At 39.2% G+C, this 121,896-nt stretch overlaps 1 protein-coding gene across 1 annotated transcript; it reads left to right on the top strand.

The window, feature by feature from the left end:
* Positions 1-3,016: 3,016 nt before the first annotated feature.
* Positions 3,017-81,121, top strand: UBE3D (ubiquitin protein ligase E3D). The gene is made up of 10 exons (XM_041480370.1): positions 3,017-3,127; positions 3,455-3,657; positions 5,603-5,693; positions 9,921-10,152; positions 14,574-14,643; positions 16,999-17,068; positions 17,903-18,011; positions 23,094-23,263; positions 48,650-48,788; positions 80,207-81,121. The coding sequence occupies exons 1-10, from the start codon at positions 3,066-3,068 to the stop codon at positions 80,225-80,227; spliced, it is 1,167 nt and encodes a 388-aa protein (XP_041336304.1). The 5' UTR covers positions 3,017-3,065; the 3' UTR covers positions 80,228-81,121.
* The last annotated feature ends 40,775 nt before the right edge of the window (positions 81,122-121,896 follow it).

Below are 121,896 nucleotides of genomic sequence, written 5' to 3'. Positions count from 1 at the left end.
TTGTTGTTAACCAAACCCCACAGTATGAGAATGAGGAGGCACAGAAAATTCTTTTCTGCAAAGCAGAGAACTTCTAGAACATATTGGCACCAGAGGCTGGGGACTTGGACACTAGTTGTAGGTTGAAGGATACATTATTCATATTGATGACAAACACATCCATAAGTGGACACTGAAGGAATTAGGTAGGGATCTACCCACAGGGAAAGTACCTGGAAACAACCACACTATGGAGCTTTTCCTTATTAGTACCTTGTTTTAGTGATGTTGGAGTCGAAATACTGGGCTGGATGTAGCACTGATGTTGGGTGCACTTGCTCTGTAGGAAATTTACCTTCCTTTCTCTGTAATTATTTCACAGCAGAAACGGTGAGAAACCTGTAATAGATAATTTTGAATAAGTGAGGCTCACGCCCTGTGAACACTTAAGATTATAACTTTGTAGCTTTGGGTAAGCCTTTGTAACATCAAAGGCCCTAATACTAAGAGTCAATTCTCCTATAATTACATGGGGTTTATGTTTGACGTATGACCTACTTGTCCACAACAATTTAGTTCACAATATAAATTTGTTTGTGAAGCAATTGGAAATGAAACCCAACATGTGGACTAATTATTTTTCTTCCTTAAAAAAAAAGGAAACAAACAACAACAAAATCCTACACCACCACACTCAGAACAGCATGTAGACAGTACAATCCCATCTTAGAATACTTCAATAAATTCATGCTTTGTAAAAAGCAACAAAATAACTCCATTGAAACTGTCTATTGCCTGCTGTATTTTTTTTCCCCACAAAATCTAACCCTACACTGTTTTCTTCTTTGGGATTCTCCTACTTGGTTTTGATAACTGCAAGGACTAAGATTATTTCACTATAATCCTGTCTTTGATAATATATTGCTTGTCCTAGGGTGAGGTTATGATGCTTGTATCCCCAATCGTGTGTTCTGTTGGTGCTGGATGTTATGTACTGTGTCTTCATGACGGGCTCTGGAGGTTTTCTCCCAGATTTGCCCTAATCCAGGACATTGCTATAAAAGTAAGCTGTGCAAATTTGGCTATTTTTTTGAAGCTTTGCAGATCATGTTTTCAAATAACTCTCTGCAGCCACAGAGGGTCTTGTGACTTCTTAAAAAGTAAACACTTCTAACATTGCAGAAAGACTCCTTTTTTCTCAAACTGAAAGTTTCTTTCCTTGGTGTCGTTGAATACTGAACATCAACTTCTTACACAGCATCCTGGACGAAGTGTGCAGTGGTGACAGTGTTCATAAGGTAAGGGAAAGTCACACAGGCGTATCAGGATGGACTTACAGTCTCTTGATAAAAGATCTCATGAGAGGCAGTAGAAAACCTCAACCTTGAGCAGCAGCTGCCTGTGCCAAGAGCCTGTTTGGTATGAGTACAATGTGACAGCATTCAAGAGCTGGGTGCACATGGATCGGGAGGAATTCAGAAAGACTTGTAAAGCTGCAAGAAAGGGTGGAAAGGGATTTTTTCACAAGGCAGGAGGTGAGTAGTGGTGCCTCAGGACGCAGTCCCCAGTGTTGGGGATCCTGACCCTGTCTCAGCAGAGGCTTCTGTGCAGACTGAACTTTATGGTCATGATGGGGTGACCCCAGCCAGCTGCTAGCTCAGGGGTAGAACCAGAAGAGCAAAAGCATGAAAACTGTGGGTTAAGACAATGATGTTTTAGTGGATGAGGGAAAGAGGAACAAAAAATCCCCCCAAACCTCACCACCTCCCACAACAAGACTGCTGATGTTCAGTCAGTATCTGAGCAATGGCCACTTTGGAAAGACTGTGCCCTGAGTTTTTACTGCCACGAGTGATGTTATATGCCATGGAACATCACTTTGGTCGATTAAAGTCAGCTGTATGATCTCTCCCCCTGCCCCAGGCTCTTCCCCACCTCCAGCCTACTTGCTGGGTGGTATGGAGTGAGGCACTGAGGAGGCCTTAACAGTGTGCAAACACCGTTCAGCAACAGCTAAACCAGCAGTTTATTATCAGCCCTGTTTGGCCACGAATCCGGAGCGCACACCCCCAGGCAGACCCCACAGTTCCTGTGGGGAGGTGCCCCATAGAACAGACGCAGGCTCCTCCCGGCGGTGGTGTGACAGGAAAGCAGGAGATGACAGCCCGATGTTGACACAGAAGAGACTGGGCATAAGAAAACCCCGTGAGACCAGCCGGCTGGGCAGACCTGGACCTTGGGGCTCGGGACCCGATGGGACTCATCCCTGTGCCCCGGGCCTGACTCTACGGCCAGCAGCGGCCAAGCCGGCGGGCGCAGCGGACCCCGGGACACCCTCCCGTCACTGCCTCCCAGGGCACCTTCGGGCCGAGCTGCTGGATCCTGCCCTTGGATCGCAGTAACGCCGTGCAGTGCTACGGGCTTGGGGAGGAGTGACCTGGGAGTGGTTCAGCGGAGAAGGATACGGCGCGCCCAGGTGGCAAAGAACGTCAGTGGCATCTTGGCCTGTATCAGGAATAGTGTGGCCAGCAGGACCAGGGCAGCGATCGTCCCTCTGTGCTTCGCAGTGGCGAGGCCGCTCCTCCAGTGCTGTGATCAGTTTCTGGGCCCCTCAGTTTAAAAAGAATATTGATGTCCTGGAGCGCGTCCAGAGAAGGGAAACAAGGCCCTAGAAAACTTGTTTTACAAGGAACCGCTGAGGAGCTGGGGTTGTTTTGTCTCGAGGAGGGTCGGGGGGACCTCACTGCTCTCTACAGCTGCCTGAAAGGAGGTTTTGGGAGCCGGTCTCTTCTGCCTTGCCTACTGGGACAAGACTAGCAGGAATGCCCCTAAACTGAGACAGGAGACGTTCAGATTAGACATGAGAAAACTATTTTCCACCGCTAGGGCGGTCAAGGACTGTAATAGATTTGCTAGGGCGGTGGTGGAGTCGCCATCCCTGGAAGCGTTCAGGAGGCGCCCGAATGCAGCGCTGTGCGATGCGGGTCGGGGACTTCACGATTCCACGCAGGCGGCGCTGTGACGGGCGGGCGGCGGCGCCGCGCCTGCGCCGGCGGGACAGCGGCCGCTTCCTGCGCGGTGCCGGCATGGCGGGAGCGTTCCTGATGGAGATCAGGCGGGCCACGCAGAGCGCGCTGCTGGTTATCCGGTAGTGCGGGGGCGCTGCCGCCCGCCGCCGCTCGGGCCGTGCGGGGCAGCCGGGGGGCGCGGCGGGTCTGGCTTTCGGCGTCCTTAGCCTTCAGCGCGGGGACCGGGTTGTGTGCGGGCGCCTCCCCCTGCTTGTTCGGTTCGGCACTACTGTGCAAATAAATTTTTCCTGAGAACGGTGGATTGTTTCTCTCGGCTGCTCCTCGTTCACCGCATGGATCTCAGGGCGCGACTGGGGCTGCGGGGGAGCTGCGGGCCGGCCTGTGTAAAGCAGCAGCGCACCCCGACAGCTCCTTCCCGAGGCATACCCGTTGCTTTTCCTCCGCAGCGCGGCGGCGGAGCTCCCCAGCGCGCCGGTGGAGGTGTCGGTGTGCGCGGATTCCCTGGAAGTGAGGAGCGGCGGGAGCTGCGATGCGGCGGCGCTGCCGGCAGGGGTCAGCCTGGCGCCGTCCTCGTGCCGCGGGCTCCGGCGCCTGCGCGGGGACGGGCTGCACCTGCGCGTGCGCCTGCGCCGCCCGCCGCCCGCCGCCGGTGAGGGCGGGGCGGGACAGGGCAGGAGCGGGGCAGGGTGACCCGGGACGTGGCCGGTTTAGCTGAGAGAGGTTGTGAAGTGTGGATTCTGTAGAGCAAACGCCTTCTGGGATTGTCAGTTTTAGAAACTGAAAGTGCAAAAATGACGTAATGAAAGGGAAACGCCGTGTGTTTGGGATCTGCTCACAGTTCCCCCCACCCGTGCTTCCCCATAGTACTTCAAAGTGATTTTCTTTGTCTCATATTCTGCGTTTGGTAGCTGAAAATCATAGAATCCTAAAATGCCAAGGGGTTGGAACGGACTTTAAAGATCATCTAGTCGCAAGTGCCCGCTGCCGTTGGCAGGGATGTGTCCCACTAGAGCAGGTTGCTCGAGGACTTCCCCAGCCAGGCTGGGGCACCCTCAGCCCCTCTGGGCAGCCTGTGCCAGTGCCTCACCACTCTCACTGTAAAGAATTTCTTCCCAATATCTCACTTCAACTTCCTTTCTTTCAATTTGTACCCATTACTCCCCATCCTGTCAGTAATGGAGTAATCTCATTCATCCAGGCAACGATTATGCTTGTCCATCCCTGACCACTTAATCGTAAAGGGTTTGTGTTGGGACTCATTATTCTCACAGCTGGGGTTTCAGAGGTTAATGTCACAGGTAACATCTGCAAAGTTACCTCCTTTACTTCCATGGTGCTAATTCAGGTCTAGGATGTGTTTGCAATGAATAGAAGGCGTGGTAGTACAGCTATTGCTTTCTTTCATCTTGGCATCCAAGCTCAATATGTTTAGATTCATTTCATATGATGTGTCACAGAAAGACATATTAAATAACACAAAATTGCCATTCTGAGCTTTTAAAGCAGAAAAGGGTGATAAAATATGTAATATACAGTAATGCAGCACCAGAAACACATTGGAATACTCTGTTGGCATGCTGAGATGGCATCTGTACATTAATCTGTAATTATGCATGTGCTTTGGCAGCTCAGTTATACTAAAATTATTTAATGTGTCCTATTAAAGAGACATGTTTCAAAAGACCAGTGATGAACTTTTAAAAATCAACCTTGGAAAGTCATGCTAGTGAAAAATAAGTATGTGAACCAGGTGGTAATCAACATGTACATTGGACAGTCTTAGTTAACCTTTGATATTTTATATTATTATGCAAGATAGTTGAAATTCTGGAACATTTAATAGTACTTTTCTCTTGTGGTTGAATCCTAAATTTCAAATATTGAATGTCAGTGCTGAGAGTAAACTTTGATTCTTAAGTATGAGAAAGTGGCTGATGCAAAGCGTATTCATGTGTAGGCTTACAGTTCTACTTTTCTTCCAATTAATGTTGTCAGATAATTTGGGGAGACTTTTATAAACTTTTTTTTTTACTTTGGAGAAGTTGTTTGAGCTGCCTTTTGTGAGACCATTTTTGCTTTCCTGGCCTGCAGAGGCCGTTGCTCACTATCTTTTCCTGAAGCGGTTCCACAGTGGTTGGTTTCTTACCTGCCTGGAAATGTGAAACTAGTGTCTGACCCTGCTCCTCATCCTGACTATTTGTGTTACATATTGGTGTGTCCCCTCATATTGCAGATACACTGATTATCAGAAATATCTTTACAAAAGAGTGGCATTGAATTTTGATTTCTATAATCTCTGCAATTATATCAATATATCAGCTCCCCTTCTGAAGAGGATTTCCACCTTGAAAATAATTATTGATATATACAGTTCCTACTTAGTAATAATGGGGCATGAGGTGGAGATTACGAGTTTTTCCTAAATCTGAATGCTTGCTTTTAAAAAAACTAAGGTTGTGTTTAAAATGTCAGCCTTTTTCTTTGTCTGTTAGATTTATCCTTTTTGGTTTGAGGTATTTGGCAAGATTTTTTTGTACAAGTGACTGAAAATTTTACACTATTTTGAAGATTAATATATTTCCTTCCATCTATAGATGTGGTTTTTGCTTTGAGAGAAAGCCTGAAACCCAACAATAACTACATCTTTTACTGTCAGTCCTGTGGTGACATCGTAGTGAACGACCGGTGAGTACTGCAGTGTCTTGTATTTATAGCAATAAATGCCATAGTGATTGGTATTCATGTTATTTTGTGTACTTTGAGACAGCCAAAAGGTATTTATTTTAAAACTGACAGACAAGAACACATTTGAAGCACTGCTGATGACAAAAAGCAAAATTACCTGAAGCAGTTTTTAGCTGTTTATTAATTTACTCCTTGATTTCTTTCTTGCTCTGTATTTCAGGTATCCTTTTCAGTTCTTATCAGTCTCTTATAAATTTCCTTCAGTCATCATGCTGTAATTATAAAGTGGCTGCTCAGAATGGGGATATTGACCACAGCTTCCTTTTATCTTTTAAGCAAAGCCTGCCTGCACATAGTTCAGGGGTGCTAAATTTGGGAAACAGGAGCTGTGTCTTAGCTGTGTGACTCGTCCTTATCTCTGTTCCTTAAAAAGTCCGCAGAGTGAGTGAGAATTTTAATAAAAAGGTGCTGCATTGCTCTTCTGATGAACAATTTTGACAGCTTCAGCTGAATATATAAGAATTTTATAGAGGTGCACTTACAGCCTTTTATGATCTGTGTGGCTCCTAATACTCAAACCAGTAATAGAAATATGTCTCATTCTCTAAATTTCTGTTACTTTCTTGTCATAGGTATGGATTTATGGCTAGCTGAATGTAACCGAATGAGGATTTCTTAACTTTCTCTTCTGAAATGTCTCATCGGAAAGTCTAGTAGTAACTCTTATTTTGATACATTTGTAAAGTAGTGGAACTTCTAATTTCTAGTCAGTAACATTTACTTTCAAAACATGTTGCATGTTTATATTTGCATTTCTGAGTGGGAATTTTCCTGAATTTCAGCACATCAAATTCATATGCATGTAGTTTAAATCTTTTGGTTCTGCCTCCTGTAATGTGACACAAGCAGAATTTTTGAGAAAGGAAAAAGAATGCATGTCCATGCCTTTTCACTTGGCATTTCTCCTTGCAGGAAGCCTCTGAGCCCCTTGAATGTTGCCTCTAAAAAAACCTAAGACAAGAGTAGAAAAGTGGAGATGCCAGTGTATCCAACACAATCTGTTCCAGCATTTCCAAAAGGAAGATAGAGTAGCATAGTCAGAACTTCTAGCTACAGAATTCATGTGTTCCTCTCTCCAGGAAGAATTAAGTATGACAGTGACAGCAGAGGTGGAAGTGTTGAAGGGAAATTGCAGAACGGTGTGAAAGAGAGCATATTAAAGTCTGAATTACTAGGCAAGGGTCTGTAATAAGAAACACCTGAGATCTAGAAAATCATACCTTTAAGAAGAAATTGAAATAAATGGGCTTTAGTGTAGATAAGGTTGTGGAGAAGACATAAGATTTTTCCAATATCTAGGAAGTTGCTGCAAAGAAATTGGCAGTAATCTTCAGTCAAAGCAAGAGACATCTAAGTTAAAATGAAAGGAAAAAACCAAACCAACAAACCACCCCAAACCTATTCTAAAGCTTATTTTTTTGCTATTAGAGACTGCAAAATAGGAAGTCTTCCTTTTAAAAGTTAGATTAAGAAATGTGCTAGGAATGGTCAAATGTAAGTTTAACAAAAATTTACATTTTCTGAAATCCTCTGCCTCAGTCTGTTTCCTTCCATAAATCTGATAGCTCTTCTTCAGAGGTTAGGGTTAGGGTCTTTCATTCTTTTCCATTGCCTTCACATTACACACATTAGAGAAAATTATTACTTTTTTTTTTTCTTTCATCATGCAAGAGCTGCAAAAAAATATGTATACTTTCTTTATTCTTTCTCTCCTTCCAGTTTGGCTGAGCGTACCTCATATATAAAATAAGTCTTTAAGACTTTATTTCTGTCATGAAGATGTTCTTAAAGGCTGCTCTATCACTCCCCTTATCAGCTGAACAGGAGAGACTAAATGTAGCAAATAATAATAGGTACTGCACAAATATTCCATGGAAAAACTCATGGCAGGGGAAATCTAATTGCACTTTGCCTACATAAGTAATGTTAAGCCTGACATTTAACTGACAAGCTGGGCTGTCCCAAGATTTTTTTAACAGGTAAATAAGGGAAACTGCAGTTAAAGAAATGCAGTTGTTTTTCTTTTTCTCTGATAGAACTGAATAGTTATTATATGTTTAAAAGTCTAAAGTGCGTTTTACTTCCAGTTTTCAGTGTTTTCAGTAGACAGAATGGTATTACTGGATATTAGTTAATAATGACATTTGGGATTACTTTTCTTAATCCAGTTTTACAGGGGTCTCTATGGTCAAATACTTACCTTAGCCTGGAAGATCATTTAAGACTTATATCCTTATGGCAGGGCTCTTATAGACTAGTGCTAAACTTCAAACTTTTAAAAAATAAGTTAATTACCTGCTTTTCCCAGGTTGGAATCTGGGAATCTGGGAACTGTCTACAGCAGGAGTTTCAGCCTGGCTAGATTAGATACTTTCAGGAGAAAGCTGCTCCTAAAGATACCAATCTAAGAATTGTTTGTTGCTCTCCAACTGTGAAGGCAGCCTAGGTGGCTATTTGCAAGAACAAACTCAGTTATTAGGAGCAAGTTTGGAGAGATAAGTCACTCTGTTTTCTAGGTTTTATCATGTTATTTAGTAGCCTCAAGTTGGTTTTGTTTGTTTGTTTTTCTAGGAATGCTCCATTTTTATTAGTGTTACATTTTTCCAGTTCTGGTGACCCAGGATATGGCTTCCCACCCATGAGTGGCAAAAGCCTAAAATACAGTGGAAATGGTATATTTTCTGTATAGCTCAGAGTTAGGAGGAGTTTGTTTAGGAAATTCCTAGTGGTTGGAAAAACTGCTTTTGTTGGAAAAGAAGTGGAAGTCTTTATGCTGTAGACTGTGAGAGTAAAGAAAGGTTGATTTAATGAAACAGGACAGCATGAGTCTGCAGCTTAAGGTAATGTCTGTCTTTTTTTTTCCCTTGTAAGAGCATTGCTGAGCTTTTTGTTACTTTTGTGTAAAAAACAATACAAGAATACTTTTTTTTTGCAATGTGAGTCCAGGCACTTGAACTAATTGTAAAGGCTGATGAAGAATCAGTTATGAGACCAACATCAGAACTGAATTGTCACTTTGTCAGAATTGAGTAGTATCTCAAACAATATATAAGACCACAGAAAATGAAGACAGACATGGGTAGTGCCTGGGTGGTGATCTTACTTAGTTTTGGTAAAGCTGCATCAGAGGATCAGTTATTCCAACTTTCATCTGCAGGTGGAGCAAGCAGAGTTTAAAATGTATTGTCTATCTAGATAAAAAGGGCTTTTTTTATAAAACATTTTTCTTTCATCCACCGAACAATTTAAAAGGGCCAAAAAACTACAGTGGGAAGAAATGACATCTTCAGAAAATGTTGGTCTGGGAACTGCAGGAAAGCGAGAATGCCTAACTGTTGGCTTAGCAGCTGTGTTTTTATTTGCAAAGTAGCACCATAAGCAAAGTTGTATTTGCAAGTTTTAAGTAAGGAGTAGAATCAAGAAACTCTGGTGAAGATTTCAGGTGATAGCTGTAGAAATAGGGTAATCATTCAAGGAAACTAGGCAGAGAGCAGAAAATTCAAACCCAGTATAACTAATAATGAAAACAGAGTAGTTTTTCCTGAAACAGTATCCTTGGGCCATACAGCTACCCAGGAGAAAGGGATTTGCCTTTTTTGTATGACTTCTGAAAGTTTGATCTGAGTATCTGAATCTAAATTAAGATTGAATTATCCTTTGTTTGTTGTTTTGTTTGTTTGGATTTTTAAAATGAAGATGTACTGTGGTGTTTTTTTCAGGTTTTAACTTTTTCAAGCCTGGTATCTGAATCTTGCTGTGGCACGAGTCTGTTTCTATTGGTTTTATATCAACATTTGATGCAAGGGAGGAAGTACAAGAAGTAATAATAAATGTAATTGCAAATGCTCTTTGTCATTTTTCATGACTGCGTGGAACTGTTTTATTTTTGCCACGTAATTAATTTCAAGAGAGAGCTGTGTCAAATTCTGCCTTAAAATCATTGGAGATTCACCATTGGGAAATGCTTCATCACAGATTTGGCAGGAAACTCAGCCATTGCTTTCTCAGAATTCACCCAAAGTGCCTTTGGCTGGAAGGATGTCAAGCACTTCCTTTTGAGAAAATGCCATACTACCCCCACTATTTTTAGGAAACCTAAACTATCGTTAAGTGTCTTAGAAATGAATTATAACAAAACTGAAATATTTGTCTTTTCTTCCCTCTAAGGAAATTTCTCAGAGTTCTTCCTCTACCGAGTGAAAACTGGAGTGATTTAGTTGAAGAGTGGTGTTGTCACCCCGACCCCTTTGCCAGAAGCACTTTGCACCCTCAGCATGGTGACTGTTTTGTTGGAGACACTTTTTTTCTGTTGAATTCAAGAAATGAATCACATGTGCCTGAATCTCCTGTGTGCTGCTCAGAGGCTGGACACCATGTTTTGCAGAGTGGCTCCAACTTGGTAAAGTATTTTCTTCAAATAGTTCTCAGGTGAAGTTATTTGGGCTTTTTCATTGTAAAGTACTTTTTTAAACTAGTTTATTTATTTTGTATGTATTACAGAGCAGTTTTGAAGGTCATAGGGAGTTCTTGACATTCAGCTGTACAGAAGCCAGAAAATATTCCAGGCTATATTTTACATTTTCTAAAGCTCACACCACAGTCTTGATACTGACCTCAGTATGCAAGTAGAACTTAGTACTAGAAACAGAAGGTACTTAATTATGTAGTTCTAAACCCAGATATTTTCCCCAAAATTATCATGAATGAAGGACATCAGAATTCAGTAAGATAACAACTGTGATGGGTTAGGTGTTTGTTAAAGGGTAGTGGAGCAAAGAATGAGGTGGAAATTGAAGTAACAAATGTTTTTTTCTTGCACTGTGACTTGAGGCATAATCATAAATATTATTAAAGAGGAGTGTGATTTTTTTTCTCTTTTTTTTTTAAGTTTTAGAAAAACTTGGAAATATCAGAATGTGTGCTTTGTGTTTAGATGTGGCTGACTTAGGTTCTTAAAGCATAGTAAGGAAATCGAGTTTATTTGACTGCTCTGTCCAGTGAAAGGAGCCTGCCATCCCATATTATAGCTCTTCATGTTGATGTTTCGGAGGTGTTCCAGGTTAAGATAAATTCATCAAGCAAGTCCACAGGAAGAAGGCTGTCATTTGGCTAAGAAACATCAAAATTTGTTGTTGTCCATCAACGTTTGTTGGTGCTTATGTTTCAGTGGTGGGATAAAACCCATGAAGAAAGACAGTCTTCAGTTCAGTCTCTCTTCAGACATCTAGCAGTCATATGAAAGTTCAAGCAATGATCTTTTTTTCTGCCAGAAGAACATCCAGGAACTCAGTTCACCAATACCTACATTTCCATAAAGCCTTTTCTGTTAATCTCCTGCTTGCCTATATTTATACTGAAAAAGGTTGGGCCTACACATGCTGTATATTCTCCCAGTACAAAATATTAAACTGTCTACTGTGGGGGGATAGAATATAAGAAAATAAAGATAGTTCAGAGAATAATCTCCTCCCTAAAGAGTTGCAGCTGGGCCAGTTACCAAAGATTAGGAACAGTCCTGACTTTAACAGGCCACAGCTGAGACCAATGAGAAGAGTGCTATAAAAGAGTGGGTTGGCTGGTTGAGAAAGGAACTCGAGTCAGTTGGCTACTTGATGAGGAAGAGAGAGTCACTGCTCTGAGGAGCTGCCCACAAGAAGACACCAAGAAGGTATGAAACTTTCACAAATAAGGATACAACAATATGCAACTTTTGTAGTATGATGAGAACAGTCTGTGTTGTGGCCTTGGCGGTTTGTGTCTGTAGAAATTGATGGCTTATTCTGCAGAGATTTCCAGCATGAAACATTTAATCTCTTGAGAACCAGACTCCCTAACTTCTACCTGCTTCTTATAGTGATATGTATTACCCCAGGAAGAGTCACCAGGATTCTCACAGTACAGTGGCTGCTAGTGCTGTGCTCCAAGCAACCCCTCTGCATGGGGAGTAGTACTGTCTTGTTGTTCCTATCCGCAAGGCTTGCGGATTCGTCCGTTTGGTTTCTTCTTCCATTGTTCTTTGAAAAACAGGTTGTGCAGAGAGGAAAATAAGGACTGATGCACTGTAAGGGTATCAGCATGGCAGAGGCAGATGAATTTGTATTAACTCTGTGACAATGGAGTTATTTCTTCTAAGTTTCCTTAAGAAGGAGGTGGAGTAGATTATACCAAATTTCCAAGAGGACAATGCTCTCTGCCAGAGGTAGCCAAAATGAATTCTCGCATTCCAGTAGTCTTAAAAGAGATCTTAGAACACCAGGAATAAACATGGGGAGAGGCAGGGCTCATGGAGTTCATATTGCACACTTCTTGTTCAAAGAGAATGTTTTTGAGTAAAGGATTGATTTGGAGGCAGAAACATAATAAAAGAATGTGGAACAAAGATTTTATGGAGATGGGGGTTGAACCAGGATAACAGCAGAACTTTTGAATGAGGGAGGAGGCTGTTTTATGTCAGAGGCATACAATAGTAATTTAATGTGATGAGTTTTCATGTTTGCTTCCTTATACTTGCAATGAAGTTGAGAATTTGTTCCTTGTGTCCAATCCTTTTTTCACACTTGCAATGAATTCTCATTTCTGTGTTTGCTTATTTTCAGCATCACTCAGTTGCCAAGCAAATGAGCACAACTGTTAGAGCCAGCAGAAGCTAGACTAATAAGGAAAAAAACCCCTCATACTGAAGCAGAAAATTCCTCCATAATATGAGTAATAGAAAGTTACAGGCAAGACAGATTGCTATTGGCATAAATGTTCTCATTTCAGAGAATATTGTTGCAGTCTGCCCCAGTATGAAAGTTCCTTTTTAATTGCATTGCAGTTCTTTGGGAAGTGTTTGCCTATGACCAAAATAGTAGCAGGAATGTACCAGAGATGCTTAAACAATCTTTTCCAGACTCCAGTGGGACCAAGACAGCATCCGTCCATTGCAAACATATTTTTCACATCTATTAGTCTTCCAGTGTAACATAGTTCTTAAATGTCACATGGTCTTGCAGCATCTTAATAGTCTCTCTTGGGGAAAATATTTTTCCTGACACCATATCAGGGATCCTTAGGAATAGGAACAGAAACTATTAGGCTTGTGATCCACCTGCATCTGCAGATTGCCAGCAGCTGCAAGTTGTCAAACAGATAAATTGTTTTAATTAGTTGAGCTAAAACTATCCCTTTTTCCATTGAAGCATGATACAACGAGTTAGTGGTGTTTTTTAGGCACAGTTCTCAGTCAGCACCTATAACTATAGTCAGAAAAAAAAATTCTCAAGTTTTAGCTTTCAAGGAAGTAGTGTGTATTGTGTACTTGTACCGTGTGGTATTTGTACCAGTCTGAAACACTGGCTTACACAAAATCTTGTCTGTTTTTCCTTGCTATTCACACTAGCAAGTAATTTCACTGCATATGTTTGAGAGGAGTAGCAAGGTAGGAATTGGGAAAGGGGATAACTGCATATATATGAATCAGATTATTTTCCTGATCTCCATAACAAGGGGACTGTACTTCCAACATAGTCAGCTCTCAGGTTGTTAGTTTGATCCTCTGTTTTTGACCATCTTTAAGGTTATATATATATGTACTGCTTTCAGATCAGAGCTCTAGTTGCTACACCCAGAATAATAATAAGCCCACACAGAACCAGTTCTGAAGTTTAGACTTTGGATTAAAGTGAGAATTGTGCTTGCTTGTTTGATGTATTGAATTTAAATATTAACACTGTAATTAGTAGGAGTCTAAGAGTGTAAATTTAATCTAGAAGTAAGATCTTTTTCAAAGGGCAGTAATAGGTGCATAAAGCTAAGGCAAATATTCAGTGATGTTCTGGAGAGTGTAGAGACTCCTTGAACTAGATATTGTTATCTGCATTTTTTGTTTTTAGTAGACCCTTGATGATATTGCTTCCTCTGAATTTATGAAGACTTTTTGAACTTGTTTATACTTTTAGTATGAAAAACGCTTTCCTATAGTGAGTACCAACCTATATTATGCATTGTGTGACAAATGCCTTCCTGGTTTTTTGATACAGGGTTGGAATTTCATAGCATGAGCTATAAGGGCATATGTTTGTATTTTTCTGTTTCGCTTTTCCTAAACGTTTGTGATTTTAGGTATCTGGATGATACCCCTCAGTTTTCTGTCTTCCATATGTTCTCCTGTTACATGTATTTTCATGCTACATATGGAAACTGCTTTGTGCTTCTGACAGTTATTCTTTGTCAATACCTTTTCTGTGTTTATTTGAATAGAGGGAGGAGGATTGTTCAGAACAGAATCCACTGCACCTTTCTGGAATATCAGGCTTTGTTGTGAATTTCAGCTGTTTCCTAGTAACTCAAAATAATCTGCAGACATTTTCTGCTCTCTCCTGAACATTGTACTGGTATTCAACTCCTATAAAACTGTCCACAGTGAACTGTTACTAAAACTTGTTACTGAGTAATGATAGTCACATTGCAGCATACTATTTTATGTATATGTTATGGAGTACTTAATTTTGCATTATTTTGCCCTTAGCACAATCAAATTTAGCTTATTATTTTATCATCCAGGCATTCAATATTACAAGATTCTCCTGTTAGCCATTACTGCCATTACATTGTGCTGTGTGGCTATATTGCCAGATTTTAAAATTAGTATGAAATTTGCAAGCAAGTGCAAGTGTAGAAAGCTGAAGTAGTGAAGGCAAATGTGTGTGCATGTAAACATAAAGAGGACAGAAAAAAGTAACAAGTTTCCTGACTGCTCTGTAAATTATGTTACAGCTATGCATTCCTTTTTCAGAATATCTGAGTGACATTTAAATTTTTTTTTTTTTCATCCTACAGAAGTCAAAAGAAAATACCAGAGTAATTTGTAAGCGCTGCAAGACAATGCTGGGAGAAACAGTTTCATCAGGTATGAGATATCCAAACAAAACTAGACTTGACTGCATCAGCCATTGAACAGTGGAGGTAAAAACACTGAAGGAAAACAGTTTATCAATAATGTGCAGTGTTAATTCCTTTGTGTTTGTGTCATTCCCTTCTGGAATAGATGAGGTTGTTGCTTCCAGTGTTAGACCTTGAAATTTACTTTCAGCAGGAATTTTGATTATCCTTGTTTCTGTGGCATATTTGGCTAATTCCAAACCTTTGGAAGACTCAGTGCGTGATTCCAGTGTATTAGAAATCCCATTTGAGAGATTACAGGTTGCTTGTTTTTCTGTCAGTTCTACAGACTAAGTGAAAGGTAAATTCAGTACTTGATCGCACAACTAGAAGCTGAAGATTGCTAAGTCAGCCTGGTTTTGTGGGGAGGGAGGAAACCTATTCAAAGAAACAGGCTATGTCTCATCCAATGATGAGTTGATGGGATTATTGGTTTCAGAGCTGTAGTTATATTGGATCAGCAGGGTTTACCTGAGATGGTGTAAAGATGAGTGTCTGGTTGTGTTAAAAATTCAGCTGTTCTTGGAAGAGAAGCAATGATAAGACTGTTATTAGCAGGGTTCATTCTTTCATCCTCCCTCTCTTCCACTGCATCAGTCAGTGTGAGCCTGCCTCAGTTCAGAGATCTGGTGAATATAAAAATGTCTCAGAAAATGCAAAGCTTTTTCTTGTTTAAGAAACGCCATAAGGTGAGACAGGACAGAAGGTCTTCTGTGTCTTCTGTTACAGAATGTTCTGATTGTCCTGTACAGGGATCTGAACAATACAGGCTTTAATGAAACCAAATTTAAGGTACAATGTTTGAAAGTCCACAAAGCAAGATGTGACTTCGGGAAAGGAGTGCTGGGAAAAGAGCATGAATAACAAGGTCATGAGTAATAGATCAGTGGGAGTGGGGAAAGGCAAACACTATCAATGTGCAGAGATTTGGTATGGACTCTGCACGTGGCTGAAGTTAGAAAGGATATCCATTGTTTTGGCTGTGTTTCTTCAGTAGTGCAGGAAATTTTGGTAGAGTTCAGAGAACAAAAGAAATGTATAGTGTAAGTCTAGGCAGAACCATCTCTGTGAAAAGAGACTGGAGAGCAAATTTGACTTGCATGCTTTGGTGCTTCCTCATGAGCAGGTATCAGTGTTTTGAAGATAAAGCACGATTAGAGTGGTGTAGCTGTGGGAGACCATGTTCAGCTTTGAGATTCCCCCAACTCTATCCACATATACTTGTATGTTTTTCCTTGGGAAACCACATATTCTTGGTGCAGTAGCACTAAATCCTTACGCAGGGTAATGGCTGAGGAACTAGAGAGACTGAACTGTCTTTTCTTCCTGTCTCCAGGAACTCACATAGCATGGAGAAGACTTAATTAAATTTAGAGGTAAAATATAACTTCCTAACACTGAAGATAATGTAGAAAGCGTAACATTTACCTAGAGAAGGGGTGGGATTACCAAGCCTTTGGAGGGTTTAAAACAGATTGTCTTCCTGAAATGTTTGCTTTCATCCAGTTTTAATGATATGTGTGGACAGAGATCAGGTAAAACCCTTCCGTCCTTAAAACTTGTGGGCCAAATTAATCTTCCAGTTGTTCACATGCTGAGGCTTAGTAGAATGAATTTATGACCCTTAATGTGTTTTGCTGGCCCTCTGGTTAGGCTGTATTTGCAGTACAGACCTAGATCTTCAATATCATCATCTTTGACCTGCTTTCATTGCTGGGGATTAAATTACATCCTCAAACGCTTCCATTTAGTGTGAAAAGCTGTCTTAGTGGAGCTTTTGGTGAACAGTTACATTGAAATTCAGAATTATGCAGTATTAACGTTGAGTGAGTGTGATTTTCAGAAAGAAGTTCCATTCTGCTCTTTGAGCAAAGAAGGAAATTATTCCCCCGTGTGAGCTGTTATTAAAACTGTCTCTAGTGATTCACTGCAGCATTACTAAGCAGCAGAGGGTACTAAAATACTTATGTAAGCTATGCTGATCTCAGTGCTTTAGGAAAGTTCTTTCAATTCATCTTTCAGGTTCGGCTTGAGCTCTTGCTTGCTTGGTTTCAAGATGATTGTTCCCAGCATTAAACAAAGATCAATATGAATGAGAAATTGCTGATCTTGTAATTAGCTTGGAGTGGTTTTCTTCAGGCAGTGTAGGTTTTTTGTTATGGTTGCTTCTACTCCTATAAACCCAAGCAAAATATGATTGCCTGCTGCACCTCTTAATTGACTACTGAACAAATATTTGATTAGTGTAGTGATATGGTGACTTACAGTCTAATCTTAAGTTGATTATTCTGTTATAGTTGAAAAATGTTTTTTTTCATTTTAGGTACCATTAAATATTATGTCACTGAGGTGATTATTCAATCAGCTGAGGGAAGTTTCAGTCCAACACCAAGGTAACAAAATCATCGCATAATTTGCTCAAGTATATGTTTTAGAAAGGATGCTAGAAATGCTCTAATTTTGTAGTTTCTTGAATAATTGCATATAAAACCAGTGCAATTTTATATAATCACAGAATTAAGCATTGTAAAGACAAAGTAGCCTGAATTCACTCGTGCAGTTTTGTTTGCTCATCTTTGTGTGTGATGCAGGAGATTGTGTTTAATTTGTCAGTGTCTCACTATTGAGGTGATAAGCCAAAATAAAATACTGTTTTATTTTGAATTATTTAATTTTGCACAATGTCTGGTTACTAATGATGGAAACAGAAGCCTATTTCATGTACAGTTAAATTAAGTAAAGTTTGAAATGTTTCATTCAAAGTGAGAGCTTTGAATTTTCAAGTAATTCAGTTTGAATTTAAGACTAAGATGAAACAGAACTTGATCTAGCTACCTGGTATCATGTACAATGGCTTAATCACAGTTCTTTCTTTTTGAGAATGCTATTTGAAACATATGCATAATTCTGAACTTTGTCTTCATATGTGTAAAATATAATGAGGAAAAGCTTCTATTCAGCATTTGACAGTTGTTGTCAGCCAAAATAAAGGGTATCAAGCAATTTAGAATCCTGTTGTATTAAAAAATTCCTGTTGCAGGAAAGAAAAAATTCTTTGATTGTGAGTGAGAGGAAGATAAAGAAGTCCCTTCTTTCAGTAAAATGTGTTTGTAGGATATAGTGGAAAAGAAGTTTGAGTTACTCATTTACCTGTAGTGCATAGATATGAATGACTGTCTGTGTTGTTGCTATGAAAATATATGATAATGTGATTAATTCTGAAACAGGTCTCAATTTGTACAGAGCATTGTTGCTCAGTGTCTCTTGGAATTATCCTCTGCTAAAAGCACATTTAGATTCACCATAAAAGGAGATAATGGAAAAACCTATATTCTGGTAAGTTTTAAAGTCTTCATCTTGCTGAAGATTAACCCATGTATCCCAGTTCCTAAAATGTATTTTTTATGGTGTTCATTATTTTTTGGTGTTCATTATGTATGTTTGAAAAAATTAACAAATTCAAGTTCTTGAAGTGGTTCTGAGGTACATCTGTTCAAGTAAGAATATCCACAAGTTTTTACTCTAATTAGATATGCATGTAGAAATTTTATTGATATAGTAATGAAAGTACTGCAGATGCACCATAAGTAGTGCAGAAATAACACTATTTTGTATACAGAAAATATGGAAAGCTTAAGTTTTAATTTTTTAGTGTATATTTCACCTTCTTGCTCCAGCACTTCTCTTTAATCACCAGAAGTGAATCAAATTGCATAGCATCTTTCACAAGCATTGTCTCAAGTCAGCAGACTATTAGTGTAGTCAGTACATTGCATTGCGAAGTGAAGTGAAAACAAAAATAAAATTGCCTATTATACTTAATGTTCTGATGCTGTTAAACTTGGTTAAGCTTGATATTTAGATGGTGACAGCTAGATTCCTCAAACTGTTAAGATGGATAAGAGTTAACTTAATACTGTACACTTGTTATAACCAGAGATGTTTCCTTTTATGCCCAAACTAGATATGGGTATAGAATTTGTATTTTTGCAGTCTATAGAAATAATTCATAGACACAAAGAAATACATGATTAGAGATTCCTGCCCTGGATAAACTTATAAATGCACTTTCTTGAGGCAATGTAATTATATAAACTTTATATAAGCATTGTCCAAGTTCTGTGATTTTGGAACATCCAGATGCTAAGGGAATATTTTATTTGCCTTTAAATAAATTTTAGTGCCAAGACAACATTTATACAGCCACTGAGAAATATCTGTTCTGTGATGATAAAATGAAGGTTTCATAAGCAGATCCATAATTACATATATTCTAATTGAGGAGTCATCCAAAATCATTGTGATTTTTCCCTTGTAGCTTATCTGTTCCTAAGTTATGTAAAGTTCTGGTGCTTAAGTTTAGTAGTTTAGATACAGCAAACTTGTTATTTTTTAACAGAAAAATCACTTTATTTGGTAGATTAGCATTACTCTTAGCTCTGAGATGCACTTTTGCCAATGTATTAATTAGAGGAGCAGGCTGAATTAGATAGGGACTGGCTTCTGATTGGCATATTTTCCTTTATATTGGTTAGTTGTTAGTTTTTTGCAGGTGTTTTTAAGTATTTGACATCAGGAAGTCCTTACTCCTGTCCAGGGTGAGGTTCTGGCTACTGTATACACACCAACTGCTGTTCTGGAGTCATGGGTTAAGTCTTAGGACTCAGAGGCCTTGTGGACACAAGTATAATGTTAGCTCTGTTTATATTAATGACTGTCAATAGCTAAACACTAAAATGTGGGTGCTTGAGGCTGTGAACACACACAGCCAAGTTACACAGGTAGTCTCATCACTGATGCTTCATGAACCAGCTGTCCCAGCTGTTTGTTTTGATAATGAGCCAAAGATTCTAGTTCACAGTGTTTGTGCTTACCTACATGAATACATGTATCACGTACACAGCTCAAACTGTGTATGTGATAATTAAGGTTAAGGTTTCTCACAAGTCTTTTAAATTTTTTTAAACTACAAATAATATGTATACTTATTTTCCTCATTGCCTCTGGATGTATCACTTAACATTACCAATTATGTTGTTTGCACATACCATAATATGAGTTTTTATTTTTTAAGTTACACATATTCTGTTGTTTAAGCTATATACTACTTAGATTGGTGGGCTTTTTAAAATTAATTTTTAAAGGATGCCAGTTAAAAAAAGTTTCTTTGTTTCAGGGGGGAAAAGTGGTACATACATTTTCCTGACTGTATCTCTGCCCTCTTCACATTTGTGAATCACTTGCCTCCTCTCTTTGCTCCACTGTTGAAGGGTTCCCTGTCTTGTAGCTGCATGACTTAGAAGCTGAGAATAAGAGGAGGACAGAAGATAGTGAGATAAGAGAACACAAGCAAAATGGTACATTATTGGTCAGCATAGCAGCATTTCAATACCTACTTTTTCCTGTACTGTAAAAAAGTGTAGCTTTGAAAGCAGTAAGTAAGTAGTTTTCTGGATAGATACAGGGAATTCATCTCATGGATGGGATCAACCCCATAAGACCCATAAAGATTACATCTGTGAAAATCAAAAAGTGTGCAGTGGATTGGACTCTTTGAACACTATCTCCAGTCTTTCAGTATTGAAGGAAAGGGGTTTTTTGAAGTGGGATTAGACTGTAAAGTGTTTTGAAAATAAGGCAGCTTGTATTTCAGGAGTGAGCCGAGAGGAGTGGGACGACATCCCAAAAAAATTAATACATAACAAAATAGGAGAGATGTCTCAGTCTGATTATTGTCCCTGTCCTGAAGGGCATGAGCAGAATCAATTTGCATTTGTTAAGATTGGAGGTGGGGTGGACATTGCAGTGGTCAAGCAGTGAGATAATGAGAACCTTGCTGAGACTTAACTGCCCAACTCTCTCAGAGAGCTTTATTCTTTGTGAAATACATGGAAACGACATCTTTACCTGAGCACTCTGAGTGTGAGAATGAAATAGCTGTAATGAAAGGTGTTGGTGACATTAGTGACCTGTGTGATGATGAAAGTAATGGTAATGTCTGCAATAACTAAAAAAGAGCTAGCAAGTTAAAATAAAAGATTTATTGGGTTTTTTACCCAAATTAAATTCAAATTGATGCTTAATTGTCCACAAATTGATGCTGAAAACTCAGACTGAGACACAGGGAAACTGATCACAGAGTCTAAATTGTGGTATTTCACCTGTTTGGTTCAAGTCCCATGAAGTATAACTGGGGTAGATTTGTTGCCACTTTTCCCAAAAGAACGTCTTTTTAAGTCTCGTGACAAAATTATTTGAAACCAAAAGAAAACAATGAAAGGAAGATCAACAAGCCCCCAAACACTTTTTTTCTGATTCTGTCATTTCAGAAAAGGTAATCAATGACACCGTGAATGAATTCTATGCTTTATGTATATATTTTTCTGTAAAGTTTCTTTTCTTACTGGAGTACATGTGGAAGGAATTTGCTTGGGCCAGCTCTGCTGTACAAAGAAGTACAAAGAAAGGGAAGATTGCACATTGTGAATAACATGGTTGAAATCAGAGCTCAAAATATGAAACTCTTAGCCAGAAATACATGTATAAAATTCTTAGAGTCAACACACTGAGTCTGGGTGAGCAATTGTTCACTCAGATTGAAAACAAGATCAAAAAATAATCCATACGTGAAGAAAAGAATGGAAATGCTTCCTAAAGAAGTGTAATTCAGAAGTTGATTTTGCTCATGGCTGGGAATCCTTCCACCCCCAGAGATTCATTTGCTTCCTCTATATTGTGTGCTAAATTATTAATACAGATCTGTTGTGTTGCTGGTGAAACAAAGACATTCATACAAGTTCCAGAACATGATTGTGAAATGCCACATGTGTCACTTGTGTAGAAAGAGGTGCTTTTCAAATGGACTGTGTTGCAAATGAAATGCTTTGGTTGCTTTCTCTGCAGCAGATTGCAGGATTCTGAAAGGAGCAGACAGCTATTGCTACATTGTTCCCTTGTCTAGTTTGAAAGATATTCCCCTGCTGAAAAGCATCCCAGGAAGCTCCTTCTGCACAGAATTGTTAGAAATTTCAAAAGGAAGAAACTCTGTTCAGTTTGTGTTGGCAGTGGCCTGTGTTTCTGCACCATTTTCTTCCAACACCTCTTCAGCACTTGGCTTTAAGCACCTTGTGTAATGGTCCTAGCTAATGAGGTATATTTTGCAGTTTAGGCTATAAATGTGTACAGTGAGTTACTAGAGCAAAACTGATGAACAACCACTTGCAAAGCCAAGTGCAGTTGCTTGTCATCATTCATGTGCATATGCTAAAGTGATTCTCCTCCTCCTATCCCCTCCCAAGATATCGTTATCAATATATCTCATTCCTTCTTTATGAAGCTTCCGATGTAATGTTCTGAGCCTTGGGCTCTTATAAATTGTGACTGTCGCATTCAATTACAACATATACTATGTGTCCTGTTAATGACTGCTTTCCCCTCCACCGGGGATATCATGTGTCTGCTACATAACATCGTGTAACTTGTTTTACTTGAAGCTGATTAGATCATGAGAAGCAGAAGATTGCTCTCCAGTGAGCAACACTGTATAAATCCCATTTTCAATGATAAATATTTCATATATAAACATTTCATACAGGTGCCAGATTTGTAAAAATTGATTTCCATTGCTAACTTGGATCACTTCACTACTGCAGGCTGTGAATTAAGGAAAAGCCTGACTTATTTGTATGGTGTTTAGCAGGAAAGCCCTGGATCCAAGTCTGAACACTGATACCAAATCACACAAAGATTAAATGAGATCCATAATGGGATGCAAAAAGTTCAGATTTCTCCAAACTCTTCCCAGTAAATAGCTCTCTAATTGCTGTGAGCAAATAGGGTTGAAGAATACAAGTCCCATTATGAAATTTGATATTTATTTTCCAAGTGACGGTCTGCTGCAGCTGGTTGTGAATTCCAACATGCCTTTTAGACCATGTTATTGTCTTTTTCCTTGCATGTATTAGGTCCACAGAGTCATAACCACCATGCTTCTTCTAAAAATCCTCAATTTTTGGCACTTCAGTGGGCAGTCTTTCAGTTCCCTGTCTTTAGCCCTCAGTTGCTCAACACCATATGCTTCACTAATACCTAAAAAATTATGAAATTGGAGAAATAATACATCTGGTACTCAAAGAGATTACTTGGGACTATTTCTTGTGTTCCTACCAAAGGGAATGTGCTACAGTCACAAAAAGAGGCAGCTTCAATACTGATAAATCAGTATGGTATTACCCTATTTTCTCCACTAGAAGCTGTGCAGACTCTGCTAAATAATAAACTATCAATTTATGTCTGTTAATGCTTTGTTAGAAACTTTGTAAGAATGTGGCTTCAGTATCAGCGGCTTTAGGGTCACAGTAAAATAACAAATTGAAGTGTATGTAATGTACAGTAAACTAAATTATTTTTCATTTATAGATCTGGCTTTTAAATTCTGACACCTTGCTGGTAGAGTCTTTAGGAAGTTCCTCCTCCCACAGTGATTTTACACTGTTTGGAGATATCCTTACACCTAGTTCTGGACCAGTGGGAATCTGGAATGCTCTCAAAGTCCTTTATCAGCCATGTATTCAAGGCAGAAATAAGGAGTAAGTACAACCTTTTTTTAAACTCAGATTCTGCTATTTATTTGCTTTGCATTAGTGTTTCTTTCATGTTCTTTGGACAGTCTTAATCTCACATATAAACTGCCTTGAATTTGCATATTTCTTAAAATTTTTTTTTAAGCAAAATGCCAGAGAAGTAGTGTTTGGTTTCTATTACAGCCAGAGAGAATCTGGTTGTTAGATTCTTGCACTGGAATATTAAAATATAGACTGAAGAGTTTTGTTGTTTCTAAGGGCACATGTCAGTAACTTAGGTATTAGCATTTAAATTTAATTTGCTTTCAGCTCAGTGATGAAGTTATTTCAAAAAGAAGCAGGGTTCTGAGAGAAGGGAAAAGAGAAGACATAACAAAGGTAGTCAAGTACAGTGTCATAAAAATATTTTTCTTTGATATGTCTGAGTGTACTGGAGCTCTCATAAAGGAAACATTTGATTTCAGCAAGCTTTGAGTACCACATTATGAAAAACATACACTGCCTAACATGTTAGAGCCTTTATCTGTTGGAGAGCAAAAATAAGAGCATGCTGATTAAGCAGTGGCTCCAATGTTTGCAGGTGATCAAGTATGATTTAAACATAATTTACTGCTTTCTTTGTGCAGTGATAGAAAAGAAAGCATTGATTTTGTGTAAGTCACGCTTAAATGGTGGTTTGTTGTTGTTTTCTGTTTAAACTTGGGAAACTAGGTGAAAGATTTAAATTAGTATGGAGGAAGACATTCAATCCAGACTCAGTCAATACGCAAATAATTTATAGCCCAAAACCTCATAAAACTACAACAGAGATGTTTTCTCACAAAGGCAAGCAAATGTGTATATGAATTTAATATTTTTGTAGGAGAAACGTAACATACACCTTACAAGCATGTGTGATTCATTATATTGTGTTTATCCTGAATGTTGCCAAGTGTATTTTTTTTTATATTTCAAGCAGATGCAATATTGAGTAGCAGAAATAAACTGTGATGAATGGAGAGGATGCAAAATTTTAATATTTAGAGAAAAAGTCATTCTACATGGTTAATATTAGTCATGTAAGAGAAAAAAATACCTTTATTAATGTAATAGCTTCAGAAGATGGCTTTGGAAAACCTTTATGATCTAAATGTTATTCAGGGATTCAAAATACATCCTGAAGTATTATCATTTAAACTGCTTATTCTGAGAATGGGAGATATTTTGCAAGAATCTTTCTGAAATGAAAGATATTTCACTTACTACTCTGAAGTCTTACAGAAGTGTAACTTAGAGTTTTGCTTTTCAAGTTTCATTTCCATATCACTGAGAACTTAATTATCTTAACACACGTTCATCTATTCTGACATGTTATTGAGATAAGTCATATACTTAGTCTTTTTTCTAGCATTCACAAATGCTTTTCTTGAATGGAGTTCTCAGCAGCAGTATTTTTGTGTGAGGTTATGTTCAGTTCTTTCTATCTCCACTGACAGACTTGTTAGAAATCACCTTTTTTCAGCTTTTTTTCCCCCACTCCACTACTTTGTATTTATCTTTGGGATTTTGCAGTGAGCATAAGGAACAACTGAGGTTTTAATTCTTTTCTGACAGTAATTGGTATTTTCTCTATCCAGCTCCTGGACAAGTGAAATAACGGAAGAGAAAGAATGGAAGATTTTTTTTTTTAAGCTTCGGAAGTTAAACTGTTGGTTTAGTATTGTTTTTCCACATTTATGTTTCTAGGAAAGAACAGTAAAAAGGACATGAGCACTTAAATCTGTTTCCACTAACTCATTTATCAGCTGGCCTCAAGTACCACCTGAATCTGTGCAATCAGACTGAAATCTGTCTATATTGAACAGGAATGTAAACACAGCATAAGCAAAAATATCAAAACCAGTATGACTTATTTAATGTGATGTGTTTGCATTTGGAACTCAAATTTTATTTCAAGAATTCTTTAAGTGTCTGATTTCTTGTTTAGTGCAAGTTCCAAACTTCCAGATGCCCACGTTCTGATAAAAATGATAGCACCTTGCTGTCTTCTGCACATAGACCTGCCTTTGGAATAATGGAAAGGTTTCAGGGCCCAGGGCCTGCTTCCCATGAGAGGGGAATAAGCAAGGACACCTCCAGAGTAGAAGGGGATCAGCAGGAGGTCTGCATGTGACCTAGACCCCGGCACACCTCAGTAGCTGCATGGGATAAGTGTGCACTCTGGCATCCTGTTTTAGGTTAGAGGGCCTCTTCAGTTGCTGTGAGTCCCTGGGTGCATTTGGGTTCTGTCCAATTCTGGCAGGGCCAGAATCTGAGCTGAGTGATGGGAGGGAAGCACCTTTCTTGCTTGTGGACACTGCAGTGTCTGTGCTGGTTAGCTGGGCCATAGGTTAAAAGAGATTGAGGTTAACTAGAAGTAAAAGTATTGCTTTTAATATCTAAATATAGTAACATAATTGCATATTTGTAAAAGATGGGTAAAGAAAATAAACAAAATCTGTACTTAGTTTATGTACACAAGCATAACTGTGAGATAAATACGCAGTTCCATTGTAGCAGTCGAGGTCTTGGGCTCTGTGAAATTCTGCCTTGGCAAATGCTGCTGCTAAAGAGAGTCTGACCATATTGCCTAATAATTCACATTCACGCACCCTTTCCTGGGGATACACTTGAATATTTTTCTTGAGGGGAATGTAGAAGCTTTTGAGTGTGATCTTCATTTCAAGACTTTCAGGGTGTCAGAAGAAATTTATTGTCTCACTCGAAAACTCATTTTATCCCTCCTTTATTCAGAGCTCAGTTTTGCAATTCATCGTAATTAACTTAATGCTTAATGCTTTTCCTTGGATACAGAAGTGTTTTTCCCCTTAAACTAGGAATTATGTCCTGCAAACAACACTGCTTCAGTGAGCAACAGACCTCTCTTTGCTCCAGTAAATCACTGGCATATCTATCACTGTACCTTACATTCAGTATTGCTCTAAATGTTAACAATGCAAAGGAAACAAACATTCAAGTGGGATAAATGTCCATGGTTCATTACTGGCTGCTGACTGGTAATTACCCATTTGGAGTTATTGCTGTTTAGGGGTGGCTGATCCTTTTCTAACAAAGCTGTGGTCTGAGTTAATTACCTGTTGTGTGGCATCAGCAATACGCTGATTTCATGTCAAATTTGTTGATCTGTGTTGACTATCAGCTCCTTTCCAGGTAGATTACAGTCTAATAAGCAGCCTTCCTCTTTTTTTTGTGCAGATGTCCTTTATCAAATTCCATCCTAATTTTGTTCAGAATTTTTTCCTTCTTCGTGGCCATTTTTGTTCCCAACATGTGTCCTGCTGATGACCCTTCCAATCTCCATATTGTCTGAGGAAGGAAGAAGCATCTTTCTTCTTCCAGGCTCTGGTAGAGCGACTGGCATATGGAATAGGAACAATCTCTGAATATGTCATGTGGAACCTCTCTCCATATACCTTTATTTTGGCAAGGAATTCTTAACAGCTGTGCTCTGGATATTCTCTGTATATTAGGCTCCTTTGCTTGAGAACATTGAGTAACTTTTAAGGCATTGTGAAGTTAAAATAGGGTTAAGTGTATCCAGACATTCTTCTTATAATAGTACTTGTCATTTGTCCTTAGAGCTGTATTCCTCTATCTTCCTGAGGGTAGCCTTTAAGTGTTGTAGTGATTTGTATCTTACTCCTTCAGCAGTGAATGAAACAGGGCTAGAAACACTTAGGTGTGCGTTATGTGTGATAACACAAGTTCTGGCTAAGTCTGTCTGCAGTTAAGCTTTTAGCCCGTGAGGGAGCTTTATGAAAATTCTACAGCAAATTAATTGAAACAGCATGAAAGAGATATCTTATAGATGTGTTTGAGTTCCATTAGAGAAGGCTATCTCATGCATTTTTTGCTCTGTCCTGTATGGATCATGTGCATGTGATTATGTTGGTTCCCTCCACTTTTCCCTCAATAAGGCTACTTTTCTCCACCTACAAATCTGCTGTACAGAAGAGGTCTTCCTTTCAAATAGCAGGTTCTTGGCAAGTAACACCTTATGCAAACAGCCTTAGCTGCTGGGAGTGATAATAGTAAATACTGCTGAAGTGAGAGTGTTGTAAAAATGTATGAAGAAAATTGAAAATGTGGTTATGTGGCAATTTGACCATAACTTGATCTCAGAAAATATATGTAAAGGTACAGTGGGAGGAAAATTGCACTTTGCCTAGCACTCTGCTCTAAAGGGAAAAGCTTTGTCAAAAGGTCGTTGATAGATTTTTGTATCTCATATGCATCTCTGAATGGTTTACAGCTTTTGCAGAGACCTTTTCCTATGTAAAAATTTTCTGCTTATAATTTGGGAGTTGAAAAATTACCTCCAGAAATTGTTCATTTTATTAGCTTTAGAGGGACAAGAATAAGCTGGAAAATTGAGTTTGTGGCTGAAAACCTGGAGGGTTGGAGTCCTAGTGCTTTTATTAGAGTCCATATATAGTTAGCTGTTTATGAAGCTGTTATTGATACATTCCAGAATGTTGTTTGTTTCTCCCAAGAATGGTTTTCATTCTGTATATGACTTTAGAGTAATTCACTTCTCGTAAAAACATCAAACTATTGTGTGATGTGAAAAAGTGTCCTATTTCACTGATATTTGAATGTCTGAGATTTTTCTTAGTTTTTCAGTGACTTTGCCTGTAGAAAACACATGGGACCACATAGATAAATAATTGATTGACTGAGGAGTCCCCAGTGTTTCTCTGGTTTGTGCTGTCTGTAAGTTGATTTCTCTGTCTGGAATGATTAAAAGAGTGGATGTGATTGTAAATAGAATGTGAAAGGTCTGGCTTGTTTCAGATTTTTTTTTCTGTTCCCTTCTTGAATTATTTCATGGTATCGAGTTAAGAGAACTGACACCATGGGTGGGATGAGTTACCTTAGTAAGAAGAAATGACTGTACAAAGAGGCAGAAATTTTTAAAAGATAGAGTTGGATGCCAATCAGGGTTTTGGGACAGGAAGGAAAAGAATACTTCGGAGTTTGATAGACATGTGGAAGCTATAAGCCTCATGAAATTTGAATGTTTTGGCAGCAGACTGCTCTTCAGTACTCATAGCATCCTTTCCCACCTCTGGGAAAAAGTGTGCACAACTTTTAAGTATAACTTTGAGGAGAAATATCCTGCCTTTCTTGTTTCTTGAAACTACACCTGCCATGTGCAGCAGCCTTTTATGGTAGTTACTTAGAAACTTGGTTCTTGCTCTTAAACACTTTTTGGAGCTGTTGTATTTTTGGTATCTAATCTTTGCTATTTAAAATGGCCTTAGAAGTACTAATTGAAGTAGAGAACTGTTGGAATAAACTTTGTGTACTGAATAAATTCTCATTTTTCTCAAAAATTTTGCTCATTTTATCGTTGCAGCTGAGCTTTTTCCTCATGTTGCTTGTTTTGTTCATCTTCTGAAATTTCACACTGAAGTCAGAGGAGGAAGGATTCCTACTGGTTTTTAAAATGGGATTTGTAATCCCAAATCGCTTATCCATTTGTTGATAATCTGATTGATAGGCTGCCTGTTGTCTTGTGTATTGTGAAAGATGCTGTTGTATTAGTACTTGTCTTGCAGGTACTGCTTTTGTTCTCTGCATTAAAAGTGTTAAATGCTATCTACAGAATAACTGGCAATGTAAAAATATGAAATTGACTGTAAGGGCTATTGCTTAACTACTTCTTATGGTCTAATTTTTTTTAAAGGAAAGATAAATATATATTTCTTTAAGGTCTCTGATCACAAATATATTTTTGAATCAGGATTTGTGATTCTGTAATGTGGTAAAACAAAAAAATACATTTCAGGCTTTTTCCTTTTTTCCATATTCTTCATATTTATTTGTGAAACACTGCAATTCAGGTAAGCACAATTTTGGTAGTTTTCATGTGTCTTTGACTCATCTTGCTGTAGTTCAGCTCTTTGAGGAATATTAGGATTGGTAATAAGAAAAATGGCAAGTTGGGTGGTAAAAAATTGTAAATTAAAAGGAGCAAGACTATCTGAAACTAATTTAAAATGTGTTGTCAGAAACCACTGCATTGCCAGGTAGTTAATAATACAGGATGATAGGAATGTAAGAAATGCCATGCTGGGTCAGAGCACTTTAGTGTATGGTTCTGTATTGTCCCTCCAACATCCAGAAATGCTCTTCAGAGTAGTTTGTGAGCACTTTCTTGTTGTGCTCAGCTCTGTAGTTGTATTAAGGATGTCAGAGGATACAGCCCTGCCTATTTCCTTTACTGTCTGTTCATTCATTTTTTTATCATCTGTTTGAATAAATACTTTTTGGCCTTCTGGTGCTGTCTGCCTCCACAATCAAGTGACAAGTTCCAGAAGTTCACTACTGATGTGTAGTACTCTTTTAACCTCCCATGAAATTACGTCCTGCTAGATTTAAGGTGGGGATTAGCAAACCACAATTCAGAATTCCCACCAGCTAAATGGACATGAGGATCCTAAACTACTGCATGTGCTGTTCTTGATGATTATAGTTAGGGGCTAGACTTACTTGCTGGAAGGAAATCAATGTCACATCTACTCAAGTCTTACTATGTATATGTATAGCTTTCATTTTGCTTTCCTTGTAACACTGCTTTTTTAAAACCAGGTAGACTAAATATGATAGTGCTGATCCATTGAGGGTAATTTTATAATCATACATCAAACATAGCAGATTTCCACTTGGATGCTTGCAGTTTGTTTCTCGTAGACTTATAAAGACTGTTGGGTTCGCTTGGGAACTGTAAGTACTCAACTCCTGTAATGCCTTTAAAATGACGGGATCTATTTGAGCAGGCAGGAATCAAGTAATGAGCCAAGAGTAAAAAAGCAAATCTTATAAAAGCTTATTGAAATCTTATAAAAGCTTATTGGACAGATGGTTGACATGAACTATTTAAACCTCAAAACTTGGTTTATTTATTGGATTTTAGTATCTTGACCTGTTTTAAATTAATTAGCATTCATTGTTTCTATTGTATTTCTCCATGCCAGGCTGTGTAAACTAACAATACGATTTAAGCTGCCACTTTTACTTGAAATATTTTTAAATTGGTAAGAATAAAGCAAATTGGGAGTGTATGACTTGAGACCAAAGAAAAAAGGCTTATTCATAAAAAAATAAAATATTTATTTATTTATTGGTCAGGATTCTTCCATCTTTGTGTGTGCAGCAACAATAGGATATTGCTGCTGGTTGCCTGTTTTGTGTGCTGTGGCATCAAAACAGAAAAAGCAATTCTGATGATGGCTCCTCTGCCTACTGGCCTTAAGCTATAAATTAAATTATTAGTATAATTAATAAGCATAATAAGTGATACCTATCACAGAATCACAGAGTGGGTAAGGTTGGAAGGCACCACTGTGGGACCATCTGGTCCAACCTCCCTGCTCAAGCAGGGTCATTCTAGAGCATATGGCACAGAATTGAATCCAGATGGTTCTTGAATATCTCCAGTGAGGGAGACTCCACAACCTCTCTGGGCAGTCTGTTCCAATACTCAGTCACCTGTGCAGTAAAAAAATTCTTCCTCATATCTGGGTGGAACTTCCTGTGCATTAGTTTCTACCCATTGCTTCTTGCCCTATTGCTCAGCACCACTGAGAAGGGACTGGTTCCAGCCTCTGACATCTCTCTTTTAGATACTGGTGGACATTGATGAGGTCCCCTCTCAGTTGTCTCTTCTCCAGACTGAACAAGCCCAGCTCCCTCTGCCTTTCCTCATAAGAGAGATGCTCCAGTCACCTCATCAACTTTGTTGTCCTCCACTGGATCTGCTCAGGAGCTCCACGTCTCTCTTGTACTGAGAAGCCCAGAACTGGATTCCAGATGTGGTCTTACAAAAGCTGAGTAAAGGGGCAGGATCACCTCCCTTCACCTGTTGGCAGTGCTCTTCCTAATGCACCCCAGGATACCATTGGCCTTCTTGGCCACATGCTGGCTCATGGACAGCTTGTTATCCACTAGGACCCCCAGGTCTGTCTCCCAGCAAGTCAGTCTCCAGCCTGTAGTAGAGCCAGGGGTTACTCTTCCCCAGGTGCAGGACCCTGTGCTTGCCTTTGTTGAGTCTCAAAATGTTCCTCTCTGCCCCTCTCTTCAGCCTGTTGGGGTCCTTCTGAAGGGCTTCAGAGCCCTTTGGGGTATCAGCCACTCCTCCAGCTTTGGGTCGTCAGAGAACTTGCTGAGGTGGCCTCTGCCCCTGCATCCAAATCATGGAGGAATAAGTTAAGGAATGCTGGGCCCACTACTGAACCTTGGGGACCATCACTAGTCCTGGCCTCCAACTAGACCCTGTGCCACTGATCAGGACCTTCTGGGATCTGTCCTTCATTCAGTTCTCAATCCACTTCACCAGATCTGGTCATGAATGTCTGAGGAAAATGTGGAGGAAATCTGACTGGAAAGCTGGGAAGGGTTGTTCCAGGGAATAAAGTTGTGCAGAATTTTAGAGCTTCAGCCAAGTAATTTCCAAAAGACTGCACTATTAGATCTACTCAGAAGCGAGCTGTTGGATTGACCATGCCTGTTTTCCCACTGTGTATGGCCATGAGAGTTCCCAATAACTGTTCTTCCAGGGAGGTGAGTATTTTAGCTTTAAATTGCTAGTTTAGTGTTCCACCTCTGCCAAAAGACTTTCAAATGCACCTTCAAAATAACTCTTTTGCTCTCTGGAAGCAATTTGGAGTGACATCTGTAAGGCCCCAAAAACATGCTTGACAAGAGTCTTAAAAGGGCTTATGGTTTTTTATGTACTCTGACTTAGGTGCACAGGAAGAATATTTTGAAGAGGTCAAGACAATAAAAAAAAATTACTGCCAACTTGGAAAAAATCAGAGAACTTCGACAGAAGTTTAGAGCAGCATTCAATCAACACAAAAGCATCTTCTCTAAGCATTGACTTAGCAAGCTCCAATCCCATCCATTTTGAAGTTACTCAAAACTGTAAGAAGAAGGAATTAGTAGAAGAAAGAGAGGAAGCTACAGAAAAGAGCAAAGCTACCACTTTGGTATAGCTACTATAGCTACCACTCCTGGTTCCAGTGGTTCAGCTGACAGAAATTCCAAGAAGAGATAGGGTCAAGATGTGCTCACTGCTTGTCCTGGCTTAGATACCTCTTGGCTTTCCTGGGCACCTTCCCCCGGTGGGACTTCTGGTCATCTGGTCACTCTGGGGCTAGAATGGGTCTCCAGAGGCAAGTGTGGAACATTTGCTCCCATGTGCTGGGGATTGGCAGCCTCTGCAGGGCTGGGACATAGGCCTGGGGCTGTGTGGGGCATGGCATTGCCTCATGGAAGCAGAGGCCCAACCTGCCCCTTCCCAAACATGCACCTGAAATGTTTCATGCCAGAAATCCTTTCAGTCTCAGAACATTTTTGCATAGAGAGCCACACTGGTATCACAGTCTTGATTGGACTGTTATTCAACCATTTGTTAATTATCAAGTGTGGTTTTATTTCTTTACCTGTGGTGTGTTCTCCTACATCTGAAGTCCATTCTAATTTACTTTATTTACAAAAGGTTTATAGTTGTCTTGTTTTCAGCTGTTTCATCTCCTGTTTGAATAAGGTCATCTACTGAAAGACTTCTCATTGAGCTGGTATCTGTGACACAGTTTTTTCATGACTACTTCACTTCCTTTTATCAAAAATCTGTTTTAGTCTGTCTGCAACATTAACTCCTGCATCAGCATTGACTTGGTTTAAACATAGATTTAAGTCTTCCATCTAAATCCCCTTTCTATTCCTTTTTTCTTCTGCTCTTGCTCATGTCCAGAACTCAGTTGCCAGGCTGCATGCCTCCCTTATCCTGTATCCTGTGCTTCTAAGCTGAAAGCTTTCCCTTTTTCTTGACCCATTAAATTTTAAGAAAGCTCCTAAAACTAAAGAGCCAAAACAATCTGCCTTCACTAATCTGACTGTGTCAAGGTGTATGTGTGTGGTGCAGCCCCCACAGTGCTCTCACAAGGTTGGTGTGTGGCCTCGTGTGATTCCTCCTGCTGTGCCTGGTGTCTGCAGCCGGACAGCAGGACTCTGGACAGCTCTGCCTAAGAGCTGCAAGGGCTCCATCAGCATCAGCCAGGATTAAACAGGCATTGGTGAATCTCTGCAGTAGCAGAAAGCGGGAAACTTCAGAGTAGTTGAAAGGGAAAACTTGGGAAATAGCTCTGAGGAGAGGAGGTGTTAAAACTAGGGACAGTTTTGGGAAGGGTGGAGGGATTATTTATGGAAGAGTATTTCCCTGCACAGAGAAAAACTGACAAGACATGTGAGGACACATACTGGCAGAGGACATGGAAAAGGGGCTAGTGGAAAGTTGAGTCTTTCCAGATATGCAGTCAGTCTGTTGTGAGTTTCCAAAGTGAGCTGTGTGATGTAGTAATAGATGTAAAAAAATCTATACTGGTTTAGGATTTTGACCTAATTTGAAGTTTACTTTTAGGAGAGGAAGCTGTGCTCTTGACTGCTGGTTTTATTTATTTAGGATTTAGTTGCTTGTTAAATTTGATTTCTAGCCACATCTCATACTTCAGTTTTGTGCTACCTGCATAGAGTGAGCTTCTGTACAATTTTTACAAGATGTATAATTTTTTGTGGAGCAAGAAAATGATGATAAAAATAAACTCATCTATTAAAATTGTGGTTTCAGTGTGAAAGGGAAAATATGACATATATGAAATTCTAACTACAGTCATTAGGCTTTTGTTTGGCAATGGCTTAGACTGAATGAATAGAAAGAATAAATCTTGCTGTCAGCAAATTTGGGATCAACCACTTCTATTATTTGTGGTGTTTCTTGCTTTGCTGCAGGTAATTGCATCTTAAAATACTGAATTTCCTTCTCTTCTGAAGTCAGTACATCAGGAGAAAAAACTTAAAGCATCAAGCTGAGACATTTTTGTGAACAGTGATTACAGCATTTTTTCTGTACAGCAGGATAACTTCTCCCTTTGGATTCAGACATAATGTTCTGGAGTGCCTGGTATTTGTGAATACTTCTATATGGAATATCAACAGTGCTGTGGAAGAGATTTAATTTTACCCAAAGGTTTAAAAATCAGAGGCCAGAAAACATTTTCATCTTTATATTGTTCTGAAAATCCATTTCAACTTCAGAAATGGCCCCCTGCTTGGTATAATAGGACTTAAAAAGGGAATTAAAGTTTATGGAGCATGTATAAATCTTCATGTGGCACAGCTGGTAGGAATAACCTCTGTAAGAACACCCAGGCAAGTGCTTTATACTGTGGCTAGGGAACTTAGATCTTTATGTACAGGGTAACAGCAGTGCCATCTCATCATACAGACCATTGGTTCATTCTACTTTGATTTAATTTGATTTTTTTCTTCTTAGATAATTTTGCTCTGCTGCTTGCCTGGTTTGTTTTGCTGACAAAACCTGTTACTGTTGTGGCTATTCCACAGCCCTAAATGCACTCCTGTTTCAATACTGTTAGGGCAGGGTATCAAAGGCACCATCCCTCCTGGTACCAGTGACAGTGTTGAGACTGCTGGCTGGTGTGACAGTGAGCTCATATTAGGGCTGTATTTTCTACCTAGTGCTTAATCCCTGTGCTTTGTGGGTAGAGCCTTTCCTGGGGATGGTGGTGTGACCATGAGTAACAAGGCAAGGGGATACCACATTGCTAACTGGGTTTGCTACCTCTCTACCACTCTCCCTGCACGGCCTAGATGGGAAACTCAGATTGCCTTGCCGAAGCCAACTCTGCTTTTCAGTCATGGTCTTAGGTGAGGTTACTGCACCAACTGCTTGCCTTGCTTTTGCTGCACAGACATCTGAGCCACTTGACAGTCAGGTCCTCAGGTGCTTCAGTTTAGAGCATATGGTTGAAAGTAAATTGTTGCCAATTTTGGATTGCTTAAAGACACTGCACATTGAACCATGGAAGTTTAGGAAATGAGTGATGAGCAGTTCAGGTGTCCTGGCAGGGTCAGCTGCTGAGACCAGTAGCTTTATCAGCTATCTCACCCCTGCTCATCCATCAGGTCACTGAGTACCAAGACTAAGTGATGCCAGCTCCTAGTGTGCTCACAGTGCACAGAAATAGCAGGTTGTACCAGCTTTACAGCATTTATGCATTGGGTCTGAATGTCTTCTTTTTTTTTTTACCCGTAACTACTAATTTAAAAAAAAATCTTACTTAATAAACCTATGCTGATTTATCATAATTGCATCTATCAATGCATTTTTGATGACTAGATGCATGAATTTCAACAGTCCCTTCCCTAAGGCCACATTAGTCAGTATAAGCTCAGACTGATGCGTAGAAAAATTTTTTTCCCAAACTCATAAGGATGTGTAAAAAATCTATGATGTTGCCTTAACAAGGCCCACTGAGATTTGGGATTATATATCTAAGCCCTTATTGAAGAAAAAACCTTTCCTATGTTTACCCATGCAGAGCAAAGCTGCTCTTCAGACAGCACTTTAAAAATGAAGATAATTTGATAAACATAGAATTGAAATCATAGAGAAAGGTATGAGGGATCTTCCCTCTGAATTCCTTTACTGCAAAGCCACAGTTACTATTAACAAATATAAAATATAAATCGGAGTGGCAGCAGCTCTTGAATTTTAAGGCCATTTCAGTATACTAGGAACCAGCAGTGGAAATCTTTAGCATTGTTAGAAGAAAACTACTTGCAATACCAAAGAAAAAGCAGAGATGGAAGATAGACCTCATTTCCTAGCAGGAGAATTCATTCTCCTGTACAATTAATCTGATTTCCTAGTCTCATTCTTCAGCACCCAGATCTCTGCTCTTTCTCTAAGAGGTAATTTTTACTCAGGTATGCCATTGTTGGGGCCTCAGTTTAGCATCCCTCTACTTCCTTCTCCTGGGAAACTCTAGAAGGGAAATTAAGTGGAATGTATTTCATGAGGTATTTTATGTTCAACTCCCTCTTGTTTTCTTTGAGGAATTAGGAAATTAAACTGTTTCCATAGGTTTGGAAATTAAACATCCGATTTAACATTAGGCCATTTAATTAAATTATAAAAATTGAACCTGATCTTTTCAGGAAGGGTATTTTACAGGAGGCCATAGTGCAGTTGGCAGAAAGTTTTAAGTTCTGCACTTTCAAAGCATCAGAGTTGCTTTAGACCTTTTCGCTCCTTTGCTTAGACCTGAGCAATCTGTCTATCCCAAAAGTTAAGTACATTCTTTGTCTCTCTCCAGAAACCAGGTGTTCTCCTTTTGTAAGATTGATAAATATGTACACTATTCCATTCAGCCTTCCTTTGGGTAAATTTCTACTATTTTAATTATCAGTGTTTGCTGTGAAAGTATTTAGATTCACTGACAATTCATACAGGGCAGTCTACAGGAGCTGCACAGTCCCAGGAAACCTTGAAGAAAAAATGAAAGCCTGAATGTAGCTGGGGATGGTATTGATGAGTTTACAAGCAGTGACACTGAGTATTGTATGACAGAATGCAGACACATAGGTGTTCTAGATTAATGAGTAAGCTACAGGTACTGGTCTTTAAGCAGCATCTGCATGTATTTTTACATTTTGTAGATCCAAGAGGAATATGTAATCCTCCTATGCCCCAGATAATGATGTTTTGTTTCAATAAGTGATGGGAACATTGTCCTGGAATGTCCTTGTATTCACATTGCTTAATGTAGAATGATTTAGTCTGGATACGAAGTTCTGCTTTTAAGGATGAAGAGTTAGTAAATCTTTAAATCTGATGAAACACCAAACAATTATTGTCCATCTCTTGAATTGTTTTGCTGTTGTGGGGCCTTCTTTTCTTTTTTCTGCAGCATCTCTGAGATTTGAGATTTTGTTAATAATGAGTATTACAGTTGGGCACACATGACATAGTTGCTGCTGCTCTGTAGATAGTTCAGAGTTACCAATTTGGAAATCATCTGGTAGCTGTTTTGGGCAAGCAGACCAGGTATTTTTGGACTGACTTCAGTAATGTCTCAGTGAATGAAGGAGAACTTTAAAGAGATGAAACTAGAAAACAAGTCAGTCACAGATGAAACTAGGAGCTTAAATAACTCAAAATAATTCTTGACATTGCATTTGTGATGCTTAGAATTATTGGAACAGATCAAGAATAATAAGTACATTTTTTTAAAATCTTGGATGTTGTATACTAATTTATTTTGAAGTAGATATACTAATAAAATTCCTTGCTAAGGTGCTGCAGCTTGGTTCACTGCCCCTGTTTTCATTATAAGAACTTCTACTTCTCTTTGAAAGCTAAATTATCTTCACAGTCTCCAGCTTTTTTTTAATCCCCTTGCTCTTAGAATAATTTGCTCACCTGAGAAGTGATTGGGTGAACTGAAGTGAATTAAATGCCATTTCAAATTACATAGGTCTTCTCTTTCTTAAGCATCTGACCCTCAGTGGGTCTGGGCATACTGCTCATGAGGTTTTTGGAACCTTTTGTACTGAACTAGTACAAAATTTAATTCTTGTATTTGATCTGCCTTGCCACTGTTTAGAATGATGGGTTTGGATTTTTTGATTGCCTCTTTATCAACTTTTCACATTTTACATGGTGAAAAATAATTATTAGATCCTGGATGTAGTACTTCTATGGAGGGAGCTTTCTGTGAAGGGCCCTTGTATTTGTAAGAGGATACCTGACACCACATTTTTTATGTTCACTAATATTACACCTCATTTTGATGATTTTTAAATAAAGATTATAGTTTCTTGGAGAGATGTAAAGGCACTTTCAGGAGAGTAGTGTTATTGATAACATCTGGGCATTCAAAACTTTAGACATGCCAATATTTCTGAAAAAGACATGTCTTCCTCCTGAGTCTCCTATTTTATGATTGGAGTTTCCAACCTTGAGAGGGGAAGGAGTGAGAAAAGAGTCTGTAAAATCATTCCTGTGTGTGAGTTTGGTGGAACTGGAACCCAGGAGACAGCAGAGATATTTTGGGTTTTCTCTGGCCCTTCTACCTAGTGTCATGATGCCTGGAGGGTCTGGGAGACAGCCTATTGTCTCAGCCTTCAGGTGGGAAGCTCAGCTGCACACAGGAGATGCTGGTTAATGTGCAGACAGTGAGGAGAAGGTGCTCTACATTTATGACCCATCTCTAGAGTCCCTTGATAAGATCCTGTAAGTTCTTGAGTTGGTTTATGGAAAAAATACACCAAGGCAAATACCTTTTTTTCCGCTGTGAAAATGAAGTGTTTGTGGCAGTACTTGGACTTGGTAGTGTTGGGTTAACAGCTGTACTGTATTACCTTAGAGGTCTATCCCAATTAAAATGATTCTGTGATTTTATATTTTCTGTCTTGCCAGTTACCTCCACCTTCCTTCTCCTACCCTGACTTTTAAACACATTTGCTTTATTTGCTTAATTTTGGAGATAAACATCTTGGGTTATACTTTTCCCACCATATCTGTAAAGCAAGTGTTCATCTAGAGGAATACATTGTTAATGATGAAAAAAACTATACGTTGGCAACAACAGTTGCAAGAATCTGCTGAGGAAAGCAGTCGGTCCAGCAAGACATCACTAGTTCCATAAGCAGGCTTCCCTAAAATTAAATGAACCTTTTAAGGGTGAGCTGTCTGGAATTACTTTGCCTTTACTAGAGTAACTATATTGATGTCAGCAGGTGCCCTGAAGGAGCTTTTACAGAGTACTTGGTTTTTCTACAGCTCTACTACGCACTTGCACCCTTCAGGAAATAGGCACTATTAGAAAAGGCGTACACACGTTTGTCAGGGCAAGTGGCCTTTTTATACCCTTAAATACAGATCCAATATGTTCAGAGGTTAGGAAAAAAAAAAAAAACAAAACCAAAAAAAGAGATGTAACCTGAGAATTCAAGTACTTGGTTCATACTTACTGGGAAGAGAGGCTTTTTAGTTTGATGGTGTTGCTGCTCATATTTGGTATTCCTTGCAAGTAAGATGGGATCAGTCAGGCTGTTAGCATAGGTCAGTAGCACACTGCTGTGTCCTCTGCATCCCTCCCAAGCACAGTAGTCTACAGTTATTGTCATTCATTAGGGAAATAATGAGCAATCTGTTAATTTAATTTAGAACAAGATGTATCCAGGAAGGAATCAAGAGGTGCTTAAGGTGAGGAAAAGTATTTTAAGAGGCATTCTAATCTATCCCTTCATTCTGAGTTGTATAGCCATATTCATGAAAACTGCATTGTAGAGTCATAGTATGGCTGTTGCTACTGCCATCCTCCATTATGGAGACTTATCAGCAGTGATCTGGCTGCAGGAATCTAATCTTTATTGTTTTCAAAAAGGTTACTTTAATTCTTTCTACCTGGGATGCAGTAAGACATGAAAAAAAAAAAAAAAAGGCAGCTTAAAGCCTTAACATAACCATGAAGGTGAAGAAGCTTATTCTAAAGCATTGGCCATGCAGTTTTTATGAGAGTAATTTGCCTCTCCTTTTAGTGAGACCACATTGCTTTGCTGCTGAGAAGTCAGCAATTGCATTGTACTTTGGAGCTGCACCAGCAGTTCTGCATAGTGTGGATGTTAAAGAGCAGTCACAGCAGACTTTAGATGATGTTCAGCAAGAGCTAAACTGCAGTGCTTTTCTTGGATTTGTAGGAAAATTAAATTAATGTGGATTCTACTCTTGTACCCAAGTAGGCAAAAATTGCATAGGGATTTTAAAAAAGTAGTTTAAAAAGTATATATTGTGACAGAATTTACTGTCTGCCATGTTTTCTTCCTGTTATATCTAGTTATGTTTGACATCACAAGCCCAGCAGGAGATTTTTCTTTGTGAGCTTCTATCCCTCAGTCAGATGCTCTAAAAAGAACCTCTCTGTAACTGGTGAAAATTTGCAGCAGGTTTCTGCTTTTACAGGTTCAGTTTTTGCAGTAAGCTGTTGATCTTGTAGATGAATGAAGAAAGAATGTCTCTATCCATAGACAGTTGTTGCTATGGGTTGTCTCTGTGGCTAGATCTGCTGCTGCTATGCCTTTATGGACTATGGTTTTGCTGGTAGAGCATATTCTAGGACATACCTAGCAGGTTTGGGATTTTATATGCAAGACCAGTTCCCACAAAATTAAAATCATGTTTTCTCTTCATTCTTTGATGAGCCTGTTTCTGCTTACCTGGTGCTGAAACTAAGTAAAGACTAAATATGTCTTAGTTGTACTCACAGACCATCTGTACATAGTTTGAGTACTGTTGAGAATTTTAAATTTAGTACATTTGCTAGTGTTTGTGGTCCCACGTATCTAGGTGTCCCATTGAACGTCTGCTTTAGACATTGCTGCTTGATTTAGGTTTTCATACATCCATTTTAGATCCTATGAATCTTCAACCTACAGGTTTCAGAATAGATGAACACCTGCTAATCCTTCTGTGATGTTTAAGCTTTATTTCAGTGATTCTTGCAGCTGAAATTGTGTTTTGTCTTCCACAGAGACTGTACAGTTGGTGCTGTTTTGCAATGGAATGAAAATATTTTATGGGTGATAAGAGTTTGCAGCTTAAAATTAATGCTTTTGAAATTGCAGAGCAGCCAGATGGAGGAGGGAAGGCAATGTAGAAAAGAAGTTGGTGAACACCCAAGAATCTTTAGTCTGGAGAAGTATGTTGAGCATTACTTTGAAACTACATACTCTGAGGCAAAGTTACTCCTGGAGAGGATTAAAATGTCAAGATTTATTGCCATGCAAGAAGTTGCAGTATATTTAGGTAGCTTTCTGTGATTCAGAGGAATAATGTGCTTGTAAACAACCTTGTCTGTCTTGGAACAGTAGATGAACACAGTTGTTTGGTTTTCTGCTTTTGCCCTTTACCCATTGAGGAAAAAAAAAAAATAAATTTGTGGACAAGAGGCTTTGCTCTGAAAATAGCATTTCCTAATAAATATCCCTAAACCAGTGTAGTTACCTTTAAGTTAATATAGGGCAGTTGAGTCTTCTAAAAATGTTGGTTGGTGTGAAATAATTTGGGCTTTGCTTTACAGTTTGAAATAGGCAGCTTTACTTCTCTTTCTGACTTCCCTTAAATAGCTTAAAATTATCAAAGCATGTCAAGAAGTTATAAAATAATTTCAAATGCATTAATAAAATTAATGTTGAGATTCATATGTAGTTGTTTAATGCAAACAAAATTATTTAATCCACTGTCTTTTAATATACATTTTAGCATGAGTTAATCTATGCTATGTATTGGAGTTAGAAATGAGAAAACTGCATGTGCAGTATGGATTTTAAATCGTAAAAGCATTCATCAGAGCAAATAGCATCATTTTAATTAAAAGGTGCTTTGAAATACTACAAGACCAGTTGATACCTCTTATGTCAGCCCATCTGAAAAATATTATGACACTGGTACTCTGGTGAGATTAAATCTGAATTTTCATTGTAAGGCTTTCTTATTGATATTAAATAACTTGCCCTTTTCAAATGGTGACACATTGAAAGTTCAAGAAGGACTTACATTTTGCAGGATAGGGTATTTTAAACCGGTGAATTGTTTTTGCAGTGGATTTCTAGCTAACTTCTTTTTACTAGACTCCAGATTTGCATATTTTTTTCAATCAAAGTATTCATTACTCAGAAAAAAAGCTAGAAGACCCTTAATAGTGAGCAGGTCCTTCTATATGCAACTACTATAGTGAATTACAGAAATATGTATCATTGTATGTTAATAGGACTGTTGTATATATAACTAATATAATTGTATATACTACATTAAAATATATATACTATATGCTGTATATATGATGCACTTTAGTGTAAGGATTATATATCAGCAGTTTTATAATGAGAAGGCTTTGCAAACGATAGTATTTAAGACCATGTGAAAATACAGAAATTCAGTTCAATCCAGTCTTGTCTCTGTAGTGCTACACTGAAAAACGAAATGTTTAAGACTTCAAGATGGAGCTTCTGTGTTGACCACTGTAGTCCATTGCAAAACATACAAAGAGGCATGCTCTCTTGCCTTCTTACTTCACTGAATAATTTGCTCTTTTGCTCATTTCCTTGCAGGAACACCAATGAGTTCAATTTCTGTTCTTACGGTTTTTGTTTCCTATGAGAGATTTAATACCTCTTGATTTGGGGTACCATGCAGCTAGTCAAGATCCCAGGTAAAATTTGCTCAAAGCCCACACTTGACACTCCCAGCTGCTCAGGATAAATAATGAATGGTAGAACATGACCACAGATGTTTGTTTCAGGACAGAAGCAGTGGTTCTACAAAGCAAGTTTTTTCCCAAAGGAAAGAAGTACTTTCACTGTAGACTGTGAAATACTGCACTTCTTAGTCGTCCATATTATTTAAATTTTGGTAAGAGTTTAGTAGCTAATGAGCAGGCATTGATTTTTATGTTGTTTTTAGATCGCTGAAAGGATAATTAAAAGTATAAATAACTTAGCCTCCTGGTACATTAAGTATATAGACACATCATCAACCATAATTAAGAATTGTTTTTAGGTTAAATCACTTTTACAAATAGTTATTTAATTCAGCAGGTTTGTCCTTTGGTTCAGCAAAGTCATTTGTCATTTCTCTCAGAGCCGTAGCTTGTGGAAAGGGCAGCTTTAACAGCATTCAGTGAGCTCTGAGATTCAGGGCTAAGCTTCTGTCATCTTTTATATTGGATTCTTCAGCACAGGCTTGATTTGTCAAAGCTTCGTTGAAGCTACTGTTAACATCTCCTTCAAGAGTTTCACAGCATCTGGAGCCCTAAATGCAGAGCACATTTACCTAGATCATAATTAATAAAATCTGGTTAGTACATTGCCTCAGCAACACTGAGTAAGAGCTTTTGCATTTTCCAGTTTTGACCTGTGTAGACTACCCTCGGTTAGTGTATTTATAGAAGTAGCCTGCTAAATCAGAGGTGATGATGGGGATGTCTGGAAAGGAAAAAAGGGCTTATCTGTTCTTCTTCAAAAACAGCCTTACTTTGTCTGTTGCTGAGAAAGCTCAGGTGCATTTAAAAATGAATCTCATGTATGATGCAAGAATATTATTGATAAATGTATTTAGCACTGATGGGAGAGGCTTCTTTTGAAATAAATGCAATCTGGTCAGAAGTCTGGTCCAGTTTTTAAAAATCTTGTGAGAATCTTCATCAGTTTTTCTCGGGTTTGAGATGGAAAGTTTTCTTTTGCTTCCCCTGATGTGCCATGTACGTTGCATTTTTCCATGAATACTTAGGATGTTGTGGGTGGGTTCTGTGACCTGATGGATGACTGTGTTAGTTTACTAGTTCTTATATCAAGAAATTATGAAATAAATGTATTTCATTATTTTGGTGTCTTAAAAGTTGCTTTTAAGAACACAGTTTTGAAATGTTATTCTAACTTATACAGACAATTCATTGGGATCAATTCCAGGTGAACAGTGGACAGATACCATTCCCTGATGCATGATTCAAATCTAAAATATTTTCTAAAATCATTGTAATCAATTATTTCTGTTAGAGAAGTAACTGTCTTTAATCTTATCTGAGTAGTTGTTTTCAAGTTTTACTCCTCTCTGCTTTCAGAATTAATTGTTTGAATTTCAGAGAGCATTTGTTGATTTCATTTTTTAAAGAAATCAAAATTTTCCCGGATTTCACATTATTATCAACTAAACAACTTTGAAAATACCACTTCATTTTTAGAAACATTTTATACATGTGACTATGGGAACTTTACTTTCCTAGCTGTATTTCTTTGACTGTTTATGGGAATGCGGGAATCATATAAAAATTATGAATTTCTCTTTCAAATGACCAGTTCCTTAGAGAAAGCATTGGAAAGGGCAAGGGGGAAGATAGTTTCAGTTTATCATCTTTATTTTTCACTTGTTTGGAGTGCTCTGTTCTGACAGTTTAGCACATAGCACATTGTTGTTTCGCATCAGCATCTAGCCAAGTATCACCCTCCGTGAGTCAAGTTTTACTTCTTTGCTTTCTGTATTACTTTGGTTCAGTTCTGAATTGTGTGCCAGAAATATATTAAAGTTTTATTAGCATTCATGGTATGTGGTTCTGTCCTTTTCAGAAAGAAAGTTATGTGAAGGTTGTAATTATATCTTTCAATCTTAAGGCTGTTTTCATTGGTGAGACTAATAGATATCTCTTAGCTTGAGCAGAAGTTGTTCTGAGTTTGAGGTTTCACTCTGATCTGCAGAGGCTGCATCTCAAGTTTGATTAACACTGGGGAAACCCCTGACTGTTGTTCTTACTAGGGATCAATTCCATTATCACCAATTCTTCTTCCTGCCTCACAATTTTAAGATTTTTTTTTCCAGTTGTCCTGAACCCACAACATAGAGTGCACTCAAGTAAAAGCACCAAGTCTCTCAGTTTGTTTCACTCGTTAGGGAGTATGGTGGGCTCTGAAGAACATGTTTACTTTGCTTATAGTAGTTGATTTTGCTAGTTAGAAATACTATATTAATAAATCTGTGCTCATATTCTCCTGGGTAAACACCACTTGATTAGCTGGTATGTATGTTGCTGTGTTCCATTAGCAGCTTTTCTCTGTGGAGCAACTAATGTGCGTTTCTTCTCAGTACTCTCCTGAAAATCAGGAAAACATGAAACTTCCCCAAACCTAATTTATTTGACATCTTCCTTAAGAAAATTTTGGTTGAAATAAACTCAAAGGATTAATATAAGTTTTGGGGAGGAGTGGATAAAGGAAAGAAAGAGAAAATGGAAAGAATGGAGCGGTAGACAGAATGCTTAGAATTATTTGTGTTTTCCTGTTGGTGAGATCACTGACAGACAAAACTGAATGATAATGGTGATTTGCAGAGGTGTATTTAACATCCTGTGGAAAAAAAAAATCACTCTGGCATGCCCTTTTCTTGACTCAGAGCATGGTCTGAGTTTGTACCATTTTCCTGAGTATGTTTTACTGCATCATACGCTTTTAAAGCCTGGTTTCTAAAGCCGAGTCACATTTCCCTCAAATACTGGCAAGGCCAATAGGTAGTGGTGAGATTTTACTTGCGCAAAATTGGTCCAAAGTAGATGCAGTTTTGCATCCCACAATGACTTACGGAATTTGTTTAGAATTTATGAATTTTGTTTGATACTGAGAATCATATTTTCTTGTGTCAGACTCTGAAGTCCAGAATCTCAAGACTTCTTTGCAGTGTAGAAAGGTTGAATATTGGCTGAAGGAAGTACAGCATTATTTCTGTTGTCAGCCTCACTTTCCCCAAGCTTATGTCTTATCTCCCCTTTATTCCTTTCAGCCAGTGTAGCAAGCTGTGCGGTGAGTCTGGGAATTGTGCTGGGAGCGATCAGCTGAGCTGTCCTCTGTGGATGCTCACTCTCCTGAGGAGCATTATCAGCCCATCTACCTCTTCCAGTAAAAAGCAGTCTCCTCTCCTGTACTGGAAGTGAGACAACTGCCCTTATATAGAAAGACCATGAAACTCAGGTGAACAACAGTGGATTCTTTGTGGTTTGTTTTGCTTTTGTTTTATGCATAGATACTTATCTCTTTCCTCTACAATAAAGATTATGGAAAAGTGCTGCTAACAGCAACAGGGATAAAGAAGAACAAAGAGAAATGATCTAATAAAGCAGTGACATCCCACAACCATTTGTGTTAAATGCTGTGAAAGGGCAAGCCACAAGGACTAATTCCTAACATGTGTGTTCCTGAAGCAGTAAATGCTGGGATATATATGTTTTGTTTGGAATAATTTCAGGAAATGCTAATAATTGGGCAATTAATAAACAAGAATTCCAATGTAATTAGGCTAAATGTCTTTATGCAAACCTTCTTCCCATCAGATAAATCAACAGCCACAAAAGAAAAATCCCCAGTTTGCTGTCAGGGCTGTAGTAGTTGGATTTAAAAATGAGGAGGCATCTCCAAAAAATCCTTGTATCAAAACACAAGAATAGAATCAGGGTACTGATGCAAGTCGTGATGTTTTGAATATTGCTTGGAGTTCTGAAAAGTTTCTTTGAAGAAAGGGTGTTGATCTGTGGAAACACCTTCCCAAGACCCAGAACTTTAGCATACCACCTCCAGTCTCCAAACTCTCTAGCTGTGTTTGAATGTGCCTGCACAGTGCTTTGTTTAGACTTGCTGATTTCTGAAAAAGAGAGCTCCTATTTCACTAGCTTCACTTAAATTTTCCTGCATCACCAGATTGTAGAAAATGCAGAGAAAAGAATGAGTAAGGAGCATACAGAGGTAAGTTTCTAATTATGTGGGGAAATGAAATTACCAAGGGATAAGGAAATGTAAAACTCCATTCTGGATTACAGTTAACAAGACTCCTTGGTTACTGATTACTTAGGGCTCATCATCTAGCTTTAAATGTTCCTCCTGGAACATTTATAGAATCACAGAATAGTTTGGGTTGGAAGGGAACTTAAGGATCATCTAGTTGCTCTCCCCCTCTGTGGGGAGGGACATCTTCCAGTAGACCAGGTTGCTCAGAGCCCCATCCAGCCTGAAACTCTGAACCAGTCAGGGCTTGGCCACTTGCCTAGTCTGTAGTCTTGTAAAAGAATCCTGTTTCCATTCAACACTGACATAGTATTTGTGACTTAACTGGAGGTTTGTACCTTCCAATAATGAGAATACTCCAGAGTCTCTTCTGAACATCTCACCATCCTGTCCTAGTGGTCAGTTGGGTTTTTTTGTAGTAGCTTTAACAACTCTTCCAGAACCATGTGTTACAGTATAATTGTCCAGCGAGATAGTGCATATTATAAAGGTTGTTAATGTGTGGGAGGTTTTGGCCTCTGCCCTTTGGTGGAGGCAGAGATGTTGGAAATCTTAAGTGTTGCACTGCCATTAGAAGAGCCAGAGTGCCTTCCTCCTTCTCCTTACTATGTAAATCTTAGATCTTCTTTTGCCAAGATGACTCATTCTGGTGAGGTTTGAGAAAAGAAATTACGTATTTGGTAATCTAGGTGTGATGTGATTCTCTTTGTCTTTTATAGTGGGGACAAAAAAAAAAATTCTTTTAGGGAGATGAAAGCCCCTCTGATATTCTATGCATTATAGGTCTTACTTCTATGTATCCAAGCAGAGTTGAATTCTTACATACACATAGATACATTAGGAAAGGGAAAAAAATGTAAGTATTAGAAAAGACAAAAGCTAAGAGTTGAAATTCAAGTGGCCAATTTCAGACAAATGAAGGTAAGAAAGTGAAAGTACACCCACTCTTTGAAGAAATGTGTGTAAATTATGCTAAGTAGGACATCTTCTAGAAGAACTAAGAAGGTGCTGTGTATAAAAAGTGTATATGCAAGCCTGTGTGTAAGAAGCAAGACTTTGCAGTGAATCATTGGGTTTGGGAAGCCTGAGAGAATGAGAACCATCCAGGATGACACAGATATTGTGAAGGGAGTATTTCCTCAGTTTTCACCATGCCAAATGCTGGGGCCTCAAGTGTCTAAAAAAATGCAGCTATTTCTAGAAAGTACATTAAAATAAGCTGTTATGTTCACAGGCAGTGGTTCAGTCAGAAGAGCTGGAGGAATTTAAAAGTGAAAGCTGATGCTAAGATTGTTTATTGAAATTTTGAGGTCTTGGACAGGGAAGGGTAACAAGAATTGTCTTCCAAAGCAATGCGCTCAGGTCTACTGAGAATAAATGGTATTCATCTTACCCAGGAGTATCTGATATTACCTACCCAAACTTATTAAAGTAACTGGATCACTGATCAGTCTGTCAGTTTGTGTATTATGGAAGAAATAAGCCTGAGCTAGAGGAAGCAAAATGATCTTGTATTTTTGAGTAAATCTTGTTGAACTAATCTTGTTCTTTAGCATGTGATAGTGGTAATGGTTTACAGGAATATGCTTCTGAAATGTTGTTTTTATGAGTAACTTTAGAAATTTTAACTCTTTTAATACATCCAAATAAAAAATCTGTATAAGGTGAACTGGGATTGATTTTTGCTTTGTATAGACTGTTAGTAAGTTCCCAGTGAGCATAATGAACATCAATTTTGAAAATCATGCCTGACCTCCTGTCTTTTCAGAATTGAATAGAATCTTTCTTTCTAGAAACAAAATAAAAAGTGGAGGCATTGTGTACTGCAAAGAATACTTTATGTGTAAAATCATTATATAATGGGAAATTACAAGTGACAGATGAAATTTTGTTCAGAAGTAATGAAACTTTGAATTAGAAACATGAGTGAATTTTTCTAAAATATGCTAAGCTTTCTTCTGTATATTTTTAAAAGATATTGGTGGTATGGTTAAGGCACTTTATCTAAATACGCTTTGTTTTTCTGGTAAAACACGCTGATCTTTGACTTTTACAGGGAAAACGTGAAGGGAATTTTTTATCACAGTGATATGACATATTTTAATACTTAATTGAAACTTAGATATATTTTTAGAAAATAAGAGGTTTTTTTAAACTCTATAGGCTTGCTGATGCATGGGAAGATGATATGGGAGTTCATCCTTTAAAGTTTCCATCAGAAACATGTTTGGAACTGTTGTTGATTCTGGGTTTGAGTACCACATCTCTGCCACCTTCACTTCGATGGATGAACTCTTTTCAGGTAAGGAGCAGCTTCTGTTTCAGTATAAAGGTGTTATTTTTGGAAAAAGACAGATCCTTGAGGGCCATAAACCCTTTCAGGGGGTTTGTCTTCTGTAGTTGCATGACTCTCTGTTATATTAAAATGTAGACCAAGGTGGAAAATACCATTGGATTTTTAATCAGTTCATTACGGTTTAAAGTGATGAAATTTAAAGAAATTTCATCAAACTTAGGCTACAGTAGCTGGAATCATTATAAAAATCTTGTGGGCTTAAAAAATAAAATTCTCAGCTACAAAATAAAGATTTTCAGTGGTGAAAACATTCTTCTATGTGTTACTTTAGAAGTTCTCAGCAATCATAGAAATTTTCCAAAGGAAACATTGTTGCAGGCATGTTAAATTGTGATTTTTATTTCTTTTATAATGTGGTTGGAGAGTATGATTTTTACAAATGCAATAGAGACAACTGAATTCATGATGATATGACATAGCAACTTAGCCTTTTTATGATGCTTCTGTCTTCCTAGTTACATAGTCTGTAGGTTGAGTATTGATGCAAATCTATTGATGCAAATCTGAAGTAAGCAGCTGTTGAGCAGGAAGTGTACTGAGTCTGGTTTTTCTGGCAGCTATGAAAGCATCATCATCTTAGTGGGACTGAGTGTCCTTAACAATTTCTAACATGAAATCAGGTAGCCTCTATTTGTCCATATTTCCTGTTTGTACTTAAGGCACATCTAATTAGTGTTCCTGAGTTATTTTTACTCAAAAGTAGTCTTTTTGTAGATTTTGAAGCAAAAAAAAAAAAAAAAGGTTGTAAAACAAAATCAAGTAATTGACTTTAAGAGAGTTACACTGATGTACAGCTACTGAAAACTCCTGTTTTAGGAATAGGTACCTGCATTGTTTCTCACTTTGCATCTTGGGTGCTTGGAAACAGGGAATCTGTATGTGGTGATCACTTGGGTAAAGCAGCAGCCACTGATTGCTTCAATGTTATTAAAATACACAAGGTCAGAATTGTTACTGGGTTGTACATTCAGAGGCCATAAAACTGAAGAATCTCCTGGATGCCAATAGATTGCAATAATTGTAAATTTCAAGGATTGGCCAGCAGTTGTAATCCATGCAGTTGAGTAGTCCATGTTTCCTATTAAGAAGTGAATATTTTGGTTGTCTAATCCAAGAGGATGTATTCCTTGTCTCTTACATTACCAGTAATCTGCGGTAAAGTCTTCCCTGCTTTACCCATGACAGGTTAAGTAGGAGTCTCCTCCTGTATGCCGAGGCTCTATGTCCTGTATTGTTTCTGTGCATACTCAGTCCCATGTTGTGTATTTGGGATTCCCTTTGATTTGTGTATGGGGTAGAGGTAGGAAGTGATAGATGTCTGTCAGCTGGTGTTTTTACCTCTGAGTACACAAAACATCAGACTTTTCTTTTTCTCCTTGGTGGATGATTGTGCTCAGCTGCTCCTGGGTAATTTTAGCTCTGTGAGGCTCCCTCTGTAAAGAAACCACTGCCCTAGAGGCACATGGTGCAGGTCCTGGAAGCATAGGATTATGTCAGCTGTGGGGTGAGACATCCCCATGCATCCCCTGGAGACCCTCTGACCATGGCCTTTCTACCCCAGATTTCTGTGGAACAGATGAAAGCAAACAGTACTGTGCTAAGCTCATTTACTGAGCACTGGCCTGCACAGATCGTGGTTCTCCTGCCTGTGTGCCAAAGCTGGCAATGTGACAATGTCCTGTCTTTCACAGCAACACACTTTGCAGTTTTTGAAAAGCCCAAGTTCAGAAATCTGCTCTGCTAAGATAATGTTCTATTTTGCCAAGTGGGAGGAAGGGAGAATGGCTTTTTTGATAAAATTCTGTGACTCCAGCTGTCACTCTCCTTGGCAGACAGTCAATATCACCAAGTGTTTGTCCTAGAGGGCAAACACTGTCCAGTAACATATTGTTTTATTTATTTTTATCTTTATAAACCCTGTTTGGATCTCAGTTAGTGAATCCATGAAGTAGAATCAAAGTTTGCCTAGGTTTTCCCTGATGCTTTATAATGGTCTGCCAGCCTTATAATTTTGGGGATTTTTTTCTTGGCTTGCTTCTTCATGTTCAGCGAATACTAGAATTACAGATCCTAGTTTTTCTATGTTTTTCTTGGAAAAAGCTGGCAAGATCTGAAGAGAGCTTGAATAATGATACTAAATTGTGCTGTTGCCTGGGCATAAGATCATGCTGCATCCAAAATAGTGAAGATTGTGAGCCAAAAAGGGAATAATAAAAGGGCACTAATTGAAAACTGATATTTCATGTATCTTAATGGAGTAATGGCAAAATGACAAAACTAGTTATGCTTTATTTTGTGGTAACCTTAATCTGGCAGCTGTCTAGAAAAATTTAAAACATTTTAATTCTATATTACAATAAAACTTGTATTTGAACTGAAAATAATTGCAGAGTTCGCTGTTATCTATGCAGTGGAACAGTGGCTGTATTGTTCAGCAGGGGCCAGGGTCTTGCAACTGTATGCTGGAGGAATTGGAAGGAGAAAACAACCCCAGAAAGTGCCAGAGTTTTCTCCTTTCATTAGTATGTGTTTCCACCATTGGACACGTGGTGAGGAGTTAAATGGACCACTGCTTTCTACTGGTGCTTTTCTTTATGTTTTCACACAGTATTTGGAAATGTATCTAACAGGCAGTTCTAATGTGATGATGTAAAAGTTACAGTTCAACTCCTGATACCCTGTCAGGATGGCTTTTAAAATCCAGGTTTTTTAAATTAGATAACAAAAAATGATCTCGTTGACACCCATGTTTTTTTGAGAATGTATTTACTCTCTCTCCCAATTATATTACAGTGCTGCAATGTTGACAAGCCAAAATGTTAGGTGGTATGCATCTGCATTGGTTGATGCTTAGGCTGTAAAAAGCACACAAAGGAAATCTGCTTAGTTGCTAATAATCTGTAATAAACTCTGTTCTGCCTTGTGCTCTGGAAGTACTCTCTGGGACTAGCTTAGCAGACTCTGTATCAGTGCTGAGACATAAATTACATTTTATTTTCCATTGGTGTGCTACTGCTTAGTAACATAATATTTGAAATCACTTTTCAATTCCATTTTGACCCTGTAAAGATCTTTCAGTGTGATTTATGTTGCTAGAGGAGCCTGGAAGAGAAGAGCAGCAGCAGACTGTGCTACATAGCTCTGCTGAGTTTAAGGTGCTCACTACAGACAGCCTATAAGTTTCCCAGGCTGTTGAGCCTAGGTACTAGATTGTCTTTGGCTCATCTCTCATTTCACCAGAATAATTGCAGTGACATTTTTTTGGTGGATGATAGGGAGTTAAATCTTAGGAAGCTTGAGCCTGTAAACTCTGAAGGACTGTTTCTTGCTGGTTGATGGCAGCTCCTGGGTTTACTGGAGAACACGGTTTTTCAGCCCTGACTTGTACCTTCCCAGGCTTGTAATCCCTCACCCATACTAAGGATGTCTTGGATCAAGGTAATAGGATTGACTGAGGCACTTGATACTTACCCTGAAGCAATGACAAAATCAGTATGAAGGGAGAGAGGAGTTTGCTGCTAGAAAAGATTAATTTTTTTCGTTTGCTTTTGCTCTGAGTGTTGTTTTGCTGCTTTCTTTTCAGCTCCATTACACTGCACGGAAAGCTGTGTTACCTTATTACACACTCAATCTATATGGCTGTCCACCCACCTGAGCTGTCAGCCCTCTTCTTTAGGAATGGTTGAGCTTTACTTTGTGTGTTATTCTTAATACTTGCAAACACTTGTAGCTAGCACCCACTTGAGTTAGCATGTACTTTATCACAGAACTGCTCAGCTGCTTCTTCTCAGCACAGTCTCAGAGGCTGTGTTGGTATTTCAGAGCCTACAGCACAGAACAGTTAACACAGGGAGATGCTTTAAAGTGACAAGTAATCTCTTCTGTGTTTTTCTAACCTTATCTCGTCTTTCTCTGAATTCAAGCACAGTGAACAGAAAATGTCCTGGATATTGAATTCTTATGATGATGTATGGGGCTGTTGGGCACATTTTCTCTCACTGCTGTTGTTGTGGGAAACCAGACATTTTACTTGCCCTATCAAGGCACTATTCATAAGGCCACAGACCATAAACAACAGTTTCCAGAGTTAAACAGATCATGCTTTTATTTTTACTTTTACAGTTGCGTCAAATTGAGGGAAGATTGTGATTAAGAACTGCTGAGCTGTTTCAAAATTCTGTGTCAAATAGCTCTTGATAGTTTTTGGAGCTGCATCCAGTGCCCCTGGTAGCTTTCAGCACACTGTCTGCTTTGGTTTAGAGAAGTGAAGCCACTGTTTAAGAAAAAATAAAAAACTGTTTATTCTACCATTGCAGTAAGAATCCCTAGTGGTGTCTCTGAAGGAAAAACTTATTTGCTATTATTTTGCTTTCAAAAAAGAAGGAAAACCCAAGGTTTCTGATAGAACAACCTGTCAATTCTCTGTCATTTAGTCTCTTAATACAGTGCAGGAAACTTGCTAAAGGCAAGATGGTTTAGAAATACAGAATATCAGTTGCTCAGAAAATATAAGAATGAATAAATACAGTATTCATTATAGTTTAGCAGCTCCAGTATATGAATATCAAAAGGGTCATGGAAAACAAAATATAAAATTACTGCTGTCTCTCAGGTCTATGCTTGGTCCAAACTAAAGTGTCCCTTGATATTTGGTGGTTTTTAATATCAATACTTTTATGTTTTATGTGTCACTATATATATGAAAAGCAATTTCAAAATCATTTATTGCAAGAAGTTAGCTGAAGATAACAGATGCATCTGTGTCTTTTGACAATCCTTTTTGAAGCTAACAGCTGAATAAAATTTACAAGAATCTGTTCAGCTTTTCCATTTGTTCTGGACATTTGGAGCTAGAGGAAATGCATGTATTCTTTTAAGCTGGATTCCACTCCTTTGGAGCACTGTCAAACAGCAGCAAAGAAGGATAAAAATACAATAAAAGAAAATATTAGGAGTGAAGAAATGGCTTTCAAAATATTGTGTCTTTTATTAAACTATGCCAGAAAGGAAAAGTAAATAAGTCAATTTATGCAGTAAAATGGCTTATTATCCCTTTAAGCATTTTTTTAAAATCACAGGCTATTACTTGCCTAGTGAAGATTTACCACAAAATGAATCTGAGGTCTGAATATGTATATTCTATAGTATTTCACAGACAAATTATGTGTTCCTAGATACAGTACAAATTTTTAAAAAGTATTTTTCTCAAGCTTGCAACTGCCTATGTCTCTGAAACTTCTGCATTAATATTGACAATATTATGAAGCAACCACTCCAAATACATTGTAATCTGTTTAAATACAGTCATGTTTGTTTTTCTTAGCGGACCAGTTCTACATAATGTAAACTACAGTGAACAAACTCAGAGTATTTAGTGCCAGCCTCTTTTGGCAACTCAGATTTTACCCAAAATAATGATGTTTTGGTTTTTGCAGGTTACTATAAAAGTGCCTGCTATATGCTTTTTGTAGTTTTTACTAACTCAGATAGGCTTCCAGGATGACACAGAATGGATTTTTTTTGTTTGTTTTATTTGTGATTATTATGTGTAAGTTTTAAAGTTTAATTTAAAATTATTTATTTTAAACAGGAAAGAAGTACTCAAACCTTATATAGGAAAGCAGACCTAGTTTTGTAAAACATACATACAAATATTTCAGCGGCTTTTAAATAAAAGAACTTATAATGTATATATTTGGAAGTTTTTTCATGTTTTTCTGCATTTAATAGCAGCCATAATAAACCTATTGAAACACTGCAGAATAATTAGGAAAAATATAAAACTGCATGAACAAATTAAAATATAAAATTACAAAAAAATGCTGCCAAGAGCAAGTGATATTAAGAGAGTTAGTGTTTCAATGACAAATCTGAATACTTCTTTGCACAATTATAGAGATTTCTATGTTCATGTAAGAAATTATTTTGTTTGCTACTTAGTTGTTCCATATTAAGTTGATTTATATTATGTCACTCAGGTTATCTTACTTGGTGTTCACTATCTTTTAAAAGTATCTCTGGAGCATTCAGGTGTATGTGTTGAGACTATCCCTGTCTTATGTTGTTAACCTCAGTCTCAAAGGGAACAATTTTTTAGTTGAACTATAATTAGTATTTTTATATTCTTGTTGAAACTGTACCAAAAATTTTTCATACTGATTCTGCATACACTTTATTAAAGCATAATGTCTGCTGGCTGAGGACTGTTCAGTTCTGTATATGCAAGACCTTATTGAACAATGTCCATATGTCCTTATGTGTCTCTATATGACTCATCCATATCTGCAGCACAGGCTCACTTTTCTAGGCTATGGTTTTGTGATATCTGCAGCTGCTTTGGACATGCTAATGGGAAGGTATTATTTCCCTTATCTAATATGTGGGATGGCTACATTTTCGCTAATGGGAAGGAGCTGCCCATTTATATTGGCTTAAAACAGAATGAAATCAATCATGTGCAAACTTAAACTGAAGCTACGAATGGGAGAAATGCAAGCTGGCTTTACTTGTGGAAGCACAAGATTTTGTGGTTGTTTCAGTGGTCCGTGGTGGAAAATCAGAACCTTGACAGCAGTGGCCCTAAACTGAGATTCAAAATTTGTCATCAGTTTCTCAGAAAGGGTAAATGGTTCTTTTCTTCCAAGGCAGTTCTCCAGTAAAGAGGAAATCAGAGAGAGTGAACCTGCACTTATCATAAACGGAAGTAGATTAAATTACAAAAAAACCATGAACTCCAAGGAAAAAGCTGTGAACATGTAGCATGCAGGCCAGTGCCTCCTCTGGAAGTATGGTCTCCTGTTTCTTGAGAGGGAAGATCTTCTGAAAGAACAATTCATTTCTGTGCAATTCCCTTTGCCTAGGATGTAGCAAAAGCCACCTATTGTATAAGCATGTAGTAATACACTTCAAAGCAGTTTTCTTAGAAATGATGCTCAGATACATCATCATGGGGGTTTGACCCCGATGGCTATTACCAAAGCTGCTTTGGGTCAATGAAAGGACAGGAGGAAATCACTCGCCAGCTACTGTCATGGGCAAAACAGATTTGACTTGGGGAAATTAATTGAATTTGCTAGCAATCAAATCAGAGTAGGATAATGAGAAGTAAAACAAAATCTTGAAAATATTTACCCCCAAGTCCTCCCTTTTCAGGTTGAATACATTCTCAATTCTTTGACAGTTCCTCCTAGTGGTGCAAGGATAGGGAGAATGGGGGCCATGGTGAGTTCATCACACATTGTCTCAAAGGGAACATTGTCTCTGCATTGTCTCTGCTGCTCCTTCCTTCTCAGACAGAGGACCCTCACACATTTCCCCTGCTCCAGTGTGGGTCCCTTCCATGAGGTGACAAACCCTGCCAGCAAACCTGTTCCAGTGTGGGCTCCTCTATCCACAAGTCCATCCAGGAGCCTGCTCCAGTGCAGGCTTCCCAAAGGGTCACTGCATCCTTAAAGCATCCACCTGCTCTGGCACAGGTTCCTCCACAGACTGCAGGGGAACCTCTGCTCCAGTGCCTGGAACACCTCCTCTCCTCCTCCTTCACTGACCTTGGTGTCTGCAGAGCTGTTCCTCCTACATATGCCCACTCCTCTCTCCCACATTGTTGAACAGGGTTTTTTCCCCCCTTAGGGCTGTTATCCCAGAGGCACAACCACCACCACTGAAAGGCTCGGCCTTGACCAGCTGTGGGTCCATCCTGGAGCCGGCTGGCATTGGCTGTGTCAGACGTGGGGAAGTTCTGGCAGCTTGTCACAGAAGCCACCCCTGCAGCCTCCTGCTATCAAAACCTTGCTATACAAAACCAATACAGTAATTTACCATTTAGATGTGAATGTACAATTAATTGCAGGGATCCTGTTTAGATTGTCTGTTACTGCCTGTGAATAAACTGCTTGGAAGGGGTGAAGATAGAGCTAATTTTTCCAGTTTTCATCTCTTGCGAACTTTCTGATTTTTCTAAGTAAGTCCGAAATCTAAAAGTGTAGTTGTTATGTCCTAATGATCAAGTAGTTGTGTAGGTATTGCACAATTGAGCAGAAACTGAGAGTTTGTCTTCATCAACAGGCACCACACTGTGGAAAAGACAAATACCTGTGTTTTATGTACCTGAATATATACATAAAGAAGTCTTATGGGAGGTCTAATATACTACTAGAACATCCATTCCTATTTATTAATCGAGGCTGTTTGTGACTGAGAAACAAGCTCTTGTTGAAAAGATATATTTAGACCTGTGCACAACTGAATACTGCAATACATGTTCAGTGTGGTTTGTGCAAGTCTGCTTCCTCCAAAACCTTGGCATCTGAGATAATGTTAGCTCTACTCAGATTGCAATGAATAGCTTGATTTATGTGAGGTGCAAGTGTCAATATTGTAGGTAAAAATGCACAGAAATCACATTATCAGCTACAAAGAGCTCTTTTGCTTTAAAAATATTACTGAGTCATTGGATAACAATGATTCTATGATGGAGGTTTTCCTGAGAAGTTCATGTTGTTATGCTGTGTGTTTTGTGAATGTGTGTTGTTATGGAAAGATACAACATTGTTCATTTCCATTAAGAGTCTGGATGGAAGCTTTGAAGCTACTTCAGGAGTCCAGAAAGCTCTGCAGAATGAAAGATGTATTTATAAGGACAATTCTTAGTAGGTTTAAAAGTGCTTTAAAAAGGATGGATACAACTCTCTTAGATTTCAGCTATAGGCTGGAGTAGATATGGTGTTATCACAAATTACAAGATTTTGAGGAATCCTGAGGGAGGTTGTCAATAAATTCTAGCATTTTATTAACAGACAGGTCAGCTTGCCAAGGCACTTAGAGCAGCTCAGGAGTGTTACACGTTGAAGAGTTGGAAACAGTAATAATGTCTTCAAGGAGACAAATGGACAAATAAACGGAAGGCTGTAAACCCAGAGCTTTATAATTGAATCAATGACTTGACTGTGATAAAGTACATTGTGGACAAAAAGGAAGAGGGCTGTTAAGTTCTCCTCTTTTTATTGTCAGTTGAAAATGAGTCTGGAATGGATCTTTTCGTGGAGAAGTCAGTAATGCCTCCAGTGAGAAACATACAATTTGCCTTCCCTCAGAAGCAGAAGTCCATCATTCTGTTGCAATGTCAGTAGAGAGTAGTGTACTCTAAATCTTTGTGCTTAAATCATAGGTCTGTTCCGGGAGTGGTGGCTGATGACAAATGGTACTGCTTGAAAGCTTCTGCTTCTTAAAGAAGAAAACTGTTTGGATTTTAGGAAAGCTAGAATGGGCAGAAACATGGCAGGGGGGAACAGGACAGAGCACTGTCTGTCCAGGGCTAGGGAAAAACCTGAAGGGAAGTGTAAGAGATGAGATAGACCAACTACCCTTTTACTACACCAACATAATTGTGACTGGCCAAAAAAAGACAAGATAATTTCCTTCTCTAAGTTGTTAGCTGCTTTGATCTGTAGAAAAGATCAGTTGTGTGAATATTTCTTTGTAACAGCTCCACTGCTTTTGATATAAAGGAAGCTGGTTTACACATGGGATTGTGTGGAGGTATCTCAGCCAATGCATTTTATAGAGCTCCTAAAGTAAGATTTGGAATATTCCCGTGGGAAGAAAGAGAAGGGCAAAAGGGTGTATCAGCATTAACACAACCTACTGAAATAAGGAGACTGTTTAGCATCCAATAGAAAGCTGTCATGCCTTGAGGTGAAACGTGGCAACCATTTAGCAATATGTAGAAAAACTTGCAGAAATCTGAAGATGCTGTAGCAGAGTGAGATCGCAGGGAGTGTTGGGTGGGCAGAATGTGATTGCTGTTTGGACTTTTGCCAGGCATTTTGGTTAAAGTTTCTTCATCTGTCTCCCAGAAGCTTGACAAGTAAAATAGGAAGTGATTCTGCCTTACAGAAAGAAAGAAAAGAATTATTCCTATATAGCTAATGTAGACTAAAAAAGCATGGTATATAGAGAAAGAGGCTATTTTAAAACACCAGTTCCCAGTCTCCATTATTTTTGTGAGCTGTGGCACTGTAGATAAATGAAACCAGATCAGGGAGCTGTATTTCTTCTGTTGCTTTTAGTGAGCTTGAGTTTTATATGGAAAATAGAAGAAAAAAAAATATTAATACCTTGGCATGGAAAAGAATCTTGCCTGAAAATTTGTACAAGTAAAGACGTTATTTTAATCATACTGAATGTTTTGGCTACTCAGTCCACTTTCAACTTCCTCCAGAATGCCTGGCATTTCTAAATATTACTGTGAAAATGACTGAACATTTTACTGTTCAGATGTTCTCACTTCCTGTGACTGGTACTGCTGACCCTTTTTCTGCTTCTTATCAATAACTGTATACCTGCATAATTCAGCTTTAAATAAAAGGTTTTCTTGCTGTTGATGCTCCAGTCTTTGACTTATTTTCAATTTTCATATGTCCCACCAAATTTAAAAAAGGCTATTATTGTGTAATGGGCTGTGACTAGCTAACATATTTCTTAACTCACCAGAGAGCTTGCAGCTGACTTTTTATTTGTTTTCAACCAAAGTCTATTTCATTCATCATTTGCTAGATTTACAGACATTAAATTCTAGGACTGTTTCCCAATTTGTTAACCACTTTGAGTTTCACACAATGATGAGTTTCCATGTTACTTTCTCATTTTTATTAGATACAAATTTGCTTTGTTTCCATGCCATTTATGAGCAGACAGCTCTGTAATTCTTGCACCTTTTCCCTGTTTAGATACTAACTTTTAATGCTTACAGTTACCTAATTGTATTTTCTTCTTCTCAGATATGGGAGGGGAACAACAGGGCTTTATATCCTTCTTTCTAGCAAAATAGAATCAACTGTACTTCTTAAACTTTTAAAAAAAAACCAAAAAATAAAGGTCCACACAGAAAACATTCATATTTCAGTTTGCCTTCTCTGCTTGCACAGAAAGGAAATGCATTTTCAGCTGTATTTTTGTGGAGCAGTATCTAATGACTAGTCAAATTAATCATAAGTGCCTATTCTGCATGATTGTCCTGAGGATATATTCCTTTACGTGACTGCTTTTCCTATTTTGAGGTAGGATGTATAATGTGACTAAATAATGTCTGTACAACTTACTGTATTCTGTTCTGTATGCTTTTACATGTCTGAGCTATACGGCTCAATGCTAAGATTGATTTAGAAAGACCTACTGAGTCTTATTCTATGTTTTTAGGCCACTCCTGTATGAGGAGTTTGGGGAGAGACCATTTTCCCATTTGCGTGGTAATTAGATCATCTTCTGAGGACTCTAGCATTCAACAAGGTTGTATCTACAACACTAGATTTAGATGAAGCGGAGCTCTGATTCCACCTGGAAATGATTGTGCGCCTGTAATTTAGTTAAAATGAGCTGTCAGAAGTGAGACAGTGTTTATGTATTTTTTAAGTGTAGCTCAGAAGCTGGAGAAAACCCTGGTGACACTTCATAGCTAATCATTTTATGTAAGCCTTTCCTGCAAAGGCAGAGCATGCAGTCCTAATACAAAACAATGAAGAAGTCAAGAGGGACTCTTTTACAACAATACTGATACTGGTTAAAGTACTAATACTTACTAAAGTGCAGTGTCACTGTTGGATTATACTCCTTTCCCAACCTACATTCATAGATAATTTACAAAGCAGCTGAATGCCTGATTAAATATGGCATATTTAGTATGATCCCAGTATGATTCTCAAAATCCCATAATATTTTTTTGCAACAAGGTAATCATCTTGAAGAAGATGCAAGGCACAGAAAAAGAATTTCATGTAGAGATAATATCTTAATCTCACATGCTACTCTGTTTATGCAGGAGTGACTTGTCAGTCCAGTTTTCACCATTCCAATAAAAATTGCCAGGACTTTGGATTACCTAGAGTTCTCATTCAAATGAACAAATACTGAGTGATTTTTAAAGTCAGGCAATTGTTTGGGGTGTCCAGCTGAGGACTTAGGAGCCTTTTTCTCATCTTGTAAACTTAAAAATTCTAGTGGTGGTCCTTTAGTGGTGGCAGCTTTGCTTCAATTAGTTTGTGTGGTATTACAGAAATTCACCTGGAGCGTTTGTGGTGATAGCTCAACATTGTAGGCAAGCGCCTGAACCTTTTGAAGTTAATATCAAAACTCTCTTTGGCTTCATTGGTGCAGAACTGGCCTGCAAATGAATAAACCAGCCAGCTGGATATATTGTAGTGAAATAATTATTGCAGACTCTGAAAGTTCCTCATTAACACTATTGCATATGAACTTTGCAAGCAAATGCTTGAAGCTAATCTCTGATAGCGATTTGTTAGACAAGTGAATTAATAGCTGTGGCTGCTGGTTCATGCAGAGGGTTCTCTGTTGGGTTTTTTTTTGTCCTTTATTTGAAGACTTCAATCAGTATAAATGATTTAAAGGCCTCACTCCACTAGATGGGAAAAAGATGCTTATAATGTAGTACTTGCTTACACTCTGCAGTTATTGATATAATATTTTTATACTTGGGTAAGTATAGATTTTGAATAAAAGAATTTAATTAACACTGAATAAATGTTCCTCATAAGGGAAAAATTCTCTATTTCTATTTCATTAATGCTTCATGCTTCTAGCAGTTAACTAATTTAATTTCACTCCTGATGCTCAAGGTCTGTGCTTTTATTTCCTTCTGTTTTTCAGTCGTTCTGTCTCTTAAACAGGCTTTATTTGTGTTTTACAGTTGTAAAGAGAAGATCAGCCAGAGATAGAAGATAGGGATAAGTGCAAGGCATTTTTTTCCTCTAGTTGGACTTTGTGTAATGCACAGTGGACATGTATCTATAACTGTGCATAAAAAATGTGTAATGTGAAAACAGTTAGATTTTTGGAAAGTTCCTTGAGATTTAAAAATTAAAAACCCTATTTTAAAAAGTAAGCTAAGGGACAGTTAATTATTTTAAATAAGTAAAAGTAAGGAGGATAAAAGTAACCCTTGCGCATGTAAGCAACCATGCTCATTTAATTTGGCTAAGTAAGGAAATTTAGGGTTTTGGGGGTCAAAATCCCTTTTGAGAGTTGTTTTTAATGGTATATGCAGTACAATAGAGTTTTGTATAAAATGCTTAGATTCACCATGCAAAGTGAGTGAAATGATGTGTCAGATGTTCAAAGTGAATAAAAATATCTGTTTATGTTGTGTGTCAAGAAGCAAGGGGGGTTTAGTGTGAGAAGTCCAGGAGAATGATTGTTTTAGAAGTTTGAGGCAAACAATTTTTCATTTTTATTTTTTCCACTAACTCATTACAGTTTTATTAATGGTTTTCATGCAGAAATGTTAAGTGCCTGGTGTTGATCTTTGGTAGTTCTTAGTGTTTACCTTATAAAGCTGGTAACATTTTGAAGAACTTCAAGTTATTTCTTTCAAACCGTAAGGTCATGCCGTGATCTTCAGCTTTGGAACATTTCTAACATGTTCTTGATCATCATCTTTCTACATTTCTACTAATTTATGCTATTTTTCATTCACTGAACTTTGGGAAATGCTATTTTTTTTTTTTTTTTTTTTTTTTTATTTTCAGGGAATTTTTTTTTTTTTTTTTTTATAATGCAGGCAATTATGGTTCAACAGCATATTTTTTTAGCGGCCTTGCCCTAAGGAAGATATTTTAAATAGTATTTTGGAAGTCTTAGAGCAGACCAGTGTGCTGTAATAATTATACTTCAATAATCCAAAATGATGCCTCTAGGGAGATGTGAGTCCAGTGTATACTTTGTTCATATATATTTATCCTTGATGGTAAAATTGGATTTAAAAAATAAGAAAAAGAACTGGAAGAAAGAATCTGGAAAATTGATTCATCTTGAAGGTCATTAACATTTTCTAAAAAGAAGTTAAAAATGAACATGAAAATCAAATTGTTAAAAAAATTGTTCTAGCTTTGTTTTGCATAATAAGATTTTTATCAGTACAAGAAAAGGTCTCATAATAATACCTAATTGTTATTTTCATCTGAGACTGGAAAGTATTTAGTGGCTGGGAAACAGACAAAGAGAGGGGAGGAAAAGAAGCTTGAAGAGAATAATATGGACTACATGGAGCCATAAGCTGAAGGACAGATTCATACTATATTGTAATATAAAGAGGTTGCAAAGGAGGAGGGGAAAAGAGAAGGGAATGCAACCAGAACTGCAAGGTTTAATTCAGAAGTATTTTCTGTCCATATTTGACTAAAACATCTTCCAAGTGAATGAAGGAAGTTGATTTATAAAAATAAATGTAGGCAGCAAAATTAAGAGGGAGTGTGAAATTTACACTGTCTAAACCCTCCAAAAAGAGCAAAGTAGACAAAGTCCAGTTTGTAAGTTTTACAAAACATTTGAACCATTTGTGTTCAAGGATGCCTTAGAACTACTGTACTTTGTTAATTAGCTGGTTCACTTAAAAAATGCATGCAACAAAAATACATTTACAGAGTCACAGAGTCATTGAGGTTGGACATGACCTTGTGATATCATCTAGTCCAAACCCCTGCTAAAGCAGTCAGCTAGAGCAGGTTTCCCAGGACCACGCCAGTTGGGTTTTAAATGCCTGCAGGGACGAAGACTCCACACCCTCCCTGGGCAGACTGTGCCAGTGTTCTGCTCTCTTGCAGTCAGAAAGTGTTCAGAAGGAATTTTGTGCTCTTTCAATTTGTGCTTATTGCCTCTTGTCCTGTTAGCAGGCACTACTGGGAAGAGTCTGGCTCTCTCATCTTCACTCCCTCCCATCAGATATTTTTACACATTGATATGATCCCCTTAGACCTTCTCTTGACCATGCTGAACAGTCCCAGCTCTCAGCCTCTCCTCATATGAAAGACACTCCAATATCTTAGTCATCCTCATGGTCCTTTCTTAACCTGTTCTTAGCCTTTTCCTCACTTCATTAAGTCCATATCTTTCTTGTTCTGGGGAGCCCAGACTTGGACCAAGCAGTCCAGATATGACCTTACCAGTGCTGATTTGGGGTGAAGGATGATCTCCCTCAACTTACTAGCAGCACTTTTCCTGATGCAGATCTATGTCCACTATGTTCTGGTACCTGGTCCTCCTTCAAGAAGAGTAAGTCTTCTTTCAGACTTCCCTACTGGGCTCAGGGGCTTGAGATTCTTGCAGGCTTATGATCAATAAAGATTGAGGCAAAAAGGGCATTGAGGACCTCAGCCTTTCAGTGTCTTTTGTCAGCAGGGCCTTGGGCACCGTGCAGGCTAATGCTGTGCTACTCACTGCTTGTGTGTCTCTGAGAATCTGGAAGGAGCTGCCTCCTGGCTAACTCATTTCTCACCCTCTGCTGACTTAGTTGCTGTCCATGGTGATGGCTGTTGTTGCAGTCAGCTGTTTAACTGGGGTGAGTAGGGACCCAAAGAAGCCATTCAGTTTCTGAGGTGTAGGGTTGACTGCACCTGTTAGATGTTGCACTAGATCTCTGCAGTGATGCTTAGGTCAGGAGTGAATATTGATTTGACAGTAGTCTCTAAATAATTGCATTATCCCAGCCCAATGAGTCAAGCAGTCGCTATGTGTCCCATACATGTGTGCAGTTAATGTCTTTGTCTGACACCAGTGTTTTAACATCTATTTCATTTTTGAAATGGGTCTCATTTCAGCCAGTTATCCAGGGTGCTGTCAAAGCCCGTGTGTGAGCTGTGCTTTGCAGTGATAAATGAGTACAACTTGTATCTGTTTATTTTTTTGCTTGGATCCCTTTTCAGAATGTGATGGGTGGCCTACTTTTATGGGGATGAAATATTATTTTCCTGTTCTTTTGTGACATAATGGGTCTTGTAAACAGTTGCATAGTGTTTTGGAGTAGGTGGCATTATTAGGATGGATATTAGTTATTTTGGGGATGCTGATACATCAGCTCTGTATTTGTCTCTTTAATCTTCCTCATCTCTTCCTAATTATAGTTGGTCTTGGGGGGAATCAGCTTCCCAAGTTAAATAGACCAGTGTAACACACAGTGTTTCTGGAGTGTGTTCAGGTGAGAACTGGTTTATGTCACCTAATTTCATGTTCACAACCCCCCAGATTATTTCACAGTTCTGTGGTGGGCATATGCTTATGCTGCTACCTACACTCCTGTTTGGAAGCAAGCTTCCAAATCTCTTTACCCTGAAAGCAAGTGAGTTCCTTTCTCTTCTGTTTCCAGGCTTATTGAGCAAACTTGTTCTTTTCTTTCTGCTTTAAGAATTTTTTGGTGTCTTTTTCCTGCTGATTGATGTATTTCCTCTGTTCTATCCACTGCATTTTTAAAAAATCAGATATAAGCTCTTCAGCAGATTCTGTGATTACTTTTACATCAGTTGTCTGAAACTGAGAAGAGTTTGTGCAGATTTTTTTCTGGTTGACTATTTTGCTTACCTAAAAAAGTCTCCCTCCCATCTTTTTTTTCTTTTGTCTTTTCTTCTCCCCACCTGCCAGCTCCTGAAAATTGGAAACATGAGAGGCCTTGTCTGAGCATTGGATTAAGAGCCAGGAAATCCTTACTCTTTCCATGACTCATTGTGTGTGTTCTTGGGCAATCTGTTACTATTACAGATAAAAGCTGTGCATAGCACTTGGCTGAAAAATTAAAAGCATGGTGAACGATTCAAGGAGATTATTTCAAATTTCAATCAAAGCATGGCAAAGGTGGACAAAAAAGAGGCTGCAGAAAGTGAGTGTGGGGGGAAACTGTTTATGAGCTCCATAAAATGGTTATAAAGGGAGATAGGTAATGCTCACAGGAATTTCTGTCTTTTTAACCCTTTGGTTCTGTCACAATGCAAGCATATGCTGTGGTAGTAGATGCATACACATCCCTTAGTTTCAGAGCTGGTATGTTCTTATTAGAAATGAAATGGGTAAATAAGAGTGATGGAAGAGGAGAGGGTGCACTATTCAATAGATGCACCTGCACTCCACTTTTTAAATCCAGTTCTCTGAAGGTTTTCTTAGGAGATTGGTTTGGTGGTTGTGTTTAAATATCTGTAAATGCCTGAGGTTTTCCTGAGTGTTTGCCTAATTTTTGTTACACTTCACATCTTTAAGGATGTGACCTCTTCCTCACAATTTAGAAGTAAAAGAGATCCTTGGCGACAGCAAAGGTCTGGGACTTCTGGAGGTCAGAGAAGACATATGGAATCATTTACCTATATTTTCCGTGATAAATCAGACATGAAAATAACTTCAAGAAGTAATGGAATATGATATCACATAATAAATCTTTAAGGATGTGACCTCTTCCTCACAATTTAGAAGTAACAGAGATCTTTTGCGAGAGCAAAGGTCTGGGGCTTCTGGAGGTCAGAGAAGACATATGGAATCATTTACCTATATTTTCCATGATAAATCAGACATGAAAATAACTTCAAGAAGTAATGGAATATGATTATGATATCACATAATAATATATTATATTAATTATATGGAAAGCTGCCTTCTGTATCCTGCTTCCTTATGTGACTTGTATAAAGCTGAATATGGTGAAAAGCTGCCTATGGAACCTGCTGCTTCCAGAGTGTATTTGCAGATGTTTTAATACCATGTCCATTCAGTGTTCATCCACATGACATTGCCTATACCTTTATTTTGATCATTTTAATGATCTGTACATCAGCTTCCATTGCTGTGGTATTGAGGGTAGTAGTTTTCAGCAGCAATCCATCTAATCTAAGGTAGCCTTTCCATCTCTCCCAGCCTCTTATTCATGTAACCTTGTCTCTTCCTTCTGCCTCTTTGGCATTATCCAGTGACTATGCAGCTGTGCCAACATAGTTGGGGTCGAGTATGCAAGAGTGTTTGGTTACTGCTTAACCTTCCACTAAAAAAATGCATACTTTCTGGTGAAATACATTAGTGAAGGCTGCTGGGGCCCTTGTATAATCTTTGGTATTTCATTTGGTGAGGAAAAAAGGCTGTGCTTGGGATGAGTGTTCAGCTTTGAATTATTAAATGCCTATATGTGGGGTTTATTCCAGTTTTTGGATAGTCATGGTTAATTGAGAAGAACTACCTCAAGGTTCTGAGATTCAGAATCTTCCAGTGATGCTACAGTATGCAAAAGGTCATTGTTGCAAAAGGTCAGTCTTATCCCTGTAGTGGAAGTTGCTGTCCTGGTGCCAGTGAGTGGGGTCAGTCTGACCTCTGCTTGAGTGTTAATTTCCATTTCCCACTGTTGCTGCTCTTCTGACCTCCTGAGATAGGAATCTGATGAAGAGACTGGTTCAGAAAAGGTTCTGCTCTGGATTCTGTGCTATCAGATGTTTATCCTAGCTTCTGTGATCAGTTTTTACTTCACAGACTCGCAGTAATTGGTCTGGCGTATAGCTGGGACCTCATGGAGTTCTTGTATTTCATTAAATTTAGTCCTGTTACTGCAGGTAACATTATGGATCATCAGTGGGTCAACTATCTTAAGATCTTCCTGATTCCTTGTGCAGCCCTTCCTTTTGGAAGGCAAATTAACTTTCAATTGCCATTAATTGATGCATTCATCAAAATTTTCCAAATCTGTCCTGATAGAGAGTAAGTATTTAAAATTGTCTGGTGCCTGTCAGAGGCAGGAATCCATAAGCTATTTATGAGTCTAGATTGACTCCCATAAGCACTTCACCACATGAATAATTGCCTCCCTTGGACAACAGAGGTGTTCCCACGTGTGTACAGAATCAAAGATCCACTTTGATTCAGAGTTCAGCTTTGGAATAACCATGTTATTATTGAGGAAATCATTAGAATCAAAAGGACGAGGAAATTTGTCTCTGGTCAAAATTGTTTTTTTAGTATTATTTTCAAAGAGAATTCTCTGTCATTACTTGTTTAAAAATGTTACTCTCTTGCTAATTTAATAGACTTCTCTCTCATGGGTGACTACTGACAAGAAATACTTAGAAAGGATGCAATTTAAATATACTGAAGTCAAAGTTAATTGCATTAAACCTTCTCAAAATGCAAGAATCATATAATACCAGGAAGATAAACATCTAGCATGCAGAAATTACATTACTACATTCCTTCTCTCGGTTTTACAGGTATGCTTTTTCATAATGAAAGACATAAAGGACTTGAATATAGTTTAAACAACCATTTTAATTTCTTACAATGTTCTCAGTCAAATTTTTGACTTTTGAGGTTCAGTCATGCCCAGAGCTGAGAACTCATGCTGCCCTTGGAGAGTCTTCCCGGTATCTCCATAGTTAAATTATATTTATTTTGTACATCATGTATACTCTTACAAGAATGTGGCAATAAACATAGTAGTAGCAAACCTCATACATCTTTCAACACCTACTTCCCCCCAGATCTTTGCTTTTAAAAATCTTCACTTTATTTCCTTTTACTTTAGTATGAAATTAATAGTAAACCTTGATGAAAAGAAGTTTAACTTGCAGGATTGATGTTTTAGCACAGTCTGCTTTCAAAATGAAAGCTTTTAACTTATTGCTACAGGAAAACTATTCTAAGAATGGTAAATACTGTATTTTCTTATGAAGCTTCAAGATCAGTAACAGTTCTTTTTTCCAAGAAAACTTGTTTTCATTAGTTTGAACCTTAAAATGGATGGTTTCAGCTTTTGTTCTGATTGCAGCTGGCAAAAGAATGTGCTCAATCCCTAGAAATAAAAATCAGTTTGACCTAGTAATGGCTACAGGGATCTTAGAGACCAGAAATTCACACTGTAAAAATACCTGATATAATTTAGGAGCTCAAATATCACCGAGAGTGGCCTTAAAATCCTCCATCCTTTAGAGGCTTTGAAAATGTTTTATTACCCAGCCAGTATTAAACAGTGTTTACTGAATGCTTGGCCATTTAATAGGCATCATGAGATTTTACAGGAACAGGATGACCTGGGACCAAAGTATAGCCCTGCTCAGACTCTATCCCCCTGGGAATGAATCATAGTAGGAAAAAATATTTTCCTAAATATCCCTTCGTTATTGTGGTTTTGTTTTCTTCTGTGTGTCTCTCTATTTCACAGGATACAAATGAATGCCTTATATAATTTTTTTTCCTTCATCTTCTTGGTTTGCACTTTTATTGCAGCCATATCATCTTCCAAACACCTGTTCCTGTTTTAACTCAGTCTTAATCTCTTGCCAAAAGCTGAACTCTGGTAGGAATGCAGTAGTCCCAATAAGGTGTTAAAAATAAAATAGTAGTTGATACTTAAATACCCATTTATATACACAAACAAATTAATCCTCATACCTCATGCAGGGAGGTATTTATTCTCATTCCAGCTTTAATTGCCAGGAAGCAAAGAGAGAATTTAAGCAGCTAATTTTCCAAACTTGCCTTTTTTTTTTTCCCATGAAGTTTTCAAAAGATAACCTAATGAAGATATGTGTTCAACCTATCTAGTTTTAAAGTGTTGCATAACAGTGCCACATTCTCCTTTAATCTCCTCTACTGTTTTCTTTAGAGTTATGGTAGATTTGAGTGTTCGGATTGCATGTAAAAATAAAGATTGTGTATTAATGTGAGCATGTAACCAATCTCTCAATAAAATATATAATTATTTCTGTTCTCTAATGCACCCATTTTATGCCATGCTCCCTCTGCCCCCTCCTCACACCTTACTGGTATTTCAAATCATATGTCAGGTAGCATTTCAGTTTGGTATGTAGAGAAATGGGTATGCACGCAAGAGATGGCCATGTCTGACACTGTGGCAACATTGAGTATGTGACAAGTTATCCCAGAAGTTTCAACATGACATCACAGTGTGCTGTGCTCCTGTAGCATTTGCTGAGGGAGACTCTTAGAAACCCAGTTTGCATCTGTGTACTGGTTTCTCTGACATAACTAACTATAAACATTGCAGGATATGAAGAAGGTGGACTATTTCTTGGATTTCAGGATTTGGTGGATTTTCTTTTTAGATTAAAAAATGTAACAGTTTTAGAGACAAAAGCAAAACTAAACTGCAATTATACCCTCCAAGCCATCAGCAAGTAGAGAATTAACCAAAGTGGTTGGCTTGTTTCCTTGTGGCCTCTGTTTGTAAAGCACCTTACCACAGTAGTTTTTAATAAATCTTTGCCTAACAGTCCATTTGAAGGCAGAGCATGTGGCCTCTGGTGCTGCTCTATAATTTCCTTTGTCAGTTTTGCCTGTCTATTGGGTTTTCTAAGGCATTTCAGTGTAAGAGATGAGAAGGTTGTCTTCTGATTGGCCTCAAACAGACTCTGAACGGTGACCTAAATTTGGACAAAAAGAGAAAGACTGACTTTCATTAAATTAAAATTCAAAGATGCCTTGGCCTACAACTGAATATCTGATGTCTCTGGCATCTTGCCAGTGGTGAATCCTGGAGATAACTGTATTGCTTTTACTCTGGGAATTAAGGAGAGTGTGAGAGAAACTCAAATAATTTATTTGGTTGATGTCTGCATGGATAGCCTTTTTAATGCACCCCAATTACATCTCTTTTATTTAGTGCAAATGCTTGCCTACACTTCAGTTTGTAGCAACATATACTGCTCTTTCCTCCTTTCTTCTTAGTTTTCCTGTTGGCTTCCTCTTTCTCTTTAGCTTTCCACCATGCTTCTTCTAAACCTGAAATATTCTTAGCCTGCTGTTTTACTCCTATAAAGGGCAAGGAAGTTGAGGGGAGAAAAAAGACAAGAAACATAAGCAAGGAAAGGCATCTCCAGCCAGGCCCTGAAGGGGATTCTGGCTTCTAGATTTTACCTGCTGCTGCAGCAGGGAAACAAATAACTATTTTTGTCGTAATCTTGCTTTTCCTGGAGAAAATGTGAGCAAGACTTTATCTCCTACTGCAGTATATCTGACACAGTGCAGGTTGGAGGCAAATCCTGATGAAAGGTGTGTTGTGTGGGTTTAAAGGAGAAGGATTGATTAGGAGTAGTGGTTAAAAATAGGAGATAGACAATTTGAGTTACTGTGAGGAATGATTCAATAACAGGGAATAATAGAGAAAATGTTAGTTTATGGTGAAGGGATCATTTGAGCTGGAAAATGAAGCTGGTAATAGAAGACTAGATTATTCATTTATCTGGTTTGGATGATGCAGCACTTGAAAGTCACCTTTCTGTTTTTGAGTGTGCTACAGTATTTCATGTCTAAAAGGAGAGGAAAGGACACATTTTCCAGCTTAGAATCCAGCTGTGTTACTGTGTAATAAAGACCTAAAACCAGTTCTTCTCTTTCACATATGTTAGCACTTCCCTCTCTTTAAGACATAATAGGATTGAAATAGAGTAAGAGGGTATTTTGGTGAGATAGAATGCCTCATAAATTTTGTTGCAGAGAATACCACCTAAGAGCATCTAATTGAGAGCAACAGCCATGCAAATGACCAGAACATCCCACATCTGGGTAAGCCAGCATCTAATCAAAGATATAAGTGCATTGTGTGCTGTGAAACACACCTGGCGTGCACCATACTTTATCAGCTTAATTTTGAGAGAGGAGATTCACTGTTTAAGAGAGGAATGTGGCTAAGTGGCCACATTCACTTTATTCTCTCTGGAATTAGGTACAATTCACTTACTTCATGGTCAACAAAATAAATCCATGTATTTCTCTGTTTAGCCCTTTGTTTTATAACACAGCAGACTGTTCATAGTGCCTTGTTCAGGGCTTTTTTCATCCTCATCTTCAATGCTGGAATACTATAAAAAATGCAGCTGCTGAATGCCACAGCAGCACCAGTGTGTCAGTTCTTTCCCTTTCTGGGGAAAATACAGCAGTATATTATTGATTCTGATCAGTTGAAACAGATTCTCAAGAGTGCAGAGAAATCTAGTGGCACAAGAGCTGCAAAAACAGAGCAAGGGCTCAGAGTGACATGGCTTTCAGGGATTTGTGCAGGAGCAAGTCCTGCTATGACAGCAGTCTGTGAGTGTGGAATGGCCCACTGGAGTGCCGGGCTTGGAAAGAGTGGCAGACACACCCTCCTCCAATTCAGCCTCATGACACACCTTTCAGCAAGGCTGAGAAGTTTGTAGAAGCTACATCATATGTTTCAATTTGGGCTGTCAGGCATTAATTTCTTCACGTCTCTAGCCTGAGGCTACAGCTACCATGCAATTAACTGGCACAGCAGCTTACAGTGCCTCGTTTGTTTTAGGTTAACCTGTGTTTCACAACTGCCCATAAATATATGTGCTTAAACAAATGTTTTTCTGCAGCAGTTTAAAACCACTTGATGCAGTAATATATGTGCTGCTCTGACTGCATGATTAGTTTTAAGTTTGGAGTGTGGTGACTACTGCAGTAAAAACCAAACTTCATCTGGTGTTGACTAAGAAAATCCCAAATTCCATGGGTTTTTTTAGCTCAGTTTGCTTTGTATCAGTAATTGCAATGTAACATGAGTACCCAGTTGCACACTCTGTTATGGTTTACATTCAAAGAAGTGTATGTAAGACTAGCAAAGGTAAATAATATTGCTATTTCTGTGCCTGTCTTAATAATGGGTACCTCAAGAAGTAACATCTGCCATGGAAATAAAAATAGTACAGGCTAATGAAGAAGGGTTGGCAGAAAATGAAATAAAGCCATGAAGTTTTGGGGCTTCTAGATGTAAAGAAACAAGAAGATTAATAGCCGTCTAATCTTGAAATAAAACAAACGCAAAAAACCTTTTCCTTTTTTTTCACATGAAGGACTACTTGATCTAAAATGTTAAAGAGTTGCTTGTCTTCAACTAAAAACATGTAGAGATTTATTTTCTATTGTTTTTGCAACTGCCAGTGGTTTTCTCTCTAAAACTTTGGCAAGTTTCATCATGCAAGTGTTAACAATAGCAAAGTGATAGCTTGCAGTACGTATGCACAGCCTGGTACTTCAGAGAAATATCTTGCTTTTTCTCATTTATCTCTGTCACATTTCAAATCTAGCTTCATTATTATAAGAAATTAATACTTTAGGAAGGACTAGGTTGAAAGAATGCATGCTGATTTATAGATGGGTTTATTTCTTAAATCTTGGAGGTACATTATCAGATCGAGAAATCGTATTTAAAGAAGGAAACCCTTGCTTTGGTTGAAATTAATTCCACTAGAAATTGAATGAAAGTAATCTAATTCTCTTTCTTCTTGGTTGTTTTGGTTGTATTTCACATTTTCTCCAGCTTGGACAGAAGTGATTTATCTGAGTAGTGTTCTAATCAGTTTCTTCCTGCATTGAAGACTGGAAACCCAGATATGTACAGCGCCTTTCACATTGTACAGTGGAGGACTTACCTTTCCCCAGCCTTCTCCTCGGAGTTCTGGGGAATTTCACTCTTCAGATGATAGGTCTGCTGAAGCCAGGCTCTTCCCAGCTTTCGTTGCCACCTCTGTTCCTCTGCTTCTGTGGTAGCATTGCACTGACCAAAATTATGTTTCTTGTAAGACCTTACAGCTGTGTGAAGCACATATTCATTGAGATGTGAAATTCCCTGCAGATATATCTGCTAAAGAATGACCTCAAAATCCTGTGGAGTGAGTGAGGCAAAGAGTCCTTCACAGAATGTCCCTTCCTCCATACCCAAATCTGAGCCCTGTAGGAGTTAGTGGGTCAGACTGCGAAGCCACCATTCCACATCCCTTTGTTCTTCAACCCAATTTCCAGGGCTTTAGTTTGCTGGGATAGCATGGTTCCACAATCTGTGCTTCTGTTGGCTTCATTACTGCCTTCATGACATAGTCCTGCAGCACAGTGCTGCTGTGTTTGTCTGGGAGGGTATGCCAGATGTATTTTAGTTTCTTTGGAGCTTCAGCATGATAGTGATAGTCTTGAATGCTCTTACATTGACCCTACACATTAATTTTGTTACTTCATTAAATATTTTAAACTTGGCTTGTACAACGGTATATGTTCTGTCAATCTGTAGTATTGTTTTAGTGACCTTTTCAAGGGACTTGTATTCCTCTGAAGACATTTTTGTTCAAAAAATTTTGTTTCTATGGTAAAATATTTAAGACATACCAACCTAGTGATATGAAGTTATGGTGCTGCGAGCACAAGCTGATGTTCTCCTGGTTTTCTTAGACCAAAAATGTAACGGAAGGATAATTAGATAAAACACTTTTTCATGTTCTGGTGCATACTCAAAACCAGACTTCTCACTGCATGGCATTTAAAGCATGTTGAAAAACTTTCCCTGTGTGAGCGAACATGAAACAATTATTGTTGACGTGCGGCTGCCTTTGATGGGCTGTGGAGGGGATATTGGAGCAGCCAAGTGTGCTTACATGACCTCCATGCCATAGGAGAAACAAGCACTGAGTGACCCAAGGTTCAACTATTATCACAAGAGCCTGGAGTACAGAAGACAAAGAGCTAACCATCAGTGTAACAGAGACACCTTTGCTGCTGGAGCGTAGCCAGTGAGTTTGAGGCTGCCAGGAGGCCCTACGGGGCAAGTACATAGTGTACTGTCAAGGTAGGCTCATCTCAATGATTTATGGGTTCCATCATCTTGGAGGGCTTTTCCAGCCATAATGATTCTGTTTCTGGCTCCTCTCATTCTTCTAGTAGTGAACATGCTGCTTTACTCTCCAATTTCCTCTAAAAATGCCTTTGCTCGCCCCAAAAGCCACCCCAGAGATCTAGGGGTAATAAGCAACAGCTTGGTAACATTCATGTCTGGAAAAGACAGCTGCTTTTTTATGGGTCTCTGGATTCAGTGGGAGCAAGTGTAAATATAGCAGTTAATGTTCTCTCACGTCTCTGCTCATCTAGTGCCATCTGCTTTGTGTCCATTCATTCACACTGGTGCCAAATGTATTTCAGGAACAGGGTATTTGTGCATCAGCAGGCTTGATCCCAGATTGTTAGGTGAGAACAAATATATAAAATGTATGATGTGGGTAGGCAGGTGAACTCTTAAGATTTAACGTGGCTATTTATAATCAGCCATTGCCAGTAGTTGCTAATCCACAAGGTAATGGTAACAGTTATAAGTTGTCACTGCTTCTGGTGGTGGGGCAGGACTGGAAGGAGTGCTGTTTCCCCTCTGGGAAAAACCTTATTCCTTTGTCTGCTTTGTTCCTTTTCAGCACCTATGGCAACACCAAACTTCTTGCAGAGTTTATCAGAAATCAAATATTTATAGAACTGGGACCTAGACATGGTACAGATGCTTTAATCCTCCCACTCATTGATCTGTCATTATTTTATAGGAGTTAGAAGTGTGTCAGGCAGGGTTATGGCCTTCTTTGTCTGTTTATGCACATTGTCCCTGTAGTGGTATTAGTGCATTATTAAATATGGGGATAAGGGATATGTAGGTTCAGTTATACTCACACAAACATGTTTATATCACTTTCTCTGATTCTTTTTCCAAGGTAGAAGTGTATTCTATGTACAGGGTATCTTGACTGCAATATAATTGCAACCACACAAGCAGTTGCACTAGCTGTAGTTATTAAGGCTTAAGCTATGACACTTAGCACTAGCCGTAACATTTGTAGCAATACAAATCTGGATGTATTAGACTGGTCTGAGACTTTGAGTATATGCTATCTTTCAAATCCAGCTGTACATGTAGAAAAAAACACTGTCCTCAACTTTTCACTCTCATTTCCACCAGAGATTTGTCTCTCGCCTGTGATCTGCCAGGAGAATTGTTTGTGCAAGCCCTCCCTTTCTTGTTTCTAGGATAGACCCATCCATTCAGTGCAGACCAGAGGGCAGAGTTTGGTGCATCAGTCTGATTTCACCAGACAGTAGGAGAAACTCTCACGTGGTCTTTTGTGGGGAGAGAGGAATGGTAACTTGCAGTAGAGAGACACCACGAGCCTGTGAGATTAGTATCATCCAGCACAGCTGGATCTAGGAGCAGAGGTCTGCCCACAGCTGTCCTTGTCTTTTTGGGAAGGTTATTCTCTTCCTTTGCACATGGATGGCATGGCATTGCTTGATTACCTGTCAGCCTTGAGTGGAAATAAATACAGCATTTGATGTTGATTGTAGGCTGTAGCCTTGCTGGTGTGTAATCAGCATTTCCTCTGCAGCCGTTTCATCACGCCTGATTTCACACTAGCACATGTGCAGGATTAAAGCATGAGTATCTGTCTATGTACAGACTGTCTGTTGCAGTAGATATGATTTAAGATAGTCATGTAAGTTGTGTTCTTCTAAAACACAATGTAGCATTATGAACTGGGCATGATAGTGTTTAAAAATTGTCTAATGTTCAAAGAAGACAGCAGTAAAATGTCTTTTATACATTTAAACTTCAGGTTTGAGCTGGGTGGTGTTTTATTATTTGTTGTGCAGTGGAAAAAACCACAGCAGTCATATTTTAGGAAGCATTCAGAGATTTAATTTCTTCTGCTGAAACTGAAGCATACATAACTACTTTCAACCAACTATTTTCCTTTATAATTATGCAGGAGTAAATTGAAGTACAATTCCCTCTCTAAAACTAAAGAGAAATTCTGTATCTTCTACATACTTTTGTTTAGCTCTTAGGAGAGACATAGGTATTAAAAATCCTTTATTGTCAGCTTTGAGAAACATACATAGGGATTTTTATGCACCATTCACTTGGACTCCTTGAAAGAGAGTAATGTAAGAACAGTTTCAAAGCTTGTGTTACAACATGGGAATGCAACTTTTGATGTATTATTTCCTGTTTTGTGGAAGTAAGAATCTGGCTCCTGGGATGGTTCTTGCAGCTGATTCAAAGATTGAACTTCTTTTTCCTTGCTTAGTTGATTTGCAGATTGTATTTCTTTAAAATATGTTGTTTAGCTGCTTCTCTCATGCTCCTGTTTCTCTTACAGCAGTCATCCACTCTGCCAGCTCACCTAGTGTTAGCTTTTAGTAGAAGAGATTTCTTTTCACCAGCTTCAGCCATCTGGAACCACCTTCTTTTATCTCTAAATTGGTTAGGTGTCCATAGTTTAAAAACTATTTTAAGAAGTTGCAATTATTTTCTTTCACCTTTTACTCCTCAGTGTTTGGACATACTTCACTTGACCAGGTTGCTCATGGCAAGTGGAATTTGAACTAGATAATCTTTATGGGTCTCTTCCACCCCAAACCAGTCTATGATTTTCCTGAGAAAATCAGGAGAACACATCTTCTAAAACTGAACATCAGTACCTGGATTTCTTAACTTGTCCTGACTGCAAGAAATTTTAACAAAGCTGACGCTGCTTTATTGTTTACTGAAGGAGTATCTGAGCACTTTAAGAAGGGGACAATGTGCTGAGGTAAGGTCAGTAAAAAAACTGATTAGAGAACTGACTTGTGTTCTGAGTTTAGTAATAAACCTTTGTAGATGAGATGTTTGGCACATTATTTTTCTTTCAAAATGCTGTCATAGCAGTGAAATACTGGATGTGCAGACTTTGCTGAAAGCATTGCTACTAAAGCTGGAAGAAGCTAGTAGTTGTCTGTCTTGTCGAGAATGTATCCTAATAGATAGAAAACTGGGGGAGAACGAGTTGAGTAATGCCAAATGACTAATCCCATTTTCCCATTCTGTAGTAATTCATTTATGTAGAACATATAATTTACTACTGTTTAGATATCAAACGGCATCTACAGTAACAGGATAATAAAGGGATATTTATATGCTTCATACGGAAGTTTGGATGGATAAGGTGAAACTTCATAAGTGGTTTTGTTTCAGCTGATTTTGTTCTGAAATACTTTCATGGGTTGCAGGTGTTTTTTAAACAGCTTGATTTACTTTTTTTTTGCTGGTATGTCAGCTGTAGGAATGATCTAATGTGCTCTTTTCATTCACATTGGCAGTAAATATAAACACAGACACTAATAATTTATTGCTTTTGTTGCTTTTCAGTTTATTGGGCAGTAGGAGAGCCTAGCAGTCTAGGGAAGCATTATGTTGCAAATAACTCTCTTATAAAGGAGAAGTAAAGTGTATTTTATGCATTATAAAATATAGCAAGCAGACAAATTAAACAAATATATCCACTCTAATGGCACTTCAAAACTGTGTACAAAGGAGTCTGCAGTCTCAGGTAGAAAAATCTGCTTAAAATTTTGAGTCTTGTGTATTGAGAGGGTTATTGCTTTTCTTGATTTTTCTGTTTTTTCCTTGCAATGCAAGGACAAATCTCCCACATTGTTAGTGTCAATGTGAGTTTTGTCACATTGATTTGACTGGTGCCAGGGTTTCATTCCTAGCCTGTACAGCTTTATGACTTTTGCACAGAGCTAAGATTTTGCATTTGCTCATAATTATGTATATGTCTCTATTCATCTGAGCAACTAAATCATGAGGAAAGGTGACAAGCATATTGATTTTGCTTTCAATTTTTGTCTTTGAGGGTGGGAATCTTTGGCATAGTGGATAAATTTCCCTACGTGATGAGTAGTCTCTGGCTTTTATAACATCCCTTGGATGAGCTGACAGAAATTATTTTGATGTAGCAGCTTACTGCTGGAAAATGCTGATGGAGCTGAAAAAAACACTTTATGGGAATGTGTCAGTGTGATGAGATTTGCATGGGAAATGCAGGCCAACTTCCATGCTGGCCAGCCAGCTGATTGCTGGCATGGTTTGCCTACAGACATTTCTGAAAGTGTATGTTCTTCAAATCATAGAATCATAGAATGGTTTGGGTTGGAAGGGACCTTAGAGATCATCTCGTTCCAACCTCCCACCACAGGCAGGTTCACCTCCCACTAGGCCAGATTACACAAAGCCCCATCCAGCCTAGACTTGAGTACTTCCAGGGATGGGGAATCCTGTTCCAATGGCAGGATGGTTCCAATTCCACATGGGCAACCTGTTCCAATGCCTAACTATCCTTACAATAAAGAATTTCTTCCTTCTGTTTACTATAAGACATGAAAATTTTTGGTTTTGAATTTTAGTTCCAGTTTGGAAGAAGAAAAGAGTGATTTGGAAATGTGGGAGATTTCAGGGATCTCAGTTGTGTTGACTGTACAAACCCTTCCATGAAGTAACTGCAGTTTTCTACTGGCTTATTGCTGTTAGTCTTGGAGTAGCAAAAGAGTGTTCAGGAAGTGAGTTTGCATGATTTTTTTTCTATTCTTAACCAAGAATTGTTGTCATGTCACATTTATGCCTTGGAAATGTGTTACTTAGACATGAATCCTTTGTATGACTGATTCTCTGAGAACCATCTTAGATATGTTAAAAATTGCAGCTTTTTTTTTATTATTATTATTATTCTTTATAGCAGACATAGAACTCTCTTAAACATACTTTGGGCACAGGATCCAAAAAGAGTGTTTTAACTCTGTTTTAACCTCTGCTCTGAATACTCAGTGATATTTTATGCTTGCATTTAATTCCTTCTGGTTGATCATGCTTCATGAGTTCTTTTGTCACAGTATTGAGTAGAGTGGTGATTGGGGTCATCTCTGAAAATCTGAAGTTGATGGTAATTTTAATCTTCATTTAAGTGACTGTTGAAAGCTCTTGGAGAGAACAAAGAGGAAGTGTCTGTCTCAGAAGTTCTTTTCTTGTATGTTTTTCATCAGACAGGAGAAATAGGTTGTATCTTTTCAGAAGACAGTTGTGTACCTGGTAGTCATTTTTCTTTCTTTCTTCTTGCGTTTTTGTGAAGGCATCTGTACAACTGTTTTTCTGTGTTTGTGATCAACAAAAAATTTGTGAAGCAATCTCCTTGTCAGATAAGGATCTGGACATGTCATTTCCAGTCAGCTAACTTAGTTTTCTGCATTAGAATACTGCAGATCCTGAGGAAGACTAAACAAAACCAAAACCATACAGGAGAAACTGCTGCATGCATGTGACCAAGAACAAATGAGTTTGGGACAGCAGAGATCCTATAGATCTCTTGTATTTGATAGATCACTGTCCCTCTAAATAGCTGTTAGACAGTTCACTTAGTGCAGTAAAGAGAAGAGGTATATCATTTGCTATCTTCTGATCATATACAAGTATTTGTCTTCTCCCCTCTGGTAAGATTTTGGTTCCTGGTTATTTCAAAATGTAAGACATATTTCTTTATGACTTTGGACTTCTCATCGTGACTTTGGAATCAGGATTTGACTTAGAGTGACAGCACTGTTCAAACAAACTAATATTCAGACAAAACTGGGAATGTGTCAAAGATTTAATCTTAGCTAGTTTCAAAACACTATCAAATAGCCTTTGAAGTTAGATGAGATAAACATTCTTTGTTATCCTGGGAGGAAAAAAAGTTTTAGTTCTGCAAAGCAGGCAGTGCTTGAGCAAAAAAAGAAAGTTTGGGAATTTTTAGGAGACATGTAAGGTAGAGGAGAGGTGGGTGGAAAAAGAACAAATACAGCCTCTGTTTTCTCATTGCACTAGTGTGTTATTAAGTAAAAGGATTATTATAATATATAATTTTTATCGTGACAAAGAAGCATCTTTGTTTTACCTGCAATGTTGAAATTAATCACAGTATTGTTTTTGCTTCCTTTTATAGGTTGCCTTTTTGAAGATGTGAAGAACGAAGATACCTGTGCTGAAAACTGTTGTTAGATTTATTTTCAGAAGAAATCTGTACAGATAATTTCCAGTGGTGGGACTTTTAGAAAAAAATCCCCTGACAATACAAAAGAAAGTGGGGTGGGTGTGTGTATTCTTCATATCTGAATGTGTTTCAAAACCAAAGACAGAGTTGACTTTTGTATCCAGTGCATTCTTAGATGTCATTCTAAGAGTGACTTACCTGTCACTCCTATGACATCCAGCTGGGATGACTGTTATGATGTCTTCACTGCTAAAAGGAAATTCCCTGTGTATCTTGTACTGCCTTTACCAGTGTTTGATAGCAATGTATATATCCTTAGGAAAGTTTACAACTGGTAGCAAATATTTTAAAATGCCATGGATACTAATGTGAATTCTTTACCTTCTTTGTTCTTGTGAAGTTAGAGGTCCAACGTTAAAACATAAAATCTGTTTTTTGTAAAACTTATGTGTTTATCATGTATATTGTTTCTGCTTTAAGGTTTGCCTCTCTGCTTGAGAGTAAAAGAAGACAGTATCTGCATTCCTACATCATGTTTTGGAGAATCAAGGTTTTATGGTTATTTGGAATAATTATTATTATTTCAAGGAAAGTTAACATGCCCATTACTCATTCAATGATCTTAACATAGGAAGTGATCCTACAAAGTGTTGGACACCTCAGTTTTACACATCCGAAGACAAGAAGCTGAGGTCTCACAGCACCCACTCTGGATATAACTTTTCTGTTACTATTTTAGTTTTCAGTATTGAAGGAAGAAAAAAATTATTCTGACTTTTGTATTCAGGGACTAAATAATCTAGCTCCAAGATATTTTGTCTATGCACCAATGCTGAGTCATTTTATGAATAAAATAGTTTTTCTAAATTAGTTTACCATTTGTTCTGCCTGATTTCTGTGACAGTTTCAGCTTCCCATGATGCCTTGAGAAAGCTGACGTAGAACAGAGGATAGACAGAGGTAAAGAATAAAGTAGGTATTTAATTAAAGACTTTGATGGATACACCTTGGGCAGGACAAGAGCCTGGCCAGGGCAACGCCCAAGATGAACCCAAAATGGTCACAAAAAATGAACAACCGGTCATGAGGTCTCACACTTTTATAAGTTTTGGTCCATTTGCATATTGGGGTTAATTGTCCAATTACACCTTCAGATTATGAATCCCATCCTTCTTTTTTTCTTTCTTCAGTCCACTGTTGCATATGCTCTTGGGCCTGAAACTTGTAATGGTTGTCCTTGGTTTCAAGCTAGAAAAGGAATTGTTTTGTCTCATACCTACTCTGTGAAGAGAACTTACTAACACTTAATATGAGGTCAGAACTACACACCTAGGCAGCATGGAATCTAAAAATATGAACGCTAAAACTTCAGGCATCATCCTTTAGAGGCTTGACAAGGCCTTTGCCTTTTGGAGTCTCTATTTTAAATATTTATTAAAAATAGGTACTTAGTAACAGATAAGTAGCAATACTAAACAACTAACAATAACAAACATCTAAAAATAATAAATAACTAACAACAGATAAATATCTAAGTATGATTGAGCAATTTGCAGAAGGAAATCATTCACACCACACCAAAATATTCCATCTTTTAAATATTTTTCAGCATATGGTGCTGTGGTTTGTGGCTCCAACATCAATATTTTGACTATAGCTGAACTTTCTCTTATTTTACACTCTGCACCCACTTTCCACAGTAAAGAGGGGCAAGAAGTTAGCAGGGGGACACAGCAGGGACAGCTGATCTGAATTGGCCAAGGGGGTATCCTGTACCAGACAGCATCAAATACAGCAGTGAAAGTGGTGGTAGAGGAAGGGAGGGGGAGAGGGGTGTCTTCCAAGTCTGTGCTTGCTCAGAGAATACCTGAGCATTGGTCTGCTTGTGGGAAGTAATGATTTACTGCCTTTGCATTGCTTGGTTCCAATTTTGTTTGGTGGTTTGTTTTTTTTTTTCTTCCCCCCTGTTCATTTATTAAACTGCATTTCAACTCACATATTTTCTTGGTTTTTTTCTTCCTGTTCTCTGCCCCATCATGCTGGTAAAGGAACAAGGGCGTGAGTGAGTAGCCACTTACCTGTTGGCTGGGGTTGCCCCACTACAATTGCAAGTAAAGTTGTGCAATCCCCAAAACAAAAAGAATAAATCTCTCTGTTGGAGCTGCCCTCCCATTTGGGGACATTTTCCTTCTCTCAGTGTTCTCAATGGTCACAGTTGCCTGTCTGTGTCTGTACCAGAAAGAGGGCAATTTGACACATTTAGTGTAATTTTTCCCTTTCTTTGATTCTAGCTCTGAGACCTCTACTGACATTTAACTTCTGAAATTACTGGAAAATATCAGACCACATATGATAGTAGATAGTTGTCTCAGATTTCTTTCCATTTGAAAATAGATTAATTTGGCCATGTTCAGAAAATAAATGATTGTGTGCTCTCCCACGTACCAGGCAATATGTTATTCAGACTCCTATTTCTGAAGACAACTTTATTGGGTCTTTTTCTCCCCTCCTGTTTTTTATGTCACAATTCCTACTGAGCCAGTAGTGGATTTGAAGTTTGACAGGTTCATTTGACACTTTCTTGAAATCTCTCTGCTTCCTAAAAGCAAAACTTGGCCTTTGTTATCTTTGCAGTGAACCATGGGCTCTTAAAAAAATTGACTTAGGTTCAGAAAGACTGTTGAGTTCCCCTCACAGCTTTTCCCTTGACCCTTGCCTACCACTACCACTGCTCTTGCCTCCATTTCTCTCCCTGTTGAATAGCATGGTATTTTCTTGTTTGCTTATTAAGATCAGCATTTTGAGAAGTAGTGTAATTGCAAAGTACAATTAGTTACTGTGTTATTTGCTTTGCATCCAGAGTTAGTGGTACATCTTAGTCTAGCTCAAATACCATGTTGGTATTCAACCATAACAGGAAGTTTGTTTAGTTTTGAAATGTGCAGACAGTAGCTCCATAAAGGTGGAAAAGCAAGCACCAAGATGGGGCCTAGCCTAGAAGCTGTGCCCTTACAAAACATTTGGTCATTATTGCTTGCCATCTCTCCCCAGCATTTTTATCTCTTTCAGTCTGCACTTCTCATTGCAGAAGCTGTCTTAATTTTTGCTTTTTGTAGTGCCAAGCACAATGCTAGTCCTGAAGTAATAATAATTAATCAATGATCCCAACCTGCATTAACTGAGATGTGCGTCCTTTCCTAAGGCGGTTCCCAAATACTGTATGGCACCAAGAAGATATTAAAAATGGTAGCTGTAATTCTTATATGTTATTAGATTATAAAGCTGGCTATTGCTGTGGTGCAGAAAACATGCCTGTCTGTCAGTACTATACTTGCCATTAGCAACAACAGACAACAATATTATTGCTGTCATTAATGGGTCACGAGGCAATTGCATCTGTGTAGGGCTTGCTATGTCTTCTTAAAAAGAGTGACCATTTAACTGGAATAGTAAATTGGCATACCAGAATCCCAGTGGGGTTCTTTTAATTCCAAAATTAGGGTGGCTTTCTGGCTTCATTTAAACCCCTGCTAGAGTAGGTTAGAATAAACTGAACAATAACAAATGGGTTAATCAGAGAGTTGTACTGGCCTTACCCTGTGAGTTGGAGGGCAAGTTCTAGTTTGCCTCCGTCTTACTTTTTTGTGCAGAGAAATTTTTGTGTATAAGGAATAACTTTAATTAAAATTTACAATAGATGATTCTGCTCTCAAACATTCTGGATTTAAATGCAAATACTTTCCAGTAATTTTCTTTTTGTTTTGCTGCCTTCATCTTCATTCCTCCAGAACATCACTTTGTGGTTTCAATTTTAGACTTTGTCTCCTATCATTCCTCTCCTAGCTGGCTGCACTCCATTATAAATGACAGGTAACTTGCTTGAGGTACTGCTTTAACTCATCAACCTCATTCCTTTTGGTTTTCCTCCATGGGGTTTTTTGCTACCATTGAATCACTGTTGTAGAAGTACTGCAAAATCTGCAGATGAACAAATTATAGAGACATTGAGCAACTCTTGTCTTTTGAAACAGCTTCAGTTTATTCATTTAGAGCAGGCTGAGTTGCCTCATAGCAGATGCCAGGCAGCATTTGGCAACGTTCACAGAATATCAGGAATTTTGCAGGCCCGCATGAAAATGGCTCAGTAGCAACATCTGTGTCTTGTAATACCTGAGTGTGACTGTAAGTGTTGAATAGCATGACATTTTTCTTGCTGTGGATAGCAATTATGTCCAGGTCCCACAGTTCTGTGGTTCAGTGTGTTTGGCTGGTGTTCTCTGAACACAGCAGTAATGCTATTGTCTCATTGCCACAGGCTTTATTCCCGGCTAGACGTCTTACACATGGATTGTGCAGGTCAGTTCTGTGTTCTTAGTGATAGATGCTTCTTCTACTCTCTTATATTCAGTGATAATATAAATATCTATCAATTTGTCAGTGTAAATAGTAGAATAGTAGAAAACTGTTTATTTCAAAATATAAAACATCTATAAGTCTACCTTACGTGCTTTTAATCACTTCCTTGAGACTGCAAAGTATTTGATTATTCATGTTCATTTGTGATAGCTGGGTTTTCTTTATCACAGGCAGGATGGCACAGCTGCAGATGGGCTCTACCATGTGCTTGTGGCAGCACCACCAATGAGGGGCTTGTGAAACAGACTACACCTTCATTACTGACACTGGGTCATTACAACCCCAGTGGGCTGGGCATCTTGTCTTTTACTACATGTGTGTCCTCACTTCTAAATCTCTGACTGTATCATAAGACTCTCCCGTGGGCAACAAGGTCATTTTCTCAGCAGTGCAGCTGGGAAAAAAGTCCCTGTGTGGCCATCAGCTGAGTTGCACAGATCATCAGATGGCAGACCATCAAACACGATAAAGCTGATGTAGCTGTCCCGACTTTAATGGAGTTGTTGCCAATTTATATCAGCCAATGATGTTCAGTGTAACAGGAGGGAGATGAAGTCTCTGTTCTTCCCCTGTCAGTATTGTTTCAGAATATAAAATTGAGTTGGCACATAGATAAGAACAGGGCTGACTATATCTGAGAAAAGCATGAAAACACATCTGGACAGACATGGAGTCAGTTCCATCACTGAACCATCATAATTAGAGGGTGCTGCACAGCTCACAAGTGTTGTTCCAAGAAGAAAGGACATTGGCTGTAAAACAAGAAGAGGGAAGAAAGAAATTCAGTCAGTGCTCTATCAGCTGTGCATGATGGAGTCCTAAGTTAACAGGCTTGTTGAGTATATCCATGATGCCATGGCTCTACTCTCAGCTTCTTTGTCAACCTTGTCAGAAGTTTCTAGTTTCTATCTGTGACTAATGGGAAGCGTGACATGCAACAATCCAGTCGTATATTTAGTGGAGGCTGTTTGCTCAGATTACTTGACTTGTCCTTTAATGGGCTTTGATTTATGTGGGCATAATATGAAAAGGGCAAGAGCAATCCTTTGTCTGAGCTTTGAAAGAAAACTGAGGTATGGGACAATTTACAGCTTGTGCTTTGTTGCTGAAAGGAGATTTTGTGTTTGTTGGAATAAATATTCTCAAACATGTGAAGCAAGATGAAAAAGCACTAAATTAAGAGCGCCTTTTAAATTTATGGCTATTGGGAAGAAGATATGAGTTGCTATTTTAGTTGATTCACAGTAATTATTAAGATCATATTTTGTGGTTGAGATGCACAAAACCAGCTTGACTGTTGCAACCTCTTATCTCAGGAGCACAAAGAGCAGTGTCTGTTCCAATCCAGCAAACACAGCTCTGGCACTCAGGCATTCTCTGTGCAGGTAAACAAGGCGTGAGCGAGCCCCACAGAGGACATCACGCAGCAGAGGGCTCCGAGATGCTGAGGAGGAAAATATATTAACAGCCTGCCTGAAAGAGACATTTATTCTGTCCTTAAAAGTGCTCTTTAGATTGCAACAGGCATATGAAGAAACATCTCAGTAAGATGGGGGTTTTGGAATTGGCATCGTAATTTGCAAATAAAAACACATTTCCTAGGCTGTTTTTTTTTCAATGATCACATGAATGCAAAAGAACATCTTGATTTATTTTGCAAATATTTCTAGGTACCTGTAGATTTATTAGTGAATGCATTAAAATCTGTACCTTCTTCTGCTTCTAGATTTTGATACTTGCTTAGCAAGTGTAAGCATTTACACAAAAGTATATTAGGTAGACACTAATTGCAAGTTGTTACAGTTACCAGAAGACTAGTAGGTAAAGAAGACCTCACATGGGCTATTTGTTTTTTAGTGCATCATTTCACATTTTAAAGTGGATTTTTGTCTCCTACCCTACTAGGCAGATGTTACATTATTAGAATTAATAATTTTTATTTTTGCCATAGAATATAATTTTAAAGCATTTTTGAAAGACCTGGAACTCAGAACCTGTGAGACTTTTCCAACCTTTAAACCCAATCTCGTCTTGTAGATGTCACTCTTCCATATGGTTTTCTCCCATTGACTACTTTCATATCCTGATTGACCCTGAAACTAATCAGTTAATTTGATTTTGGTTTTTTCTGTCCTGCTACCCTTACTGAAAACCTGACCCCGAGTCTCATTCTTCTGAAAGGAATCTTCTGATTTCTGAGGTAAATGTATCCCCAGCTGTAGTGCACCTGTTTGTTGTTGTGCCAACAGTATTCTTTAATGTAGGCAGTTTCCTTCCTGGGTTCTTAAACCCTATTCTGTACTTAGGGAACAATTCTATCTCCTCAATGTTAATTTTATTAATGGTTTCATTCCCAAAGATAAACTTGGCATTCTACCAAATTCAGTGTTTGTGCCCGCATGAATTAATCTCCGTTGTGTGGGAGTGAGCAAGTTATGCATGAGGTGTGCATCTTAGCAAAGAGACACTAATACTTTCTTGCTTCTTTTGGGAACACCTTACTTCAGGTATTTGTGAGTTCTCTTTTTTCTCAAATCTGCTGGAGGCTGGCTCACCCCAGCACTTCTTCCCTTCCATTTCCATTTCCAACTGTGGAAACCTAAAGAATGCCATTATTCTCTGGCAGAAGAATCAGATTATTTTGTAAGTGCATGATCTCATGCTTTGTGTGTTGATCCTTTCCTTAGTTTTTCTGATCCTCATCTTTATTTATCATGTTTCTGACTGTCACATCAGCAATTGTTCTTATAACATTTCTAGTGAACCATGTCACTCTGCTATGGTCACTAGTGAAAATGTTTAATAAGAACAGCTTATAGGCAGAGCTATTATTCCCTCAAGCCATTTACTTCTCTTTTGGGTTTCTGCTGAGGATTTGAACCTTGGAAGTTCATTTCAGACCTCAGCAGGAGTCAGGATCTTGATGCTGTGCTTGTGAGCCCTGTGCCAGGACTGATCCACTGAGCAGAATCAGCCCTTCAGCTGGTATTGACACTCACTGGGCAGTACTTGTTCCTGACCATGCATGAAAGACAAATGCTCCAGAGAATGGAGCCTCCCACTGTGGTAGAGAGGAGTTGGAGTATCATACATTTGAGCTATTAGGTAAAAATTGCAGATTATCTCATTCTTATTTAGCACTGGGTTTCTGGTCAATTTGGGGTTGCTTTGTTTTATTTTGTTTTGTTCCAAAGGGGTTTGTTAATTTTAGCTTTTGGTACAAAAAGATTGAGATTCTAACGAGCAAATGCTCCTTAAAAAATGCAGTGTTACATTCCATCCTTCTGCTGTGAGTACCAAACACAGCCTGATGATAAACTGAGACCGAGTTATGGGAGTGGGAGCAAGACAGGGGTTATATTCCAGTATTGTTAATGGAAAGTGTTGCTGGCCTGAGCTTGGATGCTGGATGTTACAACTTTGATAGCTGTGTCCATAGAATGGCTACAGGCAGGGCCTGGGCGATTCAAACTTTTCCTGCCTGAGTGTATAAACTTTCAAAGAGATATTTGACAGACCTTAGACAGATCTGTGCTTTGCTCTTCCCATATGTAACGTTATTTACATCACGGGCTAATAATAATGCACTCTATCCTGGGTAAGCTTTTTTAAACTGCCAGCCCTCCAGATCCGTCAGTGCGTGGTGGGAGTTTGTCAGCGCTGCCGTGTCGAGCAGCTTTGTGCCTTCTGCAGCACCGGTGGCACCTCGCAAGTGCGACCCAGCCTTGCTCTCTGCAGAAAGGAGGTGCCAAGTGCCTGATTTCGTGATCTTGTGGGGGCGAGCACGGAGCGGCCGCTTGCTTGATTCAAACCTATGACCTTCTTGGTGACTCTGTCAGAAGAGGTGAGTGACAGAAGCCTGCCTAGGAGCGGAAGGTGTTTGGCTTTTCCATGGTCCAGAGTTCCTGTGTGCAGTCCCTCCATAAGTGAAGAGGCCACTGTGAAAAGTTTTTCTCTTGTGGGAAGTGCAATAGCTATCCTCAGCCCAGGTTTCCAGGTGTCTTGAAGAGAGGACTTTGAGATCATGGACTTGATTCAAAGCTCCATGAGACAGCAGTGCAAACAGCAGATTTTAGGTCACTGACACGTTTTATTAAAGTCTAGTTGGAAGGAACTTTTTAATCTACAAGCTGTGATTAAAAATATTTCGTATACACCACACAATTTTTGCCCTGTCACTAGGAGTGTTTCTCAAATGCAGGCTACACTGATCAGCCAAGGGCTTGTTGGCCTGTCCTCAGGATGTTCTGCATTCCTCTGCCTACCATCCCCAGCTAGAAATGGTTTGTCTTGCTTAAGCCCATTTCAAGCAGCAGCCCATGTCGAGTTAGCCTTGTTCAAACAAAAGCCTGCTAGGGCTAGTGGCCTGGTTTAATGAGGGGAAGGAGAGATGAATGAGCAGAGTTCCTGAAGATTATGGTTTATATGGTTTATATATTATATTATGTTCTTTATTTCCCTAATACATGCAAAGCAAATGCCATATGTACAGCTGCAGAAGGTAAGCCAAGCTATTATTAGTTATTAATTTAAAAATGATCCTCTAATCAAAGATGATACAGTAATGGACAAAGGGACACATGCACATTAACATTTGATATTTTCTGCCTTGAAGTTTTAGTCACATAATCTCAGCATGGGTGTGTTTGTTAGCAGGTATGAAAATGTTTTTGATTATTTAGAGGAAAGCATTGAGGAATTCTGAGACTGTCATGTGTTTAGACACAGCCTCTGAAACAACTTCAGAGAACAGGCTCTCTGTGTCACTAACTGCACCTTGTGCATCTGATTTCATGAAGAACTCAAGAGCAAAGGTCACATTAGAGCAGTCTTAATACTGACATAATTCCTTGATAATAAAGCACAATTTTGGCTTCTTTTCCTTGTAATGAAGTAATGTTGCACACATTGCAAAATTATGGTAATTTTATTTTCCTGTAATTCATAAAGAGAATAATAGGCAAGCAATAATGCACTGGGGTATTTTATTAGGAAATTAAGGGTCATATTCTCTAGTTTTTCAGGATAGCTTTTCTTCTTCCCTCTGTGTTTTTGTTTTTCAGAATTGCATTGCTTTGGTACCATCTCACTTTTGCAAAAGGCAATTTTGTTAAATATATCCCCAAATGCACTGATGAAGTTATAACTGTTTGGCAAGGGCTTGGAGACAAAGATACTGCTGTGAAAAATGAGTCTTGTCAAAAGAAAACTGATTTGTGAGAACAGAATGTGGACAACGTGGTCAATGTTATAATATCCATTTGTCTCCCACTTTCAGGTATACCCACAATTCTGAGGTATTTTTTATGTATCAGGAGCATCTATATGGACTCTGTCCACCCTTCTTCACTGTCAAATTATATCAGAATAGAGATTTTTTTCCATCTCTTCCCACTATGGCTTTTGACAAGTGTAACTGGATATCCTAGAGCTTTGTGGCTGGCACTCTGGGATTTGGACGCTTTGTTCCTCTTTGAGCATCTGCACCTGTCTATAGCTCTGTCTTTAGTCTGTGCCTACAAAATGAGAGAAAAGCACAGTTTAGTCTTGAAAGAGATATTTTAAGGGGAAACATGTTAAAAGGCTGTGAGTTTTAGGCTAAGCAGTCAAGGATTTAGTAGATAAAATATGGATTTGCTACAGACTGTTTCTAAAAGACCAAGAGTTGTGTGGCATTTTGGCACATAAGAGGAAAGCTGTTGCTCCCAGTGTCTGCTAGGAGATCATATTATTTCCTTCTCTTAACTCGTAATGTATTTACCCTGCCTTTGATTTATGTAGCCAAGAACAAGAAGTGAAGCATTTACACAGGGGAGATAGGTAAATACTTGTATCAGTTCCTTGTGTGCCAGTGCTGTTAAAAGCTAAATTTTCAGATCTTTAATGATATAACTCATTGGATAGTGTTTCTAAAGAGGACACCTTAAACCTGTTTGTATGTATTTATTAGTTTCACTACTGTTTTATTTCTGTGCGGTTTAACAGCAGCTGATATCTTCCCAAGATTTTCAAGATCCCAGGGTGTTTATTCTGGTTGCAGTTGCTCTTTCATTGAGATCAGCAGAGTATCTGGGCTTCTCCAGCGAACACACTGCAGGTTTATGTTAGCCAATGAGCCAATAGTTCATGCAAGTCTAGGGAATTCTGCTTTTTGTTAAACTGTAGCAACACAGTTATGCTCTCACAGAGTTTTTATTAATGTAATATCCGGTCTTTTTAAAACATGTGCTGCTTGTTTTGTCCTAATCCATCTGTTTGAAAAACAAACATTAAAAGGGTTGGTTGCACAGATTGTGTGTTGCTTTGATCACAGGTTTGGAATTTCCTGCCTCATATAAAGGCGCATGGATTAGGTGTAACTCCAGTCTAACACCCAGATCTAACATTTGCCATGCAAAAGCAGGGACAGTCCTGTCTTTGCAAGGTATTCTAGGAGACCCCTCTTCCAAACTGGAAAATCTGCACTTCAGACACTCAGACAAATTGTCAGGGGTGTCCCTTCTTTTACAGGCAGCTGCTAAGACCTAGGAGGGATGCTGCCTACCCTCATTGCCACCGACAGAAGCATAAAGAGGTGACTTCTCAAGTATGTGCTATTTTTCTATAATCTGATTTTCATCATAATAGCTGGGCTGAACATCCTACAGGTCATTAGGAAGGGTGTGTAATATAGGAAGGTTTAACAGAGGTGCAGGCAGAGAAATGTTCTGTCCCTCCTAAGAGACGGTATCGGACAAAATTTCACTTATTTGCTGATGTTGCCTTCCTACTTGGTACCCCACAAGAGAAATAGAACCTGGAGAATAAGGCAGGGTCCAATAGCAAATACTGCATGAAACAGGGTAGAAAGCCAAAAGCTGAAATCTTTCAGCAAGCCCTGATGACTGCCTGCATTCTCACTAAACCCCTGCTCTCCAGCCTTTTTCCTTTCATGCTGTTCATGCACCATGCAAATACTCTGATGTCTGTGCAATCTGTATCTCTTTTGTCAGCAGGAACATAGACCTCTAACCTCTGAAAGCGACACCAGCTTCTCTGGGCAATTACTTTGGCCATTTTGTGCTAGAAATGGTCCTTTGGTACTGTGCTAAATTTAAAAATAATATGTTTCAAATTACCCCAAAGGAAACTTTAGAAGGTAACAAGCAAGGTCTGAAGGAGATGAAGGGAGAAGAATTAGAACTAGATGTCAGGAAGTGTTCTGCACATAACAGAGCCAGAACAACCTAACACCACTTTCTCTTGGGAGCAAAAAAATTCCCTCATTCTGACTCTGCTGTGCAACCAATGCAAAGGCAGTTTAAATACAGCAGAAATAGACTCACTAACAGTTGTGAGGGGGTTCTAATTTCCAACTTCCTTGTTCAACTCAGGCATCCAAAAGATGCACCAGCGGAAGTCCCTGCAGCCAAATGCCACCCCACAGACTGTCACCTGTGTAGGTCTCAGTGCTGAACACTCTCCCCCCCATGAAATGCAGGAGGGCTCCTGCTTTGCAAAATTTTGGGTTGTTGTGCTCTACCTGAAATTCCCCTGGTCGAGGGTTCATGCAGTCAGGGGTGAAGCTGAGCTTCCAGGCCAGCACATAGAAGGTGTGGAAGGTATATGCTCCTGGGATGCCTTTCTACTTCTTTCTGGTGGGAAGGTGGATGAGGAAGTTAATCAACATGGATTCTGTTATGCCTTTTTAAAAATAGGAGTTTCAATTAAAGAAACACATGCTTAGGACAGGTTAACAGACCCATGTGCTGCTTAAAAACTGAAATAAATATAAACACTTGCAAAACTTTGTAAATGTTTGTAAAATGCTTTGTAAGTCAGAAAATGAAAAAGAAAATTACATTAAAAACTTAATTAAAAATATTAACAATTTGCTTAGTCATGTAAGGAAATTCCAGTTGGAAAACTATTGAGTGTCAGAGGAGCAGCACTGAATGCTGTTGGATATCTGATCTCCCAGCTGACAAATGGTTTCTAATTTAGGGCCAAATTAAGCCCCCATTTGTATGAAGCAAATTGAAAAGGAGTCCCCAAGCAGATGCAAAGGAGAGCAGCTTTATTGCAAAAACCAGGCCTTTTTAAGCAGTTAGGCCTTTATCAGTTACAGTTTTAAATCATGACAAACATAATCCACCATACATCACAATGTGAACACATAATGGTTATATAACTTGTTTTTCCACCTCTAATTCAGCAGAGTCACTTTCCCATAGTCCTCCTCTATTTAGCCAAAGTATCAGCCCTGAGCCAGGATTTTACAGGAGTAACAAGGCCCTTCATTTATAAGGCTTTGCTTATATGCAACACCCATTTATGCCAGCATGTGTCCCCAGGAACTCTTTTCACTTCAGCAGTGTACTTGAGTCTTCCCCCTATATAGCTGAGACCATAAATTTGCCCTTATGAAGCTTTTTGCTACTGAGAATTCTTTCAGAGCCTCATCATTATTTAAGTTCTTTCCTGAATAATGAACAGGCAAGACACAGTAGGCAGAAAAGACTGACAGGCGTGGATGTGCTGTTATAAAACCATGAAATGTCCTAAAACTTGATGATTCTCACTCTATTACAGATAACACGCTTAAAATTAGTCCTTACTGTTTACTTCCCACATTTAAGTCCCATAAACATTGAGAATGCAGAAACTTCACATCATTAAGGCGTTGAATGGACCTGATGACAACATATAACACTCTGTTACTCATGTGGAAGCTTTTCAAAATTGTCTTTCAGTGACTTATTTCCAAGCCTGGGTAGAGCAGGTCTTTACAGCTGGACATTTGTGTGGCTTAGGAGAAAAGTTACATGTGAGTGTGACCTTTAGGCAGTCGTTATTATGGGCACGTCCCTCGTGGTTGCCATGATAAATGATGCTACGCTGGCTAATTAAATCAATGCACCTCATTAATGCCTTGCAGCTTCTGAATTTCTTGTCACTCTCTAGTCCCATGGAACACTTTCCATATCTGCTCTTCTCAGGCTGACATGCAATTTTTTTGCACTTCTTTCTCTGCAGAGATACAGCAATTGCAGTACTCTCTATCTGAAAGTAAGTTTGAGAAGTATATTTAGTACATTCAGTAAGAGAATAGATGAAAGGTAACCAGTGGCACCTCCTGCATCCCCATCAAATTTATTTTCACCATTTCACAAATGAAGACCCTTCTGTGTCTTTTGGACTTAAGTTATAAGCTAAACAATGGAAATAACTTTTTTTATTATTATTTAATGTGTTGGGAATTGTGTTAATGCGGGGAGAGAGCAGCTGCTGAGAGATGTTACATGAAAGAATGTAAAGAATCCTACAAGGATTTTCACTCTCTTGCAGCACTGACAAGGATCTGAGTTAGGAATATGGCAGACAATATTGTCCCCGTGTCTATTCTGTGCCTGCTTGCACATAATAAGGAGCCTTTTTATGATCCCTTCTTGACTTTTGCCATCTATGAAATACATAATAAAAAGAGGTTAAAAACCTTCATCCCAAAACCTCCCCATTTTCCCACAAAACTAGTAGCCTAAGTATCTATTGCAATATGTTAATTCTTTTGGCGATTTTAATTTTCCTCCCTTTTTTTCCCCCTCCCAGTAAATCATGGCCATCATACCACCTCAGGATGAAAACAAAAATAATTTGGTGTTTTGTTACTTTAAAAAAAAATTCCCTTTTTTCTTCAATCTTTATTTACAATTTTTTTTCACAGGCAAAAAAAAAAAGGGGAAGATGAGGGAAGTCATTTCTTCAGTTAAGTATTTCTCTGGAAGAAACTGGAAGAAGCACATTTCTACAACAGTTAACTGAGCAAGAAGAAACAAAAAAGATCAACTGCCAATGTTTTAGCCACGTCTATCAGCACCCCAAGTCTGGGCTGCTTGTTATAATTCAAGTGCATCTTTTAATAGGAGTAAAGCCACATTTGAATGCACTGAATGTCAGTAATTCCCAAACAGAGTGGCTGTGGGTGAACACCAGCCTTGACTTGGACTCTGGTGTAACTGCATTTGATCATCACACTCTAATGCCTTTATGAATGAACTTGCCATGCCAGGGTGTAGGAAAACAGCCTGGCTCCTCCCTAGGACTCCTGTCTTGTCTTAATTGGTTGTAAAGAGACAAAGGAAGGTTTCTGGAGTAGAACCTTGGACAAAATCTCTCCCTGCCCCTTTAGAGCCACTAACTCCAGACCCAACAGCTGTGCTGCAAGAGGGAAGGGTGAGAAATAATCAACCTGGCTTGCAGATTAGACTGGAGTGCTGCCAGCAGGGAAAACACAGGGGTGACAACACCCAGAGCATCTTGCTTAAAGGTTTGCCCAGGAAGCCTTTTTTAGGTCACTGAAATCTGCTTTCTCCTGACCCTGCAGCTCTTATGCAGGACTTTCCTGCCTTTCTTGCACTATCTATAGTAGGTATATTAGTGAAGGTCCTGGATATAAAAGAAGTCCTCAGGTTGTGTTGCTTCATCTACCACTAATCTGTCACATCATGGTTTGCCTGCAAGAATCTAGGCTGCATTTTGAAATCCAGCTCATTATTCAGGGGTGATAAAACAGCTTTCACCTGTCCTGTTTCTGCAGCTAATAGAGCTGTCAGCTCTGCCGTCATTCCTTGACATCCCATCCAGAAACACACAGAATGCCTTAAAGGAAACAGGTCATCCCGAGACTGACTCTTGAAATAAAATTGACCCTTATTCAAGTGTACATACAAAAAAGCTTGGACTTTCCCCTTCAATTGCAATTTGTATTTTCCTCTCGTTCCACAGAGAGTTAATGTGGATTGAAAAGATGACATTTGCCAGGAAAATATCTGCTACAGGTGCCAAAGGCTGTTCTGTTGTCAATGCTTTTGAGGTATTTTCATGCATGTTTGGAAGAAAGGCTTTCCTCTCTGTCTCCTTCATTTGCCTTAAGCCCAGCATTACCAACTCATTCAAGAGATGATAATGACTGTGTTCACTTGTTGCACTGGATGTTTGTGCCAAGGATATTTATGAATGTTCTAGCTCATTTTAAATTCAAACTTCAGTGCCTGGAGACATTTGGTATGAAAAGCAATTGAGTCACCGTAGCAGGGAAGGAAAGGTTCAGCAGGTAAAGTGGCACTCAGTCAGGAAGGTGCTTGTTGGCTAGTAAAGTACAGAGGATGACAGCTGCTCTGACAAAGTGACATTTGCATCTCCAGAGAAGTGAGACTTCTTAATTTAACTGGAGAAGTGTCAAGATCATCTGCTGAATAAGTTAAAAGGAAGTAAGGTTCAGATGGAAAAACAGAAAGTTTCTAAAGGAAAAAGATAAATCTGCTCAGAGCCCCTGGAGAGAAGATTAGTTACAGATGGTGGTGTGGAGGAAAGGTTTTTCTCTAACAAGTGCAGCCTGTGACACTTGGTATGCAGGGAAACAGTGTCCCTGACATGTCTGAAGACTACTGCAGCAAATAAGAAGGAGATGGAGTAAAAAGGACCTTTTATATTTTCTCTTGTAAGTAGGCTGATTATAGCATTCTTTATTATGCCTTAAAAGCCTTGCTGCTGCAGTGTCTATTTTGGATGCTGTAAATAAAAGTTCCCACTTGGATTTTGCTTTAACTCAGGAGTTAAAGTACTTGGTTAAACAATATGTTCCTTATTGAAGGCTGCCACAACCCTAATAGGCAACTGGGGAAGTGGTCACCTAGAGGTGAGGAGGTGAAGTCCCCTCTTCCCACAATGAGGGCTCTTAACAAGACACTGGTGAGCAAACATAAATCTCGGTGATCTTGTGGGAATTTGTCACCCATGCACTTGAGTCATGCTGTGTTTTTAGTCCACTTTGAAAGAGTGAACACCCATGATAAGAGTGAGCTTATCTTTCTCCATTTCTTTCTGCATTCATGAGCAGCTCCTGGTTTGCTGGGGGTATAAGCAGTTTACCAGCAATTATGTCAGAACATTTGCTAACATCTTACTCTGACTTCTAAATCATAAAGCAGCAAAGGGAATTATTGCTGCCATCTCCAAAGCAAAACAACAAAGGCAGGGATGTAATAACGCATGCACCTAAGTATTTACTCAGTTTTTTTTGCATTCCTCTTTTTGTTTTCCCAAGCAAAAAGCAGCACTCCCTAGCAACCATTTTAAGGCTGAGGGCACACTGAAAGCAGGCTTGACAAATGAAAAGTGAAATGCTGCGGCATGTGGGACTGGTGGAGCAGCCCTGTGGAATTACTAATCCCACAGTGTGCATAGCCCCACTGGGCTGCATCCCTGGGGGTCCCAGGGATGGGAAAAATGCAAGCAGCCACCTAATCTGGTGAGCGGGAGGTGCTTTGGAGACAGGATCCTGTGTCTTAGCAACTCAGAATCCTTTCCCAGAGTTAAGGGCTGTGCTTTCTTCTTCCTTTTTTTTTTTTTCCTTTTATTTTTTTAAGAAAGCGGTAGTGAACATTAGGTTTACTTCTTAACAGGAGTGAGGAAATGAAAGTCCCAATTTTAAAAGCTGACCAAGTGGGCAGGGCACTTACCTGGGCTGCAGGAAGCATGGAATCAGATCCTGCTTTTGCCTGAGGAGATGTGACCATCAGTGTGTCAAGAATAGGCTCATCACCAGGATGGGATGTCTAAGACAAGACTCTGCCTAGTGGTGTCATCTAAAGACTCAGTGCCAGCTGTGTAGTTCTGCCCTGTTCTCCATGCCAGCTGTGATGGCTTTCTGACCACACAGCACACTGCTACAATTCACAAAGCAGGAGACATTCATCTTGGTTTTGTTGCTTTATTTTCTCCTGGAAGGGGAGAAAAATGTAGGACAAAGGTGCTGAAAAGCAGGACTTTGTTTCCTGAGTATCAGTTGGACTGATCCAGTTGCACCATTTATGATCTCACCTGTCAAATCTGCTCACTCAATATCTCAGGGAATTGTAAGATGTACCCTGAACTTGATAAATACTCTCTATCTCTCTAGTCTCTATTTCTCTATAGTTGAAATGCTTATCTATGAAAGGTGAGACATGGACTTTCTTCTCTTGCCATGTATTTCCCACTGTGTTGGTTTTTTTCCACTTGAAATCATACTGAGCACATTTCAGTTGCACACCTGTCATATACAGGAAAACTGAGATTAAATAACTGACCAGGGCTCTCAAGCAGAGAAATGTAGGACTGATTGTGTTTTGAGTCACCCTGTGTAATCTTCAGTTAGCAGGGAAGCTGAGCACTCCCTTCCAAACTCAATAACATGTGTAATTTTGAGGGACTTTAGCAAATGTCCTGGTTGCTTACCCGTGGTGTGGTTTCCCACATCGCTCATGAATGCTGAGCTTGACAACAGATAGCTAGAAGTCTTCATATTCTCATCTGTCCTTCTGTGCTCCAGTGGCTTCTCCTAGCAATAAATGTTATTGAAAATGTATCAGCCCTTGGGGGAGATGCATAGGAAAATAATAAGGTGAAGTAGGTGTCAAATGTCTAGCCAAGATGATATTAATACCAATCTGCACTAAATAAAGTGTCAAACTTGTCAGTGTGACCATCAGGCAGGGAAGTTAAAAGGTAAAAAAGCAATCAGTGTACCTGGCTTTTAAGTACATCTTCCAGTTCTTATAAAAAATGGTTGTCATCATTCTGGGGGATCTTTATAGCAAAAAATTAAGAGGCTATATAAATACCAGAATTTTTTCTCCAGAGGTTTTTTAGTGCCAGTGAGAACTTCCTGTTGTCCAGATCCATTAGTTTTGGTAGAGGCTGAGCGTTAGAGAACCATATTTTATTCCCCGCCCATGCACTGTTTAGAAACTTGAGTGATTCAGAACATTCACTGTCTGGTGTCCATGGTTGAGGCATATTAGCCAAGCAATGACTAAAATAATTTCAGTGTCCATGACAGGCATCCATAGCAGGATGTTTAAATTCAGCCCTAAGTATTTTGATGGTTTTGAAATCCTTACAGGACACCCAATTTATTACTTCTTTTGGTTGGAAAAAAATTTTGAAATTTTATGTAAAGTAATATAGGGTAGAACTATGAAGGACTAACTTCAGTTTAGTCAGTTTAGTCACTGAGTCTGAAAACATTAATATGCACAAGAATTATAAATCCCATTGGGTTACTTTACTTTGAAAATGGTAATTGAGCACATTAAAAGCTTAGTCCTCTTGATTTCAGCTACCTTGTTTCTTATACTTACTCAACTTAGTCTTACCAAACTTGCCCCACATTACATGGGCAGAGTCCTGATTTGTTATTAAACCAATGCTTATTTTATTTCCTCATTATTTGTTCTGTTTCTTTAAAGGTTGTGCAGCTGAAATAGTAATACTTCATTAGTGTTGGCATTAAAGGGAAATTGCTAGATTTTAAATAATCAGTTACTGAAGCAGTATAAACTCTGTTTTAGGACACACGTCTTGCGTGTGAGCAAATAAGTTGCACTATAGCAGCCAAATTGAGGATTTTAGGAACTTCCTTTTGAATATTCTGACTTCTGTTGGAAACAAGACAGATGACAGTTCTCATACAGCGTAGGAAAGCTTGTGTTCCTGAACAAAAGAGGGTTTACTCTCAAAAAACCCCAAAACCATTACACAAGGTAACTTAGGGACTCCATGTATTTCTGCACTACTTGATTCCCTACAGCATATACATATTTTATATGCTATAAATATTATATATGCCATATATATATGTGTGCTATATAAGTTATATGTGCTATGAGTTATATATGCTATCTTAGCATATATAAAACTATGCAAGAGTTAGTAGATTCCACTCGTATTGTGAAACATCAGGCAATATTATCTGTATATTTAGGCTCAAAGGACTTGTCAGAAATAAAGATAGTCTGGAGCATAATATAGTCAAGTTCAATTTGTTCTTGGTAAGGTGACTCCAAATCATATTAGAGACTGGGTGGCAGCTCCTGAGGCAGTCACAATAACAACAGTTTTATCAGCACTCATTCACCATTTTCAAGAACAAAGGTTAATAAACAGGAGATAGAATATTTATTCTAATATAGGTCCCTGGGGTACTAAGTCATCTTTAATGAGAAATGAGGTAATTACCAGTCCTGTCACCTTTCGTCTCTCAAATACACTTGAAACTGTTTAATATGAGGCCCATGGTGTTCAACAGAAAATAAAGACTTAGGAATTATTATAAAGTGTTTCAGTATTAGTATATTGTTGTAAAGACAGTGAAGCTGGATTATCAAAGTATATATTTCAAGACAATTTGAATGCTTTTCTTAAATCAGAATGGAGTGAGATGTCAGGATAAAAAGCACACATCAGTTGTTCTGGTCTGTCATCACCATCATCATCACAGACTCAACTCCTCAAATTAGAGGTATTTTGGGCTTAAAATGGAAAACATAGGGAAAGAATTGGACCGTGACAAATTTTGGAAGGAAGCATTTCTAAATTTGCATCACCTTCCTTATAAGCAGAAAGCTTGTGAAGGGCGATATGAGATCGTCTAGGATGAAAATAAGTCACAAAATAATGTTTGAGAAGAAAGAACAAGGAACAACTACAGTTAAAGGAAATAAAGACTTCTGGAAGGTTGTAAGAGTAATTTTCACTTGCTTTACTACATTTTCTGGATCAAAGGTTCTTGAAGTGGATTTAAGTGCCTGTCCCTTTCTGCATGTCAGAGCAGTGGAAGGACACACAGATGTAGATTAGAACCACGTTCTGCAGAATTAGGTTATGGAAAGATAATTGCACAGACAGCCTTCATCCATATGCTGTGTGGGGCAGGCAGGATTAAAATGACCCAAGTAACACAAGGCAAAATAAAGAGTGGCTCTCAGGTCCCTGGTGGGGCAGGAACAGGGCCTTCTGGAACACAGCCTCCTCCATCCACCTCTGCACTGGGGGTGCTGCTTGGAGAGAGCCCGAGCAGCAGGGACCTGGAGCTGCTGGAACCTGGCTGCCCCCCACGGCAGAACTGGGAGGGAGACTCCAGGCTGGACCCCAGTTTTGGCTTCCCCTCAGGCGAGGTGGGTCAGGGGGATGAAGGGAACACAAAATTGGGTGCAGTGGGTGGTATGCCAGATGTCGGTGCCACCACTTGGAAGGAGCTGGACAGGCTGCAGAAATGGACTGACAGGAGCATCGTGAGGTTCAGCGCAGGGAAGTGCAAAGTCCTGGGTGGAGAGACAAGAGTGCTGGTGGGATGGTCAAAGGATACAGGGGGTTGAAGAGGAGGGAGAAAGAGGACAATGTAACATCCAGCTGAGGAAGGGCACCTGGCTGAAGATTTGGGGAAATGCCACCTAGCAGGCTCTTGCCTTTGGAAGGGGAGTAAACATGACTGAGAAGAAGCTGTGAAAATGTCTTGGGTTGCAAGAGAGATGCCTGGATGGTGGCCCTGCTATAGCCTGCCAGCCGTCACACCTGTAAATTTAGCAAAGGCCTTATGGGGATCAGTGGCTTTCTCAGCCCCCATGGCCCCGGCCCCTGGGAAGGAGACCTGCAAAGGGAGCAGTGGGGGACATAGAGCACTCTTTGAAAATTCAGGTGTATATCCACAAAGAAGTTGTGTGGTGTGCACTTCCACTCATCCTCCCAACAGCCCCCCTTCCTCTTCCTCCCCCCCTCCCCCACTGCTCCCACTTTTCTTCATGTAAACATTTATTTAGCTTTAAAAAGTTACTGGCAGATGGCTGATGAGGTTGTTCCCAGGTTATAGTTGCTAAGCCAGCTCCAGGCTTGGTTCATTACTGAGTAATTATGGCTTTGCATCTTCTTGTTTGCTATTCAATAATTGTCCTCTTCAGTGAAAGTGCCTATTGACCTGAATAAAATATAATTGTGTCTCCCATTGACTTTCAACTTTTTAAAAGCAATTCTCCAATTGAATTGGCTTTCTCCAATAATGCTCGTGTTTGTTATGGATTTCCCTGGCAACATAACAGTATGGAAATAAGCATTTGTACTAATCCTTTCTGCTTCAGTTCTAATATGCAATAGTCATTTTTACATCTACAGTCACAGTCCTGCATTTCTTTCAGTGTAGAGGTGAAACTGCACCTCAGTATCACTGCTCCATCTCAGCTTCTGTGTCTCACAGCTTCTCAGAGCTCCTTGGCCCTTAAGGGGAAGGTGCTTGAGGCATCTGCAATAGGGTGGCACCTGCTTTAGACCTCCTCCATAAAGACAGCTTCCAGAAGTGCTGGCATTGGTAAATCCACTTAAACACACTGGAAACCTGCAGACTCTGATCTATACACTTTCCTTTCTCATTTGAAGGTTTGGAAAGCTCCCAAACCATGAAAATCTTGGGACTGTATTGTTCCTTCTCTCGTCGTGGTGCAGTAGCTTGGGAGTAATTGGGGAATTCACTTCCAGGGAGGTGGTACACAAACTCCCAGTTAACTTCTTGAATTAGTACCTTCTCCTTAATGAAAAATCAGCAGATTTGTTCAAAACTGTGCTGTACAATCCTGCACAACTAACTACTGCTGTCAGTGATCCCTTTTATACCTTAGGAAAACTGCACACAGCAATTCTGAATGTCATTTGATGTGGTGGGCTTATTACACTAATATGCAGGAGAAAATTTTCAACATTACTCCATACAAGTTTAGCTGTTTTGTTACAATTAATTAATTGGTGTTCTTTCAGGTTCATGAGATTTTAGTGCAGGGCAATCATTTACATGTTGAGAAGTGGAGAAGATAAAAATAAAATGAAAATAACTTTTTTTCCTCCAAACCTTATGATTTTAGTTTTTGTTTAAAAGACTAGAAACAGTTTCTGCTAAGAACAATAAGTTACTAAAAAAACCAACACATTTGGTCAAAATATTTTTTAAATTTTCAGGATAGTCACTTGGTGCAGGGACTTAAATATTTAGCTTCAAATTCCAACATATGCTTGTTCCACTTGGAAGGCCTCTGTAAACAGTTCTAATTACTGCTAATTGATTTAAATCTCAGAACTCAGTAGGAAATCACAGATGTTAACTTCTAAGCAATGCACTAAAACTTCCTGAGTTTCTCACAAAAAGATGTTGGCGTAATTGCAAAATATCTTTTTGAGGTACAGGGATTATATGAATTTGTTCCGGTGAGAGCAGTTACACGGAAAGCATTGATGTTAAGCTTGTAAGACTGTTAAGGAAAATAACTTTATATTTGTTTTGAGACCTTTACCCTGTAGAAGACTGAAAAAACTTCTAATTCTTTTGTACTGCAAAGAAGAGAGAAATTCTTTCATTTTTGGATGCCCATGGAATATTAGAAGAGAGAAACTCATTCTTTTTTAGATGCCCATGAAAGATTTCAGAATCCTTTAAAAACAAAGGTGACCATTTTCTTGAAAAGCTGAAAAAAGATGTGGCAGAAAGACCTGAAAAAAATCTAGTCAGCAGAAAATAAGTCTCCTGAACTGGTGTGCAATGCTGAAGCTCAAGTTATAGGACAGAGAACACAGGGAAAAAATGTTCTAGATGTATTTGATTAAAAAAGCAAAAAGTTGTCTATGAACTTACACAGTGGACGTAAGTACATAAGCAGGACACAATAACCACTTAAATGTAAATGGAGACAAGCTTCAGCAACCAAATTGCTTCTAGAATTAAAATGACCCTGCTCCCTTCCTCGTCCTCAGATACGACCTACAGATGCTATCTGCTGGCTAATCCTCATTTTCATTTCCCTCCCTGTGGCAGTTATGATGAAGTTCTCTGTAGCAGAAGTGATTTTTCTGAAAGTAAAAGAAGAATTAAAAAAACTGTGGTTATGCTGGTCACATAAATTCTTTAATATCGTTAAGAATTCAGTAATATCCCAAGCTGACAGGGATATCATCTTACAGCAAGATGAAGTGCTGCAGACCAGTTACTGGCAGGTTGCCCAGCAGGTGAATCAGGAGCCAACTTTGTATGGCTTAAAGCTCTGGGACATCTCTGGGCTGAAGATTATTTTTTTGCTGGGGATTCAAGACCTCAAGTATTGGTGGCTCTGGCACAGTGCAGACTAAAAACAACAGCTTCCTGAAGATAGTGAGCTGGATAAAGCTACAAATTAGAAATCAGGAGAACTGGGGACTTCTATGTGGCTTGCCCATGCCTCTGCATCCTGTTTGTAAAACAAAAACACTGTCTGTCCCCAGTGAAGCTTTCTGTGTCCATTAGAATGTGCTGTATGTCAGGAACGTGGTGCTCACCGCGCCTCTGAGTGCTCCAGAGTGCTCCCAACTCAGAATTTGACAGAGGGAGAATCCCTTTCCTAGGGTGTAACAATAGCACAAAGGAAATTGCAGTGGCCCTTCTTCTGCAGCTCAGGTCATGTTTGTGTCCATGCAAGTCTGTCTGTCTGGCAGGGGTGTCTGTCCCCATGTGCACTGGCCAGGAATGAGCACCTAGCCGGCTGGCAGGATTAGGGGATGCTCTCTCCCTACAACTACCTACCTGCCAGCCATTCCAAGGCACAAAGCTTGCTCTGCCTCTCATCCCCCACCCCATTCTCTCAGAAACCCAACAAGACAGTAACAAAGCATCAGTCAGCAATCATCTTCCGAGGCATACGGGGTCAGTAAGTTGTAGAACATATTGAGTCATCCAGATCCAAGAATCCACCTCAAGACTGGGCCAGCATCCACCAGTTCCCTCAGCCTGGCAGGGGCACAGCTTTTGTAAAGTAGGAACACAGGTAAGGGCTATTAACAATGCCGTCATCCTCTTGCAGCTTGCTCCTCAGCATTTGCTCCTCAGCTTTTTCTCTTTCTTGGCAAGTCTGACAATCTTATGGGCAAGGCCCCAGTTCACCCTGCAGCCTGTTCCAAGGGTGTTGCCTGGACTGGAAGAATCCCTCAGCCTCCATCTGTACTGTGCTCCAGTACTGACATTTGTTTTACATTGTAGCTTTCTTAGATTATAATTTTAAAGGGATCCATTGTATATGTTGTTTTCTTATCCATGCTCTTAAAAATACAGATGAGAAAGCAAAGATGGACAATACTTACACTAAGAAAACCAGCCTGAGAATCCAAAGTAACCTATTTGCCTGTGTTGTTAAGTGAACATTTCAGAAGGGTTATCCTGCTGCTCTTTTAATGAGATTGTAGTGGGGAGAAAAGGAGCGGGATGCAGGCGTGGTGAATGTGTCTAGCAAATCTTTAAATGCCTGAGCGGTGATGATAATGCCAGCATGGGTTTATTGCTCTGCATTTAAAAGTACATTTTAAAAACTTCCAATTTTACAAGGCATCAATTTGCATACAGGCATTTCTGCCTCTGCTTTCTGTAATTTTATTGCCACTGTAATAGAGATTTGGAAATCGAATGCACTTCACTATATTTCAAGGCTCTTCCTATGCTACTGGGTGATATCCAATTTATGAAAATAAGGCAATATTTGCCCTACCCTCTCTGTATCTGATGGAAAAATACAGTAAATTGAGATTAATATATCCATTCCTTGTGCATGTGGATGGATATAAGGGAGATTCAGGTTTCAGTCTCATAGAGGTTTTTACTCTTGCCTTATGTAAGGTTGAAGCATATTTTATTTGGTGTCTTTCATCTTTACTCCTCCAGTCTCATGCTGGGTGCTGATAATGGGATAGTAGGTTTATTTGCTGTAGACTCTTCCTTGAGATTGTTTCAATTGCACCTTAGTCCTTTGAACTTGTCTGTCATTCCTGGCTTCAAATTAAAAAGAGCGTGGGAAGAGAGGAGCTGGCCTCCCTTTCTCCACTAACTGGCTACTGTCATTATACAGCTTCCTTTCAGACTCCCTGATACTCCTAGCTTCTGTTTTTTTAGACAATTTCTTTCCAGCCAGTAAGTTTTCACTAATTGGAGGCATTATTCCTAGAAGCAACTCAGGTCTAATTATTTCTGTAAGTTATATGTCCATTTTAACTTGAAGTTGGCACTTGGGGTCAAATCCTCTCCCTCACCACTTCCCCAGAAGCGTACTGTAGGAGGTATTGATGTGGTCTCTATGGAAAACCCTTGGCATTCTGGGGTTAAATTGGTGTATGAGAAGGGAAAGGTTTTGCTTTCCATCCCAAACAGCCTCCTCTGGGAGCAGCGATACCTGGTGCTGAGCCACAGCCTACAAGAGGACTCTCTTCTCAATTTATTTTTGGTTACTGTACAATACTGGATATAATTTCATTACCCATTTGCCTTAAGTCAAACTCTGATTACCTGACTTGAAATGTTATTGTGTGGTTTCTGAAAGAGTTATTTTTAAAATCATATTTAAGCATTAGAAAGAGAGCTGAACAAGCTGCAAAGAGAATATTATGTTGCTAAAAAGTTAAGAAGGGTGCCGATGGAAGTTAATGTCTTATAGAAAACTAGGTAGACTAAAAAATAACCCTGCTACATCTGGATACTGGTTTTTTTCATGGCATTAAACAGCTATTACAGAACTCTATGCTGTCTTTCCCGCTGGGAAACAAGAGCTAAAAGAAGCAAATTTTTAGCTATTTTTGCATTTCATTAACAAATGGTCTTGAAAATGCATTTCTCTAGATCTTGGCAGAAGTGAGATGCCTGTAGGCAGGAGCATAAGTCTCCTCTCGAAGATCTGTGTAGATGGATATTAAACCCGTGAAATTCTGAGCATACCTGGCCATGTACTGCAGGATGAGGGTGCTGGTAATGATGCTGCTCTGTGAGAACCATACAATTCCAGGGCTGTGTAGCAAACTGCAGTCTCCTATTGTCAGACCTGAGAACTGTCTTCCAGTTGAGCCCAGTATGAAAGAAAAAGCAATATCCAGCTTATTTTCAAACTTCTGTAGCTCCTTAGGCCTTGCAACTGTATTATTCTCAACTCCGAGAATAATTTTAATCTACCCTTCAGATACCAGTGGCTGAAAGTAAACATGTAAACACTATTATACACCTTTCCTTCTTCCAATTACTTGCAGGGGATACAGTTATTGCAAGGAAGGAGTGGGTGCTGGGGTGTTCATATCCCCTGGTGTGTGGCTGGGGTGGTCCAGGGTCACGTCCTGGCACTGGTGCTGGGGGGCACATGGCATGCGAGGAGCACACCCGTGGATCCTGCTCTTCTGCAGATGTTTCTAATATTAGATTTGTGTTATTGATCTCTGCTCTCCCTGGAGCCAGGAAAAAGCCTCCTGCAAGAAGGTAATGAGAAAAATAAGGCAAAACCTAAAGAACTGACTTATGTTTGCTGTTAAAGAGCACTGCAAAATGCTTGCTGTGCAGCTTGGGTCATCTGCAGGGGTGATGAAAATCACACTGGCATGGGTGTTATGCAACAGTTATGTCTTTGTTTTTCCTCTTAAAATGAACAAATTTGGATTATAGAGAAACATGAGATTCTGAGGCACTGTGCTAACTGAATTTCTCCCCAGATATATACGAGTTTAAGGGAATATATCCCTTGAGCTAACTTGCATCATCCAGTGATGAAAAGGTTTAAGGTCTACACTACCAATCTAAAAGCAGAAGTGTGTGAAAGGCCACTGAAAACAAGAATGGTGTTCACCTACAACATTGTAATTAAATATTAAAAGTCATGTTCTAGGCTTGAGTGGCTCCAGAGTGCTCCTTTTTTTGCCACCAGTCCTGCAAAATGAGCACAGAAAGTCATGTTCTAGGCTTGAGTGGCTCCAGAGTGCTCCTTTTTTGCCACCAGTCCTGCAATGCCACGTGTAACAGCATGCACAAGCAAGCATGCAAGGAGACCACAGGGGAGACTTGCAAGATGCCAGCCTGAGCTGTGTAGTTCAGTGCTTCCAGCCTGAAGTCACAGTGTGAGGATGCAGAGGACATTATGATTCATGTTTCTGTCCAGGCTATTAAGTCCTTGCTGTTGCTGTTGCAGCAGTATTCATACTGAATAGCGCACATCAGAAATCTTGGATTTTTTTCAGTGCTAAAATATCAGGAACTTCTTTAACTTTTGACTAAACCTTGGTTGGTGTTAATATAACTCTCCTGGAGTCAACAGAAAATACTCTCTCTAAAGAGTTCAGGTGAATTCAGAAGTGAATTAACCTTTCTGGTAGTGTGAAGAGACTTCCTTGGACCTTGGTTCATGGCATGGCATGTCTGGCTCTGAGCTCCTAATACTGGACTCAAAGTGATACAGTGGGTTGACATGATATGAAGTCACCCTGTGGGTTCAGATTTGTTCCAGAAAAGTTGGATGGGCTAACTTCATACTGAGCAGTTTTACACAAGATCAGGTTTCAGCTGTCCTCTGCAGCCACTGCTCCTGATTCCATAAAATTGGAATAAATCCCTTGCTGTTTGTGGAGGTTATTCAACAGAAATATGACCATCTGCATGTGTCTGCTCTGGATCTTCTTTGCACTGCTAAGCACATTGATAAGCACTACAGATCTCAGAGAGGTATGAGCCTGAAATTAAAAAACATCTTGAAATAGTTAAATATTTCCCTTAGCACTAACTTGACTCCTGTTGTTTCAGATATCCATTTGAAAAAGAGTGGGGAGCATTAAAAACCAAAGGGAAAGAGTCAACGCAGCTTTCTTCTGTGTGGTTATCTTGCATGTTTGTGAGAAAATGATGCCTTGTACCTTCCTCTTGTCTCCTTGATACATGGATGAATCATTAAGACTCTGTTAATAAAGGCCATCTAGGTTGTCTGCACAATTTCCTATGAATTTACAAAGGGATAAATTCAATCATCTGTGGGTTTGCTGACCAACAAACGTCAACTGCAAGCCAAAGGCAGCAACAGTGTTCTGCCGAGAGCAGCCATGGATTTTAATCCACTGTTGAAAGTGCAGTATTTTACAGTGCTATTTTATCTGTCCTCTGCCAAAGCTGTCTCTAACAGACAGGTGCTGCAGTCCTGCTGTCTGTTACCTACCTCTAATTCTTACAGAGCACTGAAATTTAGAATGCTACATTAAGCTTGGTTCATTACCACTCTCCTTGGCTCACTCACGGCAGTCCTGTTTGTGTCAACAAAACTTCATGAGAAGCATTGCCTGTTACCCTGAAGGGGACTGATGGCTCTGTTCCTTGTACCATGGCCCTGCTTTTCCAAGTAAGATTTTATCTACAGCTATTTCAGCTTTCTCTTGGTTCCTTTGTGCTGATATAAGTTTAAAATTGCAATAAGAATTTTCCAATAGCTTTTTCTGTTAGGGCTGTTACTGGGACAAAGAGAAAATATTCCTGGGTCTTTTTCTAATGAATATTCCGAGTTTGGAATTCATTATGATGTGATTTACCTAATGCTAATGGGAGCAAAAGGAGCACCAGATGATGTGATGCTGCAAAGCTGAGCCTAATTTAGCAGAGCAAGCTAAGAGACAGGCTCTGACAGAAGCAGCTTTTCACACACTTGGGCACGCCCATTACCTGAGCCCTGCCCCTCTCCTCTGTTCCATGACTCTGTGATGCTCCTTCCAGCTGGTCCCAGCACAGAGCTTTGGGCATTGGCTTGCCTCCAGCCCATGATGGGGCCAGCTCAGATGCTACACAGTGTCAGACACCCCTGTGACATCCATCCCTGGTCACCAGCCCTGAGGGCCATTATAGCTGTGAGCCAGCGCTGGCCACCAGTCCCTCTGGCCATGCCAATGTTCTGCTATCCCTCTGTGATTATTCCAGATGTGCTGTCCCATCAGGTGTTGGTCCACAGGCCCACTTAAGGCTCATGCCAGTGTCTGTCATCTGTAGGTCACCACACTCAGCCTGCTTGTGTCAGCTCTTGGCCCATGTGAGAGCACAGTACTCCCATGTCACCTAAAATTGTGGAGAGAGCTTCCTGCAGTTAAGCTTTGCATCTTTTGGGACTCAGGGCCTAAGTCTCTCCTTTTTGATTAAGTACAGAACTGATGAAACACACACACACAGAAAAACACATGCACATGTACACATATCTGCATGACATTACTGGCTGTTGTATTTCAATAGAACAGACCAAAAGACTGACAAAAACCACCCAAAACCAAAGACAAGTAAACATCTCCTTCTTACTCTCTCTGACTTTTTGCCATTTAATTTAATTCTCGCTCACATTTCTCTTCTTGCAGTTGCAGGAACCCTTCTGCTTCACTGGATGAGTGCAAGGCTCTCACACATTCTGGGGCAGGGGCACACTGCAGCTGCCATCCTTGGCAGACCTTGACTCAGTTGGACAGACAGAGGCCAGGGCATGGGTGGCCACCTGGGTCCTCATGGGCATGTTCCTGCCATCCACTGGAAGTCCTTCTAAACTCAGAAACTTGCGGTGGCCAGCAAGGGAGTCTGTAAGACTGGTCTGTCTGTTGGCCAAAAAGAGGAAGCACGTGAAATGTGTTTGTGTAAAAAAAAAATATATATATATAAAGGGAGAAACAACTGAGAAAGAGCTTCAGAAACAAATCCTGTTTCTCGAGTGTGTTTAAGGAGCAGCTGGTTGCAAATGATAATTATCCTCTTTTTAGGAACAATAAATTAAAGCAGAGGGAGATGAAGGCAAAGACTCAGATGATAATTTATAAAGGCTTGTAATCACTGTAATTAAAGATATATTAGAAACCTATAACTAAAGTATGAGGCTGATTTGAAATGGCAGTTACTTTATTTCTAATAATGACTGGTATTTGACAAAGGTCAATAAACAATGTTTGTATTAAAGTGTACTCTGCATGCCTGCTGCATGAACTTGTCAGATTGGGTAATGACATCCTTTGCAAGAATATCTGCAGACCTTAAAAGGACACTGGGATTTCTGAGTTGGGAGAATACTGAGCAAATTCATATTTGTGAATTGTGAATATCTGTGGGTGCAGAACTGTCCCCAGCAAAAGCAGATAAGGAAATACATATTTTAGCTCTTCTTCTATGCCCTCAATGTTAAAGAGTTTCAGAGCAAGGGTGATTGTGTTCACTTTGAGAGGTCACTGATTTTCACAATGCGCATTCCCTTGAAAATGATAGGACAGAGCAAAGCCTTTTTGTCCTTAGTGAGATTCATAATTAATTGCAGAGCACAGTATCAAACTAAAACATTTTTTTAGAGCTGAGGGCCCCAAACTGGAGATCTGGGAACCCAGACCCCCTCCCCCCAAGAACAGCAGCAGTCCCTGGAAGTGCAGCAGAAACATTTCTTACTCAGGAAAAGTAGTCTTAGATCTTCCAACAAATGGTCCCGTTAGCAGCTGTTCAATGGTTAATTCTGTCTCACTGCAGATTTCTCCTGTTTCTGTGTGTGTGTGAGTGCCTACCTTCCTCCTCTCTTGGGAGATACCCAGAGAAGGTCTGTTAAACCATGCCTTAGTTGGAAATACAGGCCAGTTTAGTATTCTGAGAAAGCAAGCTAAGTAAGAATAATGTGGCATACTTCTGGAGGCCTCCCAGGAACTGACACAAAGAGAATGGAACCAGTATTTCAGCTGTGAAAATTAAGAAGGTTTTTAATCACTAATGCCTAAATTCTGGTCAAATGCTTTACTTAGCTGTTGCATCTAAATGGATTGTTGAAATGTTGGAACAGGAGTAGGAGGAGAGCAGAGCTCAGGTAGGACTTCAGTCCTGTTTCTGAAATTCTGAGCTTGATGGAAATTCTCTTAGGTCTGAGTGATTTAGAACACAAACATCCAAACAAAATCTTTTTGCTGAGGCTTAGCCATGGCTATCAGCCAAACTCCCAACCAGCTGCTCACTTCACTCCCTGCAGTGGATGGGGACAGAAAATAGGACTTGACTAGGGGAAAATTACTTTTAATTTGTTGCCAATTAAATAGATAAGAGTAGGGATAAACAAAATTAAAAACATTAAACCAGCACCTTTCCTTCCCTATTTTTCTTGCCCAGCTTCATTGCTTCTCTCCTGAACTTTCACCCTCCAAGAAGTGCAGGGGAGCAGGGAATGGGGGTTTGCTCCTCTCTGCTGCTCTTCTCTTTGCCTGGAAATGTCTGTGCCTGGCACAGGGTAGCCCATGGCCATCTCTTACATCTTGCAGCCTCAAGAGTCTTCATACCTGCACCCAATGTGGTGCCTTTGCAGTGAAAGGGAAATTTTGGTGCTTTATTGAATTGAGACAAAGGTCAGAAATCACTGCTGATTTTGGTCTCTTTTCTCATGCTGGATGGTCGCCCAGAAAATGAATGGAAACCCTTGGAAAATGACAGGCCCACTGTTCAATGTTAGATAGGAAGTGGTGCACTGTTAGACAAGATCAGAAGTGCCAGGAATGTTTTAGTTCCTGGTAGAGGAAAATAATTAGTAGTGAAACACATATGAAGATGCCAGTGGACATGAAAGAAATGTAAACATGGGTGTAAGCAAGGCAGCAAGGCAAGGGTGAGTGCAGTGCAGGGAGCAAGTGGGAATTCCTGTGAGAAATGGGACAGAGAGGAACTTTTGTGATCGCTGTGTTTCAACCAGCCCATACATGCCACCACAATGTGCTGGCCTTTCTCAATAGCATTTTCCCAGATAGTTCCATATTGCAAGTACTAAGTATATTTACCCGAATTACATAATTATGCACCATTATACAAGTCAAGTAACTGCATTAGAATTAACAAAATTCTATATATATGCTCTCATTTTAATGTAATTTCTATCAGAATAACCTAAACACCCACTGAAATACAGAAATAGGCACATTTAGGAATATTATCCTCCATGTATCCATATGTTTCTATATTTAAATTGCAGCTAATTATGTATATGTACGCAATTTCTTTATTGCTGTGAACAAACAGGAAGAGTTCTGTTAATTTTTCAGGGAAAAAAAAAAGAAATAAGCTTTCAGACTGAAGTGTTTGTTACATTTTCATACAGATGAATAAAGAAAACATTAGTAAGCATCTGTCAAGATTTATATTTGATGTTTCTCATTTAAACTTGTAATTTAAAGCATGAAAAAAAATATGAATGATACAGTATGACCTAATGCCCTTTTCACCCTTTTCACCATTTTAGAGCAAATGTTGAATGCATTGAGGGCACAGATGACTCTGAAGTCACACAGCCCTTCTCTCTCTCCTTTTGGGGAGAAGCTTTAATAAAATGAGATAATAAAAGAGGACTGGTTTTCCTTCCCTTTCCTAGGATTTGTTTGTGAAACAAATCTGTGCTCTTGCTCTTCAGGAAGGGGACAAAGAGGATGTCCAAAGGGATCCATTCCAATTCTGCAAAATGCAGGTCTTAAGAGCTGTGTTGAGTTTGCTACAGTCACTCCTCTTTACCTCAGCAGGCAGGGTTTTTCTGAAAACTGGAAGCAGAATCCTAGATGAGATTAGCTGGGGTGTCTGAGAGCAAGTAGCATAGTCAGAGGTAATGTGAACACAGCACAGGAGTCAGGCCATTTTCTCACTTCCATTTTCACCAGAAGATGCCAAAGAGTTTTGCCCAGTCTTTTTCCTTATGGAATGGAGAATTGACTCACTGTTGGAGGTTAAAGATATCAAGAGAAGATACTTGTCAAACCATTTAACGTGATATAAACTTTCTGCCCATTTTCTAAACTCTGCTAATCTGTGCTCTAAGAGTTTTTCTATCAACTTGGTACAGACTTTAATATTACATCCCAGAGGACTGGCAAATGCCAAACACTTACTCATAGAAAAAGAAAGCCCAAACAAAAAATGGCTTGGCAATTATGGACCAGTAATTCTTTCTTAAGAAATTATAGAAAAACACTTGAAACAATGAGAAATTTCATGGACTACTCATATGTCTCTCTTTAAACTAATATTTTCCAATATAAAATAGGAGAGTGACAGCTCTTAAAGAAGAAGGACTTTCATAAAGCTGGAGATGGAGACACATACCAAGCAAGTCACATGAAAGAGCAGTGCACAGGCTTGCATACTTCTACCAGCCAAATTCCCTTTACAGACAGAGTTAGTGGAATAAGTTTGTGAGGAGTGCAACATAGAGGGGGTGACACTGCCCTGCCATCCTTCCTGTGTGCCAGGCCATACCCATGGGCCAGCACCTTTTCTCCTTTACACATTGCTGCCAGAGAATGATAAGAGCAGACACCAGCAGTGCAAATTCATCACCATTTCGGCATGGGGAGAGATGAAGGCATCCCTGAGGAGTCATTCAAAGAGACTGAACAAGTGCTGAGTCAGCACCTTGACCTGGATACCTTACCCTCTCCTTGACACTACCTGCAGAAACCATCTGAGTTACCTTCAGTAAATGGGTCTGGAGAACTTTTCACAGACCAGAAAAATCTAATAGATGATATCTTGTCTCTTTCAAGAAAATACAGCTGGCTATCTTCGGACCTATCTTTTTGTTTTAAATGTTGTTTGTCCTAAATTTGCTCTCACATGTGTGATCAAAGTCGTGTAAATAATGACGCTTCTAATAGTGGATCAAAGGAAGAACAGAATAACTACTTCACAGCCATTTATTATCTGCATAATTAAATCAACGCCTGAACAGATGTTTGTTGAAAAAAATCTGTCTTTTTGGGATGTGCAGTTACAAAGGAATGTAAAATTACCCAAAACTGAAGTAAAATTCTGTCTCATATTTAGGAGACAGCTAATTAAATCTTGCTCTAAAAATCTTGTTTTTTCCTCAGCCAATGTGATGACTTTGACTAAATGCATTTCAAACTTTTAAAGGTTGTTAGGAAAGAAACCAATGGAAAGTTAAAACTTAGGTTGTGTTTGCTGATGTCTACAACATGAGTTGTTCTGTTTGCCACTGTCACCTCTGTACTTATGACCTAAACTCCTACTTATATGCATCGACTATTGCAATAATGTGTGATAGAGGAAACTAGGCTCAATTGAACCATCTCTATTATAGAACATATACAAATCCCCTCAAAAAACCACAAATTAAAAAAAAATACAAACAAATAAAAAGCTCAACCCCCCCCCAAAAAAACAAACCACAAAAAAACCCCCCAAAACCCACAAAACCAAAACCAAAAATATACTCCTAGCAAAAAAGAAAAAAATATACCATCTAGCAAATCTGATGAACTGCCCACATTTAAAATTATTCTACTTGAAGAATTTCATTAGAACAGCCAAATTTCAATTACCAGCATTTGTTCACTTTCTCTTTGAAGGAGTGGTTCATGCTGGTGCCTGCAATCAAACCCTTGCCATGCTTTAATCCATTAGTACATGTGAGCCCTCACAGCTAAGGGATGCTTGCTTCAGTTTCTGTGCCATCAAGACACGCTCAAAAGGGAGAGAGAATTGCCTAATCTGCATGGGGAGCATCAGGATGCCTGGATGCAGCAGGTGGAGGGAAAAAAACCCAACCACAGCAGCTTTTGCTTTGATCCAAAATCTGAGGAAGACATTGATTTTGTTGGCTTTGGAGCAGTGACTCAGCCCTTGTTTCAGAAGGATTCAAACGTGCTTTCTTGCATGCCTTGTTGAATTCATGAGACAGAGCAGCCTCCTGAGTCCGTGCTTAAATTATTATGGCAGGCAAGAAAGAGGAAGTGCTAAATAAAAGCAGCCTTGCCTTTGGTGCCTCGCAGCTGCCATGCAGAACCACTCTCCAGGAAACCTGAGCAAAGGCAGTCCTGCTTCCTGCAGGTTGTGGGTGGTTACCAGGGCACCAAAGGGATGCAGATTCGCAAGGATCTTTCCAGGCTGTCATGTAATGGTGATGGTAGCCAAGAGCTCATTTCAGTGTTTTTATCTTGAAGAAAACTTATCTTTTAGCACAAATGTAATAGAATATACGTCTGTTATATTAGGTCTATTTCTCACATCTGTGTTGGGTTATGATTTTGTCATTAGCATGATTACACTTGTTACGTGTACAGAGATAAGCAGTGTTTGTTTTCTCATGTATCTAAAACATCAGAATGATGGTTATATGCTGCATCCTAAATATCGAGTTACTTAAATCTCAAGTTCTTACAGAAACTTATCACTTTCTTGGTCTAATAAACACTTAATATCTTTACCATCTTGAAAAACCACAGTGCAGAATGTTAGATTTACCAACATGGGTAGATGATATTTAAAGCAGAAACATTTATAAAAAAAGAACACATGGGAATCAGGAAGTAGCAGCTATTTCACTTGGCAGTTTCCTTATTTTGCAATACTTTCTAGTCCAGTCCCCTTCCTGAGCAATGCCAAGGTCATCACCTCACAGCTTTGAGCAGCAGGTCATTCAACCTGCTTACAGCTATGAGAGGTATAAAGTGATTTTTTTAAAGTTTACTTTGAATTTATGTTTCTTTAACTTCCAATTGTGTTTTCCTTATTCAGTCTTCTGCACTAAAGCTAAAAAAGAAGCTTCTGTTATCTCAGTCATTTATGATTTCAGTCACTTCTATTAAAACTCGACTTATGAACATAGTTTTCTAACTTCTTTTCATAACTTATATTTTTTAGTCTTAGGATTACTGCTGTCCATTTTGACTTTTTTTCCTTTTATAAAACAGATGTAAGAAAGAAAAGGAAGCCATTGGTTTGATCGAAAGTAATGCCCAGCATACTGTCCATTCATATTTTTCTTTCTATTAACTAAACAGAAACGTCTTGGGTGAGGAAATTTCTTTAGAAGATGTAGCTTAAACTTTTTTTTTTTTTTTTAAAATCAAGTACCACTTGTGTTATAGTTGTCTCTTTTTAGGATAGTCAGTAGCAACCCTATATTTAGGGTATCATGTGCTATTATAAGAATCCTTGGAGCCATTTTATAAGAAAGTCTAACAGCATTGCTTGTGTCAGGTTTTTGAGATTTTCAGCTGAAGACAAGTGCTTGGGGTAAATAATGCTTTTTCCTCTCCACTCCTGCCCATGAAAATTCATTTATACTTAGCTGAGATACAGGCTGTTAAATTGCTGTTCCTTTTCTTCACTGGTGCTCTGCTGGATAGCCTTGGCATCACATCAAATTGGTAACAGACCAATGGTGCTGGTGGTTCAGCACCAGAGTGCCGCTGCTGCCTCCAGCATCACCAGGAGGAGGGAAGCCGAGAGGGGGGCCTGGCAAAAGCAAAGCCAGTGGCTTTGATTTCTGCCCATCTGACCTGGGACTTCCCCCAAGACACTCGCTCCTTGTCTGGCTGTGAAGGAGAGAGAAGCCAGCCTGATTTGCTGATAGGTTACCCGGATGGCCAGCTGCTGCCTTACAAAGGAGAAAACCACGGGCTCCTGTGACGATGACAGATAAAAAGCCTTTGCTTAAATGAAGTGAATTTGGATTGCCAAATTGCCAGCTGTGTGCCTCCCAGACAGCTCCGTGGGGCAACTGGTGTCCCTTCTCCTCTTATGTAGTGCCTGTGCTGGCCATGCTCACTGCCCACTTCTCACTTGTAGGAGACAAAACTCTGCTTGCCTCTTCCAGCAAGGCTGAGTAAGGATAACATGAATCCACTGTCCTGCTCCTGGACATTGGAAAAGGGTCTCCTAATTTAAAGGATGCTATTTTCACTAAAACAGCTTCAGTTTCCCTCTGTGGGAAGTTTGCTTTTTTCCATCCCACTCCAACTTTTTGTCTCTTCTTCACCCACTGCTAGTTGTAGGGGGTTTAGGTCTCACCCCCTAATATCCCTCAACCTTCAGTCTTCAAGCCCTTCACTTTTTCCTGCCCGGTGGCTGTAGGAGAACCTGCCTTAAAATGAACCACTTTGTGCTGCATAGCCATGAAAAATAGCCAGCTTTTTAGTCCCAAGGAGGGGCATGCCATATGAATATTGTCAAGAAAATCAGCAAATAGCTCCATCTTTTTTTTTTCTCTTTCTCATGAGCACTGAGTTAAAGTGGTATGAGTAGTATTTGAATTTATGTTCTGCAGCAACAGATGGGTTTTAAGGGCTTGTTGCAGGGTTGTTTGAAATATATTTATTCTTAAATACATGCTTGATCTCATCTTTTAAAATGCTGCCAGGAAGGCTTCTTGACAGTACTCTGGAGACAGAGGGGAGAGGAAAGGAGGCTGTTGACAGCATCTGTGGTATTTGGGTGGGCTCAGTGTGCTAGAAGGAGTAACGTGGGGTTGGCAGGCTGCAGCTCTTCACCCTGTGCTGAGACAGTGCAAACCTGCCATGTGTAGAGAAGCCCCCATGGTCCAGCTAACAACCTTCATTCATCTTTCTTGCACACAATATTTCCAAGTGTTTATGGAGCTGATGTACAGCATAAACCTCTTTTCTGGGTTAGACTTCGGCTCCCATCAAGCCCCTTTTGCCAATGTCAGTTTGGCCTCAGGGTGGTGCTGAGCCGTTTGTCTTGTGGCTGGACATAAGAAGTCTAAAACCAGAGTTTATCCAGCCTGTGTGGTTCTGAAGGTTTGTTTCTTTTCCAGCTCTTTCAGAGGAGATGAATATTGGGATGATGGGGATAAAGCACTATCAAAGGGGAAAATCCTAAAAGCTCATGTCCCATACTGACTCTCCCATCAAGCCCCTTTTGCCAATGTCAGTTTGGCCTCAGGGTGGTGCTGAGCAGGGCATAAATCACACCCTAAGACACTGAGACACAAGTTTCTTCGTTTGTCTTGTGGCTGGAGATAAGAAGTCTAAAACCAGAGTTTATCCAGCCTGTGTGGTTCTGAAGGTTTGTTTCTTTTCCAGCTCTTTCAGAGGAGATGAATATTGGGATGATGGGGATAAAGCACTATCAAAGGGGAAAATCCTAAAAGCTCATGTCCCATAACCTCTTCCTATGCCATGGTTGTCTCCCTGGAAAGAAGACCTCACCATATAACCAGTGTTGCTGATGAAAATATGATTGTGATTGACTAGGGTGACTTTTCATTTCAGTTGGGTGCTCAGAATCTTGGTGCTTTGGGCAGGAATGGAGCTACCTGAAATAAATGGACTGAAATAATTTTCTCACTATCTGAAAAAAATTCTTGATTTCTGAACTTTATTTACATTTATTCTTCAAACCGAAGTTTTTGTACAGCTCAGGCTATCTCCTTTTCTTCACCTTTTTTGCATTCAGACAGCAACATTTCCTTTAATAATATTTTCCTAAAACCTTTAGCTTTTCAAAGGAAGGTCTGCTTCATCAAGTATTTTGCCAAGAAAAGTGCTTAAGAAGTCCCTTTTATTAAGCTCTGTTCCCTTTCTCTTAACACATCAGTGGGTCTAGAGCATGAATTCTCCAGGGACCAGTGCTCTATAAATACCTTTGATGGATAAATTACAAACTGCCACACACTAGAGCAGGTTTTACTTGTGTTGTGAAGTGAAGGGCAAGGGAACTAACCAAAATAAGCACAGGGTTGCTGGTGGAATGGAATTTATCATGAGGACTTGGTTTGCCAACTGTTGTCACAGCTATTTTCTTTACCTAAGCACAGGGATAGAAATACAGTAATTACTGTTGGTAAATGCCATTTCACGCTGCTGACTACTGCACTTTCCAAGGACTCTTGTTACTGTACAATCATCGCCAGTTTTGACAAATTACATCTGATTAATGAAAACAATATTTCTAAATCAACCATACCTCCTGAGAAGTCACCTCCCTGGCAGGGAAGAAGAATGAAGGGGAATTTCAGTGGGGTTTCTCAGAACTGTGGCGATCCCAGGTGTGCTGCCTGTGGTATCAGTAGTCATCAAATATTCCAAAAAGGGGCACTGATTGAAAGGAGCAGAATGGAGGAAAGGCTGCTGTGAAAACAGGTGGTGAGCTTCTGGAGCTTGACACCACTGGACATGAATGAGGACATGTCAGCAGGTTGAAAAAGGGATTAAACACATCTATGTCCAACAAGCACATGAACAGAAATTGGCAGGAATATGCAGTTAATCTAGTAAAAGTAAAGTATGAGGAATGTTGAGGCTCCTGTGCTCCCATCAATAAACTCTTTCACTGTCACCTCTGAGATCAGTATTGGATGGGACTCTGTTGTCTAACCCAGCAATACATTACTGTCCTTAAAAACTAGAAAACACAAAACTGCTGCTTCAGCCATAGATGCCAGCAATAGAAAGCTTTAGTATGTTCCCCTGAAATAGAGGGTGGAGGGAATGGGACAACCAGGATTAGGGCTGACCTTTTTAAAAAGTCTGGAAGTGCACAAGGTAAAAAAGACCCCTTCCAAAAATGTAGGGGATTACTCTGAAATTCAGCCGTTTACCTGTATGCACTATTGTTACATGCATGTTTCTACAGCTTAGAGTTATTTACTTAAATTTTTGTTGTTGCTGTTTTCATTTTGCCTACATCTTCTTATGTTTAGGGAATATGGCTGGCAAAGAAACTCAGTGAGGCAGCTTGAACTTAGACATCCAAATTTGCCTGGAATACCTTTCAGCTGTCTTCAACTGTATCAGGATCTGTTTCTTTCTCTTCCCTTTCTTAGAAGTCTTTGGGAATCCAACAATGGCCAGAAGACACACATATAATTGTAAGAAATCTTTTGTTTACAGCTCCCTTCCCTCTGCTTAGACCTGTTCTCAGTGGGAGGTTTAATGTAGTTAACACTTTTTGCTGAGAAAAACACATTTTCAGGTTTTGCTTTAATTTTAAAGTAAGTTTACATCGTCTTCTTGCTGAATTGAAAGCACAGTCTTTGTTCCTTCCATGTCATTCATCACAGCCCTAACAGGGAGAGACTGAAGACAGGTTCCACTGGGAGACATCTGTGCAAACATTACTGCTGCCTTTCTATCCATCAGGTTTTAATCTGGACCACTGCATTTTTCATTTTTCCTTCATTCCTGTGCTTCTCAGAGACGGTGAAGCAAGCTCTGGTTTCTTTATTTATGCTCGTTATAAACTGCCCAGAAGCCGCTGTCATTGACTGAGACCCCACTGTGGGAGAGGAAGGAGACAGCTGCCATCTCCAAAGATGTTTTGGGGGTGGACTTGAAAGCATTTGTGCCTTCAAAACCCCAAGAATAAAACCAATGTTGTCATATACAGCTGTCCCAGTCATAAAAATCATTTCAGGGTAAGTTAGGGCTCGTCCCATAGAGTGGCTACAGAGGTGAAAATGCAGCAGTCTCTTGTTGTGGGAAAAGGGGTTAAGTCCAACCATCTGACTTAAGATCCATTTATAAAGTGTTTTTAGTATTTTATTTATTCATCTATCTAACAATTTAATACTAATAATAGAGGTTAGAGGCAGAAGTGAAGAGTAGGGCTTGCTGTGTTAGTTTCTCTGTCAAAACCTAATAATCTGCAGAGCCAGAACTTTCCTCAGAAATACGCAGTTTTCTTGTGGCAGTGTCAAAGCATTGAATTTTATGGAATTCAAATTGAAAGCTCTATTCATAAGTTCTTTCATTACCAGAAATTTTGATGCCCACAATTTGCATTAAATTCAAGAACTCCAACATCTTTCTGGAAAAAAACCCAAAAATGCTACTTAGATTTCTAACTTGTCATCTGAACTCATACACCAAATTCTCAGAAACTCCCGAAATTATGCCTTCAGCACACAGAGCTGAGAACTTTTTCTCTCCTCTTGCTGACAGTGGTTTTACAATTCTGATTTATTCTGAGCTTTATTCTCTGTACTTTTCAGTCTTTAATAGAGTCTCATATTGTAATCACAGCTGAAATCTGCAGATTATGCTGTGATAATAAATTATTCAGATGGGCTACTTAGACTTCATTTTACCAAAATGGTTCCATCTCTATCAATGATTGACAGTTATTTCTGAGCATTATTTAGCCTTTCACATCACAAATCAGGACCCCTGCTTATTGCCAGCTCCAGCTTTAGTGCCAGATTCCCATCTGGCATTGTAACGGGGAGTATTTGAGTAGGACATGCTGCCTTTTTTTAGTATCAAATCCATAAGGCTCACAATGAAAAAACAGCTTCTTTTATCTACTGAGCTCAAGCTCATGTATTCTGTAAATCATTTTAACTTCTCAAATGTCAAGATGATTTTAATAGCCATAATTGAATGGAAAACTGTGCTGAAACTCAGATGTTGAGTTGGAACTCTCAATGAGGTAAAAAGCATCTTTTTCAATAGCCCCTCTATTAAGAAAAGAAAGTTAAGCACTGTGTTGTGTAGACATTTCCATCATGTTCCTCCCTGAACAGTAATTAGCTCTGCTCCTGCTGTGCCATCCAGCTGGGGCTCTGGGGGATGGCAGAGCTTTCTAGCAAGGTGTGAGGATCCACACCATGATGCCCTACCAAGCCCTTTAGGCAGGTGCAGGCTCTCGTGACCTCTCAAATCTCTGATGAGGAGCACAGCGTCCTCCTGCATGGCTCCCTCCTCTTGTCTCCCGTGCAAGGAGCTGTCTGCTGTGCTGGCCAGGTGCGTGGTCAGGGCTTTTCTGTGGTCTGACTGGGATGTCCCTCGAATGAGAGACCTCCACTTGTCTGTGTCTGGTGGCTTGTTAGCAGCACGTGTCTCGTGCA

Source organism: Pyrgilauda ruficollis, unplaced genomic scaffold (genome assembly GCF_017590135.1).
Source record: "Pyrgilauda ruficollis isolate IOZ18807 unplaced genomic scaffold, ASM1759013v1 scaffold51, whole genome shotgun sequence".
Classification (NCBI taxonomy): domain Eukaryota; kingdom Metazoa; phylum Chordata; class Aves; order Passeriformes; family Passeridae; genus Pyrgilauda; species Pyrgilauda ruficollis.
This window is presented reverse-complemented; position numbering and strand designations above follow the sequence as displayed.

What these genes read in the sequence shown, in the direction of transcription:
- UBE3D (XM_041480370.1), top strand. Translation starts at nt 3,066, where the DNA reads ATGGCGGGAGCGTTCCTGATGGAGATCAGGCGGGCCACGCAGAGCGCG. An exon ending in ATGGAAAAACCTATATTCTG is followed by an intron (nt 18,012 to 23,093) that starts GTAAGTTTTAAA and finishes TTTCATTTATAG; the next exon opens with ATCTGGCTTTTAAATTCTGA. An exon ending in GATGGATGAACTCTTTTCAG is followed by an intron (nt 48,789 to 80,206) that starts GTAAGGAGCAGC and finishes TTCCTTTTATAG; the next exon opens with GTTGCCTTTTTGAAGATGTG.